Raw genomic sequence first — 143,611 nt, 5'->3', positions numbered from 1 at the left:
GAATCGAATCTTATCCCGTATCTCTGATTTTTTTAGGCGCCTTCGGCTTAATCCACTTCACTGTCGTCACTCACATTAATTCAGTTGTGATGAAATTCAACATACGTTGTGTTTTCACAGGTGCTGGACTGAACTACTGAGCAGCACAGACGCTATAAGAATTTGGTGGCCCTCGCTGTTCAAGCTGCAAGAAGCAGTTTCCGGTAAAGAGAACCAGCCCACAAAGATTCATCTTTCACCAGTCCGGACAGCAATTCACTGCTATCCATGTAGTCTGTACTTCGTCAGCCCAGCTCCCTCCAGAGACGCCCATCCGTTCCCCGCCAGCCCAGCTCCGTCATAACGCCCATTGGCTTCCCTGTCCGCCGAGCTCCCTGCAGCACCACCCATCTGCTCCCTGCGAACCCAGCTTCCGCCAGGACCACTCACCTGACTGTCGCCAACCCAGCTTCCCCACACGGGATCCATTCGCTCTCCGTCGGCCTTGCTCCCCTATAAAACACCCTAGGTCGGTCTTCAGCCCACCTCCGTCGTACTGTACCCGCCGGATGCCCGCCAGCCCATCTACCTCGTTCCGCAGTCTCCTGTTCCTGCAAGCCGAGGTTCCCAGACCGCGCCCACCGCCGCGATGAGGACTTGTCGCGGTTGCCTTTTTGCGTCCCAATGCTGCATCAAACATGCGTTTTCTCGGCCAATTTCGTGCATCATACATTTGCAGCTGATCCGGGTTATGCCCAGAGGCGGATACAAGTATTATACGTGGGGCTGAGTGGGGAAAGCTGCAACTTACATCGAAACTCTGCTGGACATGAAAAGGACTTCATCGTGTGTCCTCAAGATCCTGTTTTCGCCACGAATTTGGGGCGCCTTGCAGCGGTGTTTTTCTGGTCGTCAGATATGTAATATGGAAGTGCTAAAAAAATCCAGTCAGCCAAAATAGTCCGTGAAGTTAAAGTAAAAACGGGAAGTTTATCCCACTCTTGGACCCTCACAAGGACGTCACTGACGTCTGATCACCTCTGCGCACAAGTGCGCTCGGCACGAACGTATCAGACGAGCTGACTGAAATAAAGGAAGGTGTAGTTAGATCCGCAGAGTGAGCAACAGAAGCCCCAAAAGTCGTGTACCGATGGCGTGCTTTCATGGCAAGCGATACATCCCTTTTGTCTTGTACCTCCAGCTCAACTAAGAGTCTTTATCTCTTTAAGACGCTTAAGACAGTGTTACCAGGGGAGAAGGGAAGAGGATGTCCAGCCTCACAACGCGTGGCAATGAGAGAGGGAGGGCTGAAAACGGCCGTTAATGCGTTACGTAAGTTGTGGACGGCCCGTGAATGCCTCAAAACCATCCGACCCCGGGAACACATCGTGGCCGACGTGGATGAATAAGAGTATGATGTTGGTCGCCAGTGTGGGGCAGCTGTCAGACGGACTGGGAACGCGACGTAGGACGGCGATTGCGCGATCGCGCCCAAATTTTCGGGAAGTTGTGGCGCATTCATTTGTCTGCTTTGACACCAAAATCGTGCTTCTAGCTTTTCTGGTTTCGGAACAGCGGTGGTTTCGGAGAAAACTGCACGACGATCTACGGCCGGCGGATGCGACGGGCAGCAACCGACGATGCCGTGAAACGCGCGCGGCGGACTGAGAATGTCATTAATGTAACGATATATAATAACTGTGTGCTCAAAACACAAACAAGTACACCAATGTACTAAAAATGAAGCAAGAAACATGTCTGCTAAAGTTTTATGGCTCTGCAAGGAACTGAATTGCATGCATAATGCTGCAAAACTGAAAAAGTGCGATTTTCTGGAAAGATCGACCTTTGATCTGATAAAATGGGCTCAATTTTTAAACCAACAGCTTAAAAACCAGCATCAATCGCGAGATGCCGTTGAGACCAAATCACTGGTGTTTTCCGCCAATTGTGATTGGAAACGCGAGGGAGGTCACATACCCCGCCCATCAGTCCCGCCAGGAAAACAACGAGTCAGGGCGAGGATTAAGGACCATTCTTTTCATTTGATGAAAAAGCATACAAGAATCGGGAACAACGTGAACATGCGTATTTTTCGCCGGTGGCGTCTACAGCGATCCTCTTGTGTTATGTCTAATTGCCGGGGGCATATTTTAAGCACAGTTGCTCCAGTACCCCGGTGCCGTATTGCTAGCAAAACACATTTCACACATGGCAGTGCAAGACCCTGAACAAAGCGGCTATCCGAAGAAACGATGTTCGTGTAAACCCTCCCATTTTAGGAATGCGTGGAAGCAGCTGCAGTACCAGCAGCCTTCTACGACAGAATTCGAGCCTGTTTCCGCGAGGGTGCGCTCGAGTCGGCGGTCTCAACTAGACTGTATTTCCGCACTCCGCGAGACGCTCTGCCATCTACCGTTCGGTCTAGATACTACTACTCGCGCGCTTTACTCTGTACTCGCGCATCCCCCCACTAGTCATTCAGCACCGGCGGATGAGTTTGGCAGCGTATTTGATCGCTGCTTCGGCGGGGCCATTTAACTGCGGGTAGTGTGGCGAAGACATTATATGGGTCACTGCCCATTTGGAGAGAAATGCTTTGAATGCCTTTGATGTGAATTGAGGGCCGCCGTCCGACCACAGGAGCTCCGGCACCCCAGCCGTGCAAAAGATGACACGGAACTCTGATGAGGTCGGCGGCGGTGGCGTGGCGGCCGAGCGGGCTAACAATCAGCCAGCCAGAGAATGGGTCGACCGCGACCAGGAAGTGGCGCCCGGCATACTCGCAGAAGTTTGCGCAGAGGTGCTGGAACGGCCGGCTGGCTGGTTCGTGATGCCGCATCGTTTCTCTTTGTTGGGCCGGCAGCTCTCGTTGGCATTGCTGGCATACCTTGGTTATGTTGTCGATGTCGTTAGACATCCCAGGCCAAAAAACTAGCTGGCGGGCCCGACTTTTTGTCTTTTCTTTGCCCGTGTGTCCGGCGTGGAGCTCCAGGAGCACGGCGGATCGCATTGGCCGAGGGATCACGAGGCGGCACCCGTGAAGCACCAGACCGTCTTCAACTGTCAGTTTGTCGTGCACTGACCAGTAGGGGCGAATTTGGTACGGGAGGTCGGTTTTTTGATGAGGGAAGCCGTTCGTGACTGCCTCGAGCAGGAGCTGGGCTTCCTCGTCGCCATCTGCCGCCTCCAGCACGTCCCGTAGTCGGAGGTCGAGGTGCGACCCGTCGATCGCCCGCGCAGCGACGGTGGCGACGGTAGGAGCGGTGTCGTCTTCGGCCAGCTCGTCGTCATCGGTGGGCGGGTCGACTGGTGACCTGCTGAGCGCGTCGGTCGCCAGGCGGCTCTTGCCTCGACACCACGACGCAGTCATGCCGACGTCGGATATTTTTTCGCGCAGTCTTTGCAGTCGCGGGTTCTCAATTTCATCGAGGTTTTTATTGTTGATGATGGGCACGAGAGGGCATGAACCAACGACGAGGTCCAGGTGTGGAATGCCAGAGACGAAAAAACGGCACTTTTTCACCGCCCCGGCGACTGCCAGCAGTTCTAGTTCTATTGTAGCATACCGAGATTCGGTGTCGGTGAGGAAGCGCGACCCAGCCTGCACTACTTTCCAGGTACCGTCCGGCTGTTTTTGTTGCAGCAGAAACCCGAGCCCCTGGAGACGCCTGGCGTCCGTAGACAACCTCGTCGGCCTTGTCGGGTCGAAGTACGCTAGAGTGCGGACGGACGACAGCGCCTCTCTCGCCGCCTGGAACGCTACCTCGTGACAGATGTCCCAGGTGAAGGCTCTCTTCGCGCTCAGGAGGTGGCGCAGCGGTTCCAGCAGCTTAGCCGTCTCTTCGTTGAATGGCGTCACTTGGTTGATGAGGCCGAAAAAGCTCCGGATGTCAGTGAGCGATTTCGGTGCCGGGAACCCCGCTATGGCGTTCGTCAGGGCCGGGTCGGGCACGTAGCCGTCTCGGGACTCAATGAAGCCGGCGAATTTGACGCTGGTCTTCATGTGCTGCGTCTTGGAGGGGTTCAGGGAGACCCCGCGGGCACGGCACTTCGTCAAAAACTCCGGACTGGGCGACGTGTTCTTCTTGCGTCTTGCTGAAGATGACGTCGTCCACGACACGTTGGATGCCGTCCACGTCCCCGAAGCACTCGTCCATGCGCCGACTGTAATGCTCGCTATTGACGAGACGCCATAGGGGGCGCACAGATAGCGGTAGCGCCCGAATGGTGTAATGAATGTCGTCAGGTTTCGGCTGTCTTCGTCTAGAGGGCAGTGGTGGTATGCTTTGGTGGCGTCGAACACGCTTAACCATTTAGCGTCCGGCGCTGTGATGGATGCGACACACTCGGCGGGCGTGTTGGATTGGTACAGCTCCCGTCTCACGGACCTATTGAGTTTTGAAAGGTCTACACACAGTCGAATGCCCGTGCCGTTCTTCTTAGGGGCCACTACGATGGGCGCGCACCACTCAGTTGGATCCGTGACGGGCTCGATGATGCCGTCACGCTCGAGTTTTTCGAGCTCGTGGCGCAGGGACTCTCTCAGAGCTATTGGCACCCTGCGTGGCGAGTGCACGGCGAAGGGGGTGGCATCTTCTCGCAGATGAATTTGGTATTCTTCTCCTGGCATGGTTCGTACTTTGCCGTCCAACACGTCGGAAAACTCGTGACGTGGCGCTGCATTCTCGGTCACGTCGGAAGACATGTGATCGTGAGGCAGCTCTGAGACAATTGGGGCGCTGCATGCTGCACGGGGACCGTAGAGGGGGGCACCGATCGGGCGGTTTGGTCCGCTGAGGACGGGCGGGCCGGCCCGTCTCCGCCTTCTCCATTGTCGAAGGTCGGCCGTCCGACGGTCCCTCCCCCGGCCGGACGCTCGCGGCGTCCCGTCTCGTCTCCGGTTTCGGTAGGGGAGGGCTGGCTGCGGCGCGGCGCGCGCGTCTCAGCCGCGGCTGGGTTGGGCGGCGGCAGCTGACCAGAGGTTGCGCTGGGCGATCCGGCACCCCGACTGACTGCATTTATCTGCCGTGGGTAGTTGGCCGGTACAATACGAAGACGGAGGGCAGTGCGCCACGAGAGGAGGAGTCGTGGCACTCCTGGGATGATATGCACCGTGCACATACAACTGCACTACGAACACCCCACCCTCATCCTAATGATCAACAAGTACATAATCGCACGGGCCTTCGCTCTCGTCCGCTCCGACGCGGCAACACTCGCTCGTCACCGTCGCCTGTCACACCGGCGCCATCATCAGCAGCCACACCGGCACTATCATCAGCATCAGTAGCATCCCAGCCGTCGGTCACTGTGTTCACACGCCTTTTCAGCCACGCAGCGGCTGGCTGTGGCTGGCCGCTGCTTCACCGGCCTCGGGAGGCCAACCCGTCGCTTCACCGGCCGCGGGAGACCGCTCCAGCGCCCCACCGGCCGCGGGAGACCGACCCGTCGCTCCACTGTCCGCGGGAGGCTGCTCCACCGCTCCACCGGCCGCGGGACGCTGCTCCACCGCTCCACCGGCCGCGGGAGGCTGCTCCACCGCTCCACCGGTCGCGGGAGACTGCTCCATCGCTCTACGGGCCGCAGGAGGCTGCTCCACCTCCGTGCCTCCGGTCCCGCAGCATCCGTGCAACCCGCGTCCACCAGCGCCCCGACCATCCGCCCGTTCACCTCCAGCCAGGTGATGGGCAGCGCGCCCCTCAATGGCGGGGAGCCGGCGCTCGCGCTGACGCGGCGTCCCCCGACTCGCTTCCCGTCCAACGCCGCGGGCAGGTGACGGCGACATGGCCCGACTCACCGCACGTCCAGCAGCGTCACAGTGGGCACCTCGCCGACTCGCGGAGGCGCCCCTGCACGCGCCACGGCCGCTGCCACAGCGACGCGTTCATCACTGAGCACGGCCCGTGCCCGTGCGAGAACGCTCGCTAGGTCCAGCGCGACGATCCATCGTACGCCGGGATGAGCCGGGCGTCAAACGGCCAGCCTCCATTCCGCGTGACGACCCTGCTCCCGCTGGCGCTGGCGCTCCCGCTGGCTGACGCTGGTGTCGTCGCGCCACCAGCCGTGATGGACGTCGTCACACCGCCTGCAGCCGCCGCCAGGGTCTTGGGTATTCTGGCCGAAATAGCTTGTAATGAGACGCCAAGTGTTTCACCACATCTTCTCTGTATTTTAGTCTCGCACCGCAGCAGCCCCTGACGGTGCACCTACCCTCGCTGCTCTCTCAACGGCGACTCCCCACAGCGGGGGCCGCGAGCCGGGGCTGTGCGCGCGATCCGAGGTCGTGCGAACTGCGACGGCGGCGCGCATCTGCCGCGCAGCCGGGGCCGGCCTGCGAACCTGACCACGTGCCGCGCTCCGCCCCAGCAGGGGCGCAGGACACATACAACTGCACTACGAACAAGTAATCAATCTACTACCAATCTGCTCGTGGACCCTTCAGTTTCCCTTGCGACTGGCCTTGGTCGTCTGGAAGACCAAAGGGTCCAATTCTGTTGCGTTTTGAGAAAAAACTGCGTCTGCTCGGCCGGATATGGGCCTCCTCGGAGCCTATGGCCCCCCGGGACCCAAGGGGACCATGGTCCCGCGCCCAGCCCCCTCTGGATCCGCCTCCGCCGCTGCCCCTGAATACGACCTCCTGGCGGCCTCTCGTCCCTTGATCGTCGGTCTCGAGGTGCCCTTAGAGCGCCTTGGAACCTATGAGGGTGTATCTCCCTCTGCCCCTCTTGCTTACCTGCACCACTGCCTTCGACTTTTCATCCGATGTTTTCGACCGGTTTCAGCAGCAGCACATCTCGGACGTTTTCCGCATGGCTGGAAATATCTTAATAGCCGGTAATTCCCTCTTATAATAGCATATCGCTGCTGCATACCCCGCGCTCCTGAGCCCAAATGCTGGGTATTCCCCGCACTGCCTTCGCTGCGGCGCGTGCAGTTCTCCAGGCGTTTATGGTATTGGTGACTAAAACGGTGCGAGTATGGTCAAAATTGTCGGGCCAGGATTGGATGATCTAGTCATTTCTTTATTATGCTCATTTTCGATTATCCTCTGATATGTACGTTTTCGTAGCTGCTGTGCGCTGCTAACTCTGGCGCAATCTTGTACAGTTTTGGACATTCTTCGAGTAGTTAATCTTTTTTAGAAAAAGAAAATTTTCGCCGTGAGCATTTTACGCGCTGCGCGCTACGAACGCAATCAGCTCATGTTAGCAGAGCTACCCAATTGTAAGAATACATAGCGTGCGATGTTTGTTGGGTACTGGGTGTAATTTCCCAAAATAAGCTGGGGATGGGGGGGGGTAGGGGATAAGGTCAGGCTTGCCCTCAAAGTTCATTAATAACATCTTTATCCATAAATTTGACTGAATTTCGTTTTTAAAATTTGGGGGAAGGGTGAGAGCCCTACCAACTGAAAATGAAACATTTGACTACAACCTTGGTTAAGTATCAATATTGTTCCTTCATATGATGGACAACACATGCAATTAGATGATCATGAAGTGAGCAAAAAGCTAAATTTAGCATTGCCATTCATGTTTGTAATGGGTACCATTTTTAACCTATAATTTCCCCTTGGATACTGTGCCATAACATTATTTACAACAGACTGCAGATGTGTTATATCTTCCACATCAGCATTGCAATATTGTGTGATTGGTATCTAGCTATCAATGATACTTCCCATCTTTATCATTCATATTTTTGATCCATAGGTACATGGCTTGTCATTCTCTTTATTGCTTTGCTTTTCCCAATTATCATCATCATTTTACAATACTCTGTTCCTGAAATTGTAAAATATCTTGCTTGGCAGCTTCTTAATTCTGAATCCATGACATTGTTTCCCAACTATGCTTGGACTGGGAAGTAATTTATACACATGCAATTCTTTTGATGTTTGTTGCTGGTTATTGGTTGATAAGGTGATGTGCATCATGTGGATGAGTGCATTACTGGCATATACTAATGATATTGCATGCTAGCTTTATTGCTCAATATTATTCTGGTTGTTAAGAACATGATTTTAAGCATGAATGCTCACTTTACAAAAATCTTACTTATGTTTTGTGATGAACAGCACAGGGTTCAGCTTGGTGATGTTTCCAGCCATAATATGATGTCTTCTTCCCACTCCAGCCTGCTTGCCATTTGAAGTGTGCCTAACCCAACCTATAGAACTGCACAGCACACTGCCTCTGTAAGCATGCTGCTCATGTTAATTCCTGTCTGTTATAGGATGATGCAGTCACTGTCATGGCTGCCACCCAGCGTCGAGTCTACACCCGTGGGTCGGTGCTCCCCTTTGAGGAGGACGAGACGCGCGAGTTCAAGGGTCACCGCAACATCGCCGCGGAAGACATTCCGCCATGGGTGCACCAGGGGCTGTCGCGTGAGGCGTCAACCAGGAAACCGGTGTCCAGGTACCAGACGATGGACAACATCAGACACCCGGCACGCCGTTGGCTGGCTAGTGGGCGGTTTGTCAGTATTTGTATCACCAGGGTTATACTAAAGCAGCACGTGTCCAAGGTAATGATGCCAAACAACACCTGAAAGCAGAAGTGAAAGCTGAGCATTGTGTGGTATCAGCATAGGTAATGCAATCCTGAAATGGCCTTGGGGGCAGGGAGTGTGTGTTTTTTAACGTAAAGGTCCCCGATGATTCTAGGTGGGGATTTGAGTAACAATATGTCGAGAAAGTGGGGAAGACCTTGGTAGAACCATGAAATAACTCCAGGAACATAGGATGGTTATCCACGACTATTAAAACCGGCTAGATTGCTTTCACGTCTTGTAGTCGAGCCCCAAGTTTTCGCTACTATAATCTGCGCGTGTTTTAACGACAAAGACGCGCCCATAGCATTTCTGGTTTTGGAGAATTTACGGCTTGTAGAAACACTGCACAGCATTGTATTGTCGGTATGGGCAGCGGCCAACAACCGCTGAATCCGGTGACTGCGGTGGGCGGAGACGACAGTGTTGAATTAACGGGGCTTTACAGCATTGGATGTGCCCAAAACACCCGAATCTACATGGGAATATGTTCAGAATTAAGTAACGAACACGCTCGTGTATGTGTCATATTGGTTCGCCGCATGGCTCCGTTAAGATTAGGATGTGAAGCTGGAATATGCAGATTGCGAGAAAAATTGGCATTTGGCGTGACGTAGTAGGATGAATTATCATGCTAACAACATGCAAACTATTTCTAATCGTGTGATCTGGCTGAGGCAAATGGGCTGTTTTTCCCCACGGGGCTCTGTCATTTGTAGTTTGGACACGGCGGCGGGGGGGGGGGGGGCACCCACCCCCACCTATCATTTCACCCTCACTTATCCCTTTTGGTCACAAAGAACGATGCACCAGGACGAGGCTAAAATATTTGTATTCATTTTTGCTGAAGACCGCACGAAGCTGCGATCCGTGGTTTCAGGGTTATCAGCCTCAAGGCCGTGGCCTCTACCGTGTCGGGGGGGGGGGGGGGACGCCCAAGTTGGAAAGATTATCCATGGGTCGAGTAAAACTCATCCGGCCTGCAACAGTGCTCGTCAATACAAGCTCGTCCATGGTAATCGTACGCCAGACTCATGTATTTACGGTGCGCTGTTCGTCCACTTCGAAACTGCTCGGACGCATCACTCAAAGCACGGCTGTGAAGAACACATTAGCATCGACGTCTGCTGCGCGCCCTCAGGAACCTGAACGCCTTCCTCAACACGGGCCGCGGTGGCACCGTCTACTGCGGCGTCGACGACAACGGCCGCGTGCTGGGCATGCACCTGACGCGCTACCAGAAGGACCACGTGCGGCTGTCGGTGCGTGACACGCTGCGCCGCTACCAGCCGGCGGTGCCAGACGACCGGCACCGCATCACGTTCGTGCCCGTCGTCAGCGCCGCCGACGGCCAGCATCGGCCCCGCGAGTTCGCGTGAGTACCGACCGATGGCCGATGGCAACATGCGGCTGTTGGTGACGATCGTTTCCACATGACGTATGGAGTTGTGCGTGTTTCAAGACTACATTAGTCATGTTTTTGGCCGTTTAGGATTGTATAACATTGCCAGCATAACCGTACAACAGCATGGAACGTGCATATTAGTAACAAGACGGGCGTGAAAGGCACAAACGTCAAGGCGATTTAGTGACTGTGATCTTCATGTGTTGGGCCTGGCTCAGGTATGCACATCTGCCATTCTTTCCTTACCGCCTCGTCCTGGATCCTCGCAACGGCCGTCCCAGTGTAGCACGCTGCTGCCGTTAGCCAGGAAGTGGCAAAGATGTCGGCCTGGCAGAACCTCGCCCGGGCGCCCGCACTTACCCTAGGCAAGGGTCCCCGCGTCGGGCAGGTCTCGGCAGCGGAGGATTCTGTGGCGACTGATCTGGTGAATGCCGTCCGAAAGGGCTCTAATCTAAACTAGACCCGACTAGGGGTACAACCAGACTGAATTCACGTGACAGTGGCCTCCTGGGGCCGCCGCACTGCCGCCATCTGCCTGATCTGAGCTGGCCGTGTTTGTGCGTGTGTGTTCAGCTATGAAGCCAGCCGGCGGAAGAAGCGACACTTGGTGGCCACGTCCAACTACTGCTGGTGCGACGCCGAGGCGAAGGCCCGCTCTCACGGTGAGTCGGGGCCTGACGGCCTCACTCTCTGGCGTGAGTCGGCGGCAGAGCGCCGTTATCTGCGGTTAGTTAGCGCCTGAGGCGGCCCGCTCTCTGCGGTGAGTTGGCGGAACAACGGCCCGCTCTCCTGACGGTGAGTCGCGGCCGATGGCCCGCTCTCTGGCGGTGAGTCGCGGCCGAGTGGCCCGCGACTCTGACGGTGATTCGGCGCCGAGTGGGCCCTCGCTCTGACGGTGAGTCAGGCGGCCGAGTGGCCCTGGCTCTGGCGGTGATCGGCGGCCGAGCGGCCCGCTCCTCCGCCTGGCCGGCCTCCACCCCATCACGTGCGGTAAGGTCGCCTCAGGCCGTGACAGGAGTGCGTGGCTCGTGTTCCAAGTCACTCGCGAGGTTTAACTCTACATCTGCGAACGTTGGCAGGAGATGTGAGGCTGCGAGTGCAACGTGGATTGTTTGTCTGATGTTTGTTGTGAATCCGACGGGGCAACAGCCCCGTCGGTAGTACGCCATGCGATTTTTAGGATTGTGATAGCCGTACCGGACGCCCCTCCCCCCCCCCCCCCCCCCACTCATTCCCACTCACAGTGCCCGCAGCGACCACCGAGCGCTCGACGCCGCGTGCCTCACAGTCAGCCATGCTCTTACGCCGCAGGGCCAGATACCGCTCGAGTACGTAATTGAGATTGAGGTTCTGCCGTGGCCGGACCGGGACGGCTCGCCGCACCCATTCTATCTGAACGAGAGCGGCCAGTGCTTCGTGCGTCGCCAGGCCAGCGTCATGACGGTGAGGGTAGCGGCGCCGACGGACGGCAGCTGCCGCTCAGTACACTGAGGGCGTCCGCTCGGGTGGCGCCGGCGGGCGTCAGCTGCCGCTCGGTACACTGAGGGCGCCCGCTCGGGTGGCGCCGGCGGACGGCAGCTGCCGCTCAGCACACTCAGGCCGCCCGCTCGGGTGGCGCCGACGGACGGCAGCTGCCGCTCAGTGCACTCAGGCCGCCCGCTCGGGTGGTGCCGGCGGACGTCAGCTGCCGCTCAGTACACCGAGGGCGCCCGCTCGGGTGGTGCCGACGGACGTCAGCTGCCGCTCAGTACACTCAGGCCCCCGCTCGGGTGGCGCCGGCGGACGTCAGCTGCCGCTCAGTACACTGAGGGCGCCCGCTCGGGTGGCGCCGGCGGACGGCAGCTGCCGCTCGGTACACTCAGGCCCCCGCTCGGGCGGGGCCGGATGGCGGGGGTCACCGGACGTGACGTCATTGCCATTGGGCGTTTACAACGCAGTCTGCTGCTGAGACTGTATGGCGTCGCCCGCCTGTTTGTCTGACAGGAGGGGCGGGCACCGTGCAGAATAGAACCCCGTATCTCTGACTTCCCAGACGCGCAGTGGCTAACGCAGACGCATTAACCACTACACTACCGACCCCTGATGTGACGTGTAACCGAGCTGGGCGTGACATGCCGTGGTATGTCAACATGAAAGCCGAGTTTGGTTATTGTCCGTTACGTCGACTGACATGAAAACATGTGCGCTGAAGGCGGCTTAACTCTCGTCATACCGATATTGTTTGTTGTGGAAGAGGAGTGGCATTAATCGTGCGATCTCGATGTCCCTCGATGTCCTCGCAGTGACCGCCGTCATCTCCTCCAACTGCTCTTGTCTCGCCAGGTGACGGCAGCCGACTGTATCCAGCTGACGCGCCACCAGGCGGCAGCGCTGGCGTGGCGGAGGACGGAACAGGTGGCGCTGGCCGCGGGACTGGACGCAGCCGCCCTGCTGCGCCGTCTGGATGCCGGTGACCTGTGGCTGGGCGCCGGCTGGCCGCCGGCTCGGCTCGCCTGCCGCTGCGCCGCGCCGCCCGGCTGGGACGCCGAGCTGGCGGCCTCTGCGGGATGCCCCACGCCAGCTGGGACCTGGGCGGCCGCGGAGGGCGAGCCGGCGCCGGCGCAGGAGCCGAGGAGAGCGCTCGCGCAGTGCTGCTCGACCGAGAGCGGCTTCTGCACCAGCGGCGGCGCCGACACTACCTTCGAATGACGGCGACGACGACGCAGACAGCAGCGCTGACAGTGGCGCGGTGACCGGTGCCGCCGCACGCGCGTCTCGGCACGGCACGGCCGGGAGAGGGCGGCGGTGCCCCGAGCTGACCTCTGGCGGCGCTGTGGTGGGGACCGAGCCCCCTGAGCGTCTGTCGGTGGCAGCGAGTACCGCCTCTCTCCCCTCTATCTCTGCTCCAAGGGCCGCCGCAGCGGCGGCGGGGCGTAGGACGCTCCGGTCGGGGCTGTCGCCACGCGATACTGATGCAGCGGCTAGCGACGGGTCTTCCGTGATGGACCTGGGCGCCGGCGAGCCGGACGCCCCGCTGTTCGGGTGTGCGCCGCCCGTGCAGGCTCCTCTGAGGGCCGAGACGACGCTGCCTCCCTCGTCAAAGGATTCAGAGTCGGCGTCCGGGCGCCCGGCAGCGGCCGCCGCCTGTGCCGCCTGCCGGGCTCCTGAAAACGGGTCGGACTCGGGGAGCTCAGGCGTGTCATGGACGGCTCCGGTCGGCGGTCGGACGGCGGGCCCCGCGCGGCTCGTGACGCCGGCGGAGGTGGCTGCTGACGCCGGCACGTCTCTGTGGGAACACGCGGCCGCGAAGCGGGCGGGCTCCCTGTCGCCGACTGGTGGTGGGGAGGACTCCCTGTTATCGGTGGCCGGTTAGGACTCTGTGTTTATGCCTGATGCCTCGGGGCGATCCCTGTGGTGGTACGTCGAGGACAACTCTCTGCTGTCGAAAGCGGCCGACCATTCCCTGCTATCCGAGGTCAGTGAAGGCTCGCTTCTTCTATTAGGGGCCGCGGATGGCTCGCTATCGCTGCCCGGGGCACCGGAGGACTACTGGTCGCCGCGCGCCGTCGGGGAGGACTCCAGACGGCGATCTGAGGCCGAAGAGGACTCGGAGGGCAGCTTGGACGCGGACTACCGGCCGGCGGACGGTCAGTGTGTCCGGTCGGACGGAGCCGTGCTGGGCTGAGCCGCCAGCCGCACCACGGACTCAAGCCAGGCCGAGGCTCGGGCCCGGGACCGGAGACCGGAGCCGCTCCCACACGCCGGGCGCCGGCCGCGCCGCACACTTGCCTTCACGAAGATGGCGAGGTCGAACGGGCAGCGGTCGCGTGAGATTCCTCCGCGGAGTGGACTCAGGTGTCACGTGACAAAGAAACAGCGGGCGGAATACGCCGAGGATTGAGGTGCATGGGACAGCTGGTGTTTGTTTTCATAATGGGTGCCATCCCATGTGGTGATATCTTGCATGTTGGCCGTTGGCCACACGTTGGCCGTGGCTGCCGCGTCGGCAACTGATTGTGCCTTCTTTTAATGGCAGGATAATGCGTTCACACGTGATGTAGGCCAAGTTAATGCATGCGCACCAGCTGCCACGACAGCTTTTGTAACGAGCTCATGCGTGACTGCCATTGATATTGATGTGATATACTCATGTCACTGGTGATTATATGTCCGATATATTTTTTTGTATTGTTCCGTAGCGAACACGTCTGTCGTAGTGTGTCCCCATGCTGCTCGAGGTGCCAGTCTTGCTTAAGGCTGGGGCATGGTCAAGTTCCCACTATGACATTGTGTTTGGCCGTACAATTCGAAATACATAGAATTCAGGTTATCCTAGGTTGTCTGGGAAGTGATCAGTCAATATCGCATGCGACAATCATATCCACCGTGTACAAAGTATGTTCAGTGCGTTTCGTGATGTTAAATGGATGTGTTTAGTTTTGTAGTCGCTAGTGTCGCTCAGCAAAAGGGCTGTTAGTTACAAGCCTGGATCAATTTTGTACCGTCACAATAAAAGCTAAACGCGCATGGTATTTCCCTCACAAACTTTGTGTCCACACAAAACCCATCCGTAGGGGTCGATATCAAGGCTCACTGATAACTGGCTGCATTGTGAGCACGTAGTGAGAGCATCGTTTGTTGTGCCCCGTCCTTGGTACTGGCCTCCCCAGGTACAGGCCTCCCCAGGTGCTGGCCTCCCCAGGTGCATGCCTCCCCGGGTGCATGCCTCCCCAGGTGCCGGCCTTCCCAGGTGCTGGCCTCCCCAGGTGCATGCCTCCCCGGGTGCCGGCCTTCCCAGGTGCAGGCCTCCCCAGGTGCATGCCTCCCCAGGTGCCGGCCTCCCCAGGTGCATGCCTCCCCAGGTGCCGGCCTCCCCAGGTGCATGCCTCCCCGGGTGCCGGCCTTCCCAGGTGCAGGCCTCCCGGGTGCATGCCTCCCCAGGTACAGGCCTCCCCAGGTGCAGGCCTCCCCAGGTGCCGGCCTCCCCAGGTACAGGCCGTGCCGGCCTCCCCAGGTACAGGCCTCCCCAGGTGCATGCCTCCCCAGGTGCCGGCCTCCCCAGGTGCCGGCCTTCCCAGGTACAGGCCTCCCCAGGTGCCGGCCTCCCCAGGTACAGGCCTCCCCAGGTGCCGGCCTTCCCAGGTGCAGGCCTCCCCAGGTACAGGCCTCCCCAGGTGCCGGCCTCCCCAGGCCTGGTGTAACGTTAAGGCCTTCGGCTTGCTGACATGAAGCAAAAGTAGAGAAACGCTATCCCACCTTGCCATTTATTTTGAGAGATTTGATCCGCGCACTTTGAATGGGTGACTGTCATGATGGATAGATAGTTGGATCCCATGCCGTACAAGGCTGAACGTCAGATCGATTATTGAAGGAGGGGGAGAGCTGCCCTCGCCCTGAGCTCCACATGGCCCGCTGACCGGGGAGGAAAGGCCACTGACCATCGCCACCCGCTCGGCAGCAGTGGGCCAGTCTTCTCAGCCGGAAGCGGGCCGCCCACTGTGACACGTGTCGTCCCGGGGCGCCGGCTGAACCCCTGAGCGGTGTTCCGGAGACGACAGGAGCTGACTGGACCGGGCCGATCACGACCAGCACTGCTGAGCCGGCTCCGGGCGGCGCTGCTGGCCGGCGGACGGGCCCCGCTCGGCCGGCGGTGGCGCTCACTCCGGTCACTGGGCCGCTCCCTGCCGCACCTCGGAGATGGCCACACCGCTGCCGCCGCCGCTGCTGCTGCTCCCGCTGCTGGCCGGCCTGGCCGCCGGCTTAAGCGTCCAACAGGTGGAGCTGCTGAAATCGGCGCTGGTCGAGTGCGCGGGCGGCATCAGCGAGGGCGCCTGCCGCAGCATCTGCCGCTACAAATCGTCGCCGCTTATTTCACGGTGTGACGAGTGTTACCCGGGGGTGTGCGGGGCCGGTAAGTAACACTGGCGGCAGCTGGGAGCGTTCTACTTGCCACTGTTCATCAGCTCGCTAGCTTGACGAATCACTGTGGGGCCGGTGCCGGCCGGCCCGGGGCCGGTGCAGCACGTTCTTCGCTACAACCGATCGCAAGTCGGTCATTATTTGTTCTGTTGTCGTTTTTCCACATCTTAATGGGCCAGTACATTTGCGCTGATTGTTTACAGCGCTGCGCAGATTTTCTTGATGTAATCAGGCTGTACTTACGAGAAAATGTCGTGTACTACGTCATGAATATGCCACCTTTTTGTACTTTTCACTTATTGTTAAATCAGACGTATCCGACTTGATTGGTAATGCCAGTTGTCTCGGAATCCTTTGGGTAGCTCAGAATTTTGACTTGAAGCAAACGCTCCCATAGGGGAAATACATTGAATTCCTTGCTCACCACTATGGGAAAAACACATTTCCTTTGCATTGCTTTCTTCAAGGTGTGCATTCTGTTACATCTGCAACACGCCAATTTGTCCAAACATTTGTATAATAAATGCTACGAAAGTTTGAAACACTCTGTGTAGACAACAAGGTATGGGGACATGAGTCTATTAGCCCGCGAATTCAACGAAATGTTATACTTTGGCTCTGATTTCTTCCCTGCCTTGTCACTTACCACAGCAGCTCTTTTCGAGCTGCGCTTTGCCTTTGAAAATGGGAGTATCACGTGATCTATAGAGACGCACTGGTTCAAACATCAACCAATGCGCATCTCAGTAGCAGGCCCTTGCCGCCCGCTGAGCCAATCACAAACGTTAATTTGTGTCCGCGTCATTCACACCGACTGCGGTTATCATGACGACGAGGATCGTGACAGCTGCGGGTGCCGGGGAGCAAGTGTATTACTGTTGAAATGTATTGGCAGCGTTATTTGCGCTTGAAAAGTACGACTTACGTTCTTATGAAATCTTGGTAGTGCTACAGTGGTACTACCCAGTGCTATTATTAGGCGTTACCGAGTTTTCATCAGACTACGCTTTTGAATGATGCCCCAAGCGTAGAACACTACTTTGTAGGGGTCGTACATAAATTGCGTTACGCAAGGAGGGCAGGAGGGTTTGGTCCAGCGTAACGGAAGCATAAGAAAGGAGGGATGGGGAATTCTTGGACAGCAGAACGTTACGCGCAGGTGTGGTTGTAATCACGCTACAGTATTCTTAAAGGAACTTGAATCATAGAGCTGGATGCCGCTGGCTGCCTTTCGTGACAGGGACCCAGCCGTGTTGTGTTGCATCTATAGCTCAATTTGGGATCAAAAGAACGTGAAAAGGATCTTTTCGGACGCTACGGTTAACAAGGCGTAACAAAGGGAGGGACCGGCAACCAATGCGCGGCCTGAGGTGTGTCCACAGCACACCAATAATGCTATATCCTGCACCAATTCGTACTTTATAGTACAGATAGGTGTGTTCTTGGCTGGAGAATACCGAGCTCAAAATCATATTGTTCGGTACGATGTATTTGGAGTTCAATCTTGGAACGAAATAACAGGAGGTTCATTTCTTAGAAATGTTGTCAAGAGCACATTGTTCGTAACGACACGCTCAGTCCAGCTTTGAGACAGGGCACCGGAATGATAATGTGCTTAGGGCACGCACGTACATGAATTTGCGTTACATTCGGGTTTTATTTCGCTTTGGTGCCCTCTGACCCCTACTCTGTTCACAGGATAAGTGTAGGCTTAATGTTACGAAGCTTATCCTGAGGTTCCTTTATTGGATGGATTTTTGGGATCAGAGCTCACGCTAAACAGCGCTTGTGGTGTGGACCATGACCACATCATTCGACCATGGAAGTCCAGGTCAACGGCAGCCATTGCGGCGAAAGTTAGCCGTGCCGCAACGCTCGGCCCAATGTGCCCGGTCCTCCGACGGCTCCGACCTCCGCTGGCCCTGAGCGGCCACCACCACCAGCCGCACGCTACCTCAGTCAGGCACAAACAGCGAGCGAGCCCCTTACCTCGCCCCTCACGCCGCGGCTGGGTCGGTACGCAGGCGCTCTTTAACCGACTGAGAGGGATTGTGTTGTTTTGAGTATTGGTTGCTGGTGGGTAATATGTGTTTTGCATACTTCCGAGCTTGTTAAGATAGGTCACACTCTATTTTGAAGCCGAGATGGACGGCAGTGGGATCGTCAAAGGGAGTGTTCTGCACTTGTGTGGGCTTTTTTTAGCTAAAATAGCCGTCTTGAAGATCATTCGATGCATTTCACACCCGTCCTTTTCTTACCCATCTTAAAACCTAAACCCTTCTAGTTTCTTAGCTACATGCCCGCAAATATGTGCATATATCTCGGAGAGATAATTTCAAGGTCACCCAGGTATCCATGACGCCATAGTGACGTCATTTGAATGCTGTCATTTACTTGGCCATGCGGCGGTCAGAGCCAAGAAAACTTAATTGACGAGTCGTTCATGTCTGGCGCCCGTGAGCACGATTTCCTGATATAACGGCCGTTAATTGTCTCTCAATCAATGCTAGGCCAGATATGACGACGTAATCAAACAGTGAAGTATTGGGGAACATATTTATCAAACACAGAAATGGCGTTATCTAGAGCACCCTTTGCCACTTGAAGGTATACGAATAGTTGTAAGTGGGCTTCTTCCGTCACATCTGAGATGGGCTTCGATATCTTTAAATGTGGGACATTTCCTTTAAAATGACAGCTAGTTCTTCGTACAAAATGTTCCCAGATGTTCTTGATTGTTTGTACGGCTGAGCTGGCTTCAGTTGGAACTCCAGGCTGAGGTAACGTCTGTGATCTGATTTAACTTCATCCTGTCCGAACTCCTGACTCCGCCGGTAATCGTATGAAGGACGATAAGGCAAAAGTATGCATGCTTTCAAGTAGTAGGCCATTGCAAAACATTTCTACAGACTCGCTGTTTCGGGGTTTATCGGATAAAGCGATACAACGTGCCGAGGTTAAAAACGGAATGCACGGGTCCGCCCGGTCAGTCATCTGAAAACATGTGTTGAGCCCACTGCGTCACATGACGAACTGGCAAAGGTGCTTTCAACGAGACAGTGCCAACGCTTCCGTTTTAAACTTCGTATTGCCAATTCAGATTACGAACGGCCACCAGAGACGGCAGATACAATCATCGCCCCCGTGGTTGCGTGAAAATCGGCCACTATATTTAACTGTTTCAATGCATTTACACCGTTACGAAAGCTGCGATACATGACGAGGTAAGTGTTTGGTCTTTGCAAGCACATGGTAAGCGCCAACTCTCGCTGTGATTACGGCGGGCCGTAGTTCTGAATTACGCTGCGGCGGGAGGCAGCTCACCCAAATGAAATCAAAATCCGTGTTGGCATAGCTGCTGATGACCAGAAGTTGCTGAATTTTTGTTAGCTCCTGCTGGACGAACTTCTAATTAAAGCAGCTCTTGAAGCCCGTTCTCACACAGGTGCGGATTGCCCCTTCCCTGCATTCGTCCGAAAATTTTGTGTGCAGCTCTTCCTGAGTCGTTTGGGTTCTTGAACTCATCAGTACAAATCTCTCGCGTGTCGGTTCTCCCATGGCATTCAGAAAGGGCAGGCTGCTGCCAATCGTTTTTATTTACCTGCGTGAAATTTGAAGCAAGGTGATTGGTTGTAAGTTGTATCCAGCTGTAGCCTTATCGTGAGATCTAAGGCTTCCACGAAAATGTGACCAGCTCACACTGATTTAGATCAGTTAAAAGCATTGCAGGACCCCGGGGCATTCTTCGATCGAACTCTTCTCCCGAATTTGGCAAGCGATCAAGCAATGTGCTTCAAGTATCCTCCAGTGCTTGGAAGCAGGAGCATGGCCAGGCACGATGGCAGTTGTCCAGGATAGGGTAGGCTTAGCGGGTCATTGAGTCCATGCGTCGCTATAAGCTTAGTGTTAAGTTACTCAAATCCTGGGCGATGGGGGCTTGAGCTTCACAGCCTCCCCCGCCCATAACGCGATGCATGGCCCGCGGTTATGAATACGCTTATCATGTTGAGATCGGCCTGCATGTTTTCGTCCTAGCGGCAGGCTTACCGGGGACATGCGTGTTCTCATCACACGATCTTGTTGGCTCCGTAACTATGCAGCGGCTTCAGTGTGACAGTCCGGTATGACGGTTCGGTGTGGCAGTTCGGTGTCGCGGTCCAGCGTGACTGTCCGGTGTAGCGGTCCAGTGTGGCGGCCCGGTGTAGCAGTCCGGTATGGCGGTCCGGTGTGGAGGTCCGGTGTGGCGGTCCGGTGTGGCGGTCTCGGTATGGCGGTCCGATGTGACATTCCGGTGTGGCGGTCTCGGTATGGCGGTCCGACGTGACATTCCGGTGTGGCGGTCCGGTATGGCGGTCCGGTGTGGCGGTACGCGGCTCTTTCTGTCGATCGCCTCAACACCGCCAGCACTCGTGCCGCCCTGTGGTGACGAGCGATGACGCCGCGGTTTCGCGGCCGCCACGTCGGGGCGCGGCCGAGCGCGACCATCTCACCGCGCGAAGCCTGCCGCGCTCGCCGCGGGCGCGATCTGACGACGCGAGCGCCGTGGTGACCGGCGCGGACCCGGCCTTGTTCCAGAGCCGGCAGCGCCGCGCCGCTCATCGGGCCGGCTGATCGCGCCCACGTACGGCACGGTCGACGACCACGCGGACTGCCAGGACGCGAACGGCATACTGCGGCCCGTCTTCACCACCTGGTACGACAACCAGCAGTACCCCTGCCTGTTGTACACCTGCAAAATCAACGCCGTCATCGATGTGGTCGACCTGGGCGCCAATTGTGAGGAGGAGCCGACAGACCTCGGCGAATGCACCAGTACCCGCAATATAGGCCAGTGCTGTTACAACTACACGTGCAACCTGCCCAACGACCAAACGCTGTCCGGCTGCGTGTATGACAACACGCCTTACGCGCACGGCGAAACCTGGGTGGACGACCTCCTTAACCCGTGCGTCACCTACGCCTGCAACAATGGCGTTGTCGCCATCATCCAGGACGTGAGGCCGCTGTGCCCGACGGGACCTGACTCGCACTGCATTCCGTACCGCGCGGACGGGCAGTGCTGCTACAGCTTCAACTGCTCCATCATCAACGGCCTGCAGCCGTGCCGGGACGCGGTCGGCAACATCCGGCCGCACTCTTCCGTCTGGTACGACGATCCGACCTTCCCGTGCGTTAAGTTCGTCTGCAACAACGGGTCGGCCATCGCGGTAGTGGACAGGCGGGGCGAGTGTGACACGGAGCCGGATACGCCCGGCTGCCACGCGTCCCGCGAGGAAGGCCAGTGCTGCTTCAATTATACCTGCGGCTGCCTGTTCAACGGCGAGCTGAAGCCGAACGGCGCCGAGTTCCCCGACAACCCGGTGCACCCGTGCGCGCTGCTCCGCTGCGAGCAGGGCACCGTGGTCACCGTCACCGAGGAGCACTGCCCCACGCTGACCTGCTCCAACCAAGTGTGGCCGCTTGGACAGTGCTGCCGTACCTGCGGTGAGTTCAGCCAACGCGAATGCTCTCTCTCTCTCTCTCTCTCTCTCTCTCTCTCTCTTCCTCTCTCTCTTCTCTCTCTCTCTCCCTCTCTCTCTCTCTCTTCTCTCTCTCTCTCTCTCTCTCTCTCTCTCTCTCTCTCTCCTTCTCTCTCTCTCTCCTCTCTTCTCTCTCTCTCTCTCTCTCTCTCTCTCTCTTCTCTCTCTCTCTCTCTCTCTCTCTCTCTCTCTCTCTCTCTCTCTCTCTCTCTCTCTCTCTCTCTCTCTCTCTCTCTCTCTCTCCTCTCTCTCTCTCTCTCTCCTCTCTCTCTCTCTCTCTCTCTCTCTCTCTCTCTCTCTCTCTCTCTCTCTCTCTCTCTCTCTCTCTCTCTCTCTCTCTCTCTCTCTCTCTCTCTCTCTCTCTCTCTCTCTCTCTCTCTCTCTCTCTCTCTCTCTCTCTCTCTCTCTCTCTCTCTCTCTCTCTCTCTCTCTCTCTCTCTCTCTCTCTCTCTCTCTCTCTCTCTCTCTCTCTCTCTCTCTCTCTCTCTCTCTCTCTCTCTCTCTCTCTCTCTCTCTCTCTCTCTCTCTCTCTCTCTCTCTCTCTCTCTCTCTCTCTCTCTCTCTCTCTCTCTCTCTCTCTCTCTCTCTCTCTCTCTCTCTCTCTCTCTCTCTCTCTCTCTCTCTCTCTCTCTCTCTCTCTCTCTCTCTCTCTCTCTCTCTCTCTCTTCCCCCTTCCTTGCCCCATTGCAATGAGAGTGATATGGCGCTCTCCACTTACATGCATTCGTATATGCATTGCATACCAAAGCGCAGTCAATGGAGGGAGCTACCCACCTACTTGGGCCCTTTTTTCGTTTAGATGGCCTTCAGCAGAAAGTAAAAAATTGGTTTGATGAGTACTCACTGAGCTCCCCCTCCCCCTCCGTTAAGAAAATCCTGTCGCACCCGTGGTGCACACACAAGCATTCAAAAGACGTATAAATTCACATGGACACAGGTGTTAGCGGGTACGTCATAGAAACGTTACCCTGTCTGGCTCCTCGCAATCTGGCCTCCGTGCCGACCCCTTTTCCCGGTCTGATGTCCCCGTGTGACCTCCGTTCTCCGTCTGACCTCCTCGATGGCCCTCCTCCCGACTGATCATCCGTCATGAGCCCCCTTTCCGTTTGACCTCGCAAACTCTGCCTACCATCTGCTCTCGCCGGCGCAGCCTCCCTGCTCGTCTGACCTGCCCCGCCTGACACCCGGCCTGACCGCGCCAGCGCCGTGCGCCTACAACGGCGTCCAGTACCCGGTGGGCGACACGTGGTTCGACGACCCGACCCACCCGTGTGAGCTCTACCGGTGCGACAATGGCTACCCAGTGGTGGTACAGAACACCACCTGCGAGCCAGCCCCCAGCGACAGCTGCACCCCCTGGCACATGGAGGGCATTTGCTGTCCCAAGTGGGACTGCACGGACGGTAAGGCTGCCCGCCGCAGCGGCGGCTCGCTGGCGTCGCTTGCTGCCGACACCAACGAGCCAGTCGGGAGTACGGCGCTAGCGACAATGTGCCTGCCTGTTGGACGATGTGTTTGTCTGTGGACGACGTGCTCCTCCAGGGCCAGTCTAACATGACATAGCTCGGGAGTCAAGCAGCCGGGCCTGCTGACAAACGTCCGTTATTTTTACCGGGCGCCCTGGAGTTTGTGTGACACCGATAGCTGGGCGTCCAATGTCTTGTGTGTTCAGCTAATGCAGCCTGTTTTGTTAACGGTTCTTTGCTTGGTTTGCATATGCACGCTGTATTTACAACTTCGCGTCCCGACTATCGCTCCATGATGATCTGAAATATTCGTGGTCCATTGACACTAGGGCTCCATTAGCAGCTCCGTGCTGCCACGCATGCTGGAAGCTCCGTGTCCCATCGACACTTGTACTCCATTAGGAGCTCCGTGACATATTGACACTTATGCTCTATTCCAAGCCCCGCATCATCTTAACATGCATGCCCTCCTGGCAGCTCCATGTCCCTTTAAAACGTACGTTCTACTCACGGTTGCACATCAATTACCTCTTGTGTTTCACTCACAATGCCGTGTTCCGTTCACACGTGTCCTCCGTCTACGTCTCCCTGGTCCATAGACACGTGTTCTCCGATGATGGCGACGATGTCTGTGTTTGACGGGAGCGCCGACGACAGCGGCGTCCACCGACACGTGCGTTTCGCTCGAAGCTTTGTCCTGAACTGTCACGTGTGTTCGATTAACGACTCAATGCTCCATTGACATGGTGCTCCGCTCACAGCTCCATGTGAACACAACGGCGTGATCCGTGAGCACGGCACCACGTGGCCGGAGAACCCACTCCGGCCGTGCCGCCACCTGACGTGCAACAACAGCGAGGTAGAGGTGGCCTCGGAGGCGGCACCCTGCGAAGGGCCACCCGACCCCAGCTGCGTGGAGAGGCACGTGCCCTACCAGTGCTGCCCGGTCTTCGACTGCGTCCAAAGTGAGCGGTAGCGGTGGCGCCGGTGCGGCCCGTCGCCGTCGCCATGACGGTGTTCTATGGGCATGGGACAGTGTTTGATGTCGCCAGCAGGTGCGCGGTGTGCGCACCCCGCTGGTGCGGAGGACTGGGGCTGCGTCGGGGGCAACCCTTTTAAGGTGCGTCTGGCACCGGCCAGGCAGTCGTGAACCAGACAATTCCAGTTGCTGTCACTGACAGCCTCGGCCGTAAGCGCCCAGCTCCGCCGTGTCTGCGACGGTGCCAACAGAACTGACAGCCTCGGCCGTAAGCGCCCAGCTCCGCCGTGTCCGCGACGGTGCCAACAGAACTGACAGCCTCGGCCGGAAGCGCCCAGCTCCGCCGTGTCTGCGACGGTGCCAACAGAACTGACAGCCTCGGCCGGAAGCGCCCAGCTCCGCCGTGTCTGCGACGGTGCCAACAGAAAGCACACCGCGGGGCAATTATAACTGCGCCCGCGCGCGCCGTGCCTTTTTGTTTTGCTGACTCCTATTCACACTCGTTCGGGACGGCATTACCAGCAGCACGCAGGCCCGGCGCGCGAGCCTGTGGCACCCGACAAGCCGGTGAGTCGGTGACCTTGCACACCCGTCCGTTTCAGTTCAGTGCACATACGGAGACCAAGTGTACGAGGAGGACGAGACCTGGTACGACGACCCCAGCCACCCCTGCAAACACTTCAAGTGCACCAAGACGGGCACGGTTAAAACCAAGGACCTGAGTATCAGCTGCCCGCCGCTGGTACCGCATGACTGCCCCAGCATGCGCGTACTGGGCGAGTGCTGCAAAGTCTGCATAGAGCAGGGTACGCCAGACAGCAGCACCCAACAGTCGGCCAGAGTCGGGCAGCAGTTGGGCAGAGTTGGACAGCACTTGGGAGCAGTCGGGCAGCAGGACAGAGCCGCACGCAGCTCATGATCTGGATTTCAATGACCTGAGCTAGGGCTGTGCCTGAGAACTATCGCTGCAGCTGACCATAGGGTTAAGAGTGGCATTCCGGCCGGGGTCTGGTCGGATTCACTGGATCCAGAGAAAACAATGACTGTATGAGCACCAGCAGCGGCTAAATGGCTTCCGTTTTGGCTTTTTCTATCGTCGTCCCCGTGATCATTCTCGTACCAACTGCCATCCTTAAGGCAACATCGGTGTTTCAATAAGGTGCCAGCAGCAACTTTTTGATGATGGCAGATCACCGCTTCGGCCACATTGTTTCATTGTCATTGTCATTATTTCATTAAAGGCTGTTTCTTGTCGGGCCGACTGCTTGGTGTGACTGCTTTTTTCAGCGACAAATCTCACCCCGTGTTCCTGTGTTGACGGCTGTCATCCGTGCAGTGGTCGTCTTCCCTCTGGTCCCACTGGCTTCGTTCTGTTATCGCCCAACATTGCATCGGTCACTGAAGCTGCAAACACTGCATCCTGAGATGTGCCCTAACTCAGGTGCCCCCCTCCCCCCCCCATCTTCCAGACGTGGAGTGTCTCGATGACAACGGCGGGACCCACAGCATCAACGAGACGTTCTTCATCGACCCGGTCACGCAGTGCCACCTGGTGCGCTGTGTGGACAACGGTAGCGTGACGGTATATGATCGGAGGGAAAACTGCCCGGCTGACCCGCGCCAGGACAACCCCAACTGTACGGTGATCGCGTTCGAGAACTGCTGCCCCGTCTACCAGTGCCGTGAGTTGCGCGCCACCCATCGCACCAGCTCACAGGGCCCGCAGCGCCGGCCCCGCCCGCAAGTGTTTCGCTCCGTCGAAAACATAGGCCGGCTTCATAGCAGAGCTTTGGTCGATGATATGGACACCTCGCCTGCCCTGTCTGAGCCTGGTCCGATCTGACCCCCCGCGGCGTTGTGGGCTCGTCGGTGCCGACGCCCCTGAGTGGGCGTGGTCCGCCTTGATACCGTGTGCAGACATAAAATGATATAGCGGACAGGTGCGCGAAAATTACCTTCTTACGAAAAAGGTTATTTTGAAACGATTCGCTAGCAACTGGTGACACTCGCTTTCGCACGGCTTCGACGTCATTCATAGCTGCTACGTTTCTTTGACAACGTCGTGCTAGAAGGAGCTGCCGTTTTTTTTAAAGTAAAGGCGTAGAAAGTGGTGCGAGGCGTAGGCCCATCTGACGCCAGCTGTTTCCACAGCCAACTGCACTGACAACGGCGTCGAGTACGCCCACGGAGCCAGATGGTGGGTCACGCCCCAGCGCCAGTGCACACGCAAGATGTGCCAGAAGGACGGCAACCCGACGGTGCTGTTCACCCGCCTGCCGTGTCCGCCCGTGCGCGAGGGCTGCGTGCCCAACTTCCGCGGTGTCGAGTGCTGCCACTACAAATACACGTGCATGTTCGACCCGCAGCACAACCTCATCCCGATGCCGTACGTGGACAGCGCCACAGCTCGACTGAGCGCGGCTACCCGTTTCCCGGGCAGCGGGCGGGGCTCGGGCTAGCCAGCTCCCGAGGCGGGACGTTGGCAGCGGTGCCGGTGCCGCGGCGCGGCTCACCAGCACCGTCGGCAGCCCAGTGGCACGCGCTACCGGCTCGGTGGTGTGACGTCCCAACTCGATCCCTGATTCTGGTAGATATACTCGTCGCACGGGCTTAGAGTCTAGTTTAATTCGACTCGTCTCACTTCCCTTAGCTATACATTCCTAATCATAGTTTTCCGAACGGTTTGCGGACATAGGGTGCTTGGCTTTACCCTATACTACTGTGTTCAAACACCCGTGTGTCTCCACTTGGTCAAAGTGCACCTCCGCATCTGCATACCAAGACGTAGGCAATGTGCTACCTTAAACTGAATATTTGCGCTTCACGACTGCATGAGTAATGAACTGAAATGGATGCGCTGTCTAATAAATTTATTCTCAAAGAATGCCTACGTCATGTGGTCGTGCTTTAGCCGGGCACGTTGGTTGTAGCTAGCCGATTGAATGCTCGTAATTGTAGTCGAAATATTCGTTTTCACAGGGCCATTTGCGTGTCCTTTGTTGGAAACATGCTAGTATGTTGCGCTTCCACCATGATATTCACGTTTTCAACCTTGATTTATGTATCCGGCGCTGAGATTCGACCGTTCTCTGCAGCGGACTTAATCATGCTTCGTTATCATACGTTTGCGTTTTAGCCACAACAGAATATATAAAAATGAGTTGTTAATGAACTGTGATGAATACCATTGGTACTCAGTGCATATACCATGTGTAATGCAATAAAATAAATACACAAAGTAAATAAAATAACCATTGGTTATTGGTAATGAGCGCACATTTATGAATTTTGATGATGGAAACCAGCCACATTTAATGCACCATTAGACAGGCAAACGGAGGTATTACGCAATCATATCAACGTTTCACGACAGCGTTCATCGTCACAAGTGAATAACGTCTATCTAAAATTGCTTCACTACCTTGAGCTACGTGAGAGGCGGAGTGTCCCACATCTGTGATACTGCCAAGAAAAAGATACTGCAAAAACCAATCATCAATCATCACTACAATGACCATCACGCCCCAACAACCGATCCACGATACTGTGGTGAGGGCTGCGTGAAACATAGACAGATAAGCTAAATGATATCGTGATCCGTATTGATTATAAGGCTAAACATACACTCACTACGAACATCAATACGATGCCGTCACGCAGCCACTGCCGCTCAGCAAGCAGCACAGCCATTCAAACTCCTACATCCAGACCCACACTCTCACATCTACAATGCATGGCACTGTGCTGAGGGCTGTCCGAAAGAGACGGCTGAGCCCAAATGATTCGACGATCCGCACGGGGTATATAAATATAATATATATATATATATATATATATATATATATATATATATATATAGGTTCAGAAAGTAAGTTATTACAGGACATCACAGCTGAACACGGGTGTCAGCTCCATTCTTTTGGGTGGACCACTCCCCCATGTACAATTTACACCCAAAGGTGAATTTGTTCCGCCAGCCTTCTGGAGCTAGAGTTTGAGTATAGAATTTAAGATGAGAGCTAAAATTTATATCAATTTCAAAATAAACTTTTAATTATTGCTTTACGGGTAAAATGGCCAGGGAATATGCCAACTGCGGTGTCATCGCCATGCTCACTTAAGTGCAACTGACTGAGTTAGTCACACTCTTACAGCTTCACGCTCGAACGATGTTCACTTAGGCATTTTCTGTTCTTCATGCGTGGTGCATGCTCTTAATTATACAATTGACATGTCATGTTGACTCTGGGCTAGTTTTGTACTATTGTTTGAGTGCTTGACGTTATTTAGCAGTGTTTCATGTAATACAAACATAGTTAAATAATGCCCGACTCATTAACTGCAGCCAGTTGCTTTTTTGCCATATCTTATCGTAAATCAAAAGCAAACCGGACGAATACCAGCACCTAAAAACGTGATCACGTTATTAGCTGTTAACGTTCGTAAGCAGACTTGAAATGTGCCGATTTGCATTTCGACGTAAAAATATGACGGAATAGTTGCGAAAATCTGACGAACGACACCATCCGACCAATCGATAACGGCAATTGACCGAAAATGACCACCAAAACAACACTAGCCGTGTCGAACATGCCTGACTTAAGTGCTGCATTGTAACGGGTTACAATGCGGCACTTGCGTTACATCATACACCCGGGTGCAGGTCTGCACCCCGCCTGGCAGCTACTAGCGCGAGGTTTTCATCACGGCCTTTAGTAATCGTGCACATAACCTTACACTCTCCTCCTGAAGCCGTACACGTCAAACAACGTTTGAAACATCATCATATCGATCCTTCTTCGATTACCGAAATCTCGTTTTGACGATCGGCAACAAACAAAATGGCAATGATGCCAAACAAAACAGTTTCCGCCGAAGCAGAGAAAGGAAACATTTCTGAGCAGAGCTGTAGTCTTTTTTTTTGGTTGAGAAGGACTTCAACTCGATAACTTTGAAAATGGTTAAATCCTATAAGAAACCTTTTTAAGTGTATTTAAGGCCAGGTTTTCGCTGTTCAACAAATACTGAGGTCACAATCAACCTGCTTTTTTACTCGAAAGTTTGCCGCATATGTAGTTTCTGGTGCTCTTTTCGAAATAATCAACAGGGACTGGAATAGACATCTTACATGGATTTCTTCGAGTTCAAATTAGGTAATTGGCCTGAAATGGCGTAGGTCGATATTTTGTTGTTAGAAACATACCGGCCAGCGAAATCTTTCACGCCTATTCAGATGCAACGATCAACACAATCTCGTAGGGTTTTGGTCACCATGATCTGAAAGTAAAAAGGGTCACTGACCTTAAAATAACATCAGTGACCTTTTGCTTAGAACAGGTATTTAGGTCCGAGGCGGTTGCAAAAGGAGGTCTAGATGCACTTCGGACGCTAACCTAGAGTCTGACCAAGTTAAACATTATTCGAATCAAAGGTCATGACCTAGGAACCTTACATTCTGACAAAAGTTAGTATACACACGGGCCATCCCACCCTGTGATAAGGTGTCCCTCTTAGGTTTTAAGATCTCAGGTGGGTCTTATGGCACCCATCGCAATCGAGCCAAGGGTACTCAACCGGCCACCGGGGCGCGTGTTAACGGCCGTGACACGCGACGGATTCACCACCGGATTACTGCGGCGTAAAGTCTGGGACAGGGAGCCATTGCCCAGCGAGAACATGGTAGAAGACTGCGGTTAACGTTAGTCGGGACCCTGAGTCAATGAGGGGCTTCCTGTGACGGTCACGGGACCACACTGCCTAAGAAGAAAGGAACTCAGATTCAGCCTAGGCAGTGTTCGAGGGGCCGCAGAGGGGCCCGGATGGCCACTATGACACCGACAATCTTATTCCCCATTGGGGAGCACAAGGGGCTATCCGCAGGTCACATCAAGGACCGCGGTCCGCAGGGAGGTGCCCTCAAGTGCCAGCCAGAGGGTATCTTCCATCGATCGAGAACCCCGAGGACACTCAGGCCCTTTTTGGCCAGAGACCACCGAGATCGAACAGTCGGCTCCGAGTGGATCTAAGCCCCGGGAGCCCATTTCTCTCCCAAATATGACAAGGCCGGGACCCGTGATTTGCACTGGTTCGGACTGCTGGAACAATGAGGATCAATGAGTCGTTCAGGGCCCACAGTACCCAACAAAGAGTTCTGTGTCAGCAAGAGGCCCCCCAGACTCGTCCAGGAAACCATCTGCTGAACAAGGATATAGATGGAACTGCAAGCCTTGAGTTAGTCGAGGCACTCTTACAATGAAAGAGGATATTATAGGAATCTCCAGTGAGACAACGGAAAGACCCTGCGTCAGTCAGGGCTCCAGCACTGACCGGAGTAACCTCCAACCCAATTCCACTCAAGGCTCGCTGGGCCGAAGTGGAGTCTCTGTGCCTATCATTTGACCACCCGCGGCGTTAAGGTGTCCTGTTGCGTCAATGAGGGCTCTCGCACCGGTCCGGGATCAAATACCAGGGTCAAGGTGCCTCCAGCATCCGGCAGACGGCCGATGTATGATTAATAACTCAAAGGGCCTTCGTATCCAACAGCCTCCTCGCCCCGTGCGTCGCCAGCATGTCGACAGGCAGGCATCCCGCGCTGTAGCGAAGTAACCTTAAATCACTGACCAGAAAATAGAATGTGTCCCCAGTGTTCCATTCACCGGACCCCTATCAGGACCTTCTAAGCATTCAAAAAGGCGGACCAAAATGATGTCAAGAAATGACAAACAGGAACATAAAAAAGGCCTGAGCCTGCGTGTTCGCAACCTCAGGGAGAAAAACACTAATGGCCGGATTACAGCTTCCAATTTCCATCAAACGGGGCGACGTTGGCCGCTGCAGCAACACCGGCCAACTGGGGCTAGTGCGCAAGGACAAACGTTGTGAAATAATACTTCCGAAGTTGCTTTCAACATTAACTCCAACCGTTCAAAAATCAAGCTGCGTGTACATTCCATCTGCATAACTTGACTGCCCCCTGAGCAGAAAAGCAGCGACGGCAACACGAAGCAAGAGATTCTACATGCGCTTCCCTAGTTTCGCCAACAAAGTACATCATCAGCTGGCGGTGCAATGAATGTTAATCCATTTCTCTCACAAATCTAAGAACTGCACCAGTAAAACATGCTCCCAAAATATCCTCTAATCGAATGAGCTGCATCTCAAAGCGTTAATACGCGCTTCGGGGGCCCCCAAAGTTTTTCCAAACTGATTTCTGAGTGGCGCGGTGTAGCCGCTCCAAACTATTTTAATAGTAGATAACTGAATAGCAGACATTTTGCCGTAAACAAAACTGGATTTTCCTTGTAAGGTCACCGACCTACGGCACGTCAAAGTCAGGCCATGGTAGTCAGCGAAGGGCGTTTCTAGGGCACCTTTCTATGTGATGCAACAACAGGGTGTTAGACAAAGCCATACCTATCTTAGATAGTTTCTTAGGCCATGAACCAATTTAATTTCGAATTACAGCCATTTCAGTTGACCTAACGCCAGGTAGGTCTGCGGTTTTTAAGGTAACTGTGGTTTAAATCAACATGCTTATTTGCTTGAGAATTTGGATTTGAGGGTTATTTCTGGTGCTCATTTCAAATTTACCAATGACAGGGATCCCAACAGACATGTTCCATGGACTCATTTTAGACCAGAGTAGGTCATTACACTAAAATGACCCAGGTCAACGTTCTGTTTTAAGGAACATACCGTCTAGCGTAATCCCTGACGCTTATCCGAATGGCAAAATAGAAGCAATCTCGTAGGTATTTATTTGGTCACCTTAACCTTATAAAGGTCAATCAAGGTTACTGACGTCATTGACCTTTTGCTGAGAAAAGGTATCTAGCTTCAAAGCGGTTGCATGCGGGGATCTGGGGGCACTTAAGGCATTGATTTGGCATAAAGGTCATGGCCCAGGAGCGTCACATTTTGACATGAGTTCACGTACAGGCCAATATACCCTTTGAATTTAGTTTCTCTATCCATCTTAGTTGTCGAGATCTGGGAAAGGTGTTAAATTGACCTCCCACCCGAGCGAAGGTTATTTAACCCGACTACCCTGGCGCGTGTTAAGGCACCTCTCTCAAAAGATTATCGTTATCGTCCGGCCGTTGGCCGCTGTGTAGTATAAGGCAAAGTTCGACGCCGCGCGGTATACGGAGACTACGACGACTACGACGCCGCGCGGTATACGGAGACTACCACTACGACGCCGTGCGGTATACGGGGACTACGACGACGCGCGGTATACGGAGACTGCGACGCCGCACGTCGTAGTTTTGTTCCAGAACTTGCGAGCGCACATGGCCACATCTATCGCCGCATTTTTTCATTTATTCGATTCTGACCAAAGGTTGACCATTTCCGGAAGAACATGGGCGCTGGTCATGGCAATACATATGTATGACCTCATCTCGATCTACAACCAGGGTTTACTGCCACCTACGTTCTGAAGGCTCTGTACATCCCAGAAAAAATGTAGGCATGCAATTTGTAAGCAAAATTGTAAGCAGATGGCTTCTGGCCTCTGTTTCGGTTAACTATAAATTATGAAAGACAGGGAAGAAAATTGCTCCCATCCAAATCAGTGGGGTCATACCCGGTGTTTTTCTTTGAGTGGAGGAAGATATCCAAAAGAGGGCGCCTTTTCTCATCGCTTTGGAGAGTGGGGTCTGCGTCGAGGCAAGCTGTACAGCCTCCAATACACTGCTCACCTGCAGACAATGTTGGATCCTGTAATCCGTTGTTCATTGTGAATTTCAAACACAGAACGTAACTTTACAGCGTGGCCCGTGCCCACAGAGCTCTGGTTACAGTGAGCACCCCTGTACGATTCTTCTCGCCTGTCGTACTACTGCCCGCTTACCCTCGATCCCATCCCTCAGCTGGCATTGATCTTGATGTAAGGGTAAGACATCGAGGTTTGGCGACCTATATGTCGCAGTCACTGGCTAGCGGCAGGTTGCGCTCCGTGACATTGTTCATAACCCTACCTAATCGGAATAGTTGATGGAATATTTTGATAGATGTATTTCGCAGCCTCTCAAAGACTTGTGGATGCATGTCGGGGACGTATGTGGTAACATGTATAACATGGATGCATGTAGTAACAGACCACAGCCTGTTGCCACCTCTGAACGTAGAGTGAGGTGAGGTTGAGATTGGGGATAACACATATCAAGGGATTTCTCGTACGACAAAAATCATGCAGCTGTCAATTCCTGAGACTTTGGAGGTCCCAGTTATCAGAAAACGGTAACGGGAAACCATGTTACACAACACGCCAGGCCCATGTAGACCCGATCCAACGATGACATCGTCGGCAAATGCAGCTCGGAACGTCATGACCGTTACCCGGTAAGAGGTAAAAGGTACTCGGTAACAGGTCTCATTTTTCTTCCTGGAATAGAAGGCAGCATTTAACGTAAACTCTTTAAAATGTAATAAAAATGACTGGCTATGTTCACGAAATGCCATCTGACCTTGGTCAAAAGCGGAGTACGTTCCAAATTTGACAAAACATTAGGTACACTTTCTATATTGTATGAACTTTTTTTCAAACAACAAAAATGAGCTATCAGGTTTCAGGCCGTTTTCTAAGAACGGCCAGGGCAGGAAATGTATCGAAACTGAAACAGCACAGTACCAGGGACCAACTTTTTCACTAACAACGATCTGCACTTTGGCGAGGTGGGATTAGGGCACAAATATTGAACTGTGCAGCAATTTCGACCTCACCCAATAGTACAATTCTAGTCAACCGTTGCATTGCTTAGGATGCACTAAGCGCTACAGGCTGTGTAGACAAAAAAGAGCAGACCTGAGTCAGGCTGAGCCTTATCTCGGTAGCCCGGCTTCGTGTGACCAGGGCTCAGCTGAAGCCCTGTCAGATGCCGGCTTGTGCTCTTGTCGGGCCCGTCATCCCCACCAATCTGCTGCGCAGTTTCTTGCTGGTCTCACCACTGGCACGGACTTGTGCCCAGCTGGTATACAGCGCTCCTACCAGATGAGGCCAGACGGGGTCACAGCTGGAGCACAGCGTCTGCCCAGACCACGCCAATATCCCAGGCAGGGTCCCAGCTGGAGCGCAGCGCCTGCCCAGGTCACAACAATACTTCGATATTTGCCCGATCTGTGCCCAGCTGGTGCCTAGCTAGACCGTGAGCAGGCTGTGGCCAGGCCGCGATCCCTCGAGAAGTGCCGCAAGGCCATCTGGGGCCGTGCTGGGCATCCTATTGCTACACAGCCAGTCTACCCGTCTGGGGCCCGGCCGGGGCCAATAAAATGCTGGATGGTCCGTGGCTATTGAAAACAAAGAAACCAGTCCTAATATCACAAATGCGGAAAGCGGTACGCCTTTGTTTTGATGCAAGCGTAATCTGGCTAAAACGTCCTTTTCGGGGGATCGGGTACGCTGCACACCACGTGCTGTTCCCTACAGCTTGCCTACAGGTATGCAAAATTTGGTGTGGCTGTGCCGCGCCGTTCGGAAATTGTTCCAAAAATATTTTCGTATGGGAGGTGAAATTGAGAACTCACCCGGGCGCGTGTTAAATGATTATTAAACGCCAGCATTGTGCCGCAGCCGCGCACCATCCCCCTTGCGTTGGCCGTGTGGACCTTCAGCTCGGGAGAGCATTGAACTGAGTCGCGTCAGAGCAACCACTGCTAGTGACGTCAATCCTCAGTCTCCAAAAACACGGATACCCCCCATCCGTGTCAGATGCTGCACATGCGCTTTCGTGGCAACATCATGTGAACGCCATCCCCTGGCGCAGTTCGCAACGTAAACGTACCTAGCGGCGAAGGGCACACGCTATCAGATAAGTGGTTCAGATGCATCGCCACTGCTCAAACGAGATACCCAAAAAACCTGTGACTGCAAAGTTCGTGTTCCACTTCGGGTGTGCACGTGACGAACACACCATGTACTGCCAGTCATGCTGGCGTCGATTGCGGTTGTCAGAAAAAAAAATCCGCTACAGATGTAGGGGTTTTAGCCGACAGCGCTGCACTTAAGGTTTGTCTGACCTAAGTTTCATAGTGCTGGCCACCAAAGGTTTGAATCAGAATGGCATGTGCTGTATTTAATCGTTTCTGCTGGCGTGAACCGGCGAATACGTCGGGCGGCATGTCGTGACGAACACGAACAAAACACGCCATCACCAAACGCCCACTGATCACCGACATCGACAGTATGAGTCGGTGGTGACCAGTCCTCGGGACCGGCAGCACAACGGTGGCCTCACATAGCGTGCCCGGAGGATCACCGGAGGCACGCCTCAGACTATGGTCGAAATGCTCGGTCGTGAGGGGGCGAATGAGCCAAACCAGGAGACACGGAGAGGCGAGGCGACGGACATCCGCTCATCAGTGAATGGTAAGCGCGTCAGTGTTCTGGTTCATCTCCTGCGTCAGCTGCGTCTGCAGGTCACTCAGCTTCTTCTTGAGCTGCGCCAGTCCCGTCATTACGATGTTCTCCGGCTTCAGCGCCGACGTGCTCTCCACGTTGAAGAAGAACTTGTTGGGGCTCGCCCCGTCCTGGTACGGCGCCTCGTCTGCCGGCGCGGGGTCAGCCAGGTGTCAGAGGTCAGAGGAGGCCTTGCCCGGAGCGCCCACACTATGTGGGAACGTTTTACAAAACGGTTCCTCAGCGTCTAAAATGAGAGGGCATCGCGGGGGAGTTCGACAGGATCACATTCCATAGAAGAGGGGGGGGGGGGGGGGCGGCAGAGAAGACCTGTTGCGGACGGTCCAGAGTGGGGAGGAGGGGGGGGGGGGGGCTGGAGAAAACCTGAGTACCACGAGGGAGGCTGCAGGTCAAATGAGTCTTACTTTTCAACTATAAGAAGATCTTAAACTTGAGCGGCCTGCCGTCAAATTTTCTGGCTCATGTCTTTGAAACTACTGATCAAAGGCTCACGAAATTTTCGGCAACCTGAGGCCCCATTCCTATGACTGCTGTATAAATTATTATGCATTTGCACGCAAGCTGTTTGAGCTTGCATGCCAGAAATCGGGCTACTTCTTCTGCAAAACTGCAATATCACCTCAATTCCACCTCCACATCCGATTGAGATTAAAAATGCTCCAGTTTCAAAGTACGATAAACCTCACGCCACAGCTGTAGCGCAGGAACGGTCGCAACGCAATGATTGTTTTACGTAATTTGAGCGAAGCTCGACTGAGCCATGGTGAGCGCAATTGTAGCAATCTCTCGTCGGAAATGAATGAATGACCATCTTATTGGCAAGAGCGCATGAATCGTTATTTTTCGTCTGGCGTCTGAAGACCAGCGGAACACGTCAGATGCCACCGGCGGCTGACACGTGCCGGGCAGAGCCGGCCCCCGCCGCCGCCCGTCCATCGCGACCCGGATGTTGTGCGGCGGCGAGTCCGACCGGGACACGGTCAGCGCAGGCCGGGGTAGGTGACCCGGCGGCGGCCGGGGGCCCCACCACCGCCGCCAGCTCCTATTCACGCCGCCGCCTCCCCTCCCCACTCCCACCCAGCGAAGTGCCCGGCGACCCAACTACCCCGGCTGAGAACATCACGGACCAAGCCGCATCGCCGCCGACGTCGCAGGCGCCTACTCTGACCGGACTGCGACTGCCGCTATCAGTATTCTTACATTTACGGGCTGGGAAAGCTGAGGCCACCCCTTTATCGTCTCTTTTACATTCATTGCCGATCAAGAATGCGGCCAGTTCCGCCGCAGGCCGACTCCGTGTCTGGAAGGGATCCACGTACCGCAGGTGATCCCCGTGACGGCCCGCTGTCGCCAGCATCAGACCACGCGCCACTGCATATAGTGTCGTCTCTTTGTGCAATCTCCCCGTGCAATGCAATCGGCACGCCACATCCAGGGCAGAAGATGCCAGGCAGAACGCGTTTCAGTACATACATTGTAATATAATGCTGGAGATATACTGGATGTGCAATGAAGGATAGAAGTTCGATCTACACTAAGCATTTGACGGCCTACACCTCAAAGCAGCGTGGCACACATGCCACAAAGGTGAATGCATTCGGAGTCAAAGCATGTTATGTCCAGAATGTCTGGAAGAATCTCCTACGAAATCGTACAATGCATTACACTGATAACATGCATCGGCTGTTAGCAAGCAGATCAGCATATTCCATATGCACATGGAAGAACATTTCTAAACGACCCCTGCCTCGAACGCACGGTCTTTCAAGCACACATAGTGCACGGCACTGAGTGAGTCGCTGAGACCGTGAAGCATGACTCGAAAGTCGAAAATTCACGGCGTGCCATGCTTGAACACTTAAGCCCGGTGCACCTTGCGAGTTTGGCTTCTCTGACAACATGACCAATGAATCGGCGCAAGATAATAAAACAACCTTTCTTTTGGTGTCGGGTTCAGAGACATTGGAGTGGTAGAATCCAGTTTACCACCCTGAGAAGCGAGCCTTCAGCACGTGAGCCCGGTACGGACTATGGAACCGTAGGAAAAGTAGGCCGCGGGGCGATTGCGTTACCAACGTACTTCGATGGGGGCGTCCACACCTACGCCGACTTCCACGACCAACCATTCCCACTCCGCCCGACGACCAGTGCCTCCCTCCCCCTCCCCCTCTCCGACTCCCCGGCGGAGGACGCCGATCGGTGCCACTCACGTAGACTCTCGTCCACCTCGGTGTGCTCCGACTTGGGCCACTCCTCGGGCTTGGGCAGCAGCGTGTGGCGCAGCGCGTTGTCCGGATCGTACTCAAACGCCACGCCGCTGGTCGGGTTCCACTTGGCGTGCTCCTTGCCGAAGCCCTTACGGGCGTAAGCCCGCAGCTTCAGCTCCTGGCCCTTCCGCAGCTTCACGATCACGATCTCTGCCGGCGCGCGGGCGTCATCATGATAAATATGTGAGCTGCGGAAGGCCAGTCCGCCTCCGCCTTGTCCGCCAGTCCGCGGGCCGCCTCAGCCGCTTGCTTTGAAGCGGATGGTCAGGTGCGGGTGAGGCCTGGGGCATTGGAGGCGTGAAAGGTGCGCTACACCTCGCCATTCAGATGCAAGGGGACTGAAATGGGCTTGATTTGCGATATGAGCCTGCGCACGAAAAAATAAATAAGTGCTCATTCAGAACACTGAAGTGGCGCCACAGGCTGCAGCGTCTGAAATTCAATTCAGTTCAAACATCGCGCAGCGGCTACGCTCATGCTGTGAGCGACAGCATCAGTTGCTACATAGGGTTGCTCGCATTGGAACGTTAGTATCCATCGAGTTGGCAAAGAACGAACCCGATAATTTTGGCACGCCCCCCAGGCTGCGCGGTTTGTGGGGTTATGAACAGACGAGTACACCACCTAACTCCGTGTACTGTCCGCGTCCGGACGGCAGCTGGCTCGAGCGACTCCCCGCAGTCCGCGACCGCCCCAATTATCATGACACTCTTGACACCACCCCAATCCTCGCCTCGGCACCACGCCAGCACAGCATCTAAGTCCAAGTAATCTATACAGTCTCGCCCGTGCCATTATTGCATCTGGCGTCCGGTTGCCACTGTTTGACGTTACGAAAACCGCCCCACCGGCAAGGATATTTTCTTCAAAACAGCCTGCTTAGCTCTGCAAGCCTAGTGCTTTGCCAAAGACAGAAATAAATAAGTAATACGTCAGCATGTCTAATTATGATATGACAAGAATAACCAGAGAACATGTTGACCAAATCACATCTGCAAGGCTGATACAAATCCGAGACATACCGCTCAAGGTGAGCCAATCTCTTGCTTACACAAATATACGCTTCAAGGTCTATACCGTAATCGTCTCCCGAAACATCAAGCATGTAATACCTACGTAGGGAAGCAATCCGCCAGTTTTATTGCCAATCATCGCTGTGGCACGGGATGGTGCCCCTGAAATGCTTGAGATCACAACCCGCATCATCTGAAAACCGCGCTTTGTCCTTTGCCTTGCAGTATCTCTCTTCAATTTCGTAAAGGTATCAGATGTGCTAAAATGCTCCCACACTGCTGCCGAGCTATATCTGCGAACCAAAAATTCTTACACTGCTCTTTGTGAGTCACCACGAACGACAGTCATATGTGGTGAGCTTAGATCGTGTCATCTTAGAAGATGGATATGAAACGCCTTCTCATGACCGGAGCGAGCAAAACCGCAAATCAACAAACTATCAAAAGCTCTTGCGGAACGGTGCAAAGATAATGAATTTTGACACGGAAACGACGAATTACCCACAACAAAGAAACATGGAAGTCAAACGTGAAGGGTGCGAAAATGGCTTGCGGGCAGCTGTATGGAGCAAAGGTCTGTAAGAAATTTTAACGGTTGGAAACATCTGAACTGGTTCAGGGTTTCCAGGCGCAGTTAAGGGCATGGGCTTGTTAAAAGTTGACGCAGCATAAAAGCTTATTTGAAATTGGACTGACGACTCCGCTCGTCATTTTTCTTTGTTATGCTGATATGCACGATTTAGGCGCGGAGTATGACACATACACTATTACTGCAAGGTACCTTTTTGCTCCACATAGTTATCTGCAATATTCGTTTGTATGAGTCTCCACTGCAGTGCATTTACTCAGAATACGTATATTTTGATCACTATCATTCCGGGAAAGACACCGTATTTCAGGACCTTCCCTTTGGGCATTGCTCTGCTGCCTTTGATTATGCTATGTTCAGTCACTACGGCTTAATATTTACGGTGAACGGTACCAATTTCGCTGGGAACATATCCGTTTACGCAGGGATAGGGTGGTGATTATTACCAGAATGTCACTTCCCCCGACTCCTCCCCCACTGTGTCATTCTCCGCCTCCGTAGACACAGCCCTTGGCTTTGTGGTCTTCCGCTGCCCCCCCCCCCAATGCCCGCAGCACACCAGTTATACTGCCTAGTCCCCTATCCGTACATTCCGCGTCCTCACCCATATTGTAACATTCTTGCACTTCAAGTACATATTGATACAGCTTACATCTATGCTGTCCATTTGCCACAGGTACGCATACCGTCGTTTCCGTCGGGGCCGTGTACACTGGTCCAAGATCCGGTGGCGCCCTGTCCCCACTATCAGACAGCGTAGGGCTGCCACACTGCCCCAGCCCTGACCGCCGGCAGATCCCAAGCGCCCACCCACTGCCTTCCGCGGCCGCACCATCCAAATTCCCGCAGTGCTCGTGCCTGACCCGCTCCAGCTCCTGCCGTGGCCAGTGCCCGCACTGTCCCACTGCGGCAGAAGGCCGTGCCGCGGCCGCCGCGCCTCGCCGCGCTCCGTCCGTACCGTCCGAGTCGCCATAGTCGGCGCCGTCCTCGTCGCGCCGCGAGGTGGCCGGCATCACGCGACTGTCGGACGACTTGAGGTCGGCCGTCGTCACGTGCAACGTCTGGCCCTCGTTGCACTTGACGTCCAGCGTGAACTCGACGCTGCACTGCGGACAAAAGTCCGGACACGTGCAGTCCTGCCGGCAGCAGAGCACAACGGTCAGTTAAAATCACCGGGCCGGCTAGGCCGGTCAGGTCAGCGGACCGGTCAGATCAGCGGCCCGGTCAGGTCAATGAGTCGGTCAGCTCTCAGGCCAGACCACCGGGCCGGTCACAGCCATGGCACCTATGAACGAAAGGTATATTCAGACGCCAGCTATGGTCTGTGGCATCGCCAGGGCGCGTCACCTATAATACACTTACTGCCGTAGCATGTAAGACATTCCACTCTCCAACTCATCCAGGTGCATGACAAAAACGCAGGCCATCAGAGCTCGCGTCAAAGCATCGTGGGACAGCGAGGTGTGAACGCGTCATTGTGCTAAAATGGCAGCGATGCGGTTTGACTCTACGCTCCGGAGCTGACTGGGATCGCCATTCCGACGTGTCTCCGAACAGCCGACGAGATTCGGAACTACGACATCCACTGGGCCTGCACACACAACTGATCCCGGGGCACAAACGACTCCGGGGTACTGGGAATGGCCGTTGGAGTATAGGACGTTGGCTTAGACCTCGTGTCCGTCTCCAACCCACCGAAGACATCTCTGAGGTCAAGGACTCGGCAGCAGCACCCCCGACCCCAGGACACCCCACTGCCTCAGCACCGAAACTGACCCCTGAAGAACGGTCTCACCCGTCACATCGCTCGTTCTTCTCCGACCCCACCACTGACCCCGCTCACTCCGCACCACCACCACGATGAACCCTATTCCGTCACGAATCCAAAGGCACCGCCACCGATGGCGTATTCAAAGGCACACGCCCCCTCCCTCTTCTCGGATTTGACGCTTAATATACCTAAGAGTAAATCTCGACAGTACAGAATCGAGGCACACGCGTAAAATGACCCAATTTGAAGCAAGCAGTGTGGTTATGCGTCAAACGAGAAACTGAGAGCGCCTGAGACGCGCTAAAAAGAGGTTCGCAGTCAGGAAAGTGGAGCTGTGTCTCCCGCAATTGCGAAATCCTGTACACGTCCCTGATCGCTTCTGACTGCCGGGTACCACCACTGACCTAGAAGCACCACCGCTGACACGGGAGCCCCGACCCTGTTTCCGGAGCACCGCCACTGACCGCGAGCACGGCCGCTCACGCGGGAGCACCCGCACCAGGTGCGGCCACTCACCCGGGAGTACTGCATCCTGTCGACCACCTCGTCAGAGGTGAGCGGGATCATACCGATCCGGTGCGCCAGGAACTCGTCACACAGCACAGTGGAGTTGGCCTCCAGCTGCACCCAGTCGATGGCCAGCGTCGGCACCTCAGCGATCATCACACGCCGGATACTGTTGGCCACGCTGAGGAGAGGAAAGGGGGTGATCATCACACGTCAAGTGCTGTTGGCCACGATGCGGAGAGGGAAGGGGATGATCATCGCACGCCAAGTGCTGTTGGCCACGATGCGGAGAGGGAAGGGGGGTGATCATCACACACCAGGTGCTGTTGGCCACGCTGCGGAGAACGAAGAGGGCGACCATCACACGTCAGGTAGTTGGCCACACTGCAACAGGCCAGCGACCTTTATACATTGGACGTAGATGGGAGGGAAGGGAAGGGACGATCATCATACGCCAGGTGCTGTTGGCCACGCTGCGCAGAGGAGAGGGGGTGATTTTTACACGGCGGGTGCTGTTGGCCACGCTACAACAGGCAGCAATCAACATATACGCATATATATAAGCGCATATATGTATGCTAATGCATCCAAGCGCGCTTTATGCTACATATCATGATTGGTGGTCTTTCGTCAAGACAGTTCGACAAATGTGGGGCGGATAAGATGTGATCCTGGGCATGCCGGCGGGTGCACTACGTGTGGCGCCACACCTTACTAACCTGATGGGGTCAGTTAAGGCTTACAGGGATGAAGGTGATGCCAGCGAAAGTGGCACGCCGAGGACAGCGAGCTTCCGAAAGCATCCGAGATGATAAGGGCCCTTTTCAGAAAGGTCAGTATGGTAACATGTTTACGAATATCAGAACATGTTTCACAAAATTCGGCAGAAATATTGTCCACGAAATCCACACGAGCGTCTAAGCCAGCAGATATTTCACACACGACTTGTTTGAAAAGTGAAAATGATGATGATCTGGGCTTTAGGGCGCGCCAACTACCCCGGACATATGGTGCCCATTGCTTACACCTATTTTAACACGTGATACAGACAGATACAGATAGATGATGACTTAACAGATGATGACAGCATGAAGATGCTAGTCTCACATATGACATGAAATTTTACGTCTTCAAGAAATTTAAAAAATGTCCATCCTATACCAAACTCGAGTCATCTCTCAACATGCCAGGGAGCGTCTGGGGCACGGACCCTGGTCCAAAATGGCGCTCCGAAGCGAAGTGGGCACAATCTATCCAAATATGCCGTGCGGTGTAACAATCCGCACAGCGAGGACATCGCGGTTGGTCTTCCCCACAGAACAGGTACCGGTAAAGTGCACGTGTGCGTGTGCTATTCTCAGGCGGCATAGTATCACTTCATCCCACCTCACCTGACAACAGCTGGACGCACATAGTCTTAGTCGGGACATTATCCCCCTCAGTTGGTTAGCAGCATGCCAATGCGCTTGCTACTGTTTGTACAAAAAATGCAGTTAATCCTGCATGCATTGTTTGCAAAAGTAAGATGTTTGTTTGATTCTGTGAGAAATGAGAAACGAGAAAAGCTTCATCAAACCCTTTCTCACAGCACGCATTCACCAAAACGGCTCCTACCCGTCTTCAGTATGTTAAATGGTCGAAAATTAGTCAATAATGTTATATCCGAATTATGACAGCCCGACACAGAGATTTAGCTCAATGGACTGGACACAAACGATACGCTCAGGCGCACCGAGGGATAAAACCAGGTAACAAAAAACTAACAGATGTATAATCGCGACATCATGCGTACTGCACAAGACCTGATTTGTTAGAACCTCTCAACCTGTTAAGGCTGTTTATAAGTTATATCCATACGTCATTGTAGCGTGCCACACCCGGATGTTCTGCACGCACTGATCTTCACATCCCCGATCCCGACGGTCTTCACAACCCCGAGCCCGACGATCTTCACATCCCTGGGCCCGACAATCTTATCCCCGAGCCCGACGATTTTCATATCCCTGAACCCGACGATCTTCACATCCCTGAACCCGACGATCTTATCTCCGAGCCCGACGATCTTCACATCCCTGAACCCGACTATCTTAACATTCCCGAGCCCGACGACCGGAATATTCGGCGCTTACGACCAGAACGCTCCTCACGCCGCGCTTCAGATGCCTCGTCAGACGGAGAGCGCTCCAGGTGCCCGACATTGCGCCAGCGGATGCGACTGAGCACAATAGAGCAGGTCAACGGACCCAGCTCATCACAACAGCGGCGCCGTCGGCGTCGGCGGCGGCGGCGTCGGCGGCGGCGGCGGCGGCTAAGCAACACTCTTACGTCAGGTCCGGCCGAGGCCGGGACGCCACATCCGGCAGAGTTGCCGCACTGAGGTCTGACCGGGCGGCAGTGTCCAGCCGGTGCGCCAGTCGTTCGACCGACGGCCGCAGCAGCGCCACACCATGCCGCCTGCCCGCTGGCTGGCCGCCGGCCTGCTGCTGCTGACAGGCCTGGCCGCCACCGCCGCCGCCGCCGCCGCCGGTCGCAGCGTCGACTGCAAGCGCTTTGTGTCGCGCTTCTGTGCCAGCCGCTTCTGCCGGCTCCACGGCTCCGTGGCGCGCGAGTGCTGCCGCTGCCACGGGCTCTGCTGCACCGGCGGCGCTGGGAACGGTGAGTATTGCTGCGCCAACGGCGCTTAATGGCGCATCACTCCGCCGCGCTGGCCCGTTGATAGCGCTCACCGGCGCGTCAGGTCGGCAGTGGCTAACGGCGCATCACTCCGCCGCGCTGTCCCGCTGATAGCGCTTACCGGCGCGTCAGTTCGGAAGTGGCTAACGGCGCATCACTCCGCCGCGCTGTCCCGCTGATAGCGCTCACCGGCGCGTCAGTTCGGCAGTAGCTAACAGGATAGGTTGCGCGGGATAGGCGGCAGCTATTTTAACGGATATCAAATGCGCGTTGGACATCGTGACAGATGCACGTAATGCACGAATAGCGGGATTTACGTTGCCGCAACAAAAAACGCATCATCAGACCAAAATAACCGCAGTTGCGCGTACTCCTAGCATTACGATACTAATTTCGTGGATTTCCCATCACGGTACAATTCTCAGAATAAGCAGACCCATTGTTCGGTATGAGCCGACTGTGTGCCGCTGTCGACAGCTGACCATCGATCCGCCGGCCGGACTGGGAGGGCAGCCTGCACGGACGGCGCCGGCCGCGCCCGAGGCCCACTCGAGCGCTGGCCAGACGACCCCAAACACCCGTGCCGCTGGTACAGCTGCGTGGACGGCCGGCCGCTGCTGCAGCTCGACATCCGCGCCGGCTGTAGGGATCCCCCGGAAGGCTACACATGTGTCTCGAGTAGGCGCATCAACCACTGCTGCACCGACTACAACTGCACCCGCACTGTCCACAGCGGCCGCGACAGAGTCTTTATCGACGGAGGAGTCCACATCAGTGGAGGAGTCATCACTAGCGGCATCGAAGCTAGCAACGGTGGGGGAGCAGGTAACAGCCACGGAGGGACAGAAAGCAGCGGTGGAGCCGGAGGCAGCGGGGGAGGTGGAGACAACCAAAGCGGAGGACCCTTCGTCGGTGGAGGAAGCACATGGATTTCCACAGGTAATGGACTTGAATTTCACACCAGCGATGGCATCGGTGGGGGAGTCATCACTAGCGGCAGCGGAGGTAGCAACGGTGAGGGAGCAGGTAGCAGCAATGGAGGAGCGGGTAGCGACAGCGGAGGAGTCAGCGGGGGAGGTGGCGGCAGCCACGGCGGAGGGATCGATCTGACTGGGAGGGCGGCCTGCACGGACGCCGCCGGCCGCGCCCGAGGCCCACTCGAGCGCTGGCCAGACGACCCCAAACACCCGTGCCGCTGGTACAGCTGCGTGGACGGCCGGCCGCTGCTGCAGCTCGACATCCGCGCCGGCTGTAGGGATCCCCCGGAAGGCTACACATGTGTCTCGAGTAGGCGCATCAACCACTGCTGCACCGACTACAACTGCACCCGCACTGTCCACAGCGGCCGCGACAGAGTCTTTATCGACGGAGGAGTCCACATCAGTGGAGGAGTCATCACTAGCGGCATCGGAGCTAGCAACAGTGGGGGAGCAGGTAACAGCCACGGAGGGACAGAAAGCAGCGGTGGAGCCGGAGGCAGCGGGGGAGGTGGAGACAGCCAAAGCGGAGGACCCTTCGTCGGTGGAGGAAGCACATGGATTTCCACCGGCAATGGACTTGAATTTCACACCAGCGATGGCATCGGTGGGGGAGTCATCACCAGCGGCAGCGGAGGTAGCAACGGTGAGGGAGCAGGTAGCAGCAATGGAGGAGCGGGTAGCGACAGCGGAGGAGTCAGCGGGGGAGGTGGCGGCAGCCACGGCGGAGGGATCGATCTGACTGGGAGGGCGGCCTGCACGGACGCCGCCGGCCGCGCCCGAGGCCCACTCGAGCGCTGGCCAGACGACCCCAAACACCCGTGCCGCTGGTACAGCTGCGTGGACGGCCGGCCGCTGCTGCAGCTCGACATCCGCGCCGGCTGTAGGGATCCCCCGGAAGGCTACACATGTGTCTCGAGTAGGCGCATCAACCACTGCTGCACCGACTACAACTGCACCCGCACTGTCCACAGCGGCCGCGACAGAGTCTTTATCGACGGAGGAGTCCACATCAGTGGAGGAGTCATCACTAGCGGCATCGAAGCTAGCAACGGTGGGGGAGCAGGTAACAGCCACGGAGGGACAGAAAGCAGCGGTGGAGCCGGAGGCAGCGGGGGAGGTGGAGACAACCAAAGCGGAGGACCCTTCGTCGGTGGAGGAAGCACATGGATTTCCACAGGTAATGGACTTGAATTTCACACCAGCGATGGCATCGGTGGGGGAGTCATCACTAGCGGCAGCGGAGGTAGCAACGGTGAGGGAGCAGGTAGCAGCAATGGAGGAGCGGGTAGCGACAGCGGAGGAGTCAGCGGGGGAGGTGGCGGCAGCCACGGCGGAGGGATCGATCTGACTGGGAGGGCGGCCTGCACGGACGCCGCCGGCCGCGCCCGAGGCCCACTCGAGCGCTGGCCAGACGACCCCAAACACCCGTGCCGCTGGTACAGCTGCGTGGACGGCCGGCCGCTGCTGCAGCTCGACATCCGCGCCGGCTGTAGGGATCCCCCGGAAGGCTACACATGTGTCTCGAGTAGGCGCATCAACCACTGCTGCACCGACTACAACTGCACCCGCACTGTCCACAGCGGCCGCGACAGAGTCTTTATCGACGGAGGAGTCCACATCAGTGGAGGAGTCATCACTAGCGGCATCGGAGCTAGCAACGGTGGGGGAGCAGGTAACAGCCACGGAGGGACAGAAAGCAGCGGTGGAGCCGGAGGCAGCGGGGGAGGTGGAGACAGCCAAAGCGGAGGACCCTTCGTCGGTGGAGGAAGCACATGGATTTCCACCGGCAATGGACTTGAATTTCACACCAGCGATGGCATCGGTGGGGGAGTCATCACTAGCGGCAGCGGAGGTAGCAACGGTGAGGGAGCAGGTAGCAGCAATGGAGGAGCGGGTAGCGACAGCGGAGGAGTCAGCGGGGGAGGTGGCGGCAGCCACGGCGGAGGGATCGATCTGACTGGGAGGGCGGCCTGCACGGACGCCGCCGGCCGCGCCCGAGGCCCACTCGAGCGCTGGCCAGACGACCCCAAACACCCGTGCCGCTGGTACAGCTGCGTGGACGGCCGGCCGCTGCTGCAGCTCGACATCCGCGCCGGCTGTAGGGATCCCCCGGAAGGCTACACATGTGTCTCGAGTAGGCGCATCAACCACTGCTGCACCGACTACAACTGCACCCGCACTGTCCACAGCGGCCGCGACAGAGTCTTCATCGGTGGAGGAGTCCACATCAGTGGAGGAGTCATCATTAGCGGCATCGGAGCTAGCAATGGTGGGGGAGCAGGTAACAGCCATGGAGGGACAGAAAGCAGCGGTGGAGCCGGAGGCAGCGGGGGAGGTGGAGACAGCCAAAGCGGAGGACCCTTCGTCGGTGGAGGAAGCACGTGGATTTCCACCGGCAATGGATTTGAATTTCACACCAGCGATGGCATCGGTGGGGGAGTCATCACTAGCGGCAGCGGAGGTAGCAACAGTGAGGGAGCAGGTAGCAGCAATGGAGGAGCGGGTAGCGACAGCGGAGGAGTCAGCGGGGGAGGTGGCGGCAGCCACGGCGGAGGGATCGATCAGACTGGGAGGGCTGCCTGCACGGACGCCGCCGGCCGCGCCCGAGGCCCACTCGAGCGCTGGCCAGACGACCCCAAACACCCGTGCCGCTGGTACAGCTGCGTGGACGGCCGGCCGATGCTGCAGCTCGACATCCGCGCCGGCTGTAGGGATCCCCCGGAAGGCTACACATGTGTCTCGAGTAGGCGCATCAACCACTGCTGCATCGACTACAACTGCACCCGCACCGTCCACAGCGGCAGCGACAGAGTCTTCATCGTTGGAGGAGTGCACATAAGTGGAGGAGTCATCACTAGCGGTAGCGGAGGTAGCAACGGTGCAGGTAGCAGCAATGGAGGAACGGGTAGTGGCGGCGAATCCGGAGACAGCGGGGGAGGTGGAGGCAGCCACAGCGGAGGAGGACCCTTCGTCGGTGGAGGAAGCAATTGGATTTCCACCGGCAGTGGATTTGAATTTCACACCAGCGATGGCATCGGTGGGGGAGTCATCACTAGCGGCAGCGGGGGTAGCAACAGTGGGGGAGCAGGTAGCAGCAATGGAGGAGCGGGTAGCGGCGGCGGAGCAGGAAGCAGTGGAGGAGGTGGAGGCAGCCATAACGGAGGAGGAGGACCCGGCAGCGGCAGCGGACACAGCGGAGACGGCGACGGCGTTGGGACGGGTGATGCACCCGACAACGGCCGAGACGCAGCCGTCGGCATCTGTGTGGACGGCACCGGTGTTGTCAGGTACTACGGCTCCACCTGGACCAGCGCCGACGGCTGCACGCACTACGTCTGCGACAATGGCCACATCTCCATGGCCCTCGTTGACTGTGCGCCGCTTCCGGGTCACCCTTGCGTGCCGGTACCGGTGCCGGGACGGTGCTGTCCGCGGTACGACTGCAGTAACGATCCACCACCCAATCAAGGTGCGCAGTGGCTTCGCAAAGCCGCATCTCGGCTGTGGTCGGACGGGTGTTACGACGGCCGTCTATTGCCATCAACCTACCGCAAACAACTGATTATACTACTTCAGTATTTGCAGGTTCACGTCTGATGACATAGCATTTCAAACTATCGAATCACAGGGCAACGAATTCGGTTCAAATCACTTCCTGGCATTTTTTTCGTGGATTCTAGGAATCACAGTCTGTACACCTGCCGACAGTGCCAGCATACACCAACTGCTTTCCCCGACAGACTGCGAGTGTGCTCGCGTGGATGTCCGTACGAATGAATTCTGCACATTCCCATAGACCTCAGGAAAACTGCACAGGTCACCGTGGTTCTTACAGATGCATGTCCACCATTCACCGCTCAAACACAGGCAATGCTGGACGTCATTCCTTGTACTCTGTCGACAGACTGTGTGGACGGCACAGGCCAGGTAAGAGCGCACGGCTCCACCTGGACCAGCGCTGGCGGCTGCACACAGCACGCCTGCTACAACGGCCACGTCGCCACCGCCACAGTTGACTGTGCTCCGTCTCCTGGTTCTTACTGCGTGCCAGTGCCGGTGCCCGGCCAGTGCTGCCCGATCTACATCTGCGACAGCACAAGTGAGGCTGAACACATGTACCACAACAGGGTGGCCAGTGTCCAACAAGCTCAGTTGTTCGGGCTGAAAGGAAACCGTTCCGAATCTTCACCAATGATATGAAAACTGCCAGTTATGCTTCTTTTGCCTGGCTGGGATTTTACTACCCGGAAGAAACTCTCCCAGCTGGTAAACGCTCAGTGCCAGTGGTTTCCACGCGAGCGCCGATGAGCGCTGACACCAAGTGTCTCAGTTGGCCACTGAAAACCGGGGACCGAATCCGTACAAAATAAATCGAAATTGTAGAAAACCGTCGAGCTCAGAATTGCACCAATTTCTTATTCCATATTCCGGAACTTTTCAGGTTTGACCTCATGGTTTTGTGACCTGAGGTTGCCTGACATGATAGCATGAGATAGCATGAGGACAGTAAAAAACGCATGTTCTACCAACATTTGAATCTTATTAACAGGCCACACATGGCGATAAAAGACGACAGGTCTAAATCTGGATGGGTCCTTTCTCGAGATTCCACTTAAAAGGACGATATTGATGAGCCGCTATGGCGTTCCTTCACCCATCGACAATAATGATAGCAAATCAACCACCTCATCTCTCCAACTTTTACGAAAATGAGTTTAAACGAATATCGTACGCTCTGAACCTTGCAAATGGTGCAATTTTGGCTCCTTTCAGTCATCCCTGCGCCAGGATCCAACGATGACAACCGATCATCCCGCAGACAGTGTGAAAACGGTTTTTGACGTCTGATTCAAACCACATTTGAAAAAGTGCATCAGTGGCATCAATAAGCATTTGAGAGATATAATCACTTGAGTATTCCATCCGACAGTCTTGTCACCAAATCTGGCTGTTTTGAGTTCCTGAAGACATCACAGTAACTGGTTTAGAATCAAAGGACGTGAGTTTCGACGTGACTATCAGCCCTCTGTTAAGAGTGTATCCAAATGAAGGGGCGCAGGTGCTGACGGAGTATGGAGATTAACGGCAGAATAAATTGCCTGAAGTCCAGCAACAGATAAACGCTAAAAAGCGTCCTTACCATCGACCTCCGGTATTCTGCATATTAGGGACATCAAAGCTATAAATCGACCAAAGTAGCGCGTCAATGAGTCACGCTTCGGTCACGTGCCCGTACCTCCCTCCTTTAGATAAATGCATACGCCTATGGCACCTGTCCAGACATGCTATGTGGCCGCGGAACTTCATTTGTAACACCTAACACACACGGCAACGATGTGGTCGACAAAACATTTCCTGAGCGTTCAACCTTAATTTTCCAGCAAACCAATACGTACCCCTGGCTCTACCTGTCAAAAGTTCGGCTTACATCTTTTCTGACGACGAAGTAAAGCACCATCCCACTAACTCCAAATACACCTAAATTGACACCCATCTTGAACATTTATGTGTACCATCCTCTTTACATCGGCTGGATGCACGAATGACTGTTAAATGTTGATATGTCACATAACATAGGTCCGTTTCAAATTCATAGATATATTGGTCCCCTTCCGTCGCATCGAAATCGGTCGATAAGTGACATGTTTTCGTCGGGGAGATCGAACGGCGCTTAATTTCTCACAACCATTCCAGTACTTCCCGGGTCCCACGGCGGAAGCTGTAATTTGCTTCACGGACCATTGCCACGCAAACAAAGCCGTACAGAATGAACGCATTTGCACGTAGCAGCTCTCATTTCTTGGCAATTGAAATTAAAGGGATTCGTCTACGCTGCCTGCCACTTGTAGCATTTAAGTCACCTGTAACCTTTTGTCGGCAATCATACCGTAATAAACAATCAAAGCGTGGGTCGCCATGGTTTAAAATAACTGTCCAAGGCACATCGAAAGGAGGAGAAAAAACATTTGCACAGGTACAACTTTCACGAGTGTCAACACCAATTACCAGTTTTTAAAGTCCCGGGGCATAAAACTACCCCAGATCCTTGTAAGCAAATCCACCATTGCGTTGACCATCAGCACTTCTCTCGACAGACTGTGTGGACGGAACCGGCCAAGTCAGACCGCACGGCTCCACCTGGACTAGCGCTGACGGCTGCACACACTACACCTGCGACAACGGCCACATCTCCACCACCACAGTTGACTGCGCGCCGCCTCCTGGTCCTAACTGCGTGCCAGTGCCGGTATCAGGACAGTGCTGTCCCAGCTACAACTGCAGCGACAGCAGCCTGGCACCATGCACGCACGCCGGCAGGACGTACCCGGACGGCGTGCAGTTCCCCGACGACGAGGACCACCCGTGCTCGGTGCTCGAGTGTGACGACGGCACGGTGCGCGTGGTGCTGCCGCCGCCCCAGTGTGCGACGCTCACGTGCGTCGATCCCCAGCAGGCGCCAGGCCAGTGCTGCCCTGTGTGTCCCGCAGGTGAGGACCGGCTGGTGTTTATGGTGTCCTGCAGGTGAGAGCCGGTTTGCGTTGCCTGCAATGTCCCGCATGTGAGAGCAGGATGGCATTGTCCCGCAGGTGAGGACCGCAAGGTGTTGTCTGTTTTATCCAGGAAATGACGGCTGTTCAGTGTTGCCTCTACTGTCTCGCGATATATTGGGTGCTGTCCGGAGTGTCCCAAAGAAAACTTGCATGATATATGCCGTAGGAGTTTTCTGAATGCACAGATACCACCATGGGTTGCTACCTTGTCGTGCTTTAGTACCCCGCGGACAAAATGTCGGCATTCCATAGCTAAAATGTAGTTTCCAGCCTTTACCTGGTACACGGACCTGCGGTAAACCCTACACTACAAGATATTATGTACGAGATATACTACGAAATAAGATATTTCGAAGACTACAAACTTCCAAAAGCCTGCAAGACAATCGCCAATCTTGTGCAGCGGCATGCAATGCTGCAGTGCCACCTAGACCTCTGTAAACAAACAGACCAGACAGCCGGCAAGCGACCCGTTTGTCGACAGACTGTGTGGACAACACCGGCCAGGTCAGGCCGCACGGCTCCACCTGGACCAGCGCTCACGGCTGTACACACTACGCCTGCTACAACGGCCACATCTCCAACGCCACAGTTGACTGTCTGCCGTCTCCTGGTCCCAATTGCGTGCCCGTATCGGTGTCAGGAGAGTGCTGCCCCCACTACAACTGCGACAACTCACGTGAGGCATGGCCTACTGCCGGTTTACGAAGGTTCCATTTAAAACAGTGGAGGCCCGCCACTTCTTTTCACGAAGTCTTATGGGGCGGAAAAAACAAACTGGTACTGAGTTACCAACAGCAGCTAACACACAGGTTAAGGTCCCTCCATTTCTTTCCGCTGAGTCTTCTAGACAGGAAAAAACATTCAGCAGCGGGTAAAAAAATCTCAGTAAATGTCACGAACGTTTTTCCATGGAGTAGCCTGGCAACCAAAAACAAAAAAGCAAAATTTTATTTTGCGTGCTTTAATGCCTATTTAATGTAAACCAGATATTTCGTTTGGAAGCTTCGACTTTAGGGAGCTAAGCCCCGTACCTTTCTTTTGACAGAGTGTGTGGACGGCACCGGCCAAATCAGACCACACGGATCTACCTGGACCAACGCTGACGGCTGCACACACTACGCCTGCGACAACGGCAACATATCCACCGCCATAGTTGACTGCGCTCCGCCTCCTGGTTCTTCTAACTGCGTGCCAGTACCGGTACCGGGACGGTGCTGCCCCCGCTACAACTGCGACAACTCACGTGAGCCGAAGCCTGCTACCGACTTAGAAAAAGTTCCATCAAGATTGGTGACGGCTATTCGGTTCTCAGTTACGCGGCCAGTAAGCCTACCCAGTTTTGACCAGTTCGTGGCTAATGCAAAATAACTAATTTAGGCTGCAATACTTAGTTTTGCTCCATATGTGAGGTAAAACATGCATCTCATTTCTCTAATCTGAATCAAATTGGTCTAAGTGTATCACTCGGTCCCAACCACAACTAGAACTTTCCAAGATATCTTAGAGTTAAGTCTCTAAGTCTCCAAGATATCAAGTGAAAAAATAACAGATAAGCATTCACGAAGCCCTCGCTGGGGCGTGTCATTGTAAATAGAGGTTAACGGCTTGGACGTGTGTAATTCCAAATACGCAGCTCGCACCCGTGGCGAGCACTTTGAACAGCGCCCAAACCTCCCTGGCGCGCTAGCAGCAGCCTGCGGCAACCCTGGGGACCGGCAATTCGTCGGCTAGCTTGAGGCCAGCCTTGCTCCTATGCCACGGATTGAGAACTTTCCCTTCCTTATACTTCATCAAAGGATAACAAAACATGTTTTCTTTGTTTACCGTCCCGTGACCTTTTGTGTAGAAAATGGGCAGAATCTCTATATCTTCTCTATATTACTAAAGGAACAGTGTGTGTGTGCACGCCATTTGAGTTGTCTCACCTACAGGCCAAGCGGTCAGGAATTTTTTTTCTCATGACGTTTGCACGCGACCAATGTCTGTTGGCGGTGCCTGTCTGTGTCGCGTCCAGATTCTACATTTCGCAAAAATGAGCGCGTGTCGAGCGAAAAACGAGTGCAAAAATCCCGATAGGTTTAACACGAGCGACGCCAATTCAGCGATTCCGGCCCACGGTCCGACACACTCCGATTCCCGGAGCTGTATCTCGACAACAAAGGCTCGCAGAGACATGAAACTTAAACAGTGCGATAGAGTATGGAATGGGCCATCGCACTGGTGTGTTTTTTTTTTTCGCCACGTGACACGTGCAAACGTGTTGGAAAGATAAAATCTGCCGTTTTTGATGGGTTTTTACGTTTACGGTTATATCTCGGCACGCAAAGCGCGTAGAAGCCTGAATTTTGTTCCCTAACGTTCACAATTGAAACAGCTTTACTTTCAGCTGCATCGCAAGTTTGTGCAACGCACCGTTACGCTGCAAATTGCAATGCAATTTGCAACGGGCCGAGGTTTAAAAGTCGGCGCAGAATACATGCCGTTACCGTCAAAACTATGCGTGATTTAGCGTTGAAAACTACATCAGCGTATTGGCCAATTCATCCTGTCTCTTATGCACCATTTTGTTAACCACATTTTAAAAAAATATGGCTCGCAAATGAGCCTGGACTAAGTGGTTGCATGGCGGCTTTTTCGCCGCGACGACAAATTACAGCCCGGCTCCCGGCGTACACCTTGCGTTAAAGGTCGAAGTGGCCTTTCGCGCCGCTGGCTTTCGACTTTGTTCATTTCGCCGGCCTTTCTCCAAAACAAGAATTCTGGCGCTCCATCAGTCTATCCGGCTATAAGCCGGTGGGCGGGAAATCGGGGAGAGGGCGTCGGCCCGCACATGGTGGTCGAAGGCGCGCTGTGTGTGACGGTCGCTGTGTTCGCAGTGCGCGTACATGCGTGGATTTTCTCTTTTTCCCAACATTCACAACTGACGCGGCTACACTTTCAGTCGCATCGCGAGTTTGTGCAGCGCAATGTTGCGCTGCAAATTGCAGGATAAATAGCCAGATGCCAAGTCGCTACCGCCAAGACGGTTCAAGATTTTGCGTTGAAAACCACATCAGCGTGTCAGTCGCTTCATTATCTCCCTCTCTATATCACCATTCGGTTGATCGCGTTTTGACACATGCCGCTCGCAAATGAGCCTAGATTAGCGGGTTTCAAAACGGCTTTTCACGCCGCGACGGAACGGAGCCACTCGGTGTCTCGGCCGATGCCGAAGGCTGCTTCAAGGATAGACGGCCGTCTAATCACGTGACTTGCTGCTGTAATTAATTGCCTCCGACTGATTATGCCATCTCGCACAAAACTCTCGACAACGGTGGGTCGCAGCGACACGGCAATGGCACACAAAGGTGTACCATGCGAAATGGTACGGTCACACGCATCACGTGGCACGAGCTCTCAGATGGATTTTGCTCTCTTCCACGAATTTGCGCGTTTTGTGCCACATTTCGGCAACTATGGCACGAACACCCGGAATTGGCGCGCCTCGATGATGATTGCAACGAGCGAGATGATGTGTGGTGACACGTGCAACATGTTATGGCGCCCACGTGTTTAACCACGAATTTACACGCTTTTGCTTTTTTGAGGGGCTTACACCTTTTTGTGATATCTCAGAAACCAGGGAGTACGGTACGTCGAGACTGGCATGCTTCGATTGGCGATCTAACGGGCAATAATCATGATCATGCTTCGACTGGCGATCTAACGGGCAATCACTGAAACGTGTACGATGTCATGCTGCACGTGTCATGTGACACGTACACATTAGCTTTGATGGTGTATTTTGCCAATTTCGTCCATTTTTACGTTTTACGCGGGATTTCCGCTCTTACGGCACGCAGTAATACGAGACTGGCATGCTACGATAGGTCATTAAAATGGGAATCCCATGGTGTCACAAGCGTGGGGTGGCACGTTACACGTGTCGGGCACACACGAGCCAGGAAGATGGCTTTTGCCTTTTTCCACGGTTTTACACGCTTTGTGACACATCTCGGCGTCCAAGGCACGGAGCCGCTGGAGAGTGGTATGCACTGATAATAAACCGAACAGACAATGCCGCTGCATGGATTGTCATGTCGCGCGTGCTGCGGTTAACGCGTGCACAAGCCAGCACGATAGATTTGGTCGTTACCGGCCGTTTTCACATTTTGCACCACGTCTCGGCAACCAGGGCACCTAAAACCGCAATGATGCATGAGTTTAACTAAGGCCTGGCTTTAGTGGCTTTAACTTTAACTTTTTCTCTTGTGCACAGTTCTGCACGTTTTGTGCCATATCGCCGCACCCAGGGCACTGAGCGCACTCGGGAGTAGCATGCAATGATGGGGAATCAAACGGACAATCACGTGGTATACGTTGTGGTGTCACGCGTGCGCGAGCCAGGAAACTGATTTGGCCGCTACCGACCGTTTTTCACTGTTCGGTACAATACAATGTTGTTAAACACAACGGAAGCGCGTGCTGCCATCATTCAAAAGCGGACAGCTGATGCAAGGCGCAAGAATCACCGGCTACGTCAGGCAATCAATCAACGGTGCCATGCAATGGGTTTGCCTATCTTGCAGAAAGGGCAAGCGAAATGCCCTCTCTCCCGCCGGCGGCCGCCAGAGGTCTCCAGCACCGCACGCGGCATGCGGCCGAGACTTTTTCCCGTTTCGCTCCATATCTCGGCAACCAGTCTGTGATGGCCCGGTGGTGAACCGCATAGTGGTGCCTGCAATGTTACAGAGCTGAAAGTTACATCCCTGGTTTTCCTGTCGCGCAGCGTAACCACTACACTGCTTGTATTCGGACACCAATCCTGGTTCATTTCTCTCGACAGACTGTGTGGACGGACCCGGCCAAGTCAGACCGCACGGCTCCATCTGGACCAGCGCTGATGGCTGCACACACTACGCCTGCGACAACGGCCACATCTCCACCACCGCAGTTAACTGCGCGCCGCCTCCCAGGCCTAACTGCGTGCCAGTGCCGGTGTCAGGACAGTGCTGTCCCAGCTACAACTGCAGCGACAGCAGTCTGGCACCATGCACGCACGCCGGCAGGACGTACCCGGACGGCGCGCAGTTCCCCGACGACGAGGACCACCCGTGCTCGGTGCTCGAGTGTGACGACGGCACGGTGCGCGTGGTGCTGCCGCCGCCCCAGTGCGCGACGCTCACGTGTGTCGATCCACAGCAGGCGCCGGGCCAGTGCTGCCCAGTGTGTCCCGCAGGTGAGTGCCGGCCGATGTTTATAGTGTCCCGCAGGTGAGGGACGGCTGGTGTTTATAGTGTCCCGCAGGTGAGGGACGGCTGGTGTTTGTAGTGTCCCGCAGGTGAGGGACGGCTGATTTTGTATGCAGTGTCCCACGGGTGATGGTGTTGGTGGGGGGATGGCTGGATGGTGTTTGCAGTGTCTTGTGGGTGAAGAACGTTTGAACTGTCCCCCGAGCGAGATACGTCTGTAGTGTCTCAAGGGTGAGAGCTCGCTGATGTTGACCGTAGTGTTCTACAGGTGAGGTCGTTGTGGCGTTGTCTACTGTGTTCGGCACGTGAGGGCTTTCTGGTGCTTCCCATAGTGTCTGTCTATAGCTATCTATAGTGTCCGACAGGTGTGGTCCGGCCGGTGTTGTGCGAAGGGTCCCCAGATAACGGTCCAATATAGTCTATTATAAGGCTGGTGTTCTCTGAAGTGCCACGCAGGTGGGGGTCGCCTGATGGATGCAGTGGCCCACAGGCGAGGGTCGTCCGTAGTGTCCCGCATGTGAGCGACGTATGTAGTGCCCGGCAAGTAAGGGATGTCTGCAATGCTTGGTAGGTGAGGGACATCTGGCGTTATATGTAGTGACCCGAAGGCAAGGATTTTCTGATGCTGCATGGATTGTCCCCAAGACGCGGGGCCGACCGGTGCTGATAACCACAGTTGGGGTGGCGGGGGAGGTCTTATGATGCTGTCTGTGATTCCCATTGTGGGTCTGGTGCTATGTGCATTGTTCGACAATGACTTGGTGTTGCCTGCAGTGTCCCAAACACAATCGTTGTCTCTTGTCTCAATGAAAACGCTCCGAAGTGAGCAGGGATCTCGTTGTCCCAACTAGCCAACTCCCCACCGGCGCCGCAATAACACTTCTGACGTGCCACGGTGACCCCAGAGCGTACCTATCGCTTTTCCCAGAGGGTTGCGTGGACTCGGCCGGTGTCACGCACGCCGTCAACTCGGTCTACCTGGACGGGCTCGACACGCCGGGAGACTGCTACGTGTGCGCAGCCGGCAGCCCGCCGCAGCCACTGCTGGCGCAGAACGTGGCGCGCAGTTGTCCGCGCGCGCCGCCCGGCTGCAACGAGACGTTCGAGGAGGGCCGGTGCTGCCCAACCATCAGCTGTCCGGACGGTGAGGGCTGGTCGGGCGCGGCGGTGGAGAAGGTGGCAGTAACAGGACGGAACTGAGCGCACATGTCACGCACGCCCGACATAGCCGTGTTTACTCCCGTCAGGGCCGACCGTCAGGTGGAGGTGAAACTCTCCGCTGCCTGCGGGGTACTGTATGTGACACCGACCGGTCGGACGGCCAGCACTCACCGCTGAAGGCCTCCAGTTGTCACTGACTTGACACGCTCTTCTCTAAATTTAATGAGCCCATTTCCTTCGCCGTCGACCTAGGCCACTTTGAGAACAGCGGCGTGTCACTCTACACCATTTCTGTCGCTTCACTGCGATGCAGTTTTGACAACAGCATAAACAAGGCACCGGACACAGCAGGTCACCTTGCCTTTCCACACGCAGGCGACCCGTGCATCTTCGAGGGCGTGGCGCACGCGCCGGGAACGCAGTGGATGGACGATCTGGCGCGGCCCTGCGTCACGTACACCTGCGTGCTGGGCGTGGCCGTCCAGGTGGGGCGAGTCGAGTGTGCGCCGCTGCCGGACGGCTGCAGCGCCCTGTACACGGACGGCTTCTGCTGCCCCGAGCACGACTGTCCCGGAGGTGAGGCCGGATGTGACGTCACAGGGCCACCAGGCAGGGAAGCAGTGGTTCGCAGACTGAGCGAGCGCACTCATATCCGGGGTGGGGTCCGGATGAACGTGCAACGTCTCACAGACGAAGCAGGTACCGCATCCGCGCTTTCTGGCGATGGCTGCAGCTGCCACATTCATTACAACAGCGCAGCAACATGTCATGCTGTTGGCCTCCTGGATGTGACAGTGCACGTGCGAGAGAACCAGTGGTCTGCGCGACCAGGGCGGAAAGGTACGACATCGTGTTGGAACTAACCAAATCGAGGCCACTTTACCGCGTAGTCATATCCCGAACAAATCGGGACACCGAGAGCCACACGTTAAAAGCAACGCTTCGTGACTCCGTGGCCAAACGACTCACGAGCAGCATCACAAGGAGACGACTTCCGCACTGTAACGGAGCGAGCCGCCTGCCGAGCTCCGACATGAACCGACCTTGGTCCTGGCATGTCCCGCCTGCATAACCACTCGCCTGAGCGCGGCCGACTGCAGGACTGCGACAGAGGAGCGGCACAGGACCGGTGCCGCCCCGCTCTCCGCTCCGACTCGCCGCGTGCACCACGCGCCACACACTGTCGTCGCGTCGCGCCATTCACGGCAGCGTCCTCCAACCGTCCCAAACCCTAGGCGGCTCGCGTCCGGCCGCCGGCCTATCGAGACGCTCCAGAGCGCGCCGCTGCCACAGGGCTCCACCATCCGTCCGAATCGGCGTGAAGCATGCAAATATAAATGTATGCTATCGGACGCAAGGTTTCTCAGCCGCCTGCGCAACATTTTGTTGGCTAATGATCCGTTGTGCACTGACATCAAACCTTGGAATTCTGGCCTGCCTTTCCGATGTTGCAGAGGGCGCATCTCCTGTGGCAGGGAGCGCGTCTCTTACGGCGGAAAGCGCACCTCTTGTGGCGGAGAGCGCGCCTCCAGTGGCGGAGAGCGCGCCTCCTATGGCGGAGAGCGCACCTTCTATGGCGGGGAGTGCGCCTCCTGTGGCGGAGAGCGCGCCTCCTGTGGCGGAGAGCGCACCTTCTCTGGCGGGGAGTGCGCCTCCTGTGGCGGAGAGCGCGGCTTCTCTGGCGGGGAGTGCGCCTCCTGTGGCGGAGAGCGCGCCGTGACCGGTCTGGCCGTGCCGCCAGCGCCGTGCACGCACGCCGGCCAGCAGCACGACGACGGCACGTCGTGGCCGCAGGACCCGGTGCGGCCGTGCACCATCCTGTCTTGCCACGACGGCCACGTGCTCTCGGAGGACGTGTCGGACCAGTGCGCGCCGCCGCCGACTGGGCCCGGTACCTGCACGCCTGCGCACGTCGACTACCAGTGCTGCCCGGTCTACGACTGCGTGCGGGGTGAGTGCGCTCGTCGCGCTGGGCTCCAGCGGCGCATCCGTCCGAGAGACGGGTGGCCTGCCGCGAGTGAGAGCTGTGCACGCGTCACGGTAGGCGATGCAGATAGCTGCCCACTGGACGCATTATACGCGCTGTATTCCAACGACCGTACGACGCGTCCATTCGAAATGTCATCCCAGCACTACTGGTGAAAATGCTCTAGTGACCTCTACCGGGGAAGTGATTTGCCCCCATTCGGTGGTAGAAAACACTAACAAGCGCCCCGGTGGCTAGTTAGATGCCCTTCTTTCGGGTGGGGGCTGGGCGGTAAATTTGACCCCCTCAGATCTTAGAAACTAAGAGAGCTGGAGCCACCAACAGGTTGCATTGCCCTGTACGTGAGCTACCCACTTGGGTGAGACTTTGACGTTCCTAGGCCATGACTTTCGGGCAAAAAAAGTTGAAAAGGGTTAATCAAGGTCAAATTCCTAGTTGGCCTCTTCACTGCCCCAGAACCTAGTTACCTGTTCTAAGCAAAAGGTCACATGCTCCTTTAAGATCAGTGACCCTGTCTGCCTTTTCGAAGGTCATCGTGAACAAAATCATACAAGACTATTTTTATTTTTGCATTTGAAGAAGCGCCAAAGATTACTCCAGGCAGCATGTTACCGGAAAACAAAATGTTGACCTGGGTCATTTTAGGTCAGTAACCCACCATGACCTTCAGGAAGACCATGGAGGATGCAAATGCGGTTCCTGTTATCAATATATTCGAAATGAGTCCCAGAAACTACCCCATACAACAGGCCACAGTGTAATAAAACAGGTTGGCTTCGACATTGGTCTGATCTTGACACCTGACCTTAGGTCAATAGAATTTGTTCATTCAACTCGTGTTGCATAACAAAGTATCTCCGAAATGTATGGCTTTGTCTAACACTCCGTTGTTGCATCAGATTGGAGGATTACCTTGAAATCGACTCCGCTGAATTAATGGTCTGACTTTGACCAGCCGTAGGTCAGCCATTTTACAAGAAACATCTTGATTTTTTACACCAAACGATCCACTATTCAATTGTCTACAGCTATGCATAATTTGGCGCGGCTACGCCGTGCCGTTCGGAAACTTCTCCAGAAAAACTTTCGGGTGGAGGGTCAAATTGACTGCTACCCGAGCGCGTGTTAAAAGGTCGCGTTCGCCGGTCGGCAGCCACGTGCGAGTACAACGGCACGACATACAGCGAGGGCGACACGTGGCCGGACAACGAGACGTTCCCGTGCAAGCGGTTCAACTGCACGCTGAACGGACCGGTTAAGGTGGCCGACTACGGAGCCCACTGTCCACCACAGCCCAACCCGCACTGCACCGGGCTACGCACGCCTGGATACTGCTGTAAACAGTGGAATTGTCCCGATGAACCCAAAAAAGTGCCAGAGGAACTGCATATTGGTAAGCTATGGTGACGGCTAAGAACGCTGACAGTGTCCCGGTGAGTTCCGGTGACAGCTAAGAACGTTGACGGTGTGCCGGTGGGTTCCTGTGACGGCCCCGAGGCGTCAGTAACCAGATATGAGCAGGTGACCGTTGCCAACGGCAGCAGCGGCGCCGAGTTTTTGTAACAGCAATATGGGATATTTTTTGGCAATCATTGACTAGACCTCATTCATATCTTGAAGAGCGCAACAAATTTTCGCATCTGAAAATATGCGACTACCCTTCCAAGTTGCGATAGAATCTCACTCGAAAGTTTAAGCACTATTGAATCAAACCCCATAACACTACTTTTCCAAACGCACGCCTGACCACTACACAAGCAGTTTCCCGACGCCACTCCCCGTCCATCTTTTTTGACAGACTGTAAGGACAGTACCGGCCAAGTAAGACCGCACGGCTCCACCTGGACCAGCGCTGACGGCTGTACGAACTACGCCTGCTACAACGGCAACATCTCCACCGCCACAGTTGACTGCGCTCCACCTCCTGGTCCTAACTGCGCGCCGGTACCAGTGCCGGAACAGTGCTGTCCCAGTTACAACTGCGATAACTCACGTGAGCCCAGGTCTGCTACCGGTTTATGGAAGGTTCCATCACTGTGGGGTACGGCTATTCGGTTTTATGTTCCGCGGCTAGACCACCCGGATTTTGTTTACCAACTCGTGGATGATGAATAATGACTACGGAAGGGTCCAGATAATTAGTTTTACTTCAGACGCGGAGTGGAAAATTTAACCCATTCTTTCCAATTGAATCAAATTCGTGGTCTTGGGGAAAGATGCTGGACTCGTAATCCAGCGGCACTGGGTACGAGTCCCAGAGTGGGCGCATTGTTTGACCCGACTGAAAAGGAAAGGCCAGCTGGCAACTGGCCAACGAGGTTCAACCCAGACCCGAGGCGGCCGTGTCGCAGCATAGTGCGGCACGTAAAACCCTCCGCATCCCTGTCTGGCGAAAGGGCGGAGGCAAAATTAGCTGTTGAACTGGACGGCACGCTTGGGTGGTGGGTTCGGGGTACACGCAACAAGCTGTGCTTAGCAGGTACTCTGAATCCGAAGTCACCCTTACAAACCATTCGGAATAAATTCTTTTTTTTTAAATTGCTTAAAGCGTATTCTTCGATCCCAAGAACAGAAACAATTTCCTAAGATCTCTGCAAAATTCTTAAGGTTTGCAGGGTACTAAGAATTGTCACAAGGTGATGACAGACATCGCGGTGAACGCATGTTTGCTGGGGCTTCCCAGAAATATTACAGCCATGACAATTAGTTAGCCATTGGAAATGGCAAATGATACCAAAAAAGGACTTAGCCCTGAAAACGAATTGCTCTTTTTCTCCTTTCTTATTTTTTCCACAAACCCCAAAACATTTTTACCCATTGCGTCTTAAAATTTGCAGGTGCTTATAAGACTTCCAACAAAATCTCAGATAACGTTCACGTGTTTGAATTGCACGGAACAAGCTGTATGTGGCCGAGGACAAGTGAAAAAGGAACAGCTTTGTGTGCAAATAAACCCCCAGCAGGGGTCTGTCATCGTGGTCGAGTTGTAATAGCGCTGATACATATTATTCCAAATCCGCGCTCCGAATCCGTGGCGGGCATTTTAAAAAGCGCCCAACCCTTCATGCCGCGCTAGCAGCCGCCTGCAGCAACCCAGGGGATGGGCAACTCGTCGGCTAGCTCGAGGCCAGGCTTGCTCCTATGTCACTGAGTGAGGACTCTTCATTTGCTTCTATTTAGCCTTCCGCGGAAAGCGAAACATGCTTTGTTTACCCTCTCGTAGCCTTTTTCGTAGACAATGAGGACAATCTCGGTTAAAATAACACTATCTTTCTAGAAAAAACAACAACAACCAGGACCATCCATTTGAGTAGTATAACTCATGAAGATGATGATTTGTGGTTTACGGGCGCGTCGACATGAAAGATCGCAACGTCTGTTCAGGGTCGTGTTATGGTTGAACTAGCACGGAGCAGATGCAGCTGAAAACTTAATGCCTCTCAGAAATAGAGATAACTGGCTTGAGTGTGTCAATGAAGAGTCGTCTCCCAGCATGTCACGATGAGTCAAACATGGCGCTTGCCGTCCAAAATGGGGCAGTCGTTCTCCCTCGAAATGTAAACAGGAATAAAGCACGTGATGCACGGTCAACGGGGCACCACATTTATGGCACTGAGGTTTCACGCCAACACACAACAGGCAGCCATGTGTCGCGTAAGTAAAGGCAATTTTCAGACGGCACGGAGCGACCTCTTCACACCCAGCCGCTTGCAAACTAAACGGACAAAGGCTCAACGGTGGCTTTATCATCCTTAGCTTGTTGAATTCATCCTTAGCTTGTTAAATAAGCTGTGATGGCTGGGTAGAAGTTCCTGGCTGGGAGCGGAACAGAACGCGAGCGAGGCGCACGAGCGGCCCGCTCTACGGCGGTGGCGGCAAGCTCGTTGCCCGCTATCCCTACATGACTTAGAATCCAGCACGGCACCACAGTTTTCCTCACGCCGATCAGCCACGTCAAGCGAGTCAAAGCGTGCTGTAAAAATGGACACTGAGGATAAAATGTCTTGAGAGCCATAGGCTGCTGGGGAGTCAGATAAGATCAAGTGTAGGTCGTCATCAGCGACTTCAAAATAGCAGTTTTTATGGTGGCAACAAGCTTCGTGGTGTACACAGAGACAGGTTCTGGCGGCGAAAATTAACAAGTGGCATGGAAACTCACAAACGCAGAGACAATACCTGATTCGGTTTTGGATCCACTTGTAAGGGTGGTTACATGCCCTTCATATGACGAGATAGGCTCCAGCCCTTTACCCCCGAGTTCCACGTCATAAGCTCTCGTTTTTTTATCTGCGCCAATGAAAGATCAACACTTGGTACACGTACACCCCAACGGGATGTTCCCAGGTGATTACATCTGAGCACTCTCTTCCGTCTGAGATCATTCTCTTGGAACAGCTCTCGGACTTGAACCGCAAATGGAAACACGTGTTCTCCGTTCGTCTCTAAGAGCCTCGTTGCACGTCGCGAAAAGACTGCCCGGTAGGTGGGCTGTTTTGGGAGCTGCGCCAATTGCAAGCGTATCTCGCCCTATGCAGTTCCCTCACAAATGAGAGTGGCAGTTTATTTGCCTCTACCAGAAGGCTTGCAACTGGAGACGTTCTCAACGCACCGGTTACTATGCGCAGTGCTGTGAGAATTATGGTATCTAAACATGACGTTTGAATGAGGCGGGTGGACGGCGATATGTAAAACACCCGTAGTCAGGCTTGGATCTAATCAGCGAACGACAATACAATAAAAGCATTGGCCGATCTACTCCGTAAGATGTTCGTGCCACCTGCTCAATATGTTCAACGTTTTAAAACACTTGTCACGCCGAATGGTACGATGTTCCCTGAAGGTCAAACGCTTATCAAAATGTAACCACAAAGCCGTGCCACCATATTGCAAGGAATCGGCTGTCCACAAAGCCCAGTGTCGACGAAAGTAAACGGAAACTGCATTTAAATTCGAAAACGGTAAACCGTTAGGCATGCCCCGCCTTCCTGAGCGAGTCACAATCAACTGAAACTGGCGTGACATGGATCCTGTCGTGGGAGAGCTATGCCAGATGAGGTCATCGACGGAAAGTCACCGACCAATCGCCTGGGGAAGACTGTCCCGAGCATCATTAATCATAACCGCAAACAACGCAACGTTTCAAACACTGCCCTGGAATACGTCGTTCTCTTGGGTGTACCTGTTCGAGTACATGAAGCCAACACCAACTCGAAAGAACCGGTCAGCAACAAAAGCACCCACAGCTCCACGGATACCATTCTTCAATATATATATATATATATATATATATATATATATATATATATATAAACATATGTGTGTGTGTGTGTGTGTGTGTGTGTGTGTGTGTGTGTGTGTGTGTGTGTGTGTGTGTGTGTGTGTGTGCGCGTGCGCGTGCGCGTGTGCGTGTGCGTGTGCGTGCGTGTGTGTGTGTATGTGCGTGTGCGTGTGCGTGTGCGTGTGCGTGCGTGCGTGTGCGTTTGCGTGTGTATGTGTTCGTTCCTCGTTTCCTCGTTTGCTTCTCACCCTGGCAGGAAGGGCGAGCACCGCGGTGAATCGAATTCCGTACCACTGCTTTCACAGACGAGCAACTTAAACACTACACTGTTTGTACCCCGATACCAAGCCTCCTTGACTTCTCTCTACAGACTGTGTGGACGGCACCGGTCAAGTCAGACCGCACGGCTCCACCTGGACCAGCGTTGACGGCTGCACACACTACACTTGCGACAATGGCCACATCTATACGGCCACAGTTGACTGCGCTGGGCCTCCTGGTCCTTACTGCGTGTCCGTATCGGTGCCAGGACAGTGCTGCCCCCATTACAACTGCAGTAATTCACGTAAGCCAAGGGCTGCTGTCCATTTAAACGGTGTTTTTTTTTTAAAACTCCGTTTTTCAGAGTGAGAGCCTTTCACTTCTTTCCAGAGTCTTCTGTAGCGGAAAGAGCAGCTTTTGTACTGGTTTAAAAGTTTACACAGTTTTCCATAAATTGGTCTGCCGATGAACGGATCTATTCTACCTTTGATACCTGTGTGATCACCTCAGATGTTTGGTTACAAATCTAAGAACTTTTCATCAAAATGTGACCACGGTTCTATATTGTGAAGGACTTTAACTCGCATTATCGTGTAATACTTGAAACATTTCCTACATATTCAGATAGACCTAAGAAAGCTGTCGCCTTGCTCTGTTTAAAGGGGTATCCGCCATCCACAGCTCGAAACCACTCCACGCTGGGGCTGATTCCATCTTTTTCTCTTGACAGACTGTGTGGACGGCACCGGTCAAGTCAGGCCGCACGGCTCCACCTGGACCAGCGTTGACGGCTGCACACACTACACCTGCGACAACGGCCACATCTCCACCGCCATAGTTGACTGCGCGCCGCCTCCCAGGCCTAACTGCGTACCAGTGCCGGTGTCAGGACAGTGCTGTCCCAGCTACAACTGCAGCGACAGCAGCCTGGCACCATGCACGCACGCCGGCAGGATGTACCCGGACGGCGCGCAGTTCCCCGACGACGAGGACCACCCGTGCTCGGTGCTCGAGTGTGACGACGGCACGGTGCGCGTGGTGCTGCCGCCGCCCCAGTGTGCGACGCTCACGTGCGTCGACCCGCAGCAGGCGCCAGGCCAGTGCTGCCCTGTGTGTCCCGCAGGTGAGAGCAGCGTGGTGTCGTCTGTAGTGTCCCGCAGAGGGCGGCAGGATGACGTTATCCCGCAGGTGAGGACTGCATGGTGTTGTCTGTTGTGTCCAGCACCCGGTAGCTGTCCGATGTTGCCTGTACTGTGCGGCCAGATATCGGATGCAGTCCGGAGCATCGCAGTTTCTCAAGGGTAAAGTCTTTCTGTATGTACTGGTGTCACCATGGCGGGCTGCCTGGTCGGACTTCAATACCCCGCGGATGACATGTCGGCACGGCAAAGCTGGGATGAAATTTCAGGCACTTATCTGGCAGGCAGACCTGCCAAAAAACCTATGCAAGTTCGGCAAAAAGTCAAAAGGCATTCTGAAGACTACAACCTTCCAAAAACCTGCCAGACAACTGCCCATGTTGTCCAACGGCACGTAATACTGCAGCGCCACCCCACACTTCTGTAAACAAACAGACCAGAGCGCCGACAATCGGGCCGTCTGCCGACAGACTGTGAGGACAACACCGGCCAGGTCAGACCGCACGGCTCCACCTGGACCAGCGCCGACGGCTGTACACACTACGCCTGTGACAATGGCCACATCGCCACGGCCATAGTCCACTGCCCGCCGCCTCCTGGTCCTAACTGCGTGCCAATATCAGTGTCAGGAGAGTGCTGCCCCCGCTACAACTGCGACAACTCACGTGAGCCGCGGGCTCCTGCCGGTTTAAGGTTTCATTTCACAGAGTGAGGGCCCTCCACTTTTTCACGGAGTCTTCTGGGCCCGAAACAACAATCTAGTACTGGATTAACAATATCAGTTAACTGACAGCGTAAGGACCCTTCATTATTTTCCACAGAGTCTTCTAGGCCGGAAAAACATGTTGGTAATGGTTTAAAGTCATGAGTAAATTGACAACATATTTTTCCACGGCGTGGCCTAGTAACGAATCAAACGTGCTGGGCGTTTTGATGTCTGTCCAGTTGAAATGAGACCTTTGGTTTGCAATCTTAGACTTTTAGGAGCTAGTCCCCGTCTATTCCTCTCGACAGAGTGTGTGGACAACACCGGCCAAGTCAGGCCCCATGGCTCCACCTGGACCAGCGCTGACGGCTGCACACACTACGCCTGCGACAACGGCAACATCTCCACCGTCATAGTTGACTGTGCTCCGCCCCCTGGTCCTAACTGCTTGCCAGTACCGGTACCGGGACAGTGCTGTCCCCGCTACAACTGCGACAACTCACGTGAGCCGAAGTCTGTTACTGGTTTAGGGAAGGTTCCGTGGAGGTTGGTCGCGGCTACTCGCTTTCACGTTCCGTGGCTAACCCGCCTGCCTGTTTTTGACCAGCTTGTGCGTGATCAGTAATAATGAATGTGGTGGGCAAGAATTAATTTTGCTTCAGATGAGTGAAAAATCACAGAGTGAAAAATCTATCTCAACTGTTTAATTTTCATCAAAGTGTTTTCAATGCATCCTTAGATCCCAAAGCAGTGAAAATTTCCCAACATTTGTACAAGGCTCTAAAGGTATACAACGTCCTAGAAATTTTCGCAAGGCGTTGAAAGACGGTGCAGTCGCACGCGTTTGCTGCGACCTGTCCGGAACATCACATAACTACGAAAAACAGTCAATTCTGGGAAAATAGTCACGGCAAATGGTAACAAACTGGCCATGGCAATAAAATCGAAAAGCCTTTGTCTCCTTCATACTGTTTTTCTCAACATCTATAAATCGTTTCCCAATGACGTCTAGTAACTTCCTGGCCAGCACCAGGTTTTCAACAACGTCGCAGATAACATTTACGTATTTCAATTTGTATCGCACAGTTTGTATATTACTAAAAGAGTGAAAAGACAGCACCAATTCAGTACTGAAATAAGCCCATTTAGGGCTTTGCCATCTTAACTGAGTGGTTAACGGCGTGGATACCTGTAATTCCAACACGCAGTTTGAATGGGTGGCGAGCACTTTAAAGAGCGTCCAAACCTCCACGACTGGCTGGAAGCCCCTGTGGATATCCTGGCGGTGAGCATCTCGTCGGCCAGCTTGAGGGCAGCCTAGCTCCTATGTCACGGAGTGAGGACTCTTCACTTATTTCCGCTAGTTTCAAAGGAAAGCAGACATTTGTGTGTACCCTTTCGTGAATTTTTGCTTGGGCAATGGAAAAATCTAGGTTTAACTAACTTCTCTTTCTACGAACAAAACACAACCACGGTCATCATACTCAGCAGCATGACCCGTAACAAAAGAACTAAGCTCAAATGCCCCGCAGATGGGGTTCGCCTGGTGCTGTTCGTGATGGTCCAGTAGTGAATAAATATCACATGATCAGATGTCTGCAATGCCACAAACTTGGGAGCCTGTACAGAACATATTGGTGTCCCTTCTTAGTTCAACTGACGAGCATAACAAGGATCGTGTTCTATTAAATGATTCATCAGTTATAAAAAAACGTCTACGGTTAAAATTTCCAACGTAGTCACGCCCATGCTTACACACTTGTTGGCACATGCGCAAAGAAATAAGCGGCGTTGTACATGTCCTCATGCTCCGTGCAGACGCGCATACATAGATCACTCGCTGTTCAACAACAGGCAATGCCGAACACCAATCCCCTGTCACTGTGCCTTTGCAACGCATTAAGCTACTGATAATATATGGCGTTGCCAGCCCCTCACTCTGGCCGCAAGGACGGGCACCGCGGTGAATCGAGCCCCGTACAACTACTTTCACAGACGCGCAGCTTAACAAGCGCCCGCATGGCCGGCTGGATACCCTTTGCTCGGGTGGGGGGGGGGGGGGGGGGGCTCAATTTGACCCTCCTGAGATCTCAGGAACTAAGAGAGCTAAGAGAACTAATCCATCAAATTCACAGGATATGTTGACCTGTACGTGAACTCACTTGGGTCAAAGCTTGAGGTTCCCAGGTCATCAGCTTCGGGTCAAGTACGCTCAAAGAAGGTTAAAATCCAGGTTGGTCTCCGTAGGGCCCTTGGAACTGGTCTAAGCAAACGGTCACACGCTCATCTGCAGTTAGCGACCTTTTTTGACCTTTTGAAAGTCATAGTGACCAAAATCATACAAGACTGCTTTGAGTTTTCCATTTGGATACGCGACAAAGGTTACGCTAGGCAGTATGTTCCTAAAAAGGAAATATTGACCTGGGTCATTCTAGGTCAGTGACCTATTCTGACCCTTAGGAGGTCCATGGAAGGTGAATAATACGGTTCCTGCTACCAAAGAGTAATAAAACAGGTCAGTTTTGACCTTGGTCTGACCTTCATACCTGACCCCATGCCAATGCAATTTGTTCATTCAATTGTTGTGTTACCTAAGAAAGGATCTCAGAGATGTATGGCTTCGTCTAACACTACGTCGTTGGATGAGATTAAACAATTCCCTAGAAATCGCATTCATTAAAACCATGGCCTGACATTGACCTGCCATAGGTCAGCGACCTTACCAGGCTCCTCTAAACTTGTGATGCCAGACAACCCGCTATTCAATCGTCTACAGCTCTGCACAATTTGGCGCGGCTACGCCGCGCCGTTCGAGGATCATTCTGGGAAAACCTTCGGGGGGGGGGGGTCAATTTGACCTCCGACCCGAGCACGTGTTAACCACCACACTACTTGTACCCCGAAACCAGGGCTCTTAATTTCTCTCGACAGACTGTGTGGACGGCACCGGCCAAGTCCGACCGCATGGCTCCACCTGGACCAGCGCTGACGGCTGCACACACTACGCCTGCGACAACGGCCACATCTCCGCCGCCACAGTTGACTGCGCTCCGCCTCCTGGTCCTAACTGCGTGCCAGTACCGGTATCGGGACAATGCTGCCCCAGCTACAACTGCGACAACTCACGTGAGCCTCCGCCTGCTCTCAGTTTAAAAGATACATTTAAAAGAAAAAGGACCCTTCACTTCTTTCCACGGAGGCCTATACGCCAGAAAGCACAGTTTTTGTACTGGGTTAAAAATATCAGTACGTTTACACAAAGTTTTTCCAAGGCATGGTCTAATGACAGAAGAACGACTCGCGCATCTTGATGTCAGTGCTAGATAACTGAAACGTTTGGTTAAAAATCTTAAGACATTGTCCGGAAAAATAAGACTACTGTTTTAATTTACGACGGAGATTTAGTATATCCGAACCAAGTGCACAACAAATTTCACTCTAGTCGAGAATATTTTAAGCATTGGAAACCAACTATTTGAAACATATTGTGCACACTCAATTAGACCCAAGCAATTTGTCGCCGTGTTCTGTCTAAAAGAATATCCACTCACACAATTCGAAAACACTCGACGCCGGGGCTGATCCCCGTCTATTTCTCTTGACAGACTGTGTGGACGGCACCGGTCAAGTCAGACCGCACGGCTCCACCTGGACCAGCGCTGACGGCTGCAGGCACCACGCTTGCCACAACGGCCACATCTCCACCACCGCAGTTGACTGCGCGCCGCCTCCCAGGCCTAACTGCGTGCCAGTGCCGGTGTCAGGACAGTGCTGTCCCAGCTACAACTGCAGCGATAGCAGCCTGGCACCATGCACGCACGCCGGCAGGACGTACCCGGACGGCGCGCAGTTCCCCGACGACGAGGACCACCCGTGCTCGGTGCTCGAGTGTGACGACGGCACGGTGCGCGTGGTGCTGCCGCCGCCCCAGTGCGCGACGCTCACGTGCGTCGATCCCCAGCAGGCGCCAGGCCAGTGCTGCCCAGTGTGTCCCGCAGGTGAGGACCAGCTGGTGTTTTGTAGTGTCCCGCAGGTGAGGGACGTATGCGGTGTCTCCGGTGGGACAGCCGGCTGGTGTTGTCTGTAGCATACCTCATGCGAGGGACGTATAAAGTGTCCCGTTGGTGAGGGACGCACGCGGCGTCCCGCAGGTGACGCACGGCAGGTGTTCCCTATTGTGTTACAAAGGTGAGAGCACATTGTGTTGGTCGTAGTGTCCTAAAGACGAGGCCCGCGTGGTGTTATTTGTTATCTATAGCACGTGATGGCTTTCTGGTACTGCCCATAGTATCTGCCTTAAGATGTCTGTGGTGCCCAACAGGTGAGGTTCGGCTGATGTTTGTAGTGTCCCGTAAGAAATGGCAGCGTGGTGCTGCCTCTAATGTCCCGCAGATGAGGGCAGGATCGTGTTGTCTGCAGTGTCCCGCTGGTGAGGACCGAATCGTCTAGTCTGTTGGGTCAAGCACGTGGTAGCTGTCCGGTGCTGCCCGTACTGCGCGGAGAGATATTGGGTGCTGTCCAAAGTGTCCCAAAGGAAAATTGTGTGATGTCTGCAGGGTCTCAAGTGTAGGAGCTTTCTGTATGCATGAACAGGAGCCACTATCCATAGCTACCTTTTCGGATTTCAGCGCCCATTGGATAAAATGTCGCCATTCCATAGTTGGGATGCAATTTCTGGTATTTGTCTAGCATGCAGACCTACCATAAACCCTACGCTATGAAATATTACAACGAAGATACGCCACGAGATAACATGTTCCGGAGACTGAAAAACTCCCCTACCTGCCAAGCGACCGTCAATGTTGTGCGGCGACGTGCAATGCCACCCCACCCCACAGCTCTGTAATCAAGCACACCAGAGCGCCGACTATCGGCCCGTCTGCCGACAGACTGTGTGGACAACGCCGGCCAGGTCAGGCCGCACGGCTCCACCTGGACCAGCGCTGACGGCTGCACACAATACGCCTGCTACAATGGCCACGTCTCCAACGCCACGGTTGACTGCCTGCCATCTCCTGGTCCTAACTGCGTGCCCGTATCGGTGCCAGGAGACTGCTGCCCCCACTATAACTGCGACAACTCACGTGAGGCGCGGCCTTCTGTCGGTTTACGAAAGTTCCATTTCACCAGAGTGAGGGCCCTTCACTTCTTGCGACGAACTCTTCCGGGGTGGAAAGAGCAACTTAGTCCTGGGTTTTTTTTTAAATTCAGCTAATTAACAAGGTGAGAACCCTTCGTCTCCTTCCGCAAGCTCTACTAAGCGGGAAACGACATTTGAGAACTGAGCTAAAAATAAGTAAAGTTTGATAACTTTTTCCTGGACCAGCGCTGACGGCTGCCATGGAGCGGCATGGCGACGGCAGAGCCTTTTGCCCGCCTCGATACAAGTTTAATTCACATGAGACGTTTGAACTCAGATCATGGGCAGTTTTAGGGGCTAATCCCGGTCGATTTCTCCCGACAGACTGTGTGGACAACACGGGTCAAGTCAGACCGCACGGCTCCACCTGGACCAGCGCTCACGGCTGCAAACACTACACCTGCGACAACGGCCACATCTCCACCACCACAGTTGATTGCACGCCGTCCCCTGGTCCTAACTGTGTGTCAGTACCGGTACCAGGACAGTGCTGTCCCCGCTACAACTGCGACAACTCACGTGAGCCAAGACCTGTAACCGACTTATGGAAGGATGCATCTAGGTTCATTGCGGCTATTTGGTTTTCAGGTTTGCGGGTAACCGACCCGCCAACTTTTGGCGAGCTCGCGGGTGATGAATAACGACTAATGTAGAGTGCATTGATTAGTTTTACTCACGGTGTGGAGTGAGGAATGTATCCCATTTCCTTAACTCGAAGGAAATTGGTTTAAGTGTACCCCTAGATCCGAAGGAAATATAATTTTCCAAGATATCATCCAAGTCCTAAACGTATGTAATATTGTAAAAATGTAAGGTGTTAACAGACAATGCAGTGGGCCCATGTTTCCTGGGTGTTGCCGGGAGCATCAGACAGCCATGAAAATTTAGCCGATCGAGGGAAACATGACCATGGTAGATTATAACAAATAGAAGTGAGCCCTAAAACATACTGCTTTTACTGCTCTTTGGTACTTTTCCACACATCCAAAAACTTATAACTTTTCCCGTTGCTCTGGTGACTTGCCGGTCAGGACCAAATTTTCAACAACGTCGCAGATAACATTTACGTATTTCAAATTGAATCGTACAATTTGTATATTACTTAAAAAAGTGAAAAGACAGCACCAATTCAGTACTGAAATAAGCCCATTTATGGCTTTGTCATCTTAACTGAGTGGTTAACGGCGTGGATACCTGTAATTCCAACACGCAGTTTGAATGGGTGGCGAGCACTTTAAAGAGCGCCCAAACCTCCACGACTGGCTGGAAGCCCCTTTGGCGATCCTGGCGGTGGGCAACTCGTCGGCCAGCTTGAGGGCAGCCTAGCTCCTATGTCACGGAGTGAGGACTCTTCAGTTATTTCCGCTAGTTTCAAAGGAAAACAAAAGTCTTTTTTGATAAACCTTTGGTGAACTTTTGAGCAGAAAATGGGAAAATATAGGGTAAAATACGCCATCTTTCTAGAAAAGCATAAAATTACGACAATGCCACAGAAAACATGACCCATGCCGAAAGATCTGAGCTGAAAAGTCGCTCCAAAGGGGTTTGTCTTGCTTTTGTGAGAGCGAAGTCGTTAATTGCATGATGATATCTGCAATGTTCGAAAGCTGGGAGTATTAAAAGAAAACATATCAGTTGAATCTCTTTCTATTTCACTTAAAGAGCAGAACGAGAACTTTACTCTAATGCATAGCTAATACTGTACAAAATATGATATCAAGGCTATAAAAAATGCGCCTAGGATTCAAATTTAAAACGTAGTTAGGTTACACGCTCACACAATTGTTGACAACGTGCGCAGCGAAATTAGGGAAGCTGTACATGTCCCCACACTCCTTGCAGAAAAATGCATATCCCTCACAGTGTAAAACAGGCAACATCAGACACAAATCCCCTGCCATTGTGTATTTACTACGCATTCAGCTCCTGATTATGTATACCAACACCTGCCTCTGACTCTGGCAGGAAGGGGGGGGGGGGGGGCACCGCGGTGAATAGAGCCCCGTACTACTGCTTTCCAAGACACGCCTCTTAACCACTACACTATCAGTTCACTACGGTACACGCCACCTAATCCTCGACACCACTTCTCCCTGATTTCTCTCCACAGACTGTGTGGACGGCACCGGTCAAGTCAGACCGCATGGCTCCACCTGGACAAGCGCTGACGGCTGCACACACTACGCCTGCGATAATGGCCGCATCTCCACCGCCACAGTTGACTGCGCTCCGCCTCCTGGTCCTAACTGTGTGCCAGTACCGGTACCAGGACAGTGTTGTCCAAGCTACTACTGCGACAACTCACGTAAGCCGAGGTCTGCTGCCAGTTTGAAAAGTTACATTTCACAGAAAGCGGGCCCTTCACATCTTTCCACGGAATCCTCTGGGCCAGAAAGAACAGTTTTTTAACTGGGTTCAAAGCATTAGCAAGGCTAGGTAAAACTTTGTTCATGACTTGGTCTGACGACGAAGAACCAGTTGCGCCTCTTGATGTCAGTGTAATGAAACTGAGACGTTTGATCACAAATCTGAAGACGTTGGCCGGCAAAATGTGACAACCGTTTTAACTTGCGACTGAATTTCATTCGCAACTTTCCCAGCTATTTAAAATATTTTCTGCACATTTAACTGAACCCAAGAAAGCTGTCACCGTGCCTTTCCAAAGGAATATCCATGATTCACAGCTCGAAAACTCTCAATGCCGGGGCTAATCCCCGCCTATTTCTCTCGACAGACTGCGTGGACGGCACCGGTCAAGTCAGACCGCACGGCTCCACCTGGACCAGCGCTGACGGCTGCACACACTACACCTGCGACAACGGCCACATCTCCACCACCACAGTTGACTGTGCGCCGCCTCCCAGGCCTAACTGCGTGCCAGTGCCGGTGTCAGGACAGTGCTGTCCCAGCTACAACTGCAGCGACAGCAGCCTGGCACCATGCACGCACGCCGGCAGGACGTACCCGGACGGCGCGCAGTTCCCCGACGACGAGGACCACCCGTGCTCGGTGCTCGAGTGTGACGACGGCACGGTGCGCGTGGTGCTGCCGCCGCCCCAGTGTGCGCCGCTCACGTGCGTCGATCCACAGCAGGCGCCAGGCCAGTGCTGCCCTGTGTGTCCCGCAGGTGAGGACCAGCTGGTGTTTTGTAGTGTCCCGCAGGTGAGGGACGTATGCAGTGTTGCCTGTAGTGTCCCGCAGGTGAGGGCCGGATGGTGTTTGTAGTGTCCCGCAGGTGAGGACCGGTAGGTGTTTATAGTATCATCCCGCAGGTGTGGGCCGGCTGTCGCTCGTAGTGTCCCGCAATTGAGGGCAGACTGGTGTTGTCTGTCCCGTAGGCGAGGACATCTGTAATGCCCCACAGGTGAGGGGTGCATGCAGTGTCCTACAGGAGAGCAATATATGCAATATTCCGCAAGTGACAGCCGGCTGGTGTTGTCTATAGTGTCCCACGGGGGACAGCATGCTAGTAATGACCGTAGTGTCCCATAAATGAGGGCCGCGTCGTGTTGTCTGTTGTGCCCAGCAAGTGAAGGCTTTCTGGTGCTCCCTATAGTATTTGCCTATAGTTGTTAATAGGGTCCAACAGGTGATGGCCGCGTGGTGCTGTGCGTAGCGTCCGACAGATGACAGTGGAGTGGTGTTGCCCCGCAGGTGAAGGCTGCATGGTGTTGTCTGCTTTGTCCAGCACTTGGTGGCTGTCCGGTACTGCCTGTACTGTCCGGCGAGTGATCGCGGGCTGTCCGGAGTGTCACATAGGGAATGTGCATGATGACTGCAGTGCCGCAAGCGTGCAGTCTTCTGTATGCACTGGTACTTCCATGGATGGCTGCCTGGTCATGATTAAGTACCCTGTGGATTAGATGCCGGTGTGTCATAGTTAAGATATACTTCCCTGCAGTTATCTAGCAAGCAGACCAGACGGAAATCCTGGAGCACGAGTTCACGAAAAGGCCACCTGATATTTCAAAGAGCAAGGACTCCAAAACATATCCAAGACAGTTGCCAATCTTGTGCAGCAGCATGCAATATTCCAGCGTCATCCCAGAACCCTGCAAACAAGCAGAGCGCCGACAATCGGCCCGTCTGTCGACAGACTGTGAGGACAACACCGGCCAGATCAGACCGCACGGGTCCAACTGGACCAGCGGTGACGGCTGCACACGATACGCCTGCTACAACGGCCACATCTCCACCGCCATAGTTGACTGTCTGCCGTCTCCTGGTCCTAACTGCGTGCCCGTATCAGTGCCAGGAGATTGCTGCCCCTACTACAGCTGCGACAACTCACGTGAGGCGTGGCATGGTGCCAGTTTAAGAAGGTTCCATTTTACAGAGTTAGGACCCTCCATTTTTTTCACGGAGCCTTATGGGGTGGAAAGACCAATCCAGTACTGGGTTGACAAAGTCAGCTAAATGACAGGATGAGGACCCTTCATGTCTTTCCCCAGAGCCTTCTAAAACGGAAACATAGTTTGGTATTGGGTTTAAAATGACAGCAAATTTACAAACCGTTTTTCCATGGAGTGGCTTGACGACGGAAGACCCTTTTAAGCGTCTTGATGCTTGTTAAGTTTGGATGACATGTTTGAGTTCAAACCTTACGCATTTTTAGGAGGCAATCGCTATCTATTCCTCTCGACAGACTGTGTGGACGGCACCGGCGAAGATAGACCGCACGGCTCCACCTGGACCAGCGCTGACGGCTGCACACACTACACCTGCAACAATGGCCACATTTCCACTGCCATAGTTGACTGCGCTCCGTCCCCTGGTCCTAACTGCGTGTCAGTGCTGACGCCAGGACAGTGCTGTCCCAGCTATAACTGCGATAACTCACGTGAGCCGAAGCCTGCTACCGGCTTAGGGAAGGTTCCATCCAGGTTGGTTGCACCAATTCGTTTTCAGTTCCAAGGCTAACCAGCCCCGCATGTTTTACCGGTTTATGGATAACGAATCATGACTGACGTAGAGTACACGAATTAGTTTTGCTTTAGATGTGGAGGACAAAATGTATCTCACTTCTTTAACTTGAATGACATTAGATTAAGCGTATCCTATATCCCAAGAGAAAAGAAAACTTCAAGAGCCCTGCAAATTTCTAAAAGCATGACCGTCCCAGGAATTTTCGAAAGGTATTGACAAATGGCGCATTGGACTATGTTTGCTGGGTTCCGCCAGAAGTACCAGACAGGCATGAAAGCTACACATGCGTGGAAAAACAGCCATGGCAAATTTAATAAATGGGACATATAGCTAAAATAGATAGCTCCTTTAACATCCTTTACATTTTTCAATGAATGGCAACCAACGTTTCCCATTGCGTCTAATGATTCACGGTGTTTATCAGACTTTCAACACCGTCGTAGGTAACGTTTATGTATTCGCATCGTACAGAAGAATTTGTATGTGGCTGTGAAAAAAACAATAGTTCTGTACTCGAAGAAGCGCCTGCAGGTGTATGTCGTCGTGACCGAGTGGGTAGCGACGTGGATACGTGCGGTTCGAAATCCTCGCTTGGAATCCGCATGCGAGTAATTTGAAAAAACCTCCCAAATCTCCACGGCCGGCTGGTCGTACCCTGCCGCAACTCCGACGACCGGCAGCTCGTTCCCGTATGCCCTAAAAAGAACTACCGATCACCCATTGTTCCCAACACGCAACGCTGGACGCCCATCCCCTGCCATTGTGGCTTCACGACGCATTCGGCTATTGATGACATAGCTCACCTTGGAGGAAAGGGGAGACACGCCAGGGAATCGAACCCCGTACTACCACATTCACCCACGCGCAGCTAAACCACCACACTGCCTGTGCCCCTACGCTAATCCTCCTTGATCTCTCTCGACAGACTGTGTGGACGGCACCGGTCAAGTCAGACCGCACGGCTCTACCTGGACTAGCGCTGACGGCTGCACACACTACGCCTGCGACAACGGCCACATCTCCACCGCCACAGTTGACTGCGCGCCGCCTCCTGGTCCTAACTGCGTGCCAGTACCGGTACCAGGACAATGCTGTCTCCGCTACAACTGCGACAACTCAAGTGAGCCGAGGCCTGCTATCAGTTGAAAAGGTGCCATGCTACAGGGCAAAGGTTCTCCACTTCTTTTCACGTCGTCTTCTGGGCAGGAAAGAACAGGTTCTGTACTGAGTTAAAAGTATTAGTAAGAATATACAACATTTTTCCATGGCTTGGCCTGCGGACGACAGAAGCATGTGCAGTCCTTGATGCCAGTTTACCAGGGACGCTTGGTAAATAATCTTACGGTTTCCAAAAAAATGTCACTACTTAAATTTGCGACGGAATTTCACTCGCGGCGTTACGCAGAATTTGAAACATTTCGTGTACATTGACTTGACCATCGCCATGTCCAAAAAATAAAATCCACCATTCACATTCCGAAAACATCCAACGCCAGGGCTTACCTCCGTACATTTCTCTCTACAGACTGTGTGGACGGAACCGGTCAAGTCAGACCGCACGGCTCCACCTGGACCAGCGCTGATGGCTGCACACACTACACCTGCGACAACAGCAACATCTCTACTGCTACAGTTGACTGCGCGCCGCCTCCCAGGCCTAACTGCGTGCCAGTGCCGGAGCCAGGACAGTGCTGCCCCAGCTATAACTGCAGCGACAGCAGCCTGGCACCATGCACGCACGCCGGCAGGACGTACCCGGACGGCGCGCAGTTCCCAGACGACGAGGAGCGCCCGTGCTCGGTGCTCGAGTGTGACGACGGCACGGTGCGCGTGGTGCTGCCGCCGCCCCGGTGTGCGACGCTCACGTGCGTCGACCCGCGGCAGGAGCCAGGCCAGTGCTGCCCAGTGTGTCCCGCAGGTGAGCGCCGGCTGGTGTCGTCTGCGGTGCCCCGCAGGTGAGTGAAATCTTTACTGTCGCCCACGTGAGGGACGTACGCAGTTTGAGCCAGGTGACAGCCGGCTGGTGTTGTCTATGGTGTCTCACGGGTGAAATCTCATCAGTGTTAACTGAAGTGTCTTAAGGGTGAGAACCGCGCAGTGTTATCGGGTCTTCCTAGCACGCGGCACCTTTCTGGTGTTGCCCATAGCGTCCACCTATAGTTGTTTCAGTGTTAAATGTTTGAGGGCCGTCTGGTGCTTCCTCTACGTCCCACATTTGATAGAGATCTGAAGCATTCTCCAGGTGATGGTCGCATGCAGCAAAGTATACGTGAGGGCCGGGTGATGTTCTCTGTAGTGTCACGCAGGTAAGGCCTGTCTGGTGTTATGTTCATCGTCTAGCAGATGAGGGAAGCGTGGTGTTGTGTGTAGTGTATCGCAGATGAGGATAGGATGGTGTTGCCCCGCAGGTGAAGACCGCAGGGTGTTGTCTGCTTTGTCCAGCACGTGGTGGCTGTCCGGTGCTGCCTGTACTGTCTGGCGAGTTATCGAGTGCCGTCTGGACTGTCACACAAGCAACGTGCATGATGGCTATCGCAAGGGTAGAGTTTTTTATGGACAGGTTCCACCATGGATGGCTGCCTGGTCGGGTTTCAGCACCCCATGGATTAGGTGCCGGAATGGCATAGTTGGGGTGTATTTTCCGGCATTTATCTGGCAGGCCAGCCTGACGGAAACCCTGCAGCACGAGTAACGAAAAGGTAACGATATTTCGAACGGCGAAAGCTCCCAAACTCCTCCAAGACAATTGCCAGTGTTGTGCAGAGGCACGTAATGTTCCAGCGCCACCCCAAAACCCTGTAAACAAGCAGAGCGCCGACAATCGGCCCGTCTGTCGACAGACTGTGAGGACAACACCAGCCATGTCAGACCGCACGGCTCCACCTGGACCAGCGCTAACGGCTGTACACACTACGCCTGCTACAACGGCCACATCTCCAACGCCACAGTTGACTGTCTGCCGTCTCCTGGTCCCAATTGCGTGCCCGTTTCGGTGCCAGGAGAGTGCTGCCCCCACTACAACTGCGACAGTTCACGTGAGGCGCGGCATGATGCCAGTTCATGAAGGCTTCCTTTCATAGAGTGAGGACCCTCCACTGTTTTCACGGGGTCTCCTGGGCCGGAAAAAAACACCTAAGCACTGGGTAAAAAATATCAGCAATTTGAGATAACTTTTTCAAAGAGTGGCCTAGCAATGAAAAACCCATTTGCGCGTCTTGATGTCTGTTTAATTTAACTGACATGCTTGGATTCAAATCTCAGGTGCTTTAGGGGCCCAATTTCCGTCGATTTCTTTTCACAGCCTGTGAGGACAGCACCGGCCAGGTCAGACCGCACGGCTCCACGTGGACCAGTGCTGACGGCTGTACACACTTCGCCTGTGACAACGGCCACGTCTCCACCGCTATAGTTGACTGCGCACCACCTCCCAGGCCTAACTGCGTGCCCATAACGGTGCCAGCACACTGCTGTCCCCGCTACAACTGCGACAACTCACGTGAGCCGAAGTCTGCTACCGGTTTATGGAAGGTTCCATCAAGGTTGGTTGTGTCTGATCGTTTTTCAGTTCCGCGGCTAAACCGTCCGGATATTTCTGCCCAGTTCGTGGGTGATGTATAATGACTGTGGTAGGGTCAAGGAAGTAGCTATACTTAACGTGCAGAGTGGAAAATGCATCTTATCTATTTGAATAAGGACCAATTGGTTCGGGTGTATCCCTAGATCCCCAAAACAACGAAGATGTCCCGAGGTCTCTGCAGATTTTTAAAGGTAAGTGAGGGACTAATAATTTTCGCACAGAATCGACAAACAGCGCAGAGGACGCGTGCTTGCTGGATAGGCCGGGAGCATCAGACATCCATGAAAATTATTCAGTCGTGGAAAAATGGCTATGCTAAATTAGAAGAAACGTTACTAATGTATAACAACGAATGGTTCGTTTTTACATAGTTTTTTTTTACTGTTTCTCCACAAATAAAAACCATACAAGTTGCCTCCAGCGATTTACAGGTGATTATCGGCGTTTCAACAACGTCGCATGCAACGCTCACGTGTTCGAATTGAACGGAACAATTTAGATGTGGCTGAAGACCAGTGAGAAAACAGCAGTCCAGTATTCAAGCCTGTAGGGCTCTGTTATCGTGACCGAGTGGTTAATACATGGAATTCCGAATACGCGGCTCGCATCCGTGGCGAGCACTTTGAACAGCGCCCAAACCTCCCTGGCGCGCTAGCAGCAGCCTGCGGCAACCCAGGGGACCGGCAATTCGTCGGCTAGCTTGAGATCAGCCTTTGCCCCTATGTCAGGGAGTGAGAACTCTTCAATGTTTAAGGAAATCGAGGCTAAATCTAGTTATCTCCCTTGAGAAAGTAGGAACAACTCCGACCATCTAACTCAGTAGCATCACCCGCAACGAAAGAGTTGTGCTGAAATGGCCCGCAGGTGGGGTTTGTCTGGTGCTGTTAGCGATAAGCGTAGTGGGAATCGCATGATATTGTCTGCAATGTTACAGAGCTAGGAGTTTTGACAAACATCTTATTTGCATCTCTCCTTATTTCCATTAACGATTTAAACCGGGATTTTGTTGTAATGTATTACTACTCTTCTTACTTTTGACACTGGTGCACAATAATTAGGGCATCTGTAGATGTCACGAAGTCCGTGCAAGAAATATTGATCACACACTGTTCAAAAACAGGCCACGCCGGGCACCAATACCAGTCACTGGGGCCCTTCGACGATGAATCTACTCAGGATATATGACGTCGCCCGCCCCTCAACCTGGCAGGGAGCAGTAGTAAAAGTAATAATTGGGGCTTTAGGGCGCCTCGGCTGCGCGGTCATTTGCGCCCAGAACATAAATTCACGTCAAAAAATCAAGGTCATTGATCATGTGCCGCAAACGATCTGAGTCGGTGTGTATATATATATATATATATATATATATATATATATATATATATATATATAGCAGAAGTTAAACGCGACAAGAATTTAGAGATATTCGATGTGCAATGAGTCGCTGTCGAGCGAATCAGACAGCGTGAGAGATGGTGCAGCCCGGCCGAAGTACTGCGGACATTCAACATGTAACGCGGGACCGGAAACGAGCACATGACTCACAGGAAGCGTTGGGTTTCATTGGCAGCACCAGGGCGGTTCATCCCGTCACAAAAGGTAGCTATGGGTGTCGAAGTATGGCTGATCCGCAAGCGACTTAGAATAACTGTTTCTTACCCTGACCGATAGGATGACTACTATTTTTGGATTGCCGGCTTCTCAATTTTCAGTTTGTTGTTGCACACCGCATCCCATGCGCTCTGCCACAGACCTCGTAAAAACGACGATATAGCTGGATGTAAGTCCGTGGCGGGCATTGGACATAGTCTTGTGGATGGGCGAAGCGTAGCACTCTTTGCGGTGGCGTCGGTAAGCTCAGATTTGCGGGATTTAAACGTCTCTTAATGCCAAGACTTCTACGGGAGTCTGTTAAATTTTCGTGCAAGGCATCTTCGTCCACCTGTATACAATGAAGTGCCTTATCAATCGCAACAAACTCAGCCGTATATACAGACGAATAGGTCGGTAGCATGAATGACCGTGTATCTTGGCTGCACACAAAGGAGCAGCCAACGTCCGTATCCGTTTTAAAAACCGTCTGTATACGTGGTTTTGTGTCTCCGATACGTTTTGACATGTAAGGCTGTACTTCCAGCAATACATCGAATCATACTTTTCACGAGTATGCGCCAAAGAGTTGTCGGTGGCCGGCGACACACACGTCCCTGGAGGGGCCGGCAGGCTGGATGGGCGCATCACACCCCGAGGACCCAATACACTCCCTCGAAGGACATTGGTGGTGATAATGATCTGGGCATTGCGCCAGCTTGCTAACGTACCGTAACCCTAACAACGTCCCTTGGATCGCTAGCGGCGGTTTATTCGCTTCAACAGGAAGCTATCTGTTGGAGACGTCCGCAAAATACCGGCGATGACTCAGCGCAACGTGATGTGCCGTGTTTGAAGTATTTTTGACAGAATCTGAGGCACTGTCATATACAAAAAAAAACGGAATCCAGCCTGAGCAACACAGAAAGGTGCAAAAATGAAGGTGTTTTTCTGACAACTCGTAAGATGTTCGTGTGGCACATTTTAGAACATTCAGAGATTTTACGTACATTTCCCTGATAACTTTAACATGCTGGCGGAATGTCAGATAGCGCATTCAGATGGTATCAGCTGCCTGTATAAATAAATCTGCCCGTTGGAACACTTATGACGGCGAAAAAGTGTCTTTTGTGTCCTTTGTGTGTGTGTCCTTTTGTCTTTGACGTCGAGAACTGGAATCCGTTATGAATGTCACAGTCCTCCCGGCGCATGACGAACATCTGCAGCTGTCGCTTAATAGTCGTTATCCTTGATGCGCATGAACAGATGAGAACCTCGTCGACGAAAAGGGGCCGGCCAATGAATTGCGGGAGTGTCATGTTAATATCAGTGATCACGACAGCAAATAATGTTATGCCTAAAACACTTCCTTGAGGTATTCCGTAACCCTTTAAAAATCGAATGTGAAGGGTGACGGCCGACTGTAACGCATAAAGACGTTTCGGCAATACCTTCTGTAAAAATGCGCCCATACGGCCAGGTATGCCACGTTTAAAGGGCTTGAATAGAAGACCAGGCCGCCAGGCTGACTCGTGAGCCCTCTCAACATCGACGAGGCAGCACCTCACTGGAAACGCAACGCAAAGACAGCGACTTTAGCAGTGTCAACTACCAAAATGTGGTCTTTCCTGCAGCGGGTTTTTTCTGAAGCTGCATTTAATGTTGTTCAATATGAGTTTCTCCTGTACGTGCCATGACAATCGGTCGTTTGCCATCTTCTCCATGAACTCACATGACGATGAGGTAAAAGACATCGATCTGTAAATCAGCTGATCTAAGCACGTGCGGGCCACGCAGTAACTCGAACCCTGTACCACTGCTTTCCCAGACACGCGGCTTCACCATTACACCATTCGTAACCCGGCACAAAGCGCAGTCGCTTTCTCTTGACAGCCTGTGTGGACGGCACCGGCCAAGTCAGGCCCCATGGCTCCACCTGGACCAGCGCTGACAGCTGCACACACTACACCTGCGACAATGGCCACATCTCCACCGCCACAGTTGCCTGCGCGCCACCTCCTGGTCCTAACTGCGTGCCAGTACCGGTATCGGGACAATGCTGTCCCCGCTACAACTGCGACAACTCACGTGAGCCGAAGTCTGCTGTCGGTTTAAGATGTTACATTTAACACAGTCGGAAAGAACAACTTTTATACTAAATTAAAGATACGAGTAATTTTACACAAATTTGTACATGGCTTGGCTACCGACGATAAAAGAACCATTTGCGTCTCTTGATACCTGTTCAATGTAACTGTGACGTTTGGTTATAGATCATCAGACATTTTGCCTAAAAATGCGCAAAGTTTGCGACGGAATCTCACTCGACAAGCTACGCACCTTCTTGAAAGATTTTCTGCACCCTCAAAACGACCGAAGAAAGATGTCACAGTACTCTGCCCACAGGAATACCAACCCTTCAAAGAAGATAGCTAAAAAAAAAACACTCCACGCCGGAGCCAATCCCAGTCTGTTTCTCTCGACAGTCTGTGTGGACAACACCGGCCAAGTCAGACCGCATGGCTCCACCTGGAACAGCGCTGACGGCTGCACACACTACGCCTGCGACAACGGTCATATCTCCACCGCCACAGTTGACTGCGCGCCGTCTCCTGGTCCTAACTGCGTGCCAGAAGCGGTGCCAGGACAATGCTGCCCCAGCTATAATTGCAGCGACAGCAGCCTGGCACCATGCACGCACGCCGGCAGGACGTACCCGGACGGCGCGCAGTTCCCCGACGACGAGGACCGCCCGTGCTCAGTGCTCGAGTGTGACGACGGCACGGTGCGCGTGGTGCTGCCGCCACCCCAGTGTGCGACGCTCACATGCGTCGACCCGCAACGGGCGCCAGGCCAGTGCTGCCCTGTGTGTCCCTCAGGTGAGGACCAGCTGGTATTTCCTGTAGTGTCCCGCAGGTAAGTGCCGTATGGTGTTAGTGTCTAGTAGGTGAAGGACGTCTTCGGTGTCCAGCGGGTGAGCGACGTATGCAGTGTCAACGGGTGAGAAAACGCTTGTGTTGACTGCAGTGAAGGTGCGTGCACTACTGGTAAAGGCCGCGTGGTGTTGTATGTTTTGTACATTACGTGGTGGCAGTCTGGTGCTGCCTTTGCTGCTCGGCAAGTTATCGGCTGCTGCCCGTCCTCGGTTACTGTTCATCAGAAAATTTGCATGATGTCTGTGGTATCCAAAGGTAGTAGTTTTCTTGATGCATTGGCACCATCATGGATGGCTGCCTGGTCGGGTTTCAGTGCTCTGCGGATTAGCTGGCGGTATGCCACAGTCCAATGCATTTTCTAGCGTTCATGTAGGGGGCAGACTTGTCGGAAACCCTACAGCACAAGTTCACGAAAATGTCAAAAGATATTCGGAGGGCTAAAAACGTTTAAAATCATTGCCATTTTGTGCAGCGGCATGCGATGCTGCAGCGCCACCCCAGATCCCTGTTAACAGCTAGACCAGAGCGCCGATAATACACTCGCCTGTCGACAGACTGTGTGGACAACACCGGCCAGGTCAGGCCACACGGCTCCACCTGGACCAGCGCCGACGGTTGCACACGATACGCCTGCTACAATGGTCACATCGCCATCGCCATAGTCGACTGTCTCCTGTCTCCTGGCGCTAACTGCGTGCCCGTATCGGTGCCAGGACAGTGCTGTCCCCACTACAACTGCGACAATTCACGTGAGGCGAGGCCACCTGCCAGTTTAAAGTATTCCATGTTTATATGGGGTTTTGAGATGAACTAGCCATCTTGAAGACCTTTCGGTGCTGTTCACAATCCTGCCTTCTTAAGGTCTAATCACCCCTAGATTCCGAGCTGCACGTCCGCAAAAATGGGGAAAGGTCGATTGGGCTGGGAGGAAAATGCAATTTCTTCAGGCATTCATAGCTGGCGTTCGTGAGCGCGATTACCAGATCCAACGGCCGGCAATTGGCTCTCGATCAATATTGTGCATGGTGCGATGACGTAATCAAGCCACGACGCATTGAAGAGCATATTAAGCAAACAGAGAATTGTGCAGTAAAGAGCAGTCTTTTCCACTTAAAAGAGTATACCAATAGCCATAAGTGGGCTTGTTTCATCACATCTGATGCTTGCCTTAACATCTACCAAAGCCAGACATTCCCCCTAAGAAGATTTAATTCCCCAGTATGGGAACCTTCCACAATTTGCCACGAGGTCTTTTGTGGTGGAAAGAGCAAATTAATATTGATAAGACAGTAGCACTAGCCTTATTCCTCGGAAAAAAACAGGAAAATGGAGATATAGTTATGTTGATATTTCGGCAACATGCCTTTCTCGAAACAATAGCAGAAGTGAATTCAAAATTGCTTGCCGATAAACCTACTCGATCTTTTAGGTTTTTGGTTTTGAAAGAGCAAGCCACAGTTTTTACAGGACACCAACATTCAGGGGATCAAACAAAGAGCGATTGCCAGCCACTACCAAGACACAGTGCCTATCTAAGAATTAGAATTCCCGGACATGTGTACATGCAAACGAATTCACGCAAATAGGCATCACGCATCATGCTTCATTCGAACACGCAGCCAAGCTTAAGTGAACTGGCATCACACATCGCGCACCAATTATACATGAGAACAATTTCAATTGAACAGGCATCGCACATCACGCGTCAGGCATCACTTACACATGTAAACGATTTTAAGCTAGCACACGCCACACATAGAGGCACATATCACACTCGCATAATTGGCCACGATGAGCCATGTATGTCAAGATTTGGTCGCCGACTTTTTATAAAAAAAGATTCTCTTATTTTCCTGTCTGAGCCGCCCTATTCTCCGCAGGTGACTTTGAGCTCTAACGGGGGTATATGGTACATACTTACGTTGATTTTAGCCTGAGTGTGTTTTTCCAAAAAATGGTATCCGAAAGGGGTATTCCCTGTTTTGTTTTTTAGCGTCTCGCAGGTATTCATTATATATCAAACGAATAGGGCGCATGGACTCCCCGACATAGACTATGTCTCTCCCATGTTTTTCACAGTTTTCACTTGATTTCGTAAACCACGTTTTTGCGTGCAAACCCACTGAAACCAAGAACTGCATAAATGACATCTGTTGCCACCCGTGCACTTAGGCTTCGAGCTGGAAGATTTCACCAAACTTTTTCGGCAACATGCCTTTCCCGAAACAATAGCAGAAGGTAGTAGCGGTAGTAGACAATAGAAGTAGAACTAGTAGTAGACAATAGCAGACTTCTGCTATGGCTTTGAGAAAGGCATGTTGCCGAACAAGTCTCTGGTGGAATCTTCCATTTCGAAGCCTGAGTGTCTGCGTGGCCAAACAGATGTCATTTATGCAACTCTGGATTTCAAGGGGTTTACACGCAAAATGTGGTTTGAGAAATCAAGTGTAAACTGTGTGAGAAACATGGGACGGACATAGTTTATGTCGGGGAGTCCATGTGCCCTTTTCGTTTGAGATGTAATGAACGCCTGCGAGACGCTAAAAATAAGACAGGGAGTACCCCTTTCGGTGACCGTTTTTGGCAAAACACGCTCGGGCTAAAATCAACGTAAGTATGTACCCTATGCCAATTTTAGAGCTCACAGTCATCTACAGAGCACAGGACCATACAAACAGGAAAGTAGGTGAATCTTTTCCTATAAAAAGTCGGCGACTTAATCTTAACATACGGGGCTCAACATGGAAAATTATGCGAGCGTGATATGTACCTCTATGTGTGACGTGTGCTAGCTTAAAATCGTTTACATGTGTAAGTGATGCCTGACGCGTGATGTGCGATACCTGTTCAACTGAAATTGTTCGCATGTATAATTGGTACGCGATGTGTGATGCCTGTTTACTTCAGCTCGCTTGCATGTTCGAATGAAGCGTGATGCGTGATGCCTATTTGCTTGAATTCGTTTGCATGTACACGTATGTCTGGGCATTCTAATTCTTAGATAGGCACTGTATCTTGGAAAAGGCTGGTAATCGCTCCTTGTTTAATCCCCTGAATGTAGGTGTCCTATAAAAACTGTGGTTTGCTCTTTCAAACAAAACAAAAAAACTGAAAAGTCGAGCAGAATCACCGGCAGGCAATTTTGAATTCACTTCTGCCACTGTTTCAAGAAAGGCATGTTGCCGAGACATCAACCTAACTATATCTCCATTTTCCGTCTTTCCGAGGAATAAGGCTAATACTACCCTCTTAGCTATGTGACTACTGTTCCTAGCTAGTGCACTGAGCAGCTCAGAAATTCATGTTGGGTGAAAAACATTACTTGCTTAAAAAGGTGAGAACCCTGCACTTTCTCCACATTCTTCTATGCGGCAAACAACATTTTAGAACTGGGTGAAAAAGAACTAAGGTTACATAACGTTTTTCTGTGGAGTCGCCTGGCAACGAAAGAACCCTTTGGCCGTCTTGATGTCTTTAATTAAAATAATATGCTGAGATAAAATATTACGCACTTTTGGAAGCTAATCCCCGTACATTTCTCTCGACAGACTGCGTGGACGGCACCGGCCAAGACAGACCGCACGGCTCCATCTGGACCAGCGCTGACGGCTGCACACACTACGCCTGCGACAACGGCCACATCTCTACCACCATAGTTGCCTGCGCACCGCCTCCTGGTCCCAACTGCGTGCCAGTACCGGTACCAGGACAGTGCTGTCCCCGCTACAACTGCGACAACTCACGTAAGCCCAGGCCTGTAACTGGTTTATGGAAGGTTCGATTCTAGGTTGGTTGCGGCTATTCGGTTATCAGTTTCGCGCGTGACCGGCCCGCCTACTTTAACCAGTTCGTGGATGGTTTATACTGACTAAGGTAGGGTCCAAAAATAGATTTTCTTCCTACATCAAACTGATTTCAGTGCATCCCCAGATCCCAAGAATAAAGAAAATCATCGGCTACTTGCCGCACCCTGCGGCAGCCCTGGCGATTCGCAGCCTGACTGGCTTGACACCAGCCTTCCTCCTATGTCAGGGAGTTGTGCACGTAATTGGGATAATGTGGGTAAAAAATCTTAGAACTAAAATAAAAAACCATGCCCACCCAACTGAGAAGCATGCCCCATACGAAACCCATGAGATGAAATGTCCGACAGATGGAGTTTGTCCGGTGCTGTTCGTGACGGCCCAGTGGTGACCTGTGTGGTCGAGTATGCAATACTACAGAGATGGGAGCTTGGAAAGAACATTGTATTGCATCTCTTTATTCTTCCGCTAACGAACATAACGAAAGCGATTACGATTTTGATTCCAAAGATTCATAACGATCGTTACGTTGATCCATAACGCTGATTTGAACGATTCATTACAACGATTCCTAACGAAACGATTTTGTTTTAACGTTTAACTGCTGGCAAAAATGTTCATACTGTTCGAATTCTTTACGCAGTTGCACATGGCAGGAAGGGCGGGCACCGCGGTGAATCGAACCCCGCACGACTGCTTCCCCAGACGCGCAGCTTAACCACTACACTATATGTACCCCGACGATCCTCCTTGATTTCTTTTCACAGCCTGTGTGGATGGCACCGGTCAAGTCAGACCGCATGGCTCCACCTGGACCAGCGCTGACGGCTGCACACACTACGCCTGCGACAACGGCCACATCTCCATCGCCATAGTTGACTGCGCTCCACCTCCTGGTCCTAACTGCGTGCCAGTAACGGCGCCGGAACAGTGCTGTCCACGCTACAACTGCGACAACTCACGTGAGCCGACGCCTGCTGTCAATTTAAAAGGTTGCGTTAAACAAAGTGAGACCCCTTCATTCATTCCGCGGCGTCTTTCGCGCCGGAAGTAGCAGGTTTTGTGTTGGGCTAAAAATATACCTAAGTTTACATGAGGTTTATCTTACCTTGGTCCGGCGACGAAAGAACCATTTGCGCCTATTAATGCTTGTATAACGTAACTAAGTCTTTGGTTAGAACTGCCACAGTACTAGAACTAGAACAGTAAAAAAAAAAAACGTGCGACTAAGGTTCCAATTTCCGATAGATCTTCACTCGCAACGTTGCGCCCTATTTAAATCCTATCTGCACAAAGAAAGCTGTCACCGCGCTCTGTCCACAGAAATCTGCCCCCCCCCCCCATGGGTTAAAAAAAACACGCAACCCCAGGGCTTACCTCCGTACATTTCTTTTTAGACTGTGTGGACGGAACCGGTCAAGTCAGACCGCACGGCTCCACCTGGACCAGCGCTGACGGCTGCGCACACTACACCTGCGACAACGGCCACATTTCCACCGCCACAGTTGACTGCGCGCCGCCTCCCAGGCCTAACTGCGTGCCAGTGCCGGTGTCAGGACAGTGCTGTCCCAGCTACAACTGCAGCGACAGCAGCCTGGCACCATGCACGCACGCCGGCAGGACGTACCCGGACGGCGCGCAGTTCCCCGACGACGAGGACCACCCGTGCTCGGTGCTCGAGTGTGACGACGGCACGGTGCGCGTGGTGCTGCCGCCGCCCCAGTGTGCGACGCTCACATGCGTCGATCCCCAGCAGGCGCCAGGCCAGTGCTGCCCTGTGTGTCCCGCAGGTGAGGACCGGCTGGTGTTTTGTAGTGTCCCAAGAGTGAGAGCCAGTTGGAGTTGACTGTAGCGTCCCACGGGTGGGTCAGCTGGTGTTTACTGCAGCGTCCTACAGGTGGGAGCCGCATGGTGTTGCTTGTTGTGTCCAGAACGTGGTGGCTTTTTGGTGTTGGCTATAGTGTCTGCCTATAGCTGTGAAGTGTGCCACACGTGTAGGCCGTGTGATGTCGTCTGTAAAGTCACACAGGTAAAGAATATCTGCAGTGCCCCGCACGTGACGAACGTATGCAGTGTAGTGTACGTGGAGGCCTACTAATGTTCTATGTAGTGTCACGCAAGTAAGGACCGTCTTGTGTAGTCTGGATTGTGCCGCAGGTAAAAACAGCGTGGTGCCTGCAGTGTCCCGCAGAAGAGGGCCGCGTAGTGCTGTCTGTAGTGTTCCACAGATGAGGGCGGGATGGCGTTGTCTGTAATGTCCCGCAGGTGAGGGCCGCGTGGTGTTGTCTCCATTGTCCTGCAGATGAGGGCAGGATGGCTTTGTCTGTAGTGTCTCACAGATGAGGGCAGGATGGCTTTGTCTGTAGTGTCCCACAGATGAGGGCCGCGTAATGCTGGCTATTGTGTCGGGCGCGTGGTGGCTCTCCGATGCTGCCTGCACTGTCAGACGAGTTATTGGGTGCTGTGTCGACTGCCCCACAAAAATTACATGTTGCACGCAGTGTCTCAAGGGTAGGAGTTTTGTCTAGGTACTGGTACCACCATGGGTGGCTGCCTGGTCATAAGATATCGGAATGCTATACTTGGGATTCATTTTCCGGCATATATCTAACGTGTAGCCTGACTGAAACCCTGCAGCAGGTGTTAACGAAAAGGTCACGAGATATTCGAGGTTTAAAACCCTCCACAACATTGGACGACAACTGCCCATGTTGTGCAGCGGCATGCAATACTGCAGCGCCACCCCAGACCTCCGTGAACAAACAGACCAGAGCGCCCACAATATACCCGTCTGTCGACAGACTGTAAGGACAATACCGGCCAGGTCAGACCGCACGGTTCCACCTGGACCAGCGCTGACGGCTGCACACGATACGCCTGCTACAACGGCCACATCTCCACCGCCATAGTTGACTGTCTGCCGTCTCCTGGTCCTAACTGCGTGCCCGTATCGGTGCCAGGAGATTGCTGCCCCGACTACAACTGCGACAATTCACGTGAGGCACAGCCTGCTACCGATTTAAGAAGGTTCCATTTTACAAAGTGGAGGCCCCCCATTTCTTTTCACGGAATCTTCAGGGTTGAAAAGAACGATTTAGTACGGGGTTTGCATCAGTCGAGAGGTGATAAAAGAGTGAAAACACATCGTTTCTTTCCGCGGCCTCTTCGTCGGAAAGAATGTTTTAGAACTCGGTTAAAAATAAGTAAATTTATACAACGTTTTTCGAAGTATTGGTCTGGCGACGAAAGAACCGTCTGCGCCTAGTTAATTCAAATGAGACGGTTGTATTTAAATCAAGGCATTTGAAGGGCTAAATCCCGTAAATTTCTCTCCACAGATTGCGCGGACAGCACCGGTCAAGTTAGACCGCACGGCTCCACCTGGACCAGCGCTGACGGCTGCACGCACTACACCTGCGACAACGGCCACGTCTCCACCGCCGCAGTTGACTGTACTCCGCCTCCTGGCCCTACTTGCGTGCCAGTACCGCTACCGGGACAGTGCTGCCCCCGCTACAACTGCGACAGCTCACGTGAGCCGACACCTGCTTCCGGTTTAGGGAAAATTTCAACCAGGTTGGCGGCGGCTGTTCGGTTTTCAGTTACGCGGCCAAACGACCCGCCTATTCCTGACCAGTTCGTGTGATGGATAATTACTAATGTAGAGTTCAGGACTTAGTTTTGCGGCAGACGTGGAAAGCAAAATGATATATTTTTCAACTTAATTTAAGTGGTTTAGGTGTAACCCTAGATCTCTATAACAGAGAGAGCTTCCCAAGACCTATGTAAATTTCTAAATGCATGCAATGTTATAGGAATTTACGCATTTGACGGCAGCGCAGTGAACGTACGTCTGCTTAAGTTTGCCGGGTGGCATTACTGCAGGGCACCACGGGGAATTGAATCCCGTGCCGCTGCTTTCCCAGACGCGCGCCTTAGCCACTACAATACTTGTACACCGACACGAATCCCCGTTGATTTCTCTTTACAGCCTGCGTGGACGGCACCGGCCGGGTCAGACCGCACGGCTCCACCTGGACCAGCGCTGACGGCTGCACACACTACGCCTGCGACAACGGCCACATCTCCACCGCCATAGTTGACTGTACTCCGCCTCCTGGCCCTTACTGCGTGCCAGTGCCGGTACCGGGACAGTGCTGTCCTCGCCACGACTGCGATAACTCAGGTGAGCTCCTCAGTTCTTTGCATGGCGTCCTGCGGGCCGCAAGAACAGATTTTGTACTGGGGAAAAAAGGGTTGTAAGTTTACACAAAGTTTTTCGATGGATTATTCTGACGATGAAATAACCATCTGCACCTCATGATGCCTACTAACCTGCGCCCAGCCGGGGGTCTGAGACAAACGTGCCCGGCCGGGGAAAGTTGACTTGCGCCCGAGATCTTCAGCTTTCAGACATCGTAGAAGAAAACAATGACATCGTTGTTAATGTTCGTCAAATCATAAAGAATGCATATCAACATCTTACTTAGATTAAATTTAACGTCACCAAAGGTCAAGCAAGATAAAAACACGGTCAAAGATGAAGTAAATGTTGTCAAAGATGAAGTAAAATATACGTTAACACGTCAAGATGGGTATTGAGGGCACAGAGGTATGCGTCAGGACTGGGGGGGAGTCCATTCCGAGCAGTTCTATTTCCCCCACAAACATCAGGTTAGATCATGTGACCGTTCAAGATTGGTTTACCAGAAGCATCCTAGAACGAAACTTTTTGTTTTCTTTGAAAATGTGTTTCCTGCTAACTTTATTCCCGCTAACTATTGGGTGCAGCTCTGGGGCAAAGGTATCCAGGACAAAAAATATGTAGCAAAGGTATCCAGGACAAAAAATATGTGGCAAAAGTCATTCTACGCTGACCTAAAGTTCAGCTAGGGTCAGCCTAGGTTAGATTTTTAACCATCCAAAGGATAAAAAAGTAGAAATAGGTCTAAGTGACCAGTACAACACTTTTCTGTGGTCAGAAAAGAGGATGTTAATTATCAAAAGGTACGCCACATCCCATAGCTGTTACCTGTACACGTTATGCATAGTCGCTTCGACGCTTGGTAATGTATTTGTCACAAGCTGAGAACAGGCACGTTGGTACATGGAATTGTGCGTTATCAGCTTCACTAACACGATATGAAGTGGTTACACGCGTCGCACTCACGTTCATTTAGCCTCTCCTCAACTGACAACAGATCGCTTACCTTGGATGAATTCGTAACACCAATGACCTAACCGTCCTCACGTGACCCACTGTCACTACATGACCTTCTGTCGCTACTGAGTAGCACTCTTTCCCTTGTATACAAATAACAAAACTACAGAAGTGCGTTTAAATTTGCATTGTTTCCGAAAAAAATAGCGAAAATTCACCTGACCTCAAGTCAGTGGCCTAGCCAGTTTAGGAAATTCTGGAACATAAAAACTATAGATACTCTCATGAGCTATAAGCTTATTACACGCCACTACAACAATTTTGAGCGATGACAAACAACCAACAACCAAACCATACGTCATCAAACCTTTCAGAGGTTGACCTATTTGATCTCACCTAGGTTACTGACCTTCACAGATCAAAACTTCAAATTTCCAGTATGCATACCAAATGGATAGATAAAGCGGTACAGACCATTTAGTGTTGCTGCGAGCGTTTCTTTTCCAGCCGTGCTCGAAAAACCATACAGGGGGAGTCAACTTCTCACAGGGCGTGAACTAACGCCGCTGAGACGCTTAGTTACAGGCTTTCACATATTTTCCACTAAAACGTGAATACAGATTTAATTTGCGACGGAATTTCGCTCGCAAGGTTGTGCACTATTCGACGCATTTTCTACACACTCAGATAGACACAAGAAAGCTGCGATCGCACCCTGTCCTCAGGAATATCGACCATTCATAGCTAACAAAAACAACAAAACAAAAAAACACGCAATGCCGGGGCTAATCCCGTCTATTTCTCTCGACAGACTGTGTGGACGGCACCGGCCAAGACAGACCGCACGGCTCCACCTGGACCAGCGCCGACGTCTGCACACACTACGCCTGCGACAACGGCCACATCTCCACCGCCATAGTTGACTGCGCGCCGCCTCCCAGGCCTAACTGCGTGCCAGTGCCGGTGTCAGGACAGTGCTGTCCCAGCTACAACTGCAGCGACAGCAGCCTGGCACCATGCACGCACGCCGGCAGGACGTACCCGGACGGCGCGCAGTTCCCCGACGACGAGGACCACCCGTGCTCGGTGCTCGAGTGTGACGACGGCACGGTGCGCGTGGTGCTGCCGCCGCCCCAGTGTGCGACGCTCACGTGCGTCGATCCCCAGCAGGCGCCAGGCCAGTGCTGCCCTGTGTGTCCCGCAGGTGAGGACCGGCTGGTGTTTTGCAGTTTCCCGCAGGCGAGGGACGTATGCAGTGTTGCCTGTAGTGTCCCGCAGGTGAGGGCCGCGTGGTGTTCCTTGTAGTGCCCCACGTTGAGAGCACGCTGTTATTAGCTGTGGTGTCCCCCCGGTAAGAGACGTACGTAGTGCAGTATATGTGAGGGCTGACTGGTGTTCTCTTTAGTGTCACGCAGGTGGCGGTCTGGTGTTGGCATCATCTTCCCGCAGGCGAGGGCAGCGTAGTGTTGTCTGTAGTATCCCGTAGGTGAAGGTCGGCCGATGTATGTAGTGTCACTCAGGTGAGGGCAGCATGGTGTTGTCTATAGTGTGTCACATGCGATGGACGCGAGATGTCTGTAGTGCTCCAAAGGTGATGGATACGTAATATTTTTTTATAAGTACCGCATATGGGGGCCGCGTGGTGCTGTCTGCAGGGTCCCGCAGACAAAGGCAGAATGGCGTTGTCTGTAGCGTCTCGCTGGTAGAGGCCGCATGGTGTTGTCAGTTTTGTCCGGCACGATGTGGCTGTCCGATGCTGCCTGTATTGTCCGGCGCGTAATCGTGTGCCGTCCGGACTGTCCCAAAGGAACATTGCATGCTAGTGCATAGTCTCAAGGGTAGGAGTTTTTCGCACGCACTGGTACCGACCATGGACGACTGCCTGGTCATAAGATGTCGGAATGCCATAGTTGGGATACGTTATCCCGCACTTATCTAGCAGTCGGACATGCCGAAAACCCTAAAATGCGAGTTTACCCATAGGCCAAAAGGCATTCTGAAGACTAAAACCGTCCAAAAGCCTGCAAGACAATCGCCAATCTTGTGCAGCGGCATGCAATGCTGCAGTGCCACCTAGACCTCTGTAACAAACAGACCAGAGAACCGGCAAGCGACACGTTTGTCGACAGACTGTGTGGACAACGCCGGCCAGGTCAGACCGCACGGCTCCACCTGGACCAGCGCTGACGGCTGCACACGACACGCCTGCTACAACGGCCACATCTCCAACGCCACAGTTGACTGTCTGCCATCTCCTGGTCCTAACTGCGTGCCAGTACCGGTGCCAGGAGAGTGCTGCCCCCACTATAACTGCGACAATTCACGTGAGGCGCGGCCTACTGTCGGTTTACGAAGGTTCCATTTCACAGTCACCCTCCACTCCAGCGTCACCCTCCACTTCTTTCCACGGAGTCTTCTGGGCCGGAAAGAGCACTTCTAGGCTAACAATATCATTAAATGAAAGGAAGCGTCCCACACTGGTATGCAGTCTTGACTGAAATAGCAATCCTGAAAAGCATTCGGTGCAGTGCGCAGCCATGCCCTTGTTTACAACTATACCCCTTCAGTTTCTGATATACACGCCCGCCAGGATGTGCAGACTATTTCGGGGAGATTATTCAAATTAACCTAGAGATCCATTACGCGATAATAAAGTCATCTGGATTCTTCTATTCAACTGGCCATGCGGCGGTCAAGGCCAAGAACAATGAAATTGCCAAGTCGTTCACATCGGGCGCTCGTCAGCACGATTTCCCGTTATAGTGGCCGTCAATTATCACCCAAACAATGTTGCGCAAGGCGGGATGACGTAATCAAGCAATGATGCATTGGGGATTAATTCTACTAAAGATATATTGTGATGTCTAAAGCAGTCACTTCCATTTCAAAGTACACCATTAGTAAAAAAGCTCATTTAAAACGTCTGATGCTTCCTTCAATATATTCAAACGTGGATAAATCTATTAAACGGCATGATGAGCCCTTATTTTTTCCCGCGAAGTCTTGTTCGCATAAAAAGTCTTAAAGCTGGGTAAAGATCGGTAAATTTAAAAAGCGTTTTCCACAGAGCGGCCGAGTGACGCCAGAAGCATTTGTGCGTCTAGATGCAGCTTACTTACATGAGACGTTGGGATTCAAATTCTGCACGAAGTAGGGGGCTAATTCCCGTCCATTTCTCCCGACAGAATGTGTGGACGGTGCCGGCCAAGTCAGACCGCATGGCTCCACCTGGACCAGCGCTGACGGCTGCACACACTACACCTGCGACAACGGCCACATCTCCACCACCACAGTTGACTGTGCTCCGCCTCCTGGTCCTAACTGCGTGCCAGTACTAGTAGCGGGACAGTGCTGTCCCAACTACAACTGCCATAACTCACGTGAGCTGAAGCCCGCTACCGGTTTACGAAAGGTTCCATGGAGGTTGGTCGCGGCTATTCGGTTATCAGTTCCGCAGTTAACCGGCCCGCCTATTTTTGACCAGTTCGTGGGTAATTACCAATGACTAATGTTGGAGCCAAGAACTAGTGTTACTTCTGTTCTTTTTTAACTTCTGTAAGTATGCCAGGTCCTAGGAATATTTGCAAGGTGTTGAAAGACGGCGCAGTGAACGCATGTTTGCTGGGGTCTGGCATGCAGCGTCAGAGCCAAGCAATATCAATCAGTCGCGGAAAAATGGTCATGGTAACGAGCATAATGAGGACTGTGTTCAAATGCAACACTACTAATCGTACGTAAAAATGCGCCTCACGCTCAAACTCCCGACGCAGTTGCAATCCTCGCTTACACACTTAAGACATGCACACAGGAATAAGGGCGGCGGCACATGCCCCCGAAGTCCGCACCGAGAAATGTCGATCGCTCACAATTAAAAACAGGCAACACCTGACGCCAATCCCTTGCTATTATGGCTTCACGCGCATTCGGCTACTGATGATATAGCTCACATTAGGGCGGGCACCGCAAATAGGGCGGGCACCGCGGTGGATCCGATCCCGTAAAACTGCTTTCACAGACTCGCAGCTTAACCACTACACTACCTGTACCCCGGAACAAACCTTGCTTGATCTCTCTCGACAGCCTGTGTGGATGGCACCGGCCAAGACAGACCGCACGGCTCCACCTGGAACAGCGCTGATGGCTGCACACACTATGCCTGCGACAACGGCCACATCTCCACCGCCATAGTTGACTGCGCGCCACCTCCTAGGCCTAACTGCGTGCCAGTGCCGGTGCCAGGACAGTGCTGCCCCAGCTACAACTGCAGCGATAGCACCCTGGCACCATGCACGCACGCCGGCAGGACGTACCCGGACGGCGCGCAGTTCCCCGACAACGAGGACCACCCGTGCTCGGTGCTCGAGTGTGACGACGGCACGGTGCGCGTGGTGCTGCCGCCGCCCCAGTGTGCGACGCTCACGTGCGTCGATCCCCAGCAGGCGCCAGGCCAGTGCTGCCCTGTGTGTCCCGCAGGTGAGTGATGTATGCAGTGTTCCCCCAGGTGACGGACTAAGCATGCAGTGTAGTAAACATGAAGGCCGGCTTGTGGTGCCTGTAGTGTCTTGCAGGCAAGGGACGTGTGTAGCACCCGGTAGGTTCTGATACTGTATGGATTGTCCCGAAGACGCGGGACCGGTCGGCGTTGATAATCTCACGTGTGGTGGCGGGGAAGATCTTATGGTGCTCACTGTGGTCCTCCATCGTGGCCCTTGCGCTGTGAACGTTGTTCGACAATGAGTTTCGTGCTGTCTGCAGTGTCTCACACGTGGGGAGGTGGTATGGTGTCTGCAGTGTCCCACAAACATGAAAAGACGGCGTGTTATCTGCAGTGTCCCATACGTGAACAGGCGGTATGTCTGGAGTGCCTCACACGAGAGGAGGCGGTATGTTGTCTGAAGTGTCTCACACGTTGGGGAGGCGGCGTGTTGTCTGCAGTGTCCCAAACGTGAAGAGGTGGTATGATGTCTGCAGTGTCTCATACGTGGGGTGGTGCTGTGATGCTGTCTGCAGTGTCCCACATGTGGGGACGTGGTTTAGTGCTGTCTACAGTATCCTAAACAAAACCACGCCATGTTTCCATGGAAACGTTCCAACGTGAGCAAGGATCTCGTTGTCCCAGCTAGCCAACTCCCACCGACGCCTATATGATACTTCTGACGTGCCACGGCGACATCAGGGTCTCACACGCCGGAGACCTCAGAGCGTACCTATCGCTTTTCCCAGAGGGTTGCGTGGACTCGGCCGGTGTCACGCACGCCGTCAACTCGGTCTACCTGGACGGGCTCGACACGCCGGGAGACTGTTACGTGTGCGCAGCCGGCAGCCCGCCGCAGCCACTGCTGGTGCAGAACGTGGCGCGCAGTTGTCCGCGCGCGCCGCCCGGCTGCAACGAGACGTTCGAGGAGGGCCGGTGCTGCCCAACCATCAGCTGTCCGGACGGTGAGGGCTGCTCGGGCGCGGCGGTGGAGAAGGTGGCAGTAACAGGACAAAAGTGAGCGCACATGTCACGCACGCCCGACATAGCCGTGTTTACTCCCGTCAGGGCCGACCGTCAGGTGGAGGTGAAACTCTCCGCTGCCTGCGGGGTACTGTATGTGACACCGACCGGTCGGACGGCCAGCACTCACCGCTGAAGGCCTCCAGATGTCACTGACTTGACAAGCTCTTCTCTAAATTTAATGAGCCCATTTCCTTCGCCGTCGACCTAGGCCACTTTGAGAACAGCGGCGTGTCACTCTACACCATTTCTGTCGCTTCACTTCGATGCAGTTTTGACAACAGCATAAACAAGGCACCGGACACAGCAGGTCACCTTGCCTTTCCACACGCAGGCGATCCATGCATCTTCGAGGGCGTGGCGCACGCGCCGGGAACGCAGTGGATGGACGATCTGGCGCGGCCCTGCGTCACGTACACCTGCGTGCTGGGCGTGGCCGTCCAGGTGGGGCGAGTCGAGTGTGCGCCGCTGCCGGACGGCTGCAGCGCCTTGTACACGGACGGCTTCTGCTGTCCCGAGCACTACTGTCCCGGAGGTGAGGTCAGACGTGACGTCACAGGGCCACCAGGACTAGCAACCATACCCAACTCTCGTCCCGAGCACGCTGCTGCCACAGTGTCCCATTCCTCGTCCAAAATGGGCACAAAGCATGCAAATACAAAGTCATGCTATTAGACGGGCTTCCCAGCCGCCTGCGCATCCAGATTCTGGAGGTTGCTCATCTGTTGCTCATTGACATCGAACCTTAGAATTCTGCCCTGTCCAATTGATTCGTCATGCCCTAAGCCTATAAATACTGGCTTACCCGCCGCCTGGTTCCATGATGATTAGCCGAACCTAAGTGATGGGAGGACCGACAGACAGCAAACCAAGAGCTAAAGGTACAACAGTGCGGAAAATATATGCATACTTGCCACGCAAGCAGCCGTATATTTCCCCACCGCGCTGTCGCCGTAAGCTGTGCCCCTCCTATCACGGAGAGCGCGTCCTGTGGTAGAGTGCACACCTCCTTTGTCGGGGAGTGTACTTCCTCTGACAGAGAGCGCGCCTCCTGTGGCGGAGAGCGCGGCTTCTCTGGCGGAGAGCGCGCCCCCTGTGGCGGAGAGCGCGCCGTGACCGGTCTGGCCGTGCCGCCAGCGCCGTGCACGCACGCCGGCCAGCAGCACGACGACGGCACGTCGTGGCCGCAGGACCCGGTGCGGCCGTGCACCATCCTGTCTTGCCACGACGGCCACGTGCTCTCGGAGGACGTGTCGGACCAGTGCGCGCCGCCGCCGACTGGGCCCGGTACCTGCACGCCTGCGCACGTTGACTACCAGTGCTGCCCGGTCCACGACTGCGTGCAGGGTGAGTGCGCTCGTCGCGCTGGGCTCCAGCGGCGCATCCGTCCGAGACGGGTGGCCTGCCGCGAGTGAGAGCTGTGCACACGTCACGGTAGGCGATGCAGATAGCTGCCCACTGGACGCGTTATACGCGCTGTATTCTGAATACCGTGTGATACATCCATTGGGAATGCCGTGCCAGCAATACTGGTGAAAAAGACTTCAGTGACCCCTACCGGGAAAAGATTTGCCCCATTCGGTGGTAGAAAACACTAAAGGATCGCGTCCGCCGGTCGGCAGCCACGTGCGAGTACAACGGCACGACATACAGCGAGGGCGACACGTGGCCGGACAACGAGACGTTCCCGTGCAAGCGGTTCAACTGCACGCTGAACGGACCGATTAAGGTGGCCGACTACGGAGCCCACTGTCCACCACAGCCCAACCCGCACTGCACCGGGCTACGCGCGCCTGGATACTGCTGTAAACAGTGGAATTGTCCCGATGGACCCAAAAAAGTGCCAGAAGAACCGCATATTGGTAAGCTATGGTGACGGCTAAGAACGTTGACAGTGTCTCGGTGAGTTCTGGCGACGGCTAAGAACATTGACGGTGTGCCGGTGGGTTCCAGCGACGGCCCCGAAGCGTCAGTAATCAGATATGAGCAGGTGACCGTTGCCAACGGCAGCAGCGGCGCCGAGTTTCTGTGACAGCAAGTACGATTCAATTTCCCAATGATCCACTAGACCTGATTCATCTCTTAAAGAGTGCAATAGTTTTACGCCTCTGAAAATGCGACTACGGTTGAAATTGCAAAGGGCATTTACTCCCTAGCTTACGCACTATTTGAAACATTTTCTGCACAGTCAAACAGACCCAAGCAAGCCCCGTGCTCTGTCCACAGGAATGTCCCTCCCCCCCCCCCCCCCCCCAGCTCAGAAACACGCAACGCCGGGGCTAATCCCCGTCTATTTCTCTCGACAGACTGTGTGGACGGCACCGGTCAAGTCAGGCCGCACGGCTCCACCTGGACCAGCGCTGACGGCTGCACACACTACGCCTGCGACCACGGCCACATCTCCAATAGCACAGTTGACTGCGCGCCGCCTCCCAGGCCTAACTGCGTGCCAGTGCCTGTGCCAGGACAGTGCTGTCCCAGCTACAACTGCAGCGACAGCAGTCTGGCACCATGCACGCACGCCGGCAGGACGTACCCGGACGGCGCGCAGTTCCCCGACGACGAGGACCGCCCGTGCTCGGTGCTCGAGTGTGACGACGGCACGGTGCGCGTGGTGCTGCCGCCGCCCCAGTGTGCGACGCTCACGTGCGTCAACCCGCAGCAGGCGCCGGGCCAGTGCTGTCCAGTGTGTCCCGCAGGTGAGCGCCGGCTGGTGTTTGTAGTGTCCCGCAGATGAGGGCCGGCTGGTGTTTGTAGCCTACCTCATGTGAGCTTGTGTTGTCTGCAAGGTCCCGCAGATGAGGGCCGGCTGGCGCTTGTAGTGTCTCGTTGGTGAAAAGCCTCTCAAGTGTTCCCCGTGTGACGGACATATGTAGTGTTCCCGCAGGTGAGGGGCGTATGTAGTGTTCTACAGATAAAGACCGCGTGGTGTTGTCTGCAGAAATCCGTAGGTGGGGACCGTCCGTAATGTCCCGCACCAGATGGCCACCTGTAATGTCCCGCACGTGAAGAACGTCTGTAGTGTGGTGTAGGTGAGCGCCGGCTGGCGTCTGTTGTCTGGCTGGTAAAAATCGCTGGTAGGGCCACGCGGGTAAGGGACATCTGGTTTTGTAAGCAGTGTTCCCCAAGTGAGGGATCTCTAGCGTTGTCTTCAGTGTCACGCAAGCAAGGGACATCTGTAGTGCCCCGCAGACACGGGATGTCTGTGGTGCCCCGCAGGTGAATGGCGTATGTAGTGTGCCGCGGGTAAGGGACGCTGTAGTGCCGCCTAGGTGAACAACATCTAGGGTTATATGTAGTGTCCGAAAGGCAGGATCGTCCGTTGCTGCATGCATTGTCCCGAAGACGCGGGACCGCCCGGTGCTGATAACCACAGTTGGGGTGGCGGGGGAGGTCTTATGATGCTGTCTGTGATTCCCATTGTGGGTCTGGTGCTATGTGCATTGTTCGACAATGACTTGGTGTTGCCTGCAGTGTCCCAAACACAATCGTTGTCTCTTGTCTCAATGAAAACGCTCCGAAGTGAGCAGGGATCTCGTTGTCCCAACTAGCCAACTCCCCACCGGCGCCGCAATAACACTTCTGACGTGCCACGGTGACCTCAGAGCGTGCCTATCGCTTTTCCCAGAGGGTTGCGTGGACTCGGCCGGTGTCACGCACGCCGTCAACTCGGTCTACCTGGACGGGCTCGACACACCGGGAGACTGTTACGTGTGCGCAGCCGGCAGCCCGCCGCAGCCACTGCTGGTGCAGAACGTGGCGCGCAGTTGTCCGCGCGCGCCGCCCGGCTGCAACGAGACGTTCGAGGAGGGCCGGTGCTGCCCAACCATCAGCTGTCCGGACGGTGAGGGCTGGTCGGGCGCGGTGGTGGAGAAGGTGGCAGTAACAGGACGGAACTGAGCGCACATGTCACGCACGCCCGACATAGCCGTGTTTACTCCCGTCAGGGCCGACCGTCAGGTGGAGGTGAAACTCTCCGCTGCCTGCGGGGGACTGTATGTGACACCGACCGGTCGGCCGGCCAGCACTCACCGCTGAAGGCCTCCAGTTGTCACTGACTTGACACGCTCTTCTCTAAATTTAATGAGCCCATTTCCTTCGCCGTCGACCTAGGCCACTTTGAGAACAGTGGCGTGTCACTCTACACCATTTCTGTCGCTTCACTTCGATGCAGTTTTGACAACAGCATAAACAAGGCACCGAACACAGCAGGTCACCTTGCCTTTCCACACGCAGGCGACCCGTGCATCTTCGAGGGCGTGGCGCATGCGCCGGGAACGCAGTGGATGGACGATCTGGTGCGGCCCTGCGTCACGTACACCTGCGTGCTGGGCGTGGCCGTCCAGGTGGGGCGAGTCGAGTGTACGCCGCTGCCGGACGGCTGCAGCGCCCTGTACACGGACGGCTTCTGCTGCCCCGAGCACGACTGCCCCGGAGGTGAGGCCGGACGTGACGTCACAGGGCCACCAGGCAGGGAAGCAGTGGTTCGCGGGCTCTGCGGGCGCACTCATATCCAGGGTGAGGTCCCTAAGCCCGACGTCTCACTCATGCTGTCAGATGTCGAGCTTCTCAGCCACCTGCGCAATGTTTTGTTGGTTGTCGATCCGTTGCGCATTGACACCGAACCTTGAAATTCAGGCCTACGTTACCGATGTGGCGGAGGGCGCGCCTCCTGTGGCGGAAAGCGCGAGTCCTGTCACAGAGAACGAGCTTCCTGTGGCGGAGACCGTGCCCCCTCTGATGGAGAAGGCGCTCCCCTTGGGGGAGAGCGCGGCTCCTCTGGCGGAGAGCGCGCCTCCTGTGGCGGAGAGTGCGGCTTCTCTGGCGGAGAGCGCGCCTCCTGTGACGGAGAGCGCGGCTTCTCTGGCGGGGAGTGCTCCTCCTGTGACGGAGAGAGCGGCTTCTCTGGCGGAGAGCGCGCCTCCTGTGGCGGAGAGCGCGGCTTCTCTGGCGGAGAGCGCGCCTCCTGTGACGGAGAGCGCGGCTTCTCTGGCCGAGAGCGCGCCTCTTGTGGCGGAGAGCGTGCTTCTTGTGGAGGAGAGTGCACCTCCTGTGGTGGAGAGCGCGGCTTCTCTGGCGGAGAGTGCACCTCCTGTAGCGGAGAGCGCGGCTTCTCTGGCGGAGAGCGCGCCTACCGTGGCGGAGAGCGCGGCTTCTCTGGCGGAGAGCGCGCCTACTGCGGCGGAGAGCGCGGCTTCTCTGGCGGAGAGCGCGCCCCCTGTGGCGGAGGGCGCGCCGTGACCGGTCTGGCCGTGCCGCCAGCGCCGTGCACGCACGCCGGCCAGCAGCACGACGACGGCACGTCGTGGCCGCAGGACCCGGTGCGGCCGTGCACCATCCTGTCTTGCCACGACGGCCACGTGCTCTCGAAGGACGTGTCGGACCAGTGCGCGCCGCCGCCGACTGGGCCCGGTACCTGCACGCCTGCGCACGTTGACTACCAGTGCTGCCCGGTCTACGACTGCGTGCAGGGTGAGTGCGCTCGTCGCGCTGGGCTCCAGCGGCGCATCCGTCCGAGACGGGTGGCCTGCCGCGAGTGAGAGCTGTGCACACGTCACGGTAGGCGATGCAGATAGCTGCCCACTGGACGAGTTATACGCGCTGTATTCTGAATACCGTGTGATACATCCATTGGGAATGCCGTGCCAGCAATACTGGTGAAAAAGACTTCAGTGACCCCTACCGGGAAAAGATTTGCCCCATTCGGTGGTAGAAAACACTAAAGGGTCGCGTCCGCCGGTCGGCAGCCACGTGCGAGTACGACGGCACGACATACAGCGAGGGCGACACGTGGCCGGACAACGAGACGTTCCCGTGCAAGCGGTTCAACTGCACGCTGAACGGACCGGTTAAGGTGGCCGACTACGGAGCCCACTGTCCACCACAGCCCAACCCGCACTGCACCGGGCTACGCACGCCTGGATACTGCTGTAAACAGTGGAATTGTCCCGATGGACCCAAAAAAGTGCCAGAAGAACCGCATATTGGTAAGTTCTGGTAACAGCCGAGAACTTTGAGAGTATCCCAGTAAGTCCTGGTGACGGCTGAGAGTGGTCAAGGTGGCCCAGTGAGTCCAGGCAATGGTCCGGCGCTTGCCGTCCCGGTGAGCTCTGGTGAAGTTGAGAACGTCAAGTGTCCCAGTGAGTCTCGGTAATGGTCCGGCGCTCAGTGTCCCAGTGAGTTCTAGCGACGGCTGACAACGGTGAGTGTGCCGATGAGGGGTACTGGTAGTTGTTGGGAAAGTCGACAGTGTCCCGGTGAGTTCCGGTGACGGCTAAGAACGTTGACAGTGTCCCGGTGAGTCCCGGCGACAGTTAAGAACGTTGACAGTGTCCCAGTGAGTTCTGGCGACGGCTAAGAACGTTGACGGTGTCCCGGTGAGTCCCGGCGACGGTTAAGAACGTTGACGGTGTACCGGTGAGTTCCGGCGACGCCTAAGAACGTTGACGGTGTCACGGTGAGTTCCGGCGACGGCTAAGAACGTTTACAGTGTACCGGTGAGTTCCGGCGACGGCTAAGAACGTTAACGGTGTCCTGATGGGTCCCGGTGACGGCCCGAAAGCATCAGTAATCAGGTATGAGCAGGTGACCGCTGGCTACGACAGAAGCGGAGCCAAGCTTCTGTAACGGCACGATGGGGTTCATTTTTCCGGTTGACCTGATTTATATTTTACGCAGCGACAATTTTGCGCCTCAGGCTGCTTAAAACCACACACGCGTATGGCGTGTGTGTGTGTGTGTGTGTGTGTGTGTGTGTGTGTGTGTGTGTGTGTGTGTGTGTGTGTGTGTGTGTGTGTGTGTGTGTGTGTGTGTGTGTGTGTGTGTGTGTGTGTGTGTGTGTGTGTGTGTGTGTGTGTGTGTGTGTGTGTGTGTGTGTGCGTGCGTGCGTGCGTGCGTGCGTGCGTGCGTGCGTGCGTGCGTGCGTGCGTGCGTGCGTGCGTGCGTGCGTGCGTGCGTGCGTGCGTGCGTGTGTGTGTAGTGCATGAATGTGGTGCGTGTGTCCCTACTGCCGCGAGCCCTATGCCGCTTCCATTTAAGAACTTGCGAGTGCGATACGTCTTCTTAGCATTTTGTTTCCGGGCGCCTACCTTTCACCGACTACACACGGACTCCACGACGTTCTCACAGACCATGGCCCGCCCAGCCGGCAGTGCCGCCTGTAAGTTCTCGTAACGCCGTCCCCTCGTGTCCCGCAGACTGCGTGGTGAACGGCACCGTGTACAGCAACGACCAGACGTGGTGGGCAGAACCGCACCGGCGGTGCTTGCTGTACGCCTGCCGCCACGGTGCCATGGTGCTGCTGAAGAGCCTGCTGCCGTGCCCTGCCGTGCCCGCCAACTGCACGCCGCTGTACCAAGGCACCGACTGCTGTCACTATAAGTACACTTGCACCAGCTGTATGTTCGACACGCTCGGTAACCTGCTCCGCAGGGCCAGGCGCCGGTAGGCGCATGAAGTCCAACGGCAGCGACGGCGGCCGGTGGTTCACCGTGTCATCGGAGGTCCTCAGCCGACATCGACGGCATTATACGATGTGTGAGGCGTTTATTTTGCTGGATTAGCACCAGAATACATATATTGTTCGGAGCCATGATACGTTTGATAAAATGGTGATATACAAAACGGAATAAAATTGGGTGTTTATGAGGAGCAAATAAGTTCTGTGGCGAGGACAAAACAGTGGTGCGCAAGGATGTCAAAGTCTTATTCAATTCTAACGTTTTTTCTTGTTAACGTTTATGTTAACTAGATTACTGATCGCTCATCCATCAGCCAGCAGTAGAGTCAAAACCCAATACAAAATCACGATCGTCGGCATATTCTGCAGTCACGAACCATCCGAATCACTAAAGGAAACACGTCCGAAAATCGCTACTGATGATTATGATGATGATTTGGGGTTTTAGTGCGCATCACAAACAGTAAGGTGACATGAATGCTGCTTCCATAATGTATTGTGCTTTCTGCCACGCAACAGCTGACTGATGAAGCACAAAATGTAACGGAAACTAACTCATTTGAAAAATTTCAGCGCATGAATAGAACGCAACGAAGGTTACTCCGCATCAGGTTACTGAAAAAGCAAAGGTCATAACACTACTAAGACATGTTTCGCCACCTCCACTGCAGTTGTGAGAGACATACTCAACTGACAGATTGCAGTTAGTCATTTTGGATAGCTTGTAAAAATGGGGTCGTGCATGGAGCATCAGTACAAGCCGACGGTGCAAATCAACACCAGCGCAAGCCAGCCCCCACCAGGGTTCGTTATTAGCACAACCGCTCCACGGCGAACTTTTCCTTTTAGCCCATAGGGTTCACGTGTTAAAGACCTGCTTTTCACGGAGCTGTAAACCCAGTTCTATCTGGCCAATTTCGATGCAACCGGTGCCAACGAAAGATTGTTTAATTGTCTTGAGCCGATCCAATGACCTTTTTTGTCTGAAGGCCAACTCCCACGGCGTACCGGGTCAAAGTTTTGGGTCATCGTACGCCGTGGATGTTCCGACTATCGCGACATGACCGATGATGTCAGTAGCTTAGTCGATGCATCGGGCTCCAGGTCTATCAAGGCCTGCATGCCTGGTCTTAACGTGACTTAACATCTCTCACAGCCAACTTTTGGTACTTCACTGCCCTTCCCTCACAAAAACGTTGGATAAACATTACTTCCAGTGAAAGAAAACATCGAAAACATAGCTACATCCTAGCCCGTCATCCTACATAGCTAAACGGCCTGATCCAACCACTAAGTAATTTGAACATAAGTGAGACAAGCATACACGATTGCACAAACCCCCGTCGCATCCGATGCATACCTACAACGATGCTGATCATGGATGTAGGAACGGAGAGGGACGGAGGGGTCATGCCCCCCCCCCCCCCCCACACACACACATACACTTTTCAAGGCGGGGGAGGAAAGTTAATTGCCCCCCTCCCACTTTCAGATTAGGGTTGCATTTGGCTTACTTTTGCACTACATTAAACATGCACGCCGATTTACCTAGTTCAGCAGCCATCTCCCTTCACATGCGCCATCTTTTTTGTTTGCTCACTAGCTATCGCTTAGTGCTACAGCCGCAAGGCCGGCGCCGCATGGCCTGGAGATTGCAACGCCGGACGTCGAGGCTGTTGTTGGTATGACTTGCGAGCGCGCATGTTCAGGACCATATTACGTAGTTTTCTTATCAGTTATCAGTTCTGACAGGATCTTGAGGATTTCAAGACGAACATGGGTTAGCCATGTTAATACAAATTAGGAACCCCATTTCAGCCACAATCCACGGTCAGGGAGAACTCAATATATCTGAAGAACACAGAAAAACACGGAGCTGGAGTCTATGTGGCAGTTATTGGACTACCTGCGGTGATCCGTGATGTTGCTGCGTCAATGAGGGTTCCTGTGCTGATCCGGGGCTAACTGCGACGGTCAGAAGGCCTCCCGTGTCAGGGATGGGCACCATGTGACATGATATATCCTTATAATGGCCTCCGGATCGACCAAGAGATCCCGCCCCGTGTTACCTGAATGATAACCAGAAGACACTTCGCGATGGGACGGAATGGCCCTTCAGTCCTTACCGGAAACGGTAATGTACCCCTGGCGTTCTACTCAAGAGGCCCCTTACCCGGAAGGAAATAAGGGGTCTCATTATTGTTGAGTAGAGCGGGGGTCTTATCATTATTGAACAGGGTGGGTAGAAATGAGCTTAAAAATACGAGCAGGGCCATGCCATGTTTGCCTGCGAACGTTGGTTTTTTCAAAATGTATTATTGACACAAATTACACCAAAAGGCTTGAACATGCCCGCCCGCAACCTGGAGAGCAAGAACGTGGATGGTATGGGTTGCAACTTACGTAAAACCGAAAAGTTTCGGCCAATGCAAGTGCCACCAGACGGCGGGTGCAGTGCTAATCTGTCTTCTGGGTAGATAAATAGCTGCAAAGGCACGAAAAATGGAGATTCTACCTTCACTCTTCCAGTTCAACCACCAGATTCCAGCCCCACTGCGCTGTGCTTTAAGAGCCAATCCGTTCTTTTCATCAGTCTAAAAATTGCACACGTGAAATATGCGCTCAGCTCAGCTGCTGAAATATGCTATACTGCCCTCTAAATGCAAGATCTGATGTCATGAAGCGTTCAAGGATACTTTGTTCAAAAGCGTCGTCCTTTTCGTCCACCCTTTGGTCACAACTTAGTATTAGCTGCTGGGCCGACGCTGCGCGACCTACGGAGACTGCAGCGCCTGGGGTCGAGGTTTTTGTTGCGAAGATTTGCGAGCGCGCAGGTTAAAAAACCGGTTACGTAAATTGTATCACTAAGTGATTCTGACTGAATGGTGAACATTTTCAGACAAACCTGGCTGGGCCATGTTAATACACATTGTTGACCACTCGATCTGCGATCAAATTTTCATCATCAAATTTGGATCAAACATATCGATCCACAATCTACCGTCGCGATGTCCTCAGTGTTTGTAAAACCCACGTAAAAAATTCTGACAAGGCTTCTGAATTCTATCGGTTTAAAAAGAGTCAACTAACCATTGTAAATTACGAGCGTCGGTGATTTTCCATGCGGCCGTTCAACGCCTGATTTATGCAGTTTATTGACCTCAAGATACACACATAATTGAGCCCACAGTAGCTCCTAGTTTCTGTTCTGGTGACATGTTAAAATAACAATAAAACAAAGAAAACCGTGTCACTTGTTAACAAGTTAGCAACATCCTGGGATTTGGGGGATCACCATAAGATGGGCTTTAGGTAACATTGTGTTCCCCCTTGGCAAGGCTCTCGCTACGTCCCAGCCTACATACAAAAGCAGATCAACTTGTATACGTTACATGACGGGACAATGAAGTGTCCGTTAGGCCAATTCATACCTAAGGCAGACAGCTTCCCTGAGGCTATTTTTCTGCGATGGTGTGGTGTAAGGAAAGATAATTCGGAAAAAGATGCCGTTGCGGGTGTCCAACATATGTCTCATGCACCATGTAGTAGTAACGCTGATCCAAAAGTATGCAACAAAGCAGTCATACGATCAGTTCGCAGTCAGTCGTACGGGAGACATCCGGGCCAGGGCAGTGGCCACCGACGGCGGACGGGAGCAGGGTCCAGATAAGGAACCTATGACAGATGGGCCTTACTATGTGGCTTGGCTCTTAAAAGAGAATCTGCAGTGTTATGGCTTCTGTCACATTGTCTCGGGAAGTTTCAAGCCCCCGAATTTGTTTCCGCCTAAAATGCTGCTACAAGTCTTATCTTTTGAAAAGCAGCCAACGAAATGAAGGCGCATGAAAAATCTGTCGTCCTGTGAGCCACCAATCCACTTTCAAAATTCTCGCCAGCCTTTGACCTATTATTTTGACATCTCCAATGTGGAGGCAGATGCTTCCTCAATGACCCAAAATGCCTACCCACCCATACAAATTCGCATCCCCAGGAGAGACAATGTAAAAATGGATGAATATCTTGGGAAGCTGGATAGCCTTATTTACCAAATGACAGATGAATCGAATAGACAAGATTATGCACCAGTGAAAAACAGCTCTAGATGCATACTTAGCATAGCAGCCATGACATTTGAATAAAGAGCGACAACAACCTGTATCTCTACCCCTCCCCTGATCATCGGGCTCGCTTTCCAGAAAAAAGTTGCTGTGGTACACTGAGCTTGCCCCCCCCCCCCCTCCAACTTTGTGAAACATTCCTATACCTTCGCTGATCAGTAATGCTCAATCTCAGCAGTTTGGAGTGGCAAGGTATAACACGTATACCAAATGAAGCAGACCTGCTTTTTGCCCCAACCTGCTTTTTCAATTAGAGTTTTTCCCAATAAAAATGGCACAAGGCTACTTACGGGTCTTTGCAGTTTCCATGCCAAGGAAAACCCCAAATTAAAGTGGAAGCTTTCAAGCATTTTGCACTGACCAGAAATGTGACTAAGTGCTCTAACTATGGAAGGGAGTACAGCTTAAGCTAGCTTCAGTTAGCTTGTTTGATTTAATTTAGTTTGGGTTGGGTTGGGGTTGGGGTTGGGGTTGGCATTGGGGTTGGGGATGGGGATGGGGAAGGGAAGGGGATTGGGTTAGGGTAAGGGTTGGGTTGGGTTGGGTTGGGTTGGGTTAGGTTGGGTTGGGTTGGGTTAGGTTGGACCAAATTGGGTTGGGTTGGATCACACTGTATCAGGTCAGGTAAATATGGGATGATATTTGGTTTCTGTGACATGGCAATATGCATTATACATGTGTTAGGATGCATCACTGAGTGTATGGACCTGATTTTCCAGTGAGTTACAACTTATCTAAAAGATGTTACCTTAAGCACAAATTTACCTTATCCTCATTCTTGATTCTGGATTGTGCATGGTCACAAGTTTGCATCAACTGAACAGCCCAAACCATTTACTTTTCACAATACTTTCCTGATTTTGTGGGAAAAACAACATTGTGTTGCAGCATAAGGTTTGTGAGTACTGTTCCTCGACTTATAAAATACTATCAAGTTCAAAATATTTAAAATTGGGCCCATATGTCAAAGTCTTACTGAGAATACTTCCACATCAAAACAATTATCATCTTTACAAGGCATGACAATATATTTACATTGTTCTATCCTTGTCAATGGTGGTAACTGCTCTAAAGAACATTACTTACATACAGAGTTTTTGTGTAAAGACAGGTAAAACCATTACATTTGACTGATTATCACTGGATAGGTGAATGTTTTTTTTTATAAACTGGCACCAACAACTAAAGCATTTGCATATAATGCTTTCAGAACAGCTGTGTCACTAAGCTACACAGGTATTGTGACAACATGCACAAATAATATTACACATTTGACTTGAATCACCACAACAGTCAAAAGAAAGTTATGACTGGCATACAATCAGCTCAGCCCTTTGATGAAGCATTGGCACACATATACCACCATTCTTATTGCAATGCTCACCTGATATCAGTGTCCTCAATGCAAAATTTGACATTTTCTTCCGTCAGATCGGTCAAGGTTAAAGTTGGCTGGTTTGCGTAAGGCATGGCCGAAGTGTACCACTAGTCACTGCCCACTCGCACGCGTCCCAGCGCTCAGATGGCGAATGATCTGACAGTATCACTGTCCGCCTACGTCGAATATGATCACCGTGCACCGCAGGCCGATACCCGATCCGTTGCACCACCCACGCCCCGCCAAGACCAGCCCGGACTACTCAGCACAAGGCCCTGGAACGAAGCCCTGCACACAAAACGCCGACCTGCGTCGCATGCACAGGAGCCGACTCCGCTTCAAGCACATTGTGATTCCAATCCCGAGAGAGGAAACCGTCCGGTGATTCATGCTTCATCGTTGCTGGACGCAAGCGTGACGTCACTGGAGCCTATACTTTAAAGCTGTGCGTATACACCCTCCAAAACGTAGGGCGGTTACGCACTGGGCTTATACACTCTCCAAAACGGAGGGCAGTTACGCACCGGGCTGATACACCGTCCAAAACGGAGGGTGGTCACGCACCGGGCTTACACACCCTCCAAAATAGAAGGTGGCCGCGTACCGGGCTTAAGCACCCTCTAAAAACCTCGGAAAGGATATGCGCAGCGCCCCTACGTATACCGCAAATCCTTCAAGACGGTCAGGCCCCCTGCCATCCCTGTGTATCGCCATTTCATTTTTGCGCTCATTTTTGTTCATTTATGCTAAGTGCCAAATGCGTGGCGCGAAAGAGACAAAATGAGTTCACCAACCTTGACTCACGTCGCTTCGTCTCGCTTGCTATTTCCCAGTAATGCTCTGCTGGCAGCTGGGCGCTGGATATCATGCTGATGAGCAACCGAATCCAGTAAATGATCCAGGGAGGGATGGAGCCATGGCCTTCCCTTAGGTCGAAGGGGCACAAAAATATTGTGGTGAAGGGCACCAAAATTCTCCTTTTGGGTTCACAAAACTTTTCTTTTAAGAAAGTGCCCTATTTAGCATCATAACCGGCCCTAGATATTTAAGTTCAACAAGGACTATCAAAGAAACGTGACCTCCAGAAATAATGTGAAGCGCAGCCATAGGAGCGTTCCAGTGGAAGATATTGTACCGATTAAAGGGAAGAATATGAAAATATTTGTGTTGAAATACAAGTGGTCGAAATCCGACGAGTTCTTGTGAGGGAGGCACCGACCCAGCCAGCATGTCCAATTGAGGCTCATATGGGTCCCAGTTGGACAGTCATATGGGGCCCACCTGGCCTTTCCACCTTGGCCCCATGTGGGAATGTCATGTGCAAGCACCTGGGTCCAACATGGGTGACCCTTGTTGGGGCCATGTGCGGCCAACTGGGGCACACATGGGCCCATCCAACGTTTACAACCTGAACCCATGTGGGTCCGAGATGGGTAACCGAATGGGGCCTACCTGGGCCTACCACCTCGAGCCCATGCGGGCATGTCGTGGGTAACCAACTAGGTCCCACATGGAAGCCCATGTGGGCCCTTGTGGGGCTTAGCTGGGGCACACATGAGATCCACCTGGGCAGCCCAGATGCGACCCACTTGGGCGGCCCAGTTTGGACCCACCTGGGCAGCTCAGTTGGAACCCGTCCGGGTAACACACTTGGGACCCATACGGGTCAGTCCAGCTGGGACCCATGTAACCAGCCCAGACAGGACCCATATAGATAGCCCGGATGGGACCTGTTAACCACCCCAGATGGGCCCCAGTTGGGCTTCACCGATCTGCCATTTCAAATTCCGTCTGATTGATCGACCGCCGTAATTCCAGGCAGACTGCTTCATGTCATCGATAATAAGCCAGGTCAAAGTCTACTCACCATGTATTTAAGCGAACTCGCCTCGTGCATCATCAAACAGCATCCTTAGACAGAACATACACTTCGCTCTTATCATGCCCGATGCGAAAATCATTAAACCATCCAACGGATATTTCTTGTTGCCGTTGCCTTCGCTGTCCGCGCGATGTTTCCTGCCGCCGTCGCAGTCCCTCCCGCAGAAATAATTTTCCTGGTACTTTTTCTGTTTTGTTGCGGGAGGCAACGTAGCGCGGTGTGTTGCGCAGGATGGCCCCTGAAAATGGCGATATTCAGTACCTCAGATCACTGCCCCACGGCCTGCCTGTGGGTGATTATTCATGTACACCGATTTTGATACTGAAAGAGCTGATATTTTGTTGAGTCGTGTACCGAGGTTGAAATAATGAGAGCATCTATGTCGAATAGCAGTGCAGAAATGCACTACACATGCACTCTCTCGGAGTTCATGTATGAAAAACTTAACGAGAGGTCATTTACATGGAGTACTTGCATGAAAGCTCACTTGAGTTATGTCTTCTCGCGGTCACAATAGCGACATAATATTTTTCATGGTACCATTTCTGAGGATAATCAAGTGAAATGTTTATATTTTGTGAGAAAGAAGTGGTGTGTTGTATTTTGTTTTCCCATGATGATGCTAATATGCTCATCAGTCATTATTAGAGAGACTGGAGTGTAGTAGCTGTCAGCTGGCTATACGGAAAACACTATTGTCTCGATAGGTCATTTTTTGAAGCAGCTGCTTTTTGATCCACTCACTCATTAAAGGATGAAATTGGGTCGCTTTAGGCGCCCGCGCTTTGCCCCTGCAATGGATGGCCTGCGGCTGATGGCAACAAAAGCATTCGTCAATGATTAACAGGTGCACTCGTTAAAAATGTCCGAAATAAATGAATAAATAGATAACTCAGGGAATATTTACTCTATAAGAATGAATAATATAAGATTATGATATTAATATGATATAGATAATAAAAATTTAATATTGAAATATTAAAAATATACTATATTATATGTTATCATATGCAATATTATAATTTTTCTGATTTGTCATAGTAATATATATATATATATATATATATATATATATATATATATATATATATATATATATATATATATATATAATATCTTTATAATAATGTGTTATATTAATAATATATTATAATAAGAATATAATATTAAAATATTCATAAAGAATAAATAATAAATATAGGCTGTGCGTATACACCCTCCAAAACGTAGGCGGTTACGCACCGGGCTTATACACCCTCCAAAAATCTTTCAGATGGTTGTACGTGTCAAGCATACGCGCAATGGCAGTCTTGGAGGCAAGGAAGTGCAAAAATGCAGAATTTCGTGCGAGAAGTCGGTTCTATGCTTGATAAACATCAAACAATCAGTGTGATATTGTGGCGAAGCGAGTTACCGCAGTGTTTCAACATGTTCCGCTGCGCCGTTTGGAAATATAACCAACTCACGAGTTGATTGCGACGCCCCAAGCGACGTGTGCTGGGTTGTGCTTGCAGGCATGTCCAGCCAACAAAGTCCCATCTCTCTTCACTGAGCGTGTATGGAGCAAGATTAGCGGTGAGGATATTAATTTGCATTTGTTATTTTCACGCTGAATTGCCCGCCATAAGTTTAGGGTCCCGTCTGAAAAGAGATGGCATTGCCGCAGTTTGATGTGACGCACACCGACCGGTCGCCTAAATCGTTCTGTCGGCTAGAAAACATGTGTCTGGCGATGGAAGTAGAAGATCCTGCCCGGTAAAAGGCTACTTGCTCCATTTTACTGGCCCTGCAGTGTTTGATCAGCAAGAAACACTGCCACAGCCCCCGCCTGCTGCGGGATAGGCCGCAGATGTCCACAAAAAGATGTGCAGGCAGCTTGGGTCTTATTTTGTTCCACAGAAAAATATGGATGATGAGTGTGATGTGTTCCACCAAATGATGCAGATGGAAAGTGAGTCCACTGACGCATTTGTGGCTGGCCTTGGGCACCTTGCCAGTACTTGTGATTTCACTGATTCCGCCTGGGAAATCCGCCAGCAGGTGATCATGGGAGTCAGAGATTCCAGGGTGATGGAAAAGGCCCTGCAACAGAAAATGACACTCAAAGAATTGCACTCATTTGCAAGAGGCTTGGAGCAAGCCAGAGCCCACGCATTTGCCATTGAAGCATGCCATTCAAACAGCTTTGCTGTGCCACGGGCAAATGTCCAGGCACAAAACATAGTGCAAAAACAAGAGCCCACCTCAAACCTGATGCAAAAGAAAATGCACCAAAGCAACCAGGCTAGTCACAGTGTTTCAAATGCAGAAAATGTGCAAGATGCTACAGCCCAAAACATGGCCAGTGGGAGTGCTCCTTTAAAAAGTAGGACTGCTTTCATTGTGGAAAACGTAACATGGTCACACTCAAACAGCATGTTGCAACAAAGGTCAGCATGGCTTTACCATAGTAAAACAGATGGACCAACTGCACCATATGCAAGCCCAGCATGAAAGCCCACCTGAGGAGTACCTCCTGAGGATCAACAAGTCTATGCAGGAGACAACAGCAAGTGAAAACCATCCAATCAAGATAACAGTGCAAGTGGATGGAAAGCCAGTGCAGTGGGAAGTCAATACTGGTGCAGCAGTGTCAGTGATGTGGGAACAGCTGTTCTGCAAGCTGTGGCCAAACAGGAAATTGGAAGAATCCAGACAGAGACTGGAAACCTATGCTGGTGAGCCCATCTCTGTGATAGGGGAAGTCAAGGTGATTGTGCAAGAAAGTGCTACCCCTGATCATAGTGTGTGGATCCAGCAAATCCCTACTGGGTATAAATTGGCTCTCCAAGGTGAAACTCAACTGGCATGCAATCTTCCATGTGAAGGCCTCACTGGAGGGAACAGCACAAGAGATACTGAAAAAGTTCCCAAATCTGACAAAGCCCGAGTTGGGGAAAGCCAACACAAGCCCACCTGGAGATAAATTTGAATGTCAAACCAGTGTTCTGCAAACCGCGAGTGGTGCCCTGGGCTCTGCAACCATTGGTGAAAGAGGAGCTAGATGGTCAAATCAAAGCCAGAATCCTGAAGCCCTGCAAGTCAGCACAGTGGGCTGCATCCCTGGTGACAGTATTGAAGCCAGATGGCAAAGTAAGACTGCGGTAGGTACAACCTAACCGTAAACAGAGCCAGTCACTTGGAGCAATATCCACTGCCCAAAGTGGAGGAACTTCTCACCCAACTTGCTGGAGGTCAAAAGTCCACAATAATTGACCTGGAATAGGCCTACTTGCAGATTCCATTGTCAGCGTCAAGCCAAGTCTGCACAGGGGTCAACACGCACAAAGGTCTTTTTGAAGCAACCAGACTGGTGTATGGAGTTAGCATTTGTCCTGCTATTTTCCAGCGCCACATAGAAACCCTGCTAGCTGGCATCCCAAACACCATGATGTTTCTTGATGACATTTGTGTCACAGGTCCGAACGACGCTGCACATCTCACTAACTTGGAGGAAGTACTGAGACGACCAGATTAGGAGAACCTGAGAGTTGACCCAAGAAAGTGCAGGTGGTTCCTGCCAGGGGTCTCCTACGTCGGGGTGCAGATCGACAAGGTCTGCACGCAACAGAACAGAAGGTAGCGCCTGCGCGAGACGCCCCACGTCCTGAAAACGTCTGACAACTGAGGACGTACCTCGGCATGCTGAATGACTACAGTCGCTTCTGCCCTAAGCTGAGTGCGGTTGCTGCACCGTTGTATGCACTCCTGAGGAAAGACGTGGAGTGGCGATGGGGCGCAGAGCAGCGGGACGCCTTCAGGGCAACGAAGGTTCTTCTCTCAGAGGCTCCCTGTCTCGCACACTTCGACGGTAATACACCAGTCATCGTGTCAGCAGATGCCAGCTCCTGTGGCCTAGGAGCTGTGTTGTGTCAGATGACACCAGAAGGAGAACGCCCAATCGCCTTCGCCTCCCGCACTTTGAACCAAGCTGAAACGGACTAAAGTCAGATCGACTGCGAAGGTCTGCCTCTGGTCTTCGCCGTCAAGCGGTTCCACAGCTTCGTGTGTGGAAGACCCTTGACGCTCAGAACCGACCACAAGCCGCTCCTGGGGCTCCTCGGGAAAATCAAGAACCTGCCAGAAGCCGCCTTACCACATGTGGTGAGATGGAAGGTCACGCTGGACGTCTACGAGTACCAGCTGGTACACGTCCCCGGCAATGCACAACAGCATGCAGCAGCAGACGCCCTCAGCCGCCTGCCAACCTCTGAAACGGTGGCAGAGGCTGCAGTAGCTCCGCTCATGGAAGTCATCCAGATGCTTGAAGCTGTTGATGAACTGGTTACTGTGGACGATGTTCGAGAATGGACCAGAAGGGATGCCGTTTTCTTTGAAGGTCTGCACTTCACCCGGTACGGATGAAGTCGTCAGAGGTGTCGCCAGCTCTCCTGCCGTACCAGTGTCGAAATGCCGAACTGAGTATCCAGGGCGGTTGCTTGCTCTGGGGATGCCGAGTGGTGATGCCACCACGGTGCCGCCAAAAGGCACTCAAGCTCCTTCATGAAGGACATCCCGGCATTTGCTCTATGAAATGTCGTGCCCGCAGTCAGGTCTGGTGGCCTGGGATGGACTCAGACATGGCCGAGCTCACCAAAGTCTGTGATGCATGCCAGCTACACCAGAAAGCAGCGCCTAAAGTGCCCTCTCAACCATGGAGGTACCCAGACGCTCCATGGGACAGAGTACATGTTGACTACGCTGGCCCTGTAGAAGGCAAGATGCTTCTGATCGTGGTGGATGCGTATAGCAAATGGCCAGACGTCTGGATAACAAACGACGTCAGCACAAGAACGACCGCAGACCACCTACCGATTACATTCGCCACACATGGGATCCCCGTAGTAATCGTGAGCGACAACGGTGGTTGCTTCACCAGTAAAGAGTTTAGAGACTTCACAAGCGCCAACGGCATCCGCCATGTCTTCACCCTGCATCTAATGGTCAAGCGGAAAACATGGTGAAGCTCGTGAAAACCGGAATCAGGAAGTAACGCCTCTCTCCTCTGCTCACGAAGCTCCAGAGATGGTTGTTCCAGTACAGGAATACGCCACATACAGCAACAGGGAAAGCCCGAGCAGAGATGCTGTTCAAACGTGTTCCAAGAACGCGCCTGACGCAGCTTCACCCGTCGGAGGAAAGGCAGTACCGCAGCAGCACAGCGAGTGGTTCTGTCAACAGATCTTTCCGTACGGGAGACCCAGTCTTCATCACAGAAGTGACTGGTTCGGCCTATAAGTGGCTCCCAGGAACCGTGCTGGATGTCTGCGGACCGTCTTGCCAGGTTCTGTTGCAAGATGAACATCAGTTCCGTCGTCACTTCGATCACATCCGTCCCCGTTATACGTCTGGAGAGGATGGACTGTTCGAAACAGAGAAGCACTTCGCACCCGGTAGCCTAACCTCACAGCCGTTTGTGGCTGCGCCCAGGAACGTGACGGCACCACAGCCGACTGACAGCAAGCCAGCGACGTTCGCTCCGTCCGCGAAAGCTGTCAACCAGCCAGCGATGTCCGCTTCATCCGTGGAAACTGAAACTAGCCTCCCGCAGCCCAGTGGCGCGCGAACGACGGAAACAGCCAATCACGTTCCGCCGCCTGTTCGTCCGGTACGCAGCCAGAGCACGCCAGAGCGCCTGGACTTATAGTATGTACCGTTAAGCTAGTTTTTGCCAAGAAGGGAGGAATTCTGGTACTGTAGCGCAGCGAATTACGGCAGTGTTTCAACATGTTCCGCGGCGCCGTTTGGAAATATAACCAATTCACGAGCGGACTGCGACGCGCCCTGCCACGTGTATCGCATTGTGCCTGAAAGCCTGCCCAGCCAATAAACTCCCATCATTCTGCACTGAGCGTGTATGCAACAATCGCGAAATCCATCGACTCACTCTGAACCATTTCTATTCTCATCACGAATTTTCGGCCGCCGGGCCCGCATCTCCAGTGGATGGATGGTTGGAGTGCTGGTCTCTCGCGCGGTAAGCCCGGGTTGGAATCTTGACGACGCCCGCTGTTAATTGGGTGGCTTCATGGTCTATTGGCGCGGCGTGATGATGCTAACTCGCTTCACTTCTAAGCGGAATGAATTATAAGTGGGGGTTTTCATATCGGACAGTACCGTAGTTTCTAATGCTAGGGGGAGGGAGTCTGCACCCTGCAAAGATATTGAGGATCCTGCGAAGGTTCACCGTAGATCTAACTTTAGTGTGACACACTAGCCAGTGGAAATGACGCATACGACGGCAGAGGCATGTATAATTACGTTCGGCAATTGCGCGTAAAAATTCATCGGCGCGTATTCGACTGCTGCTCAAAGGTGAAGGCACAAAGGCCAATAGGGAGGGAACCTGAGCAGTCATGGGTGCCGCAGGAGACCAACGCAGTGGCTCCCGTCAACAAGTATAGGGTCCTCAGAGCAAGCAAAAACTGAACTCAAGACCAGCGTGGTGGGCACCTAAACGATCTGTAGTGCCTCGACAGGCTGACCTATGAATCCCCGGTCATAGCACAGGACCCTCCGAGGAAAGAGAAACCACTCAGGACTATGAATTGATACCCCCGTGCAATCAAGAACGCACGGGCAGATTAACGACACGAGTCTCGATGGGAGTGAAAGGTCAGCCGCAAATGAGACGACAGGAAAAGAGCTCTCGAACAAAGTAGAGGGCCCCTGAGCATCGGGCGTCTCCGTGCCTTACCTTATAAGAGCCCTAGCAACGGCACAAGGCCCTTCAAACAAGTAGAAAGTACCTGAGATTTATATGAAGGACCCCTGAGCAATTGAATGTGTTCTGGAATATGGGGCCCCGGAAAAGTGTATGTAGCCTTTCGGGTGAATGGGCAGAATCCGTGGAGGAAAACCCGATTGATCAACAGTGCTCAAGCATGGAGGCAGGAAGCGTCCCAACAGCACATTGGGCCCTACGAAAAAATGGGAAGAGATTAAGGGTAACGTGGAGAGCTCCTTAGCGATCAGATTGACTCAGCAAGTGGACATATAGAGACGGGCAGCGAACAGCGTAATGCATCTAGACAGCGTAATGAGCCCCAAAATTCCCCCAGCAACACTCTCAATTAGCGAGGAATGAACTTCGTTTTCCTATGAACTTTTTACTTTTGCTAGCAATGGTTCTTGGTCATATGTAGGGCCAAGTGCATCCAATTTTGTTGTGCGTTTGTTGTAAGGAAACTGCGTCCGTCGGTTATGTCCGTCCGTCCGTCCGACGGTTATGTCCGTCCATAGCCGTCCGTCGGGCGGTTATGGGCTCCTTCGGAGCCTTTAGGTTCCCTCGGCGTGGTCCATGGGACATGGTCCTGTGCCTCCCCCCTCCCGCCCCCCCCCCCCTCCACCTTCTCCCCCCCCCCCCCCCACCCACCCTCTGCATCCGCCACCGGCCCGAGCAGCTGAAGAAATAGGGCCCGCTAAGAACATAGGGCCATCCATTCAAATAAGAAATGCTCAGGACGCAATGTGTAGAGCGCTGAACGATCGAGTGCGCCAGAACAGGTTAATATACAGGGCCCCCGTCAAGAGCTTGGGGCCCTCCATTTAAATAGGAAGTATTCAAGACTTAATGTAGACGGCCCCTGAATGAGCGAGTGTGCCTGAGCAGGTGAACAAATAAGGCTCCCAAAAAGAGCGTAGCACCCTCCATTCAAATAGGACGTATTCAAGGCCCAATGCAGAGGACCCTTGAATGATCCAGTCTATCAGAGCAAGAAAACATATGGGGCCCAGTCAAAAGCGTAGCGCCCTCCATTCAAAAAGGAAACACCCAAGACCCAATGTAGGGGGCCCCCGAATGCTGGAGTGTGCCCGAGCAGGTTAACAAAAAGGGCTTCCAACAAAAGCGTAAGGCCCTCCATTCGAATGGGAAGCACTGAAGATCTGAAGTATGTGGCCCCAGAATGATGCAGTGTGCCCGAGTAGCGTATCAGAAGGAGCCCGACAAGAGCGCAGGGTACTTCATTCAAATAAGAAGTGCTCAAAACCCAGTGCGGAGGGCCCCGAAAATGGAGTATACCCGAGCAGATTATCAGATGACCCGGACAGGAGTGTAGGGCCTTAAATTCAAACACCAAGACCCAGTATTTAGGGCCCTCAAACAACCCAATGTGGCCAAACCGGCGAACAGATGGGGTCCCCGACAAGTGCGTAGGTCCCTCCATTCAGATAGGAAGTACCCAAAACACAATGTGGAGGGCCCCCGGATATTCGAGTGTGCCCGAGCAGGTTAACAGATGGGGCTTCGGCAAGAGCGTAGGGCCTTCCGTTCAAGTGTGAATTTCCCACGGCACGATGTAGAAGGCCCCGAATAACCGAGTGCGCCAGAGCAGGTTAACAGATAGCGCTCCCAAAAAGAGCGGAGGGCACTCCATTAGAAAAGGAAGTACCAAAGCCAGACGTGGAGGTCCCCTACGATCGAATGGGCCCGAGCATCTTATCAGATTGGGGCCCCGACAGGAGCTTAAGGCCCTCCATTCAAATAAGAAATACCTAAAACTCCATTCGCAGGGCCCCGAAAGATGAGTGTACCTGAACAGGTTATCAGATAACCCCGATACGGACAGAGGGCCCTAAATTCAAACGCTGAGAACCGATGTGCAGGGCCCACCAGCAATCCAGTGTGGGCGAGGAGGCGAACAGGGGGGGGGGGGGGGCCGACAATTGTGTAGGGCCCCATTCAAATAGCATGTGCCTAAGGCCCAATATAGAGGCCCCGCCCCCCTCGAACGGTCGAATGTCCCCGAACAGGTTATCAGATAGCCCTCCCCCCCCCCCCCCACAGACGCGTAGGCCCCCATTCAGAAAGGAAGTACTAAAAACCAGGTGTAGACGGTCCCCAAACGACTGAGTGCGCCCAAGCAGGCCATTAGATGGGCCCCCGATAAGAGTGTAGGACCCTAAGCAAGTGACAGAGAATTGGAAACGCCTTAGACCAATGTAGAGCACCCATGGGCATATCACAAGTGTGTCGGTAGGTTAACCGACACTCACGTAAAGGGCCGCTGGGCAACCGAGAGTACCCCGGCAGGTTAAGGTATGGGACTCTGGCTACCGCTCACAGAGCCTTTCTGGCGAATGGAAATAATCCGAGGAAGGGTCCGCAATTGACAAGAGTTCCTCGGCACGCTAACAGCAAGGGCCCCAACAACAGCGCAGGGCCCTCGGAACAATGTAAAGAAATGAAGGACAATGTGGGATGCTCCTAAACGACCGAAATGAACCTGCAAGTGACATATAGTTTCCCGGAAACAGCATGGGGCCCTAGCCGGTGTAATGGGGCTTAAAATTTCCAATTCGCAACTTTTCCAATCATTGAGTAATTTTTGCGACTTCTCAAAGGCCCTTCATGTTCGCTTACAACTGTTCTTGGTCGCCTGAAAGTCCAGAGATACCCAGTTTTGTTGCGTTTTGTGTTAAAAAACTGCACCTGTTCGGTCGGTTGTCGGCCCCCCGCAGCCAATGGACCCTTTCGTGGCCGGGGGGGGGGGGGGGCATGCCCCGTGGCAACGCTCTCTGGACCCGCCCCTGCTTGTTACCGTATGTTTTGGGGGATACTTTTGTTATTTTCCACTTGTTTGCCCCTCCACGAACTCAGTTTGCCCTTGATGTCGGACTGCTGTGATGTCGGACTGTCTTGGAGTCACAGCCTTCAGACTCTGCTCCAGATCAAGGCGTGGCTGGAGATGTCTTCTCCTCAGGACGTTCTAGCCAGAGCGCAGCTGGAGGTACCCGCCCCGTCTCCGCAGACAGCTCCAGGCAGGGTGTGGCTACAGAGGCGCGCTCCGTTTTCTCCTCAGGAAGTTCTAGCCAGGGTGAGACCGAGGAGGGCCGCCAGGTCCCTTTCGCTGGCAGTTCCGAACAGGTCTCTTTTGGTGCTGGTTCTGTCTATGTCACAGATCGAGGCATGTGGAAGCGACTGGGGCATATCGCCGAACTGGAACATCTGAAGGAACCTGCCAAGATCACCGAGAATAAGGGTCGACCGCGCGGAAGTACGGCAACGTCATCGGACTGCCAGAACTGAAACAGAGAACTCTGAAGACCTTCCCAGATCTGCTTTTCCACGAAAAGCAGAATGGTAAGTTACGCAGTTTCGCTGTTGATGGCTCATCGCACTTGCGATAGCTGCGATGCGACGACTTACAATTGGGATATTACATGTCAAGTGATGGTTTACACCTCTCTTTCGCTCTCTATCGCTTTATCGCTCTCTATTGCTCTCTATCGCTCTATTGCTCTTTCGCCTTCTCTCTCTCTCTCTCTCTCTCTCTCTCTTCTCTCTCTCTCTCTCCTCTTCTCTCTCTCTCCTCTTCTCTCTCTCCTCTCTCGTCTCTCTCTCTCTCCTCTCTCCTCTCTCTCTCTCTCTCTCTCTCTCTCTCTCTTCCTTCCTTCCTTCTTCCTTCTCCCGCCCCCCTCCCTCCCTTCCCCCTCCTTCTCTTCCTCCCTTCCTTTCTCCCTTCCCCTCTCTTTCTCTCTCTGCTTGTCAACAGTGAGTGTATTACCAACATTGCGGGCCAACCTGTGGCTTCCAGTTGACCGGCACTCGCCTGCGAGCTTAAAACATAGCTGCGCCTTCTTCAGCGTATAAGGATTTGTTCTCCGGGAGCTCCAGCGGACAGAAAAGTGCGACGAAACACCTGGTGAAGGCGTTTGCAAATTGTCATGTCATCCCGACACCGTCCGGCACGAAGGCCCATTAATTCGACGGGAAACGGCCCATGTCACGATTCCTATGTACGCAATACGTTTTGACTTCAAACAAGAAAGATTGAGCCGTGAAGAGCATGGAGGTCGCAACATAGTGCATTGTAACCGGCGTTGAGATGAAACACAGTCGCACTTTTCGTGATACTTTGGGCACCATGTACTAAAAGTATGCACGGGTCCGAGGTCCCGCATGTCGTCGATGATAATTCTCCCGTGTCATTCCCAAGGGCAACCTAATTTTGAGGTGAAAGCTATTGAAACAGAAGCCCGCGCACGCTGCATGTCAGTGCACTGCTGCCTGCAAAGAATCAGAAACTAATGCTGCAACGCAGCGAGGAAATCTAGTTTCACAATTTTACATGGGTTACTGGCTTCGTATGTTTTACTCTTGGGTCATCTCTTCCACCGTAACGTTCACTTCTGCTATTATCTTGCGCGTTCCATAGCGCAAAATATATCTTACTGGCCCTTGTTGCAGCCATGCTACGCTGGATTCTCAAGAACTCATCGAATGAAGGCCTGTTCGGTGAAGGGGACGTACGGGCCTGGGATGTCATCCACCTCGGCAGGCTGAAAGCGAATCCAGTTGTACTGCTATCTCTGGGACATTGCTTCACCCGATCTGCGTGGAAGATGCTGCTGGCCTGGGTGGACCAGTTCGATGAAGAATGTGATTGGTTGTGTGGTTGTGGGGAGGACCACCTCATTGGTGCCGCCGTGCAATGTGGTGTGTGTGAAATGTGGTTCAGCACGCGCTGTTCTGTTGGTCATGTTATGGGTATGGGTGCATGTATCTGTTCACTGAACATAAGTAAAAGACCTGGTCACAGCATTTCTTTTCTACACAGCATGCACAGTTCTCACTATTGGTGGCTTAGGGCACCAATGCATGTCCAATGTCTATTCACAGCAGCAGTCTTGTGACATTTCTTCTCACTGTAAAGACTGCAGACACCCCTCTTTCCACACCTCCCTCTTGGGTACCTGTTTCTGACAATTTCATTGCAGGTCCCTGGTATATCTAAGCAAAAAAATTAGAGTGCTATAGTTATCATCAGGTTTCAAATGAAGAGCTAGGCCTTTATGATACCCTTGATATAATTAGACTCATACAGCAAGTTACAAAGCTTGTACCACAAAGCATGCAATGTAGCAGCTACAAAAAATGTCATATCTGATCACTTTCATGGAAATTATATATCCATCACATAATGTGCTTACATGCACTCATATACCTAAGGATGATGATCTGATCATGAAAAATTGACCTCACATGGTATCCAGTCCCCCAAAAAACCATAATATGTGATCAGATGAGATTGCAACCTAAGCCTATAATAAATATTTGCAGCATTATGTTTGCTAGCTGTCATTTGTACTGCTCATATCTCATGCCTCAAAATGATTTCAAACTAAAAAATAAAAAAAGAGGCCAGTTATGAAGCTTGGACCACAAAGCATGCGATGGAACAGCTACAAAAAGTGTCATATCTGATCACTTTCATGGAAATTATATATCCATCACATAATGTGCTTACATGCACTCATATACCAAAGGATGATGATGTGATGATGAAAAATTCATGTGACATGGGATTCAGTCCCCAGAACAACCAAAATGTGTGATCAGATGAGATTGCAACCTAGTCCTACACATAAATATTCATGGCATTATGTTTGCTAGCTGTCATTTGTACTGCTCATGTATCATGCCTCAAAATGATTTCAAACAAAAAATAAAAAGGAGGCTAGTTACCTGAGCAGTGTCTGGATTAATTGAAGAGATGCATCAGCTTTACAACATGTAATAACAACGATGCGGTATGTTTTGTACCACCAGGTTCATACATGTCCTCAAAACTGCAGCTATAGAAACACAACACACACAAGCATAGTGCAAGACAGCAGGCAAAGTACTCAACGCCCTGCAACTAGCGGCCCAATGCCACCTTACACTAAAATCATGGAGAAAAACCTGTGCCTTTAACATTAGCATCAGGTTACCAAACGGCTACCGCACACAGGAACAGCACCGTGTACAATACACTTCTTTAGCTTTCGTGCATAACACACAAAAGCCCCAAACACACCACAATTTCAGGCATAACCCTATACACGCGGCTTGGCGAGTCGCAATCAACTCGTGAGTGGGTTATATTTCCAAACGGCGCAGCGGAACATGTTGAAACACTGCCGTAATTCACTGCGCTGCAATACCCCAGTGATCGTTTGATGTTTATCACGCATGAACCGACCTCTCGCACGGGACTCTGCATTTTTGCACTTCCTTGCCCTCAAGGCTGCCAATGCGCGTATTCTTGACACGTACAACCATCTGAAAGATTTTTGGAGGACGTATAAGCCCGGTGCGTAACCGCCCTCCGTTTTGGAGGGTGTATAAGCCCGGTGCGTAACCGCCCTACGTTTTGGAGGGTGTATACGCACAGCCATAAATATAAGAGAAGTTTCGCAATCATCTTGTGCTATTTGAGTTGCTAAATATGCATTTGAGTCTTGCAACAGTTTTGATTCATTTATTTTTATCGATCCCATCGATGGCTGTAGGCGAATAATTACAATCCTAAAAGATAAACCAACCAGCAGACAGGAAAGGACCAATGCACTGAGTTAAACGTGGCGAGTAACTGCGCGCTAGAGACATGGTCATCATCTTGGTTGCTAGGCAACGTAGATATGATTTTGGTTGCTAGATGACGTAGTACAATCACAGTTTTCTAGAGCCTGGTGCGGCTAATTGACACAATATAATACTTGTTCCTCATCTCAGTATATAGTAGGCCGACATGGATTGGTGCGAACCAACTGACCAGCCTTATCATAGTCTAAACCCGTACACACGCAGCCCTCAGATGAATGAAAACACAAAAATATCAACATAATGACCGCTGCCATTGCCGCGTTCGCGAGCTGCTGTCAGGGCTGGCAAGCGTCATCCTAGAAAAGCCATTGGCTAGAGCAAACGATGCCTCTTCAATGATGTTGATGTGTTTAGTAGTGAATATTGCTTGGGGGCTACCGATAACTTCGTTCTTCCATACAAAGCAGAGACAACTTGTGGCTGTGGTTATATCTCGTCAGTGGAGACGAATTCGTAGAATCCAATTGCACCAAAATTTGTAAATCAAAATTTCCTATAGTTTTACGGGCACAGTCAAAAATCCTGACTTGACTGAACACACTCCCTTTCTCTGCCCGGTGTTCCATTTAAAGATCATAGTTTGGGAAACGTTCGGCGGCCTCAGACAAAATTATAATGAAAAACCCTAAAAGCGGAAAGAGCGTTTCTCAGAATATCATTAAGGTACAAGGTTGAGATTGGCAACGACAAAGGACTGTGAATTCCGGGACTTCGTATCGCAGAAAACATGAAGCGGCGCTCTATTTTATCTTCCTTCATCGTTACAAAACGACTCAGTTTCCGGACAATTCTAGATTTCGAAACACGAAGTAGGCATCCGTGTGCTTTAACACGCTATCTATGCTTTGTTGTGGTTTTGAGCAGTAGCAAACCTTTTGTCCCCTGGTGTGACCATGCTATGGGTTTCATGAAAAATCATTTAGCACGCATTTTTTAGCGTTAGCAAGACACATGGTATCTGACATTTAACCACAGGATGCAATGATTTCAGTTAAAATGCACTTTTCCCGTTGTCGGGCGATGGCATCAGTATTTCTGTCGGATGCACTGCATCGTGGGTGACTGTTTGACCTGAACATGATCATGCACACGTTAGACATCTGAATTACAATATTGATGTGCGCACTTTTGTGGAACTGACTATGTCGATGAAAAACATTTTGGGGGCGTATGTCTGTGTGTGCACATCATACATCTGCAAAATACAACTTCGGCACGAGCAGCTTTTTTAAACAAGCTTTCTCCTTGGTAAACAAACAAACTGACTTATCCATACGAACGTTTACAGTGCAAACAACAGTCTGCTTTAAAATAGGGGCATCACATACCACGAATCATGCATCACTTATATATTCCAACAAATTCAAGCTAGCACGCATCACACATTAAGGCACGAATCACATTCGCATAACCGGCCATGATGAGCCTTGCACGTCTAGGTCTGGTCGCCGACTGTTTAAAGAATGGGCTCACTAATTTTCCTTTCTAGACGGTCCTGTGTTCTGTGTGTGGCTGAGTTCTAGAAAGGTTATAAGGTCTGTACGTTTCTGGATTTCAGCCTCAGTGCGTTCGTTATGGGTAATGAATACACTATGAAATGTTCATGCATCTTTTTTACTTTCTCCTGGTTGTTTGACGGGGAATAAGGCTATCGGCACTGCATTATGCATGTGTCATGTCAGAGCTGCGCTGGAAAAACATGCGAACTTTAAAGGTCTCGATAATACTCAACAAATGTTCTTAGCGTAGATAACGTAATACACATGTGAATAAAAGCCACGTGAAGAGGGATTGTACATAAACACACTTAAAACAGCACAGGGCTGTGAAAAACGATTATTACAGATGTTCGGCAGCGATTTGGCGCAGGCGGCGCCCCTCCCCCGCCCCCGCACGCACGCACGCACGAACGCGCGCGCGCGCGCGCGCGCGTGCGTGCGTGCGCGCACACACACACACACACACACACACACACACACACACACACACACACACACAAGCGCTTTTGTGAGGAGGCTTCTGACTGCCCTCCTGCCGACGAATGGTACACGAAAAACACAGCATCGCTTATTCCTGGTGGGTCTGGATTGTGCGTGAATGCGACGAATCAAAGCGTACGATAAATGAAATAAAGGCAACCGTTTGGCTGTGGCAACTGATGACATATATTTTCACTCTAGTAACTTCACGGATCATTTAATTAAACGTAATAGTTTTAGCGTCATCTGCAGAAGGCTCTTTGCTGAAGAATGACTTCTAGTTGCAAGACAATGTTGAGCGTTTGGCTCTTAACCTATAACAGTGCATCAGCACTCTTTCAGAACGGCATACCGCCTTGAAGTCGCAAACACTTTACGTCATGGCTTATCATCCCTTTTTCTTTTCTTTGAACCATGCCGCATAGGAACTACCCATACATGCTTTTCGACACGTCCATGCCATCCGTATAATCGCACAGTTTAATACGCATTCACAGTCATATGCTTTAACTCTCTCCCTGTTCAGGGAGAAGGGCAATGCACCCTTACCCCCTCCCGAAGTTTCCGAGAATATCTCTCTGGAACATGCGATCGCGCCGCATGTTTCGCCACCCTATGGCTACTTGTGTTGCGGGTGTTTGGACAACAGAAACGTTTCTCTATCAGTCTGATTTCTGAAAAGTGATCTTTGTGTCGGAATACTGCATGGCGATTCCCGGCCGGCGCCGGCGGCGGGCGGCAGCCGACGGATCCGCCGATGGCACAGGGCGGCCAACACTGTTACGTCAGCAGAGCCATGCATTATAAACGTATGCTCATGTTCATAGTGCAGTTGTATGTGTCCTGGGCCCCTGCTGGGGCGGGGCGCGGCACGTGGTCAGGTGGGGCAGGCCGGCCCCGGCCGCGCGGCAGATGCGCGCCGCCGCCGCAGTTCGCACGGCCTCTGCTCGCGGCCCCCGCTGTCGGGGAGTCGCCGTTGGGAGAGCAGCGGGGACAGGTGCACCGTCAGGGGCTGCTGCGGTGCGAGACTAAAATACAGAGAAGATGTGGTGAAACACATGGAGTTTCATTACAGCCCAAAACACACCCAGTGTATTTATGGACACACACACACACACACACACACACACACATATATATATATATATATATATATATATATATATATATATATATATATATATATATATATAGTTGTATGTGATGTTAAGCAGCATTGTTACGCAAACATGCGCATGCAAAGCTGAAGAACGTCGTTCTCAGGAAAAATTGAGATCTGATCTGTCCTAGTGGGGTAAAATATGGACCAAGAGACATCAAACTGACCGCCAATCGCGAGATTGGTCAATCCGCTGAGGTCGAGAGAGTCGGATTCAATCCGCTAGATTTTTCACGGTGTCACATCGACCGCTTCCCATCTTCATGAAAAAACGGCGAATGTGGGGCGAAGGTGAAACGACGCAACACGATGCTGTATCCGAATACTCTCCTGGCTTACAAATGCCGTTGCATACAAATATATCGGCCAGCTCATAAAAACTGGTGGTTCAGCTAAGTCGGAAGGAATGAAATGATCAGGCAGCCTTTGTTAGCTGGGAGCACTTGTTCCAGGCTTATTACATTGAGGAGACACAGCGCCCAATGGAATACTGACAAGAGCTGACTACTCAATCGCACCGTCCAACCATGAATGTCATGGACGGACAACAACTGTCCACATGCTGAAAGCTTTTACAGACGGTTGGTAACTGGAATATTGGCTTCCACATAGTGAAATAATTGCGTCGAGTCGCCCACATCGGACTTCTGACACTAAAGTTGTCGATAAGTCCAAGCGTGACCCTCTGGGTCTGTGTTCTTTGAACACCAGGCAGCTGACAAAAAAAAAAAACTGAATCTGATCAGTTGCGTGCAACCGCCAGAAACTCCAACCAAGGTTATAGAAGATAGTGGTTAGCGGTGTGCTCGGTGCTGCCGGCCCACCTGGCCAGTCGGCTCGCCTAGCCAGCCGGCCCACTGACCAACACCTCCACGCGGGGCGCGGAGGTGCCGGTCAGCGGGCTGGTCATGCGAAACCCCCACTCGCCGCTGTCGAGACCCCAGCCGGTGACCGGTCAGCGGGACACCCGTAATTTCTGGGGGCGGGGGGCTCCAAACGCGAGCAATGGTCCATCAACCAGTTAAACGTAAATAAAGGGCTCATTCCATGACCTTAGCGCACAAATTTCCAACATGGAACACACCAGCTGCCTCAAGTGACCTGACCGTGAATCGGTCCATGTTGACTATGAGCCATGTTGAGCTACGTTCGCCCATGCGCAGTTCATGCGGATGAGACCCATGCCAGCGGTCCTTGTTATTGGTACGTATTGTGTGACATTGGTACGTATTGTGAAATTGGTACGTATTGTGAAATTGGTACGTATTGTGAAATTGGTACGTATTGTGAAATTGGTACGTATTGTGAAATTGGTACATATTGTGAAATTGGTACGTATTGTGAAATTGGTACGTATTGTGAAATTGGTACGTATTGTGAAATTGGTACGTATTGTGAAATTGGTACGTATTGTGAAATTGGTACGTATTGTGAAATTTTGATATCTATAAAAAATATGTTATTGGAAAACCGAAGCAAGAAGCACACGGTACGAAAATTATTACACACGTAGTCAATATGATAGCATAGCATATGGGCAGCCAATCTGGGTCCCAGATGGGGCCCAGGCACCAGCCCGCATGCATCCCATGCTGGCATGTGGCCAGCTTGCCCACCTGCGGCCGATTTGGATCTGAGTCTATGTCGCTCACCCTTGTTGCAAACCAGGTTGTACACGATCAGAAAATATCTAACCATGGATAGCAAAGCTCGAAAACTAATGAACTGGTGTAAAAGATGTCAGCATATCGCAGCACATCCCGGTCCGACATGAACCCCGAAGATCAGCCCACCTGCGGCCCATGTTGACATGAGCCCGACTTGCCCACATGCATCCCATATGAACCCCAACTCGTGCTGCTCTCCCTTGTTATGTACTCATTTGTATACGAAAAGGAAAAATCCAAGGTGGGAGCACAAGGTAGGAAACCTAATGCACCTGTACCAAATATGGTAGCGTATGGGCAACCCATCTGGGTACCAGATGGAGCCCGCATACCAGCCCACCCGCGACCTACATGTACATGAGCCTAGCTAGCCCGTGCTCAGCCCATATGGACCCCAGTCCAGGCAGCAGTCCCATCTTTTAGAATAATTGTACACGATATGGTAAAACCCAGACAATAAAACTGATTGGCATACACATCAATAGTGTATGTGTGGTAGCTTGGTTGCGCATGCAACATATGCGCACCCCATCTGGGCTCCAGATTAAGCCTAGGTACCAGCCCACCAGCAGCCCGTGTTGACATGAGCCCAGCTTGCCCACGTATGACCCACATGGATCCCATTAATGCAAGCATTCCTTCCTGGTGAGTTATTTCTCCTTGCCGTGATAAATTCCGACGGAACAGTACAAGGCACGAACAGTTCTAGTGCATGCAAAAGTATGAAATGATGTGGGTGCCGCATGTGGGACCTAGCTGGAGTCCAGTTAAAAGCCCACCTGCAGCCCACGCCCACATTAACCTGGTTGCCCCACGTTCACCCCATGTGGGTCCCATTTAGGAGTGCTGGCGGGACAAGTTGCAGGGGACACTACAATGAAGCGTGTCCCCTCCCTTGACGAAATCCTGGATCCAACCCTGACTGAAATATCAAATTGTTCGCCTACATAATGAAAAAATCTGTAAGCTGGAGGTGCACATGGCCATAGAGCCGTTGACGTAGAATTGCGTGATGAACATGACGATGTGTTGTGCAAGCCTATGCGGCAAACCACTAAAATGCAATGCCCTGGAAGTGAAGGTGGTAGTAATGGTTGTAACTGAAGATAAGTATGGTATATGGTACGTATCTCAAGTGGTACGAATAAAAAAGTGCATTATGGACCCAGCGGGCGAGGGTCTGTTGTCAAGAAAATCAATGAGTGAGTTTGAACCGGTGCGTCACATGGATCACATGATGCTCCCATTCTCAAAGCCAAAGTGCTCCTTGAAAAGGGTCACTGCGGCAAACGCCATCACACGGGGACAAAGCGGAGCCATAGCATAACGTTTCGTTGAGTTCACGAGGTAATAACTTAATAACTTTACGTTTAGCTTCAGCATATCCTTTTGTCTAAACAGAGTGGTTCGGGCTTTCTTGACATGAAAAAAACGTTTGACACATTAGTGTGTTGCAAACATTACAGAAGACACACGTTGGAAAAAGCAAGGCAAATAAGTGGACTACTTTCAAAGTGGTGAGCATGGATCCATATCATATTTCTCCCGCAGGGTCGGCTACTTCAATAGAAACTCTATGATATTCAGAGAGATTTCGAGAAAATTGGTACTACTAATCAAATCATACGCATTTGATGTGACAACAAGTAAAAAGTGCAAAAAATGTGGGATACCTTCTCTAAGACTCTCAGCGTACCCCCTCAAACTCCTCAAACAAAAACAAGCCTGCTCATTCCGTGGTTGTTAATCAAGTACCCTTGAGTGTCGTGTGCCTTTGTAACTTTGCCCTTTACCATTAGCATAGGCCATGCAGAGGTTAATGACCATCTTGTTGCCGGCCTTGCACCACACATTTACCATTAGCATAGGCCACGCAGAGGTTAATGACCATCTTGTTGCCGGCTTTGCACCACACATTTATTTTTCTAAGTGTTCTCAAGGAAAGCCTGGGAGGGTGTTCCAAGCCACGGTGTGCCAATGCTCGCTGTTTTGATGTTTCATGTGGTACCGATGGCTACTGCATCGAACCCACCTTAAACGGTGCGGTTTAATTCATGATATCCAAGCGTGAGTTCACGCTTTTGGTAGGAATTCCATATGCGTGCACGCCATGGTGTGAGCTCTGATAACTTCCTGGCACTGGTAAAAATAATGACGCTCCCGGCGGCTGCAGGCAGAGACAGCTGCAGGGCAAGCGCACGGCCCTAAACAGGGCCGGTACAAGTGCGCGATTTATAAAGTGTTCTCGGGATGAGGTTTTGTTTATGTGCGCGGCTAGAATCACGCATGTAGCTTTGCCCCCCCCCCCCCCTCTCCTCCCCTTGTCAGGACGTGGCGCAGCTTTTTCATTACCAAGACGCTTTGAAACATAATTCGAGCTGTTATCCTCGCCTGGTGTATTAGTAATTACATAGGTGTGGGAGCATGGGCCCGGTGGGGGAACCATGACCGCACTTTTCAAGATTGGGGTTAGTAATGTTAACTGACCGCCCCCTCCCCCTGCTTTTTCAGGTTTAGCTTGCGTTCAGCTTACTTTCGTGCTACTTTAAGCATGCATGTCGACTTCCTAGGCTCACCAGGCATCTTTCTCAAACCCACGCGGTTACAAGTATTTTGCGTGGTAAATGGCAGCATCTTACCCTACAATATACGGCGAACGGATATATAAAGAGATAAACTTCAGGCTGCTCTAGAACCAAAGGCTCTTTTCCGTCTTGTTATATAACTTTGTTTCTTTGCCCTGACTGCTTAGTCTCTTCAGCATAGGCTCATGGAGTTTAAGATAGACTTGTCATAGACGTCTGGCGTAGCCCAGCATGCCATGTGAAAGCTAGTCTCTTAGACAATGCTGGGGTTCCAGATAGCTGCCGCCAAATTACCGCCATTATGCTGTCTGGTTGAAAATTTCAGGCATCACTTGAAATGCCCAAATGTCGCGAGCGTTTTACATAAGCAGCACTGCTACGCTATTTGCCCGCATGATGGATTATTTTTAGGCATTTTGTAGAACGTTAAAAGAACACTGGACGTTTAAAAAAGACCCTGACCAAACCAAGCATAAAGTATGTTGTGTGGCCGTTTTATGTTTGCTGTTTAAATTAATCGTCCGCGTTGTTCTTTGCGCTTTCGCGTTACGACATTTAATGAACTTCACTGAGTCATGCGTTATCAATGTGGTACTCAATCGTTTTGAATACACATTTCATTTGGAACAAATCTTTAAGAGGGTGCCGGCAAGTTCGAGCATGTGCCGGCAATCACTGCGGCTAGCGACGCCGACCATGAATTTGCCGTGAATTTGAAAAAGCCGTGAATTTGAGGGAGGTATTTCTGAACGGCTCTCGCTCAGAGATAGGTATTTGCCAGGTGCGTTCGCCGGGCAACGGCAAAGAAGGCAGCACCATGCTCCTTAATACGTGCCCGGGTGGCCGGTTGAATACACTTCGCTCGGGGGCGGGGGGAGGGACGTCAATTTGACCCCCGTGAGATCTCAGGAACTAAGAGAGCTGAAGACACCAAATTGACAGGGTGTGTTGGCCTGTTCCTGAGCTTACTTAGGTCAAACTTTGAAATTATGAAGTCATGACCTTCGAGTCAAATAAGGTCAAACAATGCCAATTTCCAGGTCGGTCTTCAAAGAACTACCAGAACCTGGATACCTGTTCTAAGCTAAAAGGTCGCATGCTCATTTGAAGGCATTGACTTTGTTTGACCTGTAGAAGGTCATGGTGACCAAAATCATACAAAAATGTTTTGAATTTTGCAGTTTAATAAGCGACAGAGATAATGCTGGGTAGCATGTTACTAAAACAAAATATTGAACTGGGTCATTTTAGGTCAGTGACCTTTAGGAAGTCTATGGAAGATGCATGATGCGGTCCATGTCATCAATAAATTCGAAATGAGCACCGGAAACTATCTCATACAGCAAACCCTTGAGTAATAAAGCAAATCGATTTTGACCCACATCGCCCCTTTAGAACTGCCCTTAGGCGAATAGAATTTGTTCATTTGATTATTGTGTTGTCTAAGAAAGTATCTCAGAAAGGCATGGCTTCGTCTAACGCTCCGTTGTTGCATTAGATTGAACGATTCCTAGAAATTGCTCTCGCAGAATCCATGGCCTGACTTTGATCTGCCATAGGTCAGCGTCCTTACAATGAACATTCAAATTTTTAATATCAAACGATTTGCTATTCAGTTGTCTACAGCCATGCAACATTTGGCGCGGCTACACCGCGCTGTTGGGAAACCGCTCTGGAAAAACTTGGGGAGCTGAGTTTGACCTCCAACCGAGCGCGTGTTGTCACACGGCGCAGCGCGTTTGCAGTGCGTTTGTCCAGATGTCACGATTTGGCGTCCTGGATTACCAGATAGACTGTGACAAACGGCGAAGTTTGGTAGTCTCACACAAGGAAAATGTTGAAGGTTGAAGGAGAAGGTTGCCGGCTTCCATTAGTGAGCACTTATTGTGCTAAGTCACGAAGTACTTAGCAGTGCTTTTTTCGGACATGCATTAGCCTCTTCTTTTTTAGTTAAGTCCAAACAACCTGCAGGGATATCTCATTGAGACTACCAATTTTCCCATTTCGCTCAAAAAGATTCGCCTGCAACCCTCCAAGGAACCTTTTCTGCGTTATCTAATGCATGAACACGGTCACTCCGTATAATGATGGAGATCCCTCTCGCCCCCGCCAGGTCATCTGCCAGGCCAGAAATCCGCTGCCCCAGGAATCCAACCCCAGGCGCCTATCACAGGCTACAGTGGAGAGAATGTAAATATAAGTACATGGGTAATATATGCTCCAACGATCAGACACCCAATTGGACACTTGCAGGGACTGAGAGTAACATGTTGGACACCTGAGAGATTAGTGTTATTAGTTCTGTCCCATGAGGCGAAAATTAATTAATTAAGCAGCACCGAGCATGTGGTTCAACATCCAACATGAAATTGCAATGAAAAGCATTCTGCAAGTAGTTAAGTCAGTTTTTAGTCGAAACGTTCCAGACATACAGAACCGAAATGCTGACAGTCTTAATAAACCGTATATATATATATATATATATATATATATATATATATATATATATATATATATATATATGCTTTCGTCATGCAGCTGAGGTAATGATGCCAATTACAGAAGGTCCCCGCAGCCTGGTAGGACTTTCGGATCTATATACTACTTGCTTCGGTTGCGCCTGTATGTGAGTGTGCATGTCCCATGTTGCATTGCATCGTGTCTGGAACGAACGAGCGGCCAATGAATGGTAAAACTTACACACGGCGCGCCGGCCCACGAGGCAGAGGTTTTCCACAGGTAGCTCGCGAGCCGCTGTGCTTCGGGGTTTACTGCGGAACAGCTTTGCTCGAGCGGGCCGAGAATGTGACTCACGATAAATCTGACGAGTAGCAGCTGAAAACCGTGGCCACATGACGGTAACTGAGTATTAGGTCGATCATCAATTGGCACCGTTTGGTCGGCGGTTGAACAGGAAGTCGCCGCGTGTGACGTAGGCGATTGTACGCGTCGCGCGTCAAGTGCATAGCAGCGGTCACTGTCAATTGTCCCGTTTTCGACGCTTTTTACGTTTTATGCCACAGCTCGGCAGCCGGACTGGGCGGAGGCGAGAATCCAGTTTGAGAACTTCGGGAAGCGTACCATCCGTAAGTAATGTGACCAGCACGATTTCATTCGAGGCACGGATGTACCAGTGATCGTCGGACAAGCCGGGAACGCCGGCATTTTGTAAAACGGTGCCCAATGCAGCCCGTTGTCGTCGAAACTGCAGCCAGGGTCGTGACAGTTTACATCACCTCACGCACAGATTCACTAATTGCATTTATCACATATTCATTCGACATTCTGTGCATAATCCCGTTCGAACATCAACTTAACACAAACGGTTGTAATCCTGCATTTTTGCGTCTCCAAAATGCCACTGGTTGATCCCTGAATCGACGACAGAAAGTCTTTAACACACTGCGTGATGGCCGGTTGGATGCATTTCGCTCGGTGGGGGTCAATATGACACCACCTGCTGAGATCTCAGGAACTAAGAGAGCTAGAGACATGAAATTCACAAGGGTGTTTGCCTGTACCTCAACTCACTTATTTAAAATTTGTATGTTCCTAGGTCATGCCCTTTGGGTCAAATAACGTCAGACAAGGCTGATATCCAGGCTGGTCTCCTAAGCGTCTCCAGAACATAGATACCTGTTCTGAGCAAAAGGTCGCACGCTCATTTAAGGTTAGTGACCCTGTTGGACCGTTCGAAGTTCATGATGACCACAATCATACAAGACTGCGCTTAGTTTGTATTCGAATAAACGACAAGGATTACGCTAGACTGTATGATCCGAAAAAAACAAAATGTTGAACTGGGTCATTTTAGGTCAGCGGCCTATTCTGACCTTTCAGCAGCCTATGGAAGATGTGGAATGTGGTTCCTGTTATCAATAAATTCGAAATGAGCACCAGAAATTACCCCATACAACAAGACCTAAAGTAATAAAAGATATTGGTTTTGACCTTCGTCTGACCTTCATACCTCACCTCTGGTTAGTGAAATTTGTTTATTAAATTGTTTGTGTTGCCCAAGAAATTATCCCAGACATTTATGACTTCGTCCAATACTCCGTTATTGCGTCAGATTGAATGATTCCCTGGAAGCTGACTTCGTATAATACATAGCCTTACTTTGACCTGCCGTAGGTTAGCCACCTTATAACGTACATCAAAATTTGTGTACTGAACGGTCCGCTATTTAATTTTCTACAACAAGGCAATATTTGGCACAGCTACACCCCGCCGTTCTACAACCATTCTGGAAAAGCCTTCCGGGGGTGAGTCTAACCCCCACCCGTGCGCGTGTTAAAGTGAAGCAATCGAATAAGCACGTGCCGAATACAGTTATTCATTAAAGCTTCATCACTTGTGATGCATGACAATTTGGTGCAATGTCGATATGCGCTATGGCAGCGTTTCAATCAACCTCACACTATTGGTCAATAATATGTAATGCCTTCCGTGCCTCCTCGCCTAGATTTTGATGCCGGATTAGAAGTTCATTTAAACAAGTGCCTGGACGCCTAACGATGTTAACCTAATGTCCATTACTCTATTGTTAGTTATTGCTAACCATCATTATTGGATATTACACTAAATTTCATGAAAAGATAAAGAATGGTATGAGCCTGAAGTGTGCTAATTACAATGCAATGCACTTAATTCCTCAGATGCGATTGCTATCTTCGTTCGTTCTGCGTCAATGGCAATCACGTGTTATCACCGCGTCCAGCTTGGTGTTTGTGCAATAGGATTAGAAACCAAATAGACATGCATCGACAAATCTGCGTAAATTTGGTGTTCATTGTGTGTAAGCATGTACCTCTCATAACCGTGGCATTTTTAAAAAGAAATCACCCATTACGGCACTCGGGAAATTTGAAAGACAATTTTGCCTAGTCTTGCTGTCGTAACTTTACTGTAATACAGTATCATTGTGTCTTTATTTGTATATCAGTATCATTATATCCTTACTTTATGTTTACGGGGTTCAGTTAACAAATATCGAAAGCTTTCTCCTTGTCGGAGTCGAGCGACGCAACATTTTTAACCCCTTTTCGGCAGGTCACTACACCGGACGAGATCAGTCTGAGTGAAAAACCTAAAAAATTATAACCCCATAGCTTTTTAAGATGTCAGCAGTTTTCGTAAACATTGCAGAACTATCCCGTTATGTGATACATGTGCCTGTGCCTGTTTTGTTTAATTCTTGAACATTCCTTGGTCTTATAGCTGGTCGCGTAATGGTTTTCAGGGAGTATTCCACCAGTGGTTGGCCGAACTGGCGGAAACTAGCTTCAGAACATATCCCCGAAGTGATCTCTGCATCACTGCCAATCAAACACATTGGTGACATGTTTTGTATCCTCATATTCCCGAAGTTTTTAAAAACTATAAATTCTAGCAGTTGGATATCGCAACTATTACACAAGATGAGCTTCTGAGTGAGAAAGTAAGATTAAAAAGTAATCATTTCTGAAGTCAACACTTGACCTTGCTTACAATATGCAAAACAATACTCGAGAAACTGGAAGGAGGTGGCGAAGTATGGGGCCAAGGGAAATAAGGTCCCTCAATACAGAGATTTACACCAGGCTGAGTTTGGTCCAAAACGCGCAGGATTTCGGAGGAAGCTTGACATTTGGTCCGGTGAAGAAAATGTTGGTTTCGTGTCTGAGGAAATGGTGCTAGGAGCTTCCGGGGTTCCGAACTTACGTTGTTTTATCTTAATGCTGCGATGGGAAACCTTAGAAAATAGGGGGGTCAAAAATGCTTCACATTCGCACCAGTCGGGCATTGGTTGAAACAACGTGAAGCCCATGTTATCTAAAGAGACTCCTTTCATCCGTTTCTTCGTTCTTTTCAATACATATAATATATATAATATACTTTTTTATAATATATATAATAATAACCTTTTCTTCGCTCTTTTCAAACACGTAGCAATCTCACTCCTGGTGGCGCAAAAACTGCGCATACCAAGCCCGCGCATGCGTCCAGGGGCCGCGCCGCCGGAGGGGCATGGGGCAACGGTTCCCTGACATTTGCCAATAGCCCCATCCCCTTCCCCGTCCATTCTTCACAATGTGTGGCGCAACGCGCGGGGAGCCACCTGTGAAATCGTTAAACTTCTGCGTCTGCTCATGACCCTGCCCGCCAGTTCAGCCACAACTGAGTGTGGGCTCAGCGCGCGACGGCGGCTGAAAACTTGCTTCGCCCCATGGTGATGCAAAAGTGCTTCGCTTTTGCCAGTATATTTGTTTTGATTATCTCTTTCTAGTCAACACCCACGAGGCAAATGCAAAATTTTCGGAAGGTCACATTGATTTCAGTTTCTGCCCTGCTCCCGGTTTCCGCGTCCCTATGCCTTACGGAAATGCAACGCAACGCGCATGCTATTTGTATATGCATATTTTTTTAGAAGAACTTTAGCTACTAAACGCTTGAATAACACCCAATTTGTTGCACGCAAGTGTCGTGATGGTTTTACAACCACGTCCCCCTCTCTATCAAAACTTGGCGCCACCCTTGTGCTGGGGAAGTTTGCTGGTACTTAAATGGATTGTTCCACATTTCTATGGGGTTTTGAGCTGAAATAGCCATGTTGACCATAATTCAGTGCGTTTCACAATCTTAGCCTTCTTAAAACTAAAGCCCCTCGGGCTTCTGAGCTACAATCCTGCGAAGATGGGGAGACTTTTTCGGGGAGAGTATTGCAAGGTCACCTTGACATTCGTGATGTTATTCGAGTCCTGTTATTCCATAAGCATACGACGATGCAGGTTAAAAAAGGTCAAGTCGTTAATGTCCGGCGTTCGTGACAAGATTTCCAGATCAATCGGCCGTCAATTGGCTGTAAATCAATGTTGTGCAAGGTATGAGAACGTTGTCAATGACGCACTAGGAAACATATTTACTAAACGACGAAATTGCGATGTCCAGAGCAGTGTCATGACATTTCTACTTAGAAGAATACCATTACTTACAGGCGAGCTTGTTTTATTATATCTACTGCTTGCCTCAATATCTTTAAATGTGACATTTCCTTTGACACGACGTGCTTTACTGGCGCCACCTGGAGTACGGCTGCATCGTTGGAGCAAACTTCGTCGCGGCCGCCGACGTGTCTGCCTGCGTCATCGTCGACACGTCTGTCTACCTTGCGTCGCCAACAGCCAACTGCCTGTGCCACTGGCGTCTACCTGCCTGCGTCGACGACCTCTATCTGCTTGTGTCTCCGCCGTCCATCTGCCCACCAGGCACGCAGCCAGAGCGTTGGCAATGGGGAGCCTTACAGGGTCGCCGATGAAAGGCAACTCAAGCTGCGGACACCGCAGCAAGAGGAGAGAACGAGCGGCCAGATCAGTAGTGGACGATTGTGGACGGTTACAAGGCAGCTCGAACTCCGCACGTCAGCGATAGCAGGCCACGGGACAAGGCTAGTAGCATTGAGGGACTGAAAAGCAAGTGGAGCTTGTCATTGCTGCAACAGGACGGGCCGCGCGCTCAGGCGACTGGTGCAGAACAGCTAAAGCTCCGGACACTGCTTCCACAAGGTAATGTATTTCAGTCACTTGTGGACATCTGGAACTCCTATGGAGCTCCCATAACCCAATATTGCAACAGGGGGTCACGTGACGTGGCGCGCACGAAAATAAAATATCGTACTTACAATATGACTAACATGACGCATTTGACAAGAACTATGTTTAAACCGGTCAAACCAACCATACTGGAGCATGTCAAAACGTCGCTTCGTCCGTCTGAAACGCCAGCCGAAAATCAAATCAGAACAATCTTATTCATTACTGGTGACAGATTCTGATTCCTCCCGGCAGCTTCGCCGATTGCCACAATGTGGCCATAGCGCCCAGCTGTGGCTGCAGCAACACCGGCTGCCTCGGAGCTGACAGCGGTCCTGCCGGGGCGATTTGTTAAAGATACGTCCAAATGACGAGCTTCCTTCGCCCCTACATTGCTCTCCGCGAACCGCCTACCATGCCGATAGGTTTGAAAG

At 52.5% G+C, this 143,611-nt stretch overlaps 4 protein-coding genes across 4 annotated transcripts; 3 read left to right on the top strand and 1 right to left on the bottom strand.

Moving 5' to 3' along the window:
- Window positions 1-6,916: 6,916 nt before the first annotated feature.
- LOC119098055 (uncharacterized) lies at window positions 6,917-10,833 on the top strand. The gene is made up of 5 exons (XM_037220983.1): window positions 6,917-6,933; window positions 8,218-8,402; window positions 9,677-9,910; window positions 10,514-10,602; window positions 10,706-10,833. The coding sequence occupies exons 1-5, from the start codon at window positions 6,931-6,933 to the stop codon at window positions 10,831-10,833; spliced, it is 639 nt and encodes a 212-aa protein (XP_037076878.1). The 5' UTR covers window positions 6,917-6,930.
- A 4,769-nt stretch (window positions 10,834-15,602) lies between these two features.
- On the top strand, window positions 15,603-27,068 carry LOC119099271 (kielin/chordin-like protein). The gene is made up of 7 exons (XM_037222396.1): window positions 15,603-15,830; window positions 20,414-21,322; window positions 22,560-22,760; window positions 23,585-23,788; window positions 24,405-24,608; window positions 25,272-25,484; window positions 25,954-27,068. Exons 1-7 carry the CDS (start codon window positions 15,617-15,619, stop codon window positions 26,259-26,261), a joined length of 2,253 nt encoding a protein of 750 aa, XP_037078291.1. The 5' UTR covers window positions 15,603-15,616; the 3' UTR covers window positions 26,262-27,068.
- Window positions 27,069-35,160: 8,092 nt separating this feature from the next.
- On the bottom strand, window positions 35,161-41,729 carry Polr2C (RNA polymerase III subunit RpII33). The gene is made up of 5 exons (XM_037220982.1): window positions 41,686-41,729; window positions 41,378-41,549; window positions 40,049-40,226; window positions 37,432-37,638; window positions 35,161-35,348 (listed from the first exon to the last, which is right to left on the bottom strand). Exons 1-5 carry the CDS (start codon window positions 41,727-41,729, stop codon window positions 35,161-35,163), a joined length of 789 nt encoding a protein of 262 aa, XP_037076877.1.
- A 361-nt stretch (window positions 41,730-42,090) lies between these two features.
- Window positions 42,091-109,138, top strand: LOC119098053 (zonadhesin). Its single transcript, XM_037220981.1, has 57 exons — window positions 42,091-42,095; window positions 43,902-44,023; window positions 44,519-44,683; window positions 45,194-45,328; window positions 45,803-45,937; window positions 46,412-46,546; window positions 47,042-47,290; window positions 47,630-48,490; window positions 48,926-49,120; window positions 51,117-51,509; window positions 52,057-52,251; window positions 52,621-52,818; window positions 56,401-56,793; window positions 57,735-57,950; window positions 58,343-58,543; window positions 59,709-59,918; window positions 61,108-61,347; window positions 61,753-61,947; window positions 65,603-65,797; window positions 66,224-66,616; window positions 67,103-67,297; window positions 67,647-67,841; window positions 70,270-70,464; window positions 70,944-71,336; window positions 72,228-72,422; window positions 72,803-72,997; window positions 74,589-74,783; window positions 75,213-75,605; window positions 76,575-76,769; window positions 77,124-77,318; window positions 78,330-78,524; window positions 78,930-79,322; window positions 80,245-80,439; window positions 80,706-80,900; window positions 84,465-84,659; window positions 85,058-85,450; window positions 86,062-86,256; window positions 89,056-89,250; window positions 90,078-90,272; window positions 90,708-91,100; window positions 92,112-92,306; window positions 92,649-92,843; window positions 93,302-93,496; window positions 95,283-95,675; window positions 96,601-96,795; window positions 97,657-97,851; window positions 98,552-98,944; window positions 99,695-99,910; window positions 100,303-100,503; window positions 101,106-101,315; window positions 101,591-101,830; window positions 102,275-102,667; window positions 103,597-103,812; window positions 104,205-104,405; window positions 105,231-105,440; window positions 105,716-105,955; window positions 107,165-109,138. The coding sequence occupies exons 1-57, from the start codon at window positions 42,091-42,093 to the stop codon at window positions 107,413-107,415; spliced, it is 13,860 nt and encodes a 4,619-aa protein (XP_037076876.1). The 3' UTR covers window positions 107,416-109,138.
- The last annotated feature ends 34,473 nt before the right edge of the window (window positions 109,139-143,611 follow it).

The sequence above is a fragment of the Pollicipes pollicipes genome, unplaced genomic scaffold (genome assembly GCF_011947565.3).
Source record: "Pollicipes pollicipes isolate AB1234 unplaced genomic scaffold, Ppol_2.1 Scaffold_4740;HRSCAF=5597_pilon_pilon_pilon, whole genome shotgun sequence".
NCBI lineage: Eukaryota > Metazoa > Arthropoda > Thecostraca > Pollicipedomorpha > Pollicipedidae > Pollicipes > Pollicipes pollicipes.
This window is presented reverse-complemented; position numbering and strand designations above follow the sequence as displayed.

Coding starts and splice junctions, on each gene's coding strand:
- LOC119098055 (XM_037220983.1), top strand. Junction 9,911..10,513: donor CATCGGCCCCGCGAGTTCGC/GTGAGTACCGAC, acceptor GTGTGTGTTCAG/CTATGAAGCCAGCCGGCGGA. Junction 10,603..10,705: donor GGCGAAGGCCCGCTCTCACG/GTGAGTCGGGGC, acceptor CTCTGCGGTGAG/TTGGCGGAACAACGGCCCGC.
- LOC119099271 (XM_037222396.1), top strand. CDS start 15,617: ATGGCCACACCGCTGCCGCCGCCGCTGCTGCTGCTCCCGCTGCTGGCC. Junction 15,831..20,413: donor CCCGGGGGTGTGCGGGGCCG/GTAAGTAACACT, acceptor GCCTTGTTCCAG/AGCCGGCAGCGCCGCGCCGC. Junction 21,323..22,559: donor ACAGTGCTGCCGTACCTGCG/GTGAGTTCAGCC, acceptor TGACCGCGCCAG/CGCCGTGCGCCTACAACGGC.
- Polr2C (XM_037220982.1), bottom strand. CDS start 41,729: ATGGTCGCCCTCTTCGTTCTCCGCAGCGTGGCCAACAGCACCTG. Junction 41,550..41,685: donor AGCGTGGCCAACAGCACCTG/GTGTGTGATGAT, acceptor TCCTCTCCTCAG/CGTGGCCAACAGTATCCGGC. Junction 40,227..41,377: donor ACAGGATGCAGTACTCCCGG/GTGAGTGGCCGC, acceptor TGCTGCCGGCAG/GACTGCACGTGTCCGGACTT.
- LOC119098053 (XM_037220981.1), top strand. Junction 51,510..52,056: donor CTGCCCTGTGTGTCCCGCAG/GTGAGGACCGGC, acceptor GTTTGTCGACAG/ACTGTGTGGACAACACCGGC. Junction 61,348..61,752: donor GCCAGAGGAACTGCATATTG/GTAAGCTATGGT, acceptor CTTTTTTGACAG/ACTGTAAGGACAGTACCGGC.